The sequence below is a fragment of the Notamacropus eugenii genome, chromosome 3, assembly GCF_028372415.1.
Source record: "Notamacropus eugenii isolate mMacEug1 chromosome 3, mMacEug1.pri_v2, whole genome shotgun sequence".
In the NCBI taxonomy this organism is placed as follows: Eukaryota; Metazoa; Chordata; class Mammalia; order Diprotodontia; family Macropodidae; genus Notamacropus; species Notamacropus eugenii.
The window spans coordinates 198,224,893-198,346,788 of NC_092874.1; the positions used below are offsets into that span (position 1 = coordinate 198,224,893).

Here is a 121,896-nt window from a genome sequence, read left to right on the forward strand (position 1 = left end):
AAACTTACATGAACTGATGCTGAGTGAGGGGAACAGAACCAGGAAAACATTATACACAGTAACAGCCACAGTGGGTGGACTGACTTTGATAGACTTAGCCCTTCTCAACAATGCAAGGACCTAAAACATTTCCAAAGGATTCATGATGCAAAATGTCATCTACATCCAGAGAAAGAAATATGGAGTCGGAACACAGAATGAAACAGACTATTTTCTCTTTTGTTATGTTTTGTTTTGTTTTTCTCATGGTTTCTCCCATTCGCTATAATTCTTCTATGTAACACAACTAATGTAAAAATGTGTTTTAATAGGAATGCATGTGTAGAGCTTGTATAAGATTGCATGCTGTCTTGGGGAGAGAACAGGGAAGAAAGGGGAGAAAATTTAAAACTTATGGAAGTGAATGTTGAAAACTGAAAACAAATAAATTAATAAATTTGGGGGGGAAAGTAATGTGTGAATCTGTAGGAGAATGTGTCCCTGCCTGCATGAGAGGATTCTATTTGTTATGTGCTTTGATATTCAGTTTCATTAAAGCTAAGCTTTTTGCTATGAGTTAATGTGTCTTCTGGTTTGATATGGTTAAAGAAGAAAAATAGGTAGGGGCTTGTGAATTCTTTTGTGAGTCTGCCTTGAACCTGCAGTGGCTCTCAGAGGCCCATATTTGAAAGGGCCCAGGATTATATGTTTCTGATTTATCCCACCATCTGGTTGTGACCTCAGTGAGGACAGTGATTGCATCTTATCTGAATTTTGCATTTTCCCCCGAACATAACATAGTATTCCATACGGAACAGGTGCTTAATAACTATTTCCAAAGATATACAAAGTCTTACATTTGGTTTCCAAAAAAAACACTTCCTAAGTAGAATAAGCTTCATGGTAGAAGAGGCACAATTAAAGCATAAATCACATGAAAAAAAACTGGGTAGTATTGTGGATTGTAAGCCTAAAATGTGAGCTATAGCAGCCCCTAAAGTTAACAGTATGGGGGAGACAATAGTCCTACGGTACTCTGCCCTGATCAGAAAGGATTTTGATAGATAGAGGGCATCCAGGGGAAGGCAGGTAGTGCCATATGAGGACTGGCTGATGCAGCTACAGAAGAGAGGATTTAGGGGGAATGTGATGGTTGGCTTCAAGTGCTTGAAATGGTTATTATGTGAAAAAGGAATGAAGATTTATTCTGTTTGGCTCAGAGAGCAGAATTTAATGCAAGAGGTGGAAACTGTAAAAAAGCAGATTAAGTTTTTATATAGGGATCATAGAATTAAGAGTTGGGAGGGACTTCGCAGATCACACGATCCAACCCTTTCATTTTACATGAGGAAAGTGAGGCCCAGAAAAGCTAAATTATTTTGCCCAAGGGCACACAAGCAGTGTAAAAACTGAACTCAATATGAACTCAAATATTCCAAATGGCCTCACATTAACTCTATCTCTCTCATTTTTCCCAAGCCAGTGAGAAGAGACATCTTATAGTCTGGGGGAAGACAGAGAAGATATTATCTCCTTTCCAAGTGCAGTAAACCAGGATTGGACTGTGTCCATGTGTCACCTTGCTTGGATAGCAACGAAAACTCCCCCAACCCCCTGCAGTTAGCACAGATATTCTCTCTGAAAGCTCTAGGAAAATAGAGAGTTCAGGCCACTTGGAAAGTCTTCCAACCACAGAGGTTTTGCAAGCCAGCCCTATTCCTCATTTGGATTAGTTACAGTACAAGCTCAGTTTGAGCAGAGTGTGACAGATAGGAGGTAAAGAAAGTCTGCTCACTCCATGACTTAGAAACAAACATTCCCAAGCATGCAGTGAATAAAGCTAAAGCCCAGAATGAGAACTAAAAGAATTTTTTTTACTATGTTCTGAGCAAAAAGATAAACAAGGGGAAAAAGGCTCAGTACTTAGGAGATGGTGTTATGTAAACAGATGAGTGAGGGAAAGCAGAACTATTCTGTTCACGTTCTCCACCAAGATCTCTAAGCTACAAAGCATAAAACAAGTATCGTTAAGAAACAATTATAGTTTAAGACGGGATAAAAGATATTAAAAGAGTAACTAGGTATTCATTCACTCAACACTGATCAAGCACCTACTATGTGTAATTATAATGCTAGGCACACTAGAAGGAGACAAAAAAATGTTAACAAAACTGATGTTGAAATTTGTTTTGACTGACATGTTTTTAGTTGTTATTGTTCCCAAGGTTGAGGAGAGGGAGGGAAAGATGGGATGGAGGAGAGAAGGCAAATCTTGTCTGACTGAAACAAATAAAATATATTTTAAAAGAAAAAAGGCAAATTAATATGTTATATATGATTGCTAAACTGGCAGCATCTGAAGAACATCAGGAACCATAGTACGTCTTCAAGGAGGACTAGCACCTCTGATATGAGGACTTACTGGGCCCTTTCCAGGGCTGCTTATCCACCTTTGGTATCCATCTGCCACCCAACTACTTTTTTAATTTAATATTTTATCTTTTTCCCAATTACACAAAAAAATTTAACATTCTTTTGTCAAATTTTGAGTTCTAAATTCTCTCCCTCCCTCCATTCCTCACCCCACATTGAGAAGGGAAGCAACTAGACATAGGTTATACATGTGAAGTCAAACAAAATATATTTCCATGTAAGTCATGCTATGAAAGAAAACACAGAGAAAAAAATGAAAACCAAAGAAAATAAAGAAAGTGAAGAAAAAGTATCTTTGATCTGCATTCAGGCTGCACCATTTCTTTCTCTGGAGAAAGACAACACCCTTCATCACAAGTCTTTTAGAATTATCTTAGATTATTGTATTGCTGAGAATAGCTAAGTTATTCCCATTAGATCATCATGCAATACTTCTGTTACTGAATCCAATATTCTCCTGGTTCTGCTCATTTCACTTTGCATGAGTTCATGGAAGTCTTTCTAGGTTTTTCTGAGAGCATCCTGCTCATCATTTCTTATAGCATAATAGTATTCCTTCACAATCTTATACAACAACTTGCATTCCCCAATTGATAGACCTCCCCTCAATTTCCAATTCTTTGCCATCAGAAAAGAATTGTTATAAATGTTTTCTACATATAGACCCTTTTCCTTTTGGTTTTTATCTCTTTGGGATACAGACCTAATAGTGGTATTGCTTGGGCTCAAGGGTATTTATGGTTTTATAGCCCTTTGGGCATATTTCCAAATTGCTTTCCTGAATGGCTGAATCAACATACAATTTCACTAACAGGCGTTAGTGTTTTAATTTTCCCACTTCCCCTCCAACATTTGTTATATTCCTTTTCAGCCACATTAGCCAATTATTGTAATTTGCATTTCACTAATCAAAAGTGATTTAGAACATTTTTTCATATGACTATAGATAGCTTTGATTACTTTCTCCGAAAACTGTTCATATCATTTGACCATTTATCAGCTGAGGAATGGCTCCTATTTCTATAACTTTGACTCAATTTACTATATATTTGAGAAATGAGGTCTTTATTGGAGAAAATTGCTACAAATTTTTTCACAGTAATGATTACCGTCTTTCCTATTTTCCTCATTTATCCTTCTCTCTCTCCCTCTCCCTCTCTTTCTTTCACCCTGTCCATTATCAAAAATGTTCTGACTCTGACTTTTACCTCCCCCAATCTACCCTCCCTTCTATCAGCACTTTCCTTCTCTTATCCTCTTCCCCTCCTAGTTTCCTATATAGTAAGATAGATTTCTACACCCAACTGAGTGTGTTCCCTCTTTGAGCCAATTTCGATGAGAATAAGGTTCACATGCTTCCCCTCCCCTTCCCCATCTTCCTCTCCACTGTAAAATCTCTTTCAGGCCTCTTTTATATCTGATAATTTACTCCATTCTACCTTTCCATTTCTCCTTCTCCCAATGCATTCTTCTTTCCCACCCCTTAATTTTATTTTTTTTTAGAAATCATCCCATCATATTCAACTTAACACCTGTAACTTTTACCTATGTATACTCCTGATTGCATTAATAATGAGAAAGTTTTTAGGAGTTACAAGTATTATCTTCCCCCTTAGAAAGGCAAACTGTTTAATCTTATTAAATTCCTTATTATTTCTCTTTCTTGTTTACTTTTTCATGTTTCTCTTGAATCGTGTCTGAAAGTCAAATTTTCTATTCAGCTCTGGTCTTTTCATCAGGAATGCTTTAAAGTCCTCAATTTCACTGAATATTCTTTTTGTCCTGAAGGATTATACTCAGTTTTTCTGGGTAGGTGATCTTGTTGCAATTCTAGCTCTTTTGCCTCTGGAATATCATATTCCAAGCCCTCTGCTCCTTTAATGTAGAAACTGCTAAATACTGTGTTATCTTGACTGTGGCTCCACAACATTTGAATTGTTTCTTTTTGGTTGCTTGCAATCACTTTTCTCCTTGATCTGGGAGTTCTGGGATTCAGCTATAATGTTCTTAGGAGTTTTTATTTTGAAATCTCTTTCAGGATGTGATCTGTATATTTTTTCAACTTCTATTTTACCCTCTGATTCCAGAATATCAGGGCAGTTTTCCTTGATAATTTCTTAAAAGATGATATTTAGGCTCTTTTTTTGATCATGGTTTTCATGTAGTCCAATAATTCTTAAATTATCTCTCCTGAATCTATTTTCCAGGTCAGCTGTTTTTCCAATGAGATGCTTCACATTTTCTTCTGTATTTTCATTCTTTTGATTTTGTTTTATTGTTTCTTGATGTCTCAAAAAGTCATTACCTTCCATTTGCCAAATCCAATTTTTAAGAAATGATTTTCTTCAATGAGCTTTTGTACCTCCTTTTCCATTTGGCCAATTCTACTTTTTTACGTAGTTCTTTTCTTTATTGGATTTTTGCACTTCTTTTTCCATTTGGCCAATTCTGCTTTTCAAGGCATTCTTCATTTCATTGGCTTCTCATGCTTCTTTTTAACCATTTGGCCTACTCTGTTTTTTAAGTGTTGTTTTCTTCAGTATTTTTGGTTTCTCCTTTGCCAGTCTCTTGAGTCTATTTTTCATGAGTCTCTCGCATTACTCTCATTTCCCTTCCCAATTTTCCATCTACTTCTCTCATTTGATTTTTTTTTTTTTTGCTATGCTATGCTGCCTTGTTTTTTTCATTTATTTCCATAAGTTTTAAATTTTTTCCTTCTCCCTCTGCCTTCTCTCCCCAAGATGGTCTGCAATCTGATATAGGCCTTACATATGCATTCCTATCAAACATATTTTCACATTAGTCATGTTATATAGAAGAACTATAATTAATGGAAGAAACCATGAGAAAGAAAAAACAAAATAAAATAAAAAGAAAATTGTCCGCTTCACTCTGCATTCAGACTCCATAGTTCCTTCTCTGGATGTGGAAAGCATTTCTCATCAAGAGTCCTCTGGAACTGTTTTAGGTCCTTGCATTGCTAAAAAGGACCAAGTCCATCAAAATCAGTCACTGAAAACTGTGACTGTTACTGTGTACAGTGTTCTCCCAATTCTACTCACCTCACTCAGCAATAGTTCATATAAGTCTTTCCAGGTTTGTTTTGAAGTCTGCCTGCTCATCATTTCTTATAGCACAATAGTATTCCATTACATTCAGACACCACATGTGTTCAGTCATTCCCCAATTGATGGCCATCCCCTCAACTTCCAGTTCTTGGCCCCCACAAAGAGAGCTGCTATAAATATTTCTGTGCATGTGGGGCCCTCTTACTTGATTTTTAAAATCCTTTTCGAGTTCTTCTGTGGCCCGGGGCTAATTCATATTTTTCTTTGAGGCTTTGGATGTAGGAGTTTTGACTTTTGTCTCCTGAGTGTGTCCTGATCTTCTGTCACCACAGTAGCTTTTTATAATGAGGGTATCTTTCTACTGTTTGCTCATTTCCCAGTCTATTTCTTGACTTTTAACTCTATGCTAAAATAGAGTTCTGCTTCTGGAGTGGAGGGGGCACAATCCCAAGCTTTTGTACAGCTATTTTCAGAGACAATTCTGGGGACCTGGCAGGGATGAGATACCTGCAGCCTCAAGGCCACATGTGGCTTTCTAGGTCTTTGGGTGTGGCCTTTTGACTGAGTCCAAGTTTTACAGAACAAATCGTTTTATTAAGGGCATTTGTCCTGTGAAGTTTGGCTTCAGTCAGAGGGCCACACTTGAGGACACAGGTTCTCTACCCTTGATTTAGGGAGAGGTGTGTTTGCTACTCTCTTGCACTGTGCACTGGTCTGTGAGCAACCAAAAAGCATTATTTTTCACCCTGGAACTGTGACAATGTTCCCTCCTCCCCGTGAGGCCACAAGTTCTAGTGTCCTAGTGCTCCTCCTTTCCCTGGGACTAAGACCCCAGAATGTGACCCAGATCCAAGTATGGACAATGAAACAGAGTCCTCCCATAAGTACCAACAAAGAGAACCATGTAATCTCCTTTTGATCAGTTGTCTGACCCCCTTACTGTATGGTGGCTGAAAGGTTCAGAAATCATCATTACCACCACTGATTCGGTCATTCCCCAAGGCCTGCTTCTGGTTTGCTGGGGCCCTAATCTACACTGACAAGGCCTGTGTTGGACTGCACTCCACTGTCACTCTGTTGCAACAGACCTTTCCTGTCAACCTTCTAAGTTGTTATGGGCTGGAAAACTGTTTCATTCCATCCTTTTTTATGTTCTGCTAATCTAGAATTTATTTTGAGAGGCATTACCCAAAGGTATTTGGAAGGGTTTGGGGAAGAGAGCTCAGGTAAGTCCCTGTCTTTTCTCCACCATCTTGGCTCAGCCTCTCCTGCCACCCAACTCTTACCTGTGGCATCCCATGCCATCAGGAGTCATCTTTTGGACTTTTGTCCTGCCACTGGACTTTGATAACTCTGAAAGAGTGAGGCTGATGATTTTGTGCAACTGTGCCTCACTTAAATTCAATTCATTCGTAAGATATCACCCCTGAAGTCACTGGTCCTTGGTAATTAACAGTTTCTCATAATATCCTCATGGCAAAGTAAAAAATGAGAATTCAGAGTTATTTCAATTACTATGCAATGAACAAGAGATTTGAGGAATCAAGGGGCAAGATGGATAGAATGTTAGATCTGGAGGCATGAAGAACTCAATTGCCATCTTGATTTAGACACTTAGTAGATTATGAGGTAGCTCAATATTTCTGAGTCTTCTTTTCCTCGACTTCCAAAGTTCCTTCTGACTTGAAAACTGCATAGCTAGGAGAGCAAAGACCCAAAAAGGTGGCCTTGATTTTACTTGACTATCTTCCCTTCCTCTTTGTGAAGTATGGAGAAGGCAGGCAGAACAGTCCATGTGAAGTGTATAGTAGGACCCAGGTAGATGGTAGTCTAGTAGTAGTGGTGTATTATTCTGGGTTGGTGGGCAATCCCTCTGACCTTTTTATGGGGGTGACTACTCTTCTCCTTGTACATGGCTTCTAAACCTTCTGGAAATGCCTTTCCTCAGAAATCCAGCCTCCATAGGAGGACAGCCCACTTTTCCAAATTTAATGCTTAGGTAGAAGAGGGGCGGGAGATCAAAAGTCTAAGTAGAATCTCTTTGCCCTGGGAAGTTATTTTTAAAAAATCATAATTCTAGGCCCCCTGACAGAGATTATGCTCTATTCCCAGGACAGTCACTCCAATGCTACCTCCAAGAAAAGTGATACACATAAAGTTCACAATGCAAGGGGTTGACAATTTTTACCATAGCTTAGACAGCCAAGTAGAGACTATTCCTACTCCTAGAAATGTAATAGTCAGGAAGGGTTTCACATTCAGGGGGAGAGGAGTCAGGTGGATACTCTCTCTCCACTTCTTCCCTCCCCCTACCCAGGGCTCCTGCCTCCACAGGAACCCAGCTCTGGCAGCCTCTGGTATGAGGCCCACCCCCATCAAGGGCTTGGAAATAGGGTGAGGCTGAAGCATGGCCCTGCCCACTTCCTCCCAGTTTCCTGTAGCTCTTTCCTCTGAAGTAGTCAGGATGCCTATGGGGCCAAGAGGACTTCCTTGGTTGCCTACCCTGGTCAAGGCAGCCTCTCACACCCTTCTCTTCCATCCCAGGTCTGTGGGCCATGATGGTAACCACTAAGGTGGCCCTGATGGTGTTGTGGATTTCAATAAAAGTTGACCTTCATGTCAACCATGTTTGTGTCTCTGGCAGCCTCTCAGGTCCATGGCTACCAGATCTTTTAGGTGCCCCAGAGGGGAGACCCGGACCAAGGGATACTTTTCTCCTCTTCTGTGCACTGAAGTTGGGCTTATGAGCTCTCTCTGACCTCCTACACAGAATTTTCATCAGTTTATATCCCACCCAAGTTGGCCTTTGGGCATGTGCTGTCTTATATGGGTCACTGATGTTTCTATGTTGGGTTTTCCTCTCCAGCTGGACTTAAAATTCCATCATGGCAACGATCCTGTCTTCTACTGGTATCCCCAACCCATTCAACTTTCCCAGCCCAAGGCTGCTAAATCAGCAGAACACATAAAGACGTGGATATCAACCTCCATCCCAGAAAACACCTTCCTCCCCACAGGACCTGACTGAACAATTTAGTTGGAAGAAGCTTCTACTACTTGATCTGTCTGACATCTCCCCACTCTCTGGCAGACAAGTCTGACTCAGAAATTCTGAGATCATTTGGCCACCACTAGTCATAGTAGCCACTTACCCCCATCCCCTTTCTCAGCCTTGGAAGGGGACAGGGAGGGGGAGGAGAAGGTGGAGGCAAGGCGAAGGCCCTCATGATTGCTACTAGATCTAGAAGAAGCTTCTGTGACCTGATCAGTTTGATATTCCTACACTGGCTGTCAAACACCTATGCCTCTTAAATTCTGAGATCATTTGGCCACCTCTAGAATAGTGGCCAGACTCCGTAAAAGATTCCCCTGACCTCTTCTCCAGCTTTCCTTGAAGGAGGCTGCAAGTCCAGGCTCTCATGAATACTATTGGGTCTAAAAAAGCTTTCTTAACTTGGATTTGATTGAGATAAATCTCTACTTTTCCTTGAGACCAAAGGAAGACAGAGTAGCCAAGCATAATATGAAAGTCCCTGCATCTTTCTTCCTTGCTCATCCTTTTCCTATGAGTTGGCTGTAGAGGGAAGGCTAGGGTTTCATGGCACTGCTGGGCTTGAAGAAAATTTAGGAAGGAAGGACCCCTGCCTACCCTCAACCTTCAACTCAATAATAAAATGACCGGCATCATTTGGCAAGAACTGTAAGGATTCATTGGCACTTTGGACTAGATTGGCCACCTCTCCCTTTTAGACTTGAACATTCCATGGGAGCTATAACAATTCAGACTGTCTACTAATGAAATGATGTAAAAGAGAGACAGGAGACAGATTTCAGCTAAACTCCTACTAATGAAACAGTGTTAACAAAAAAGGTGGGGGATACAAACACTAATGTGGGGAAATGTATGCCCCAACTGGCTTTGCCAATACCCATCCTCAATGATAATGGTGATGTTGATAATGATGATACCTTAGTCCAATAGGAAAAAAAGAGAAATTTAATAGTTAAGGAAAAGATTATCAGAATAAGGGAGCATATTTTTGGTCAGGATGGGAAAAGACTAAAAACAGAAGATGAGAGAAGGTGAATGATCAATGAGTAGGCTCCCACTAATTATTCTTTTTTCAAGCTAATGATCATTTTCAAGTTAATAATCAGCCTCACAAAAACTGAGAGGGATCAACTTTAAAGTTCTGCATCTTATTCTCTCATACTGCTACCCAAAGTGGCTCTATACTGCATCTGAAGCCAATGTTGTACTCTCTACATCATACTGTTACACTGAGCACTTGACATTACAGAATGCTAAGTAATTCCAAAAAATGAAATAGAAAGCTGCATTAACCAAAACTACAGCTAAACAGTTCAAATCAGGCATGAGAAACATGGGTACATCCAATTATTTGGTAAGTTTAATGCCTGGAGTAGGCATGGTGGTTTCAATCAAGACCACAGAATTGATTATAAAGACACTGAGAAGATTGTGCTGAATCTTCACATAATGCCCACTAATAGTGGAGGTCTCCTAAGGCTCTTTTTTATCTCCTCTTCTCTTTTCCCTCAGTAATACTTCATCTGATAATCTCATCAGTTCCTATGGTTTCAATTATCATCTCTAAGTGAATGGCTCTAATATCTATCTGTTCAGCTCTAACGTTTCTTCAGTCTTGCATTTCCAGCTGTCTTTCAGACATCTCAAACTGTACATCTCATAGACATCTTAATCTCAACAGGTCGAAACTTGAACTCATTATCTTTGCCCCCAAACCAATGTCTCCCTTCTTCCTAACTCTCCTATCGAGGATATCACTATCACACAGACTCAAAATCTAGTTGTTATCCTTGACTTCTAACTCTCTCACCCTCCATATCCAATCAGTGATCAATTTCTATTTTTCCAACCTTTATTGTATCTCTGGTACATGGTCCCCTTTCTCCCCTGACACCACCATCATTCAAGTGCAGGTCCTCATCATCTGACACCTGTATTATTTCAACAGCCTGCTGGTCTTCCTGCCTCAAGTCTCTCCCACTCTAGTTCATCCTGCACTCATCTGTCAAATTAACCTTCCCAAAGCACAGATATGGCCAGATCATGCACCCTCTCCCCATTCAATCATTTCCAGTGGTTCCATATCATTTCCAGGATCAAGGACAAAATCCTATATTCAGCATTCAAAGGTCTTTACCACCTAACCCACTCCTATCTTTCCTGTTGTCTTATATGTTGTCTTATACTTTACTCCACGGGTCTCTCCACAGTCTCTCAACTCCACCCTGCCACATATTCTGAGATCCAGCGACACCAGCCTCCTTACTGTTTCTTGCACAAGACCTTCCATCTTCAGACTCTAGACTTTTTCCCTGGTTATCTCCCATGTCTGGAACACTCAATCCTCATATCCAACTCCTGACTTCTCTGGCTTCCTTCAAAATTTCACCCTCTATAAAAAACCTCTTCTGATCCCTCTTAATGCTAATATCTTCCTTCTGTTGGTTTTCTCCAACTTATGCTGTATATATACTGTTTATACACTGTTTATACATAGGTATTTTCATGCTGTTTCTCCCATTAGACTGTGAGCTCCTTGAAAGTGCCTTTCCTTGTATCTTCAGAGCTTAGCACAGTACCTGGCACGTAGTAGACAATTGTTAAGACTGACTGAGATACAGACTTATTTTCATTTCGGTTAATCAGGTAAGACTAGATAGTGTTTTTGAGCTGGCAATATGAAGCTGACACAGGATAAGTTGGTTTTTTTACTGTCTTACATCCACCAACCAACATAGACCAACCCTAATGAAAACATTTCTATTATTCTATGCCCAAACCAACTTACCTTAGATTTCTGAGTTGTATTACAACATGTCCTAGTCTTTGAATTGTTCTCAATGTTCCAGAAGCAAAGAATAATGTGTAGTCAGTGTTAATTTTCACCCAGAACAGAACAACCAAGGAGAACTAATGGAACGCATTGTCTGTCAATGCTGAATGGAAGCACTGGACTTAAAAAAAATGTTACTATGTAAATTGGAGACACAAGAAATAATGGGAAAGGACATACAGGATTCTGTAGGGAATCAGAAAGCATAAAAGCATATCTTGAGAAGCAAACAATTAAGCATAAGCCAACTTCAGCCAAATAAGTTTGCAAGCTTCCATTCTCAGTGAAGAAAACATTGTAGAACAACAAAATGCAATTTTAAAACGTTAAAATAATGAGTCTGTGTATATATACATATATATATACATATGGATATGGTACGAATAATCTTTAGCATATTATTAATAAATCAAAGAAACTCTCTAACTAACTCCACCTCATATTCTGCAAAGGGAGTGAAGAGGATTTCCCTAGCTACACGTATATGGACTAACAAACATGATAAATGACTAAACATAGTTTTTCCCAATAGAATAAAGTTATCTAGTGGATCATTTTCTTCCTGTTTCCTCCTCCAAATTGGTAGGAGGGAGAGAAGAGGTAGAGACAGCTTCCTGGTCCCTTCCAGCTGCTGACAAAGCAATCAGTGGTGTTTAGAAAGGTTATTCTTTTAAATGCTTATTTGTGTTACTATGCTACTGAAGGCAGCAGTGGAGAAGGGCATGGAAGGCATAAGCAGGCTGGCAATACAATATAAACAAGAATTACAAGGAAAAGGTATTATAAAGGATATCATGATGGATATGTATGAGTGAAGTGGTTACCAGATGCAGTTACAATGCATTCACAACAGCCTCAATCTGGTTACACTTTTGGGAAAAAGGGGAAATCTAACTGGGTTGTGGACCAAGTAAGCTTTAAGTTGGTTCTACCCATTTATTCTCATGTCTACATCTGGTCACTGTTTCAACCTGCTGCCAATATCCACCTTCAGCTGTCTCTGATCAATCCTGTCTGTGCATCCTGGCAGCAGGAAGGGGTCCTGACCTATATGAATGCATGAATACCCAGAGAACACTCCCTCTCCATGCTAAATCTTTCTGCCTGACCACTAGCTTCTCAAAGGCAGTCCCTTCCAAAAACCACCAGAACTCTTAAATACCTGTAAGCTTTCATGGATAATCTGTACCCTTACCAAAGTTTGGGATCCTTCCATGTCTCAGAAGCATGTCACTGGGGCAGGATTACACACTCAATAGATTTGTGAACTCATCACTGTGATTACTCTCTACAACAATGTAGAAATCAATCTGCCCATGTCTGCCCATCCTATGAAACTCTTTTCTAGTCTTCCCATTAATTTCTCTGCAAGGAGTCCATTTAATATACTCACTCATTTTTTCTTGCTATTCTAAGGATACCAATGTAACATCAGTGGTCTCTTGTTTATCTTTTGTTCCTTCCATGTGACCATCACTTTTGTTTATCCATTTTCTGGAAGACATCCTGTACAATGTTTCTTCTTTATAATTTATTTATGTGAGCTCCTTGAGAGTGGAGTTGTTTTTCTATTGCTACTCCATCACTTTAAGTAAGTGCTTAAATGTTTTTTCACTCATTTATTTACCTGCAAATTTAATTCTTTAGAGATGATAGCATCCCAGATTTAACAACTAAACAACACTAACAGAAGAAAGTTGGCAGTAAAAAAAAAAAAAATGAGCCTTTGCTTCAGGATAAGCATAGGTTCATTAAAAGAACTTTGTTACTTCCCAGAGGTCATCCAGTCTGCTCTTCAGTTCTGTGCCTACCTCATAGTCCATTAACAGTTTTTGTCCAAAATATGTACTGATGAATGAACCCTATGAATTATCCATTCAACATATCATGGTCTGGAAAAGAGGCATTCTTTACTCTCTCAGTTTTTCAAAGTCATGTGGTTGGTCCAAACACTTTAGAGTGATTATAGATCTCATATATGAAGTTTCACTTTATCCCAGGACTTGATACAATCAGTACAATGTCATCTATAAGCACAAGCATCTACAGGGCTTCACTATCTATAGGCAATCCCCAGTTTGACTTCAAAGTTGTACTAGATCCCTTCCTGAAAGTAGTGAACCTGTTTAGTGAGCACAGTCCTCCTTTTTTTGTATCTCATTTAATATTAATGATGAAAGAGTCACTTAATAAAGTTATTTCTGTTGTTAAAGCTATTGAGGAATCTTGTATGTCATAGCAGTAGGTGGTACAATGGACAGAGTGCTGGGCCTGAAGTCAGGAAGCCTCATCTCCCTGAGTTCAAAGCTGATCTCAGACATTTAGTAGTTGTATGTTTCTGGACAAGTCACTCAATCTTGTTTACCTCAGTTTCCTCATCTGTAAAATGAGATGGAGAAGGAAATGGCAAGCCACTCCTGTATCTTTGCCAAGAAAACTCCAAATGGGGTTGCTAAGAGTCAGACAGGGACAGAGGACTTGGAATATGGTACTCCAGAAGGCAAAGGACATAGAATAACAATCAAGAATAACCTACCCAGGAAAAATGAGTATAATTCTTCAGGGGTGAATAGATATTTAGTGAAATAGAGGATTTTCAAGATTTTACTGATAAAAAGACCAGGCCTGAATATAGAAAATTTGATAAACACAAGGCTTAAGAGAAACATAAAAAAGTAAACATAAGTGAGAAATAATAAGGAACTTAATAAGTTAAACTATTTATATTCCTATATGGGAAGATGATACATGAAACCCCTAAGAAATTTATCTAAGTCATCAAGATAAACAATAAAAACAAATGTATCATCATTAGGATGATTAGAAGGAGCCTACTTAGAGGGCATGGGTGTGAGTCTATTACAGTGGGATAATCTCAAAAGGAAAATGGAAAGATGAGAAAAAGGAATGTACTGGAAAAAAGGAGGAGAGGGAAAATGGGGGAAATTACCTCACATAAAAGAGGCAGGCAAGAGTTTTTACAGCATAGGAGGAAATGGGGGGAGGAGTGAATGTTACTCTCATCTGAACTAGTTCAAAGAGATATATACAGAAGGAGTGGTCAGAAGCTAAACAGAATTTTGCGGAGAGGATAAGGTAAAAAATAGAAAAGGATAAATAGAAGAGAATAGGATGAAAGAAATACACATTTAGAAATCATAACAAAGAGTGTGAATGGCATAGACACCCAACAACATAGAAGAGAATAGCAAAATGGATTAGAAACCAGAATCCAACAATACGTTCTTTACAAGAGACACTTAAAACAGAAAGACAGAGATAAAATAATGTAGTGGAGCAGAACCTATTTTCTTTCAACTAAAGTTTAAAAAAAAGACAGGGGTAGCAATCATGACCTCAGACAAAGCAAAAGCAAAAACAGATTTAATTAAAAGAGATCATCAGGGAAAATACACTTTGCTAAAAGGTATCATAGACAATGAACTAATTAAAATCAGTACTGAATATATATTCTAATAGCCTAGCATTTGAATTCTTGAAGGAAAACTTAAATCAATTAGAGGAAGAAATAGACAGCAAAATTAGTGGGAGACCTAAATTTATCCATCTCAGACCTAGATAAATCTAACCATAAAATAAACAAGAAAGAAGTTAAGGAAGTAAGTAGAATATTAGAAAATTTAGATATGATAGACTTCCAGAGAATACTGAATGGAAATAGAAAGACTTATACTTTTTTTCAGCTGTATGTGGCACTTTCATAAAAAAAAAATAATTCATTAAGATATTAAGACCTAATAAACAAATGCAGAAAAACAGAAATATTAAATATACTCTTTTCAGACCATAATGCAATAAAGATTACATTCAATAAAGGACCCTGAAAGCATAGATTAAAAATGAATTGGGAACTAAATAATCTAATACTAAAGAATGAGAACAAGTAATAGAAATGACAATTTTATTAAAGATAATGACAACAGTGGGACAATATGCCAAAATTTGTGAATTGTAGCCAAAACAATACTTGGGGAAAATTTTTTATTTCTAAACACATCAATAAAAGAAGGAAATAATATATCAATACATTGGGCAAGTAACAACAGAAAAAGAAACTAGAAAAAAATTTAAATCCCCAGTTAAATACTAAAATAGAATCAAAAGAGAGGTTAATAAAATTAAGTTTTAAAAAATTGAACTAACAAGTAAAACTAGGTGCTGGTTTTATGAAAAACAAAAGAAAGTACTGGACAATTTGATTTTAAAAAAGAAAAGTGAAAACAAAATTACCAGTATCAAAAATGAAAAGATGAATGCATAACCAATGTAGATGGAAATTAAATCAATTGTTAGTAGTTATTTTACTCAACTATATGCGAATAAAAGTGACAATCTAAGTGAAATGGATGAATGTTTACAAAAATATAAATTGCCTAGGTTAACAGAAGAGGAAATAGAATACTTAAATGACCCTATCTTGGATAAAGAAATTGAACAAGCCATAAATGAGCTCCCTAAGAAAAAAAATCTCAAGGACCCGATGAATTTAGAAGTAAGTTCTACCAAATATTTAAAGAACAATTAATTTGAATAACACATAAACTGTTTGAAAAAAATAGTTAACAAATCCTACCAAATTCCTTTGATAAGACAAATATGGTTTTGATACCTAAGCTTGAGAGCAAAAACAGAAAGCAAATTACAAACCAGTTTCTCTAATGAATAGTGTTGCAAAAATTTTAAATAAAATACTAGCAGATTATAGAAATATATCAGAAAAATCATATAATATGACCAGGCTGGCTTTTTATCAGGAATGAAGGGCTGGTTCAATACTAGGAAAACTAACAGCATAACTGATCATATCAATTAAAAAAAAAAACAACTAAAATCATATGATGCAGAAAAAGCTTTTGACAAAATAAATGCCCATTTCTGTTAAAAACACTAGAAAGCATAGGAATAAATGGGGTTTTTCTTACAATAACTGCTAGTATCTATCTAAACCCCAGAGCAAGCATTATCTATAATCAGGATAAACTAGAAGCCTTTCCAATAAGATCAAAGGTAAAGCAAAGACATCCATTATCACCATTATTATTTAACATTGTACTAGAAATGCTAGCCATAGCAATAAGACAAGAGAAATGAAGTACAGGCAATGAAGATAGCAGATATACGATGTTATACTAGCAACCCTAGTTAAAAACTAGTCAAAACAATTAACAACTTTAGCAAAAATGACAGGATATAAAATAAACCCACATCAATCATCACCATTTCTATGTAACCAACAAAACCCAACAGGAAGAGATAAAAGGAGAAATTCTATTTAAAATAACTACAGATAGTATAAAATACTTGGGAGTCTACTTGCCAAGACATATACAGGAACTATGATGAACACAATTACAAAACACTTGACACAGAAATAAAGATAAATCTAAAATACTGGAGAAATACTAATTGATCATGCTCATTGCTTTATTATATTGGCTAGGCTAATATAATAAAAATGATAATATTACCTAAAGTAATTTACTTATTCAGTGCTACACCAATCAAATAATCAAAGGACTGTGTTATAGAGTCAGGAAAAATAATAACAAAATTCATCCAGAAGGATAAAAGGTCAAAATTATCAAGGGAATAAATGGGAAAAAAATGTAAAAGAAGGGACCTAACAGTACCGGATCACAAACAATATTACAAAGTGGTAATCATCAAAACAATTTTATTCTGGATAAGAAGTAGAGTGGTGGCTCAATGGAATAGATCAGATACACAATATATAGCCACAAATGAACACAGTAGCCTAGATCCTAGCTAATGGAGTAAAAACTGCACTAAGACTTAGCAAGGAGAGAAATGAGACAGAAACCAACAAGTTGTTGCAAAAATCCAGTTATTAAGTAATGAGGGCCTACAACAGGCTAAGAAGGTATAAGAAGAGACAGGATGATGCATATGAGATATCTTTAGACCAGGAGAACTTTTCTTGTTTCAGTTAATTAATTGTTCTCTGCAATTTTGTTTATCACCTTGAACTGGCTAAGAGACCCTACTGCAGGCTATCTCAGTTTTTTAATGTCCCTGGGAAAAATCATTACTTGACTGCATTCCTACTCTTCAGCCTCCAAGGCACTAGAGGCTTCTTCAATCTGCAGTGGTGCACGTAATATTAACCATGAAACTGGGCGACTGACTGTTAATACATTTTATGTAATATTAAAATAAACAATGGTGAAGAAACAGAAAGCACGAGGGGAAAGGAAAACAGGAAGTGCTGATCAGTACAATGCACTGAAAATAATTCTAGTCAGTGATAAACATTTATGACAAGAGTAAGAAATGACTTTTCCTACTTAAACACCAGAGGGGGTAGTTCACACAGAAGCCTCATCCCTGAGGAACTGTCTCACCAAACCAAGTCTGCTTGGCACCGCCAATTCCTCGTTATCCTCAACCACCATTACCCTTAGCAGTGCATTAGCAAACAGATGATCTTAAAGTTCCTCAAAATGAAAGAACTGAGACAATCCTGAGCACCAGCATCTCTCCACACATTCCTAAGGTGGAGGAAGTACTAACATATCACACTCCACCAGTATCTTCTAGTATCTTTCTCTTAAAAACTCTCTTCCAACAATCTCAGGAGCCTTCATACAGTTCATAACCTCATTAACCAGAATGATCCTGGGAAGACATAAGTATTTCTATCTATGACTATTCTGAGCCAGGGCCAGACTCCAAGTTTACATCTATTACATTAAGCTTCTCTCTTCTTCTCTTTTTCATTATCATGCAGTGTTCTTAATCCTTTTGGGGTCATGGACCCCTTTGGCAATCTGGTGAAGCCTACAGATTCTTTCTCAGTATAATATGTAACCCATGGTTCAAAGGACTAATCATATAGAACACTGCCCTTATTGGTAAAGATGGATTACTCGATGTCCCAAGCCTGTGTAAAGGACTGGTGGAGTGGTTGAAAGCAGGAAAGAAATCTATCCTTGACACTTTTAGAATCTTCTAACTCCCGAAGCTTCTGCCAGCCTCTAACACCAAGAGAGAAGACAAGTGAGATTCAAATCCCTTTTTAGGGCTTTGACGAAAGACTCTGGGAAAAAGTTAACGTGTAGAATTTCAATCATGTTTTTATTCCCAGTTTGCTACATTAGACTTCAGGGAATCTTCCCTTTTGAGTAAGATCTGGGACCCTCTCAGTTGAGCCGAGTTTTCTTGCGCCCAATAGAAGAGCTCCTTCAATCTGGTATATATCGTCTGGTGTCTATTCTCATATGTATACTTGCTCCGATTTCTGTTTTGATATCAAACTGGATGAAGGCTGTTACGTTTTTGCTATTTACTACGTTCATTGTGAGATTGGTATTTGGCAGGAAGGGCGTCAAGCCTTGGATATAAAGCTTGGGACCTCATTTCACCATAATGAATAGTGAGGAGTTTAGTTTGAACTAACAACATTTAAGAGAGCAAATAAGATATAATTCCAGCCTGGTACCCTTCTCTCTGAGCAGAGCAGAACAGAGCAGCAACCTCTGGCCCCATCTCCTGCTTCCATTTCTAGCAGGAATTAGTCTCCTGTGGAGAAGAATGAAGGGAAAATACACTAGAGATGTCTATTCTTGCCTCCCTGTGAGCCACACACGATACCCTTTGCTACAAATATTTTTAAATGCAAAATAAACAAATAAATAAGTAGAACTATAAAGAAAAACAATTAGGTGGAAATATGGCTATTAAAATATTTTTTAAAAACAGTTTCATGGATGCCAGGTCCATCCCTAGGTAGGAAAAGAGAATAAACAGATTGGGGAATGAAAATAATTCAAAAATAAAATATTTTCAAGTAAAATTTAAAATAAATTTAAAGAGAAAAAAAATCCCACAAATGCATGCCCCTCCTCTCTCTGCTGTCACCTTGCCCCACTGTCCCTTTTTCTGCCTGTTGCCCCTCCTCCCTTCCCCACTGCTTGCCACCATGGCTAGAACTGGTCTCTCTCTGCTGCTCCCAGATGCCCTTACTGACGTCTATGTCCCTGTGACCCTGCCACTCTGTTACAGTTAACTGCTACCTTCCTGTGCCATGGCCTGAGTCCATCTCATGAATTGCCATAGCCCTCTGTTCTAGGGTAGGCCAACTACTAGGGCTGGAGCTCTGCAGTCCTACGCTAGACTAAGCATTGCTTCCTATGTTGTGGCCTGACTCTGCCCCAATGTGCCAAGATGAGAGACAAGTACTTCCCTGTGTCTCAGCCTGACTGCCCCACTTTGCAAAGCGTTACCGTAGTCTGGGCTATCCCTACCCTCCTGTGCTCAGCAGGAACACTATGGATGCTACTGCCGCTGGGACTTGACCCTGGCCTCCTCCGCTTGAAGGGTCACTGCCTCTGTCGAGTCCACTATAGCTGATAAGATCAGGGACTTCTACATGGGATGGCTCAGACAATTCTGAAGGATTCTGGCCAATCATGTCAGGGTTTGGTTTCCTCTACCTGTCAGAGGCAGCTAGGTAGTACAGTAGACAGAGTACTAGACCTAGAGTCAGAAAAATACAAGTTCAAATACAGATTCAGAAACTTATTATTAAATGTGTGATCCTGTCTGCCTCAGTTTCCTCAACTGTAAAAGGGGGGTAATATTCACACCTATCTCCCAGGGGTATGGTGAAAATCAAATAAGACAATATTTATAAAGGGCTTAGCATAATTCCTGACACACAGTAAGTGTTTAATAAAGGCCTGTTCCTTTCCCTTCCCTGTCAGGATCTATCTTCTTCTAAGGGACTCTGAAGTTCTTGACATCTCAAACTCACAAGGGTGCCTCCAAGACTAGGAATATCCAGCTCAGGACTGCACCTGTAGCTGGGGAGGGGGGAAAAGTACCTAGGGGCTCTGTAAGGGCTTCTCACTGAAGTTTCAGAAAGAGTTACAGTTCATGGGACAGAGTAGAAAATTTTTGAACAGATGCAGCACTCTGGCTTGTCCTCAGCAAATTAATTGAGGCAAAATTGGCATGTTTGTCTATATTTCCAACTCCATACATGTCTTTCAAGAACTGGGGAAAACTGAGTCTTATCCTTTCAAGTGTCTGCCTTCAATGGCTGGCACCAAAAAAATCACAACAAAATCCATGTGTCATAAATTTTGATTGAACCCTTAAATACCACTTTAAAAAAAAATCACAGTTCCCTCAGCACACTAAAATTCCAGGAATCTGACTTGGTTTGCATTCTCTCACTGTTGGGGTCCCTTATGCTATCACTCTACTAGCTGACTATATCTATTTACAGTTATATTGACTGAGAATTATTTTTTCAGCTTCTAAAAAGCCATTCAGAACGAAACAGCTTTTTCTCTATTCCCATATAAATATTAAAGCTGAGGGGAGCCTTCTTTCAGTAAGTCCCCACTGAAGGAATTAGGTGGTAGTGATCATTAACAATATAAAAGCATCCAGTCTCAGCCAGGGAAAAGTATGTCACATCTTTTTTATCCTTTTTAGTGAGGAAAAATAATCACTTTGAAGTCCCTCCAAATTCAATTCCTCTTGGCTACTTTGAAGGTAAATTTTTCTAAGAAAATCCTCTAACCAAACTTGCTAGGCTAAAAAGCCCAGGGGCAACACAGCTGGTAAGCCTCAAGTCTGTGTCTTAGGGACACAGACCATATTTGATATTTCATTGCTGAATACCCACAAGCTGTTTATTCTCTAATCTCCCAGTGTTAGGGGAGCATTGCAGAGAAAGCAACCACCAATCTCTAGATACATCACCAAAAACCATTAAAACTACGGTACAGCTTGGTAGACAAAAAACTAATTTCATCTTAGGTTGCATTAGGAGAGGTAAATAGCTTCTAAGAAGGAGTTGATGGTTGCTCTGTACTCTGCCCTAGTCAGATGAAAGCTGAAGCATTTTGTTTAGGCTTGGGCACCATAGTGAAGCTGGAGGGCACTCAGAGGAGGACCACAGAATCCTCCCAAATGTGAAGATTAGCTGAAGGAATCAGAGCTATTAAGCTGCAAGAAGAAAATGCTTAATAATAATATGATGATGATGATAGCTAGCATTTAAACAGCACTTTAAGTTTTGCAAAACACTTTGCAAACATTATGTCATTTCATCCTCACAACAATTCTAGGAGGAAAGTATTATAACTTACCTAGAATTACACAGCTAGTAAATGTCTGAGGCTGGATTTGAACTCAGGTCTTTCTAACTTCAAGTGAGGCGCTCTATCCATGGAGCCTTCTAGCTCCCTACATGTGATACCTTTGTCCAAATATTTGTAAGGCTGTCATGTGGAGAAGGGATGAGGTTTGTTCTCTTGGGTCCCAGAGGGAAGAACCAGGAACAGCGAGTAGACAAGAGTACAATTGAGCCTTGACATCAGGAAAAACTTACTAGAGCTGTCCAAAAGACGAATGGATTACTTTGGGTGGTGTGGAATGTTCCCTCGTTGGAGCTCTTCAAACTGAAGAAGAAGTTATGTTGAGAACACCTTTGGAAGAACAGAGTGGTCCCCAGGTCCATTAAAATCCTTTCCAACCCTAAAAATTCTCATATTCTGTTAACAGTAAATCCTTCTAGGGAGGTTTGGATTAACTACTTTGCAAGGTGGCCTAGGTCACCAAAGACCCCAGAATTGTGTTTGTTTGCAGCAAAAGAAAAGAACCTTCTTATCTTGGGATGTTGACCAGGCAGCAGTTTTCTAGTTCGGCAGTAGTTTTTTAAATCTTTCTGGAGAGGAAAAAGTCAGAAAGAAAAGAGCGCCAGCCAGTGGCAGTTACAAATGGAGACTTCCAGGAGATCAAATCCAAGTCTTGTAGCTGCTGGGGACTTCGCTTCCCTGGCTCACGGACTGATTTATTAAAAGAATATACCAGAGAATGACGGAATGCTGGCTTCTAGGAGAAACTGCTGGAACAATAGTGAAACTACCCCCAGTCAGCCTCCCTTTTGTTTTATTTCCAGGCTAAATTGAATTGTCTGGGCAGGAGCCCAGGAGATATCTCTGGGGTCTTTAAGCATTTGGGAAAATGTATTTGCAATTTATATTTTTAAGATTTTTAGCTTTACAGAAAAAGGAAGCCATGGGAAACTGGGACCTTCACCCTAGACTAACAAGACCCTCACAAACTAATCTCATTACCACAAGCTGGTAGGTTACTTTGCACTAGGGGCCTTTGAATTCTCCACATGTTGAGGGTGGTGTTGAGGAGAGACCTCAAGAAGTCATACCCTGAGCCAGCCACAGTGACCTCTGCTGGGCAATATTTTGATTCTGGAAATTAGATTGCAATGCATTGAGAAATAAGTGGAAGGAGGGGAAATGGAGATAAGAAGTGACTTTTTCTAGGTGTTTCGTCATTAAAGAGAAGAACTATAAGATTGTAGTTTATAGTTTTGGGGATGCAGGTTAAGTAAGGAATTTTTAAACTTGGACATGTTTGCAAATGGCAGGGGAAGAGTCAGTGGATAAAAGAGAATTAAGATTGGAGGAGGCAGAAGTATGATCATGGGGAGGCCCCTGGAGGAGAAAGGATGGGGTGGGATCACGAGCACAAATAGAGGGGTTGGTCTTGGCAAAAAAGGCTACCTCTTTGTCAGAGGATAGGGCAAAGGAGAAGAGAATGAGAAATGATACTAAGCATATTTAAGGTGAGGAATTGAGGTACATGGTGTGAGACACAATTAAATCAAGTTATCCAAGAGCACTTAAAGATAAAAGGGATATAAGAAAGAGAAGAAAAATAGAACAGCTTTTTGTCATTTCTTTGACAAACTATTTTCATCATCCATGACAGCAGAACCTGATTTGGTAGGCTCATAGCTTCAGAGCAAGAAGGGATATCTAGACCAATTCCTCCACCTTGCAAATGAAGAAACCAGGGCCTAGGGAGGGGACATAGTTTCCCCAAGGTCATGTAGGTGGTAAATGGCAGAGACAGGACTTGAACCCAGGTTCTCTGATTCCAGCTCAACACTTGTTCCACTATAGCACAATGCCTCCCAACATCTAAAGTCCCATTATGACAAATGAGGAAATAGAAGTGACACTTAAAAAAGACAAAAATGGGAAGAGAAGCTGGATAAAACCAAATATACAGGGAAGAATTCCTTACCAGAAGCAATACAATTCTGAAAGCAACAAGGCATTCATTCTGAAAATTTGTGATATAGGGCAAGATACTAAAAAAAAATTTAATGGGTGGCATTACTACTGGGGGGAAAGGCAATTAAGAAGACATCTTCTCAATTCTATAAACTCTGTGGAAATGATCAAGATGAATATTGAGAGTATTTTTAATGAAAATAGACAGAGAAGACAATAGGTAGGCTTTTGTAAACAATTTTATGTTGCAAATGACATTTTCAGTCACAACTGAATAAAAGTCAGTCAAATTCTTTTACTTGCTATTTAAAACCCTTCACAATCTGGTCCTGGTCTAATTTTCCAGTTTTATTACATATTACTTCCCTTCTCAAACACTACAATGCAACTAAATTGGCACTGCATTTCCCATCCACATGTCTTTGCACAGGCTAGCATGCATTCTCCCTTCACCTCTGCCTCTGAAATGCTTCAATGCTCAGCTCAAGCACACACACACGCCGCTTCTAGTGCTTTCCCCTTGGAATCACCCTGTCTCTATATAGATTACTATGTAGATATTATCTATACAGACAGACATAGGTACATATTGTCTTTTCCAACTGGATTGTCCTCTGTGCTGGAAGCAATATTTCAACCCCCTTCTCCATCCAAATTAGTTTGATTTTTTTTTTTTCTTTTAAAGGTATTAAGACCATCCTTGAGTCCTGTCTGGCTTAGGACATAAAGGTTCAGGCTGTTCTCTTTTATCCATTGACTCTCATTGCCTGAGTACAAGGAAGCTATGTAGCAGATCCAAGAGCTACTAATATTTGATTGGTCGATCATGATGGGCAACTCAGGCAAAGGAGTTTCACTCAGCTGAATCAACAAGAGGTGTTCTCGATGCATATCCTTGTTGAATATCTTTCCCCTGCTATCACTAAGTAAATCTCCTTTCATTAACTGCTGAATGATTGCTAAGTGTCTCATTTCCTTACAGGGCTGAACCTAAATTATCAGACAGTTGGCCTGAGTCAATTCCAGTCCTCTAACCCTCAAGAGCGGGGATTGTTTTACTTTGTTTTTATATGCCCAGCACTCCACAGAATGTCTGGCATGTAGGCATTTAATAAACGTCTGTTGCTGATTACCTGATTGAAAAATGCCAAAAATATAAGATTTCATTGTTTACTGTTTGTTGACACAGTAAGCTCTCCTCTTTAGCATCTGCTAAAACTACACAAGATTCATTGAAAGATGCAACAGAACTAACTTTGTGCAACAATCTTCCTATTATCCACACCAAACATGGCATAAAACCAGGAAGATGGATGTTTATGGAAGATGTTCATCTTCTTCAAACACAATGTCCAGCACAGAGATTCCTGAGAGATGGTAAGATTCTTCATATGTTGTTTTTTTACAGGCCACACTGTACTGATGACATCAAGCCCCAGAACATTAAGAACCTCTGTAACTAACTTTATAATCACTCAAAAGAGTTCAGCCCAATTTATCCATTCCAGAAAAACAAAATAAAGAAAACAACAATATGCAGTTGGTGGAAAATCCACCATAACTTGGATGGATTAACTATCCATCAGTACATATATCTTGACAAGTACTGAACACAGATGAACAACAACCTGGCCCAGAGTTAAGGAGAAGGAAGAGGCAAGATCAGATTGCATTTGTTATCATTGTTTTAGGAATCCAAGAAACTTTATTTCTCTTCATTCTGTGTTGTACAAAAACACAAACAGAAAGAAAATTACAGGTAAACCAAAAAAAAAGTGTAACAGGAATACAATCTGTCTAAAAATTTTTAAGAACTTTTCCCCATTTGTAAGGGCAAACAAAGTAGGATCTTTTGCTGTTTTTGTTTTAGTACAATCAAAGTGCCACTGATTGAATCTTGCCTTTATCAATCAAGAGTCTTTACTAGGAGTAAAATACAGAAACAAGAGTTTCTTTAACTAGAAACAGTACATGGATTTGTATTGGTAATTATTTTAATGTGATTAAAGATCTTCCCCATCCATGAAAATGGGTCTGTGCATTAAGGGAAATTTGATTAGGGAAGATTTGTAGGAAGGTCCACACCTTTTGTTAAGGAAGCACTGGTTCTCAAGGGTTTTGATGCCCTCTGGCTCTAAAAATATGTATAAATACTCAGAGTAAAGTTTTACTTTGGGGCTTACTGACTGGAAGTGTTTGTTTGGCCAGATGAGACTCTGGGAAGCCACTAAGGAACCCCCTAGTTTTGAAAATCCAGATGTTGGTGCTTCCCTCTCTGGTAACTATGGTCAGACAGTTGGACCTGTCTACTGATTTGTGATATATGTATTGATTACGAACAGACAGTGGGAAGCCATGTCTATTGATCTTTGATTTCTCTGTATTTTCTCTGAAGTTCAGTGTGCTGACTTTTTCCCCTGAACTAGGTGAATGATATATATGCTTGATTAAAGGAGATTGTTAACCCTCAAAAGTTACCTTTCCTTTTAGAAAAGAAGATCAAAGAACCTGTGATAGCAGGCCCCCCTGTGTATGTCAGGTACTTACTGATACACCATGATATCTAGATCACTGTCATCCCCACTGCCCACCTTTTCCAAGGGTTTCAGAATCCGCTAGGAGGAATTTTTACAGTAGTATTATGCCCTTCTCTCCAGACCTTCCTACTGGCATTTGACAAATCCTTTCAGAAGGTTACGTTTCTCTTGAGTTCCAAGGCAGAGCTAAGTTCACTTAATTCATCTGCAAAAGTATTAGTCATTCTTTGGTTGGAGATGACTATCACCATCAAGTGATCATACAGAATCCAATGCAGGGAGTCGGTGTTAAGCATATTGTTTTTGCCCTTTCAATCAGTCTCCCGATGATCTGAAAACTAATTTCCCTTATGGAGAAAATCCCACTCTTTTTTCTGTCCAACTTCATCCTCCAGATAGTAACAGTCAAGCACCAGGACCTTCTCTCCAATGAGTTACTGCTGTTGTTTCAAATGAGCCACACCTTGAAGTTAGAATTGACTGTCAGTTCAGGCTCCTGCTCTTTAACTTTCTATGTGGTAGTTCATTGTCAAAAGTTGGTGGGATGCAGTTGTTAACGTGGAATTTGATTGTCATTTTCTCACCAGTTAACATCTAGAGTAATTTAGCTTCTGTCCCATGCACATCTAGTTCCCAATCTCCAGACATTTTAGTGAGATGTTTATGTTTCTGGATTTTTTCTTTAGTTTCGAATGTGAGGAATTACGCAAAGACTTTGCCTCCATCACGTATGTGAATGGAAGAGACAGGGTGCTGAGGTAGAGCAAAACAACCATGACCTGAGCCAGGAAAGGGAGGAGAGTGAACATAAGGACCTAAGTGGATATAAGGAAAATCAAAGCCATCGTAAAATTACATTTGGAAAACTGTACAATATATTTAATGATCCTAGGCTACGTACACGTACACACACAGACACACACACACACACAGACACATACACACATACACACATTTTTTTGGGGGGGGAGTGGTGAGGCAATCAGGGTTAAGTGATTTTCCCAGGGTCACACAACTAGTAGGTGTCAAGCTGGATTTGAATTCAGGTCCGCCTGACTTACACATATCTTTTTAAAACCAAGGTGCTCTCTGACATAAAAACCCATCTAAAAAAAACCAATATTCTGGCAATGTTAGTTATTATCATTATTATTATTACTATTATTATTATTATAGATAGTAGGATTATAGAACTAGAGCTAATAAGGATCCCAGAAATCAAGTAGCCCAAACGCTTCACTTTAACAGTAAGGAAAACTGAAGCCCAGTTGTGGTTAAGTGACTTCCCCAAGGTCAGTAAGTGTTAGAAGCAGGATTTAAACCCAAATCCATAGCCCCTGCTATTTCTTGTACGGTTATAAATGATGGAATAGCATTATCTCAAAAGAATCAGAACTGTGAATGATCCAAAGAACAGCAGAGAGACACATGATGGAAATAAGTAGGTTTCTGTGTATAATAATATATGCTATAATATATAATGGCATATAATAATCATCTACCTGAAAGAAATGGAGTTGGGGATATCATCCAGGGAACTGTACTGGTACTCAAAAAATGCAAAAAGTACTAGAGAAAGATTTCCTATGCTTCGCATGGATTCTTTATAGATAACATGGACAAAGACAAAAGTTTCACATCCTTAAGCATGAAAGTCATTTTAAATAATAATAACAAAAGTCAGCATTTGTACTAGGCCTGGAGTTAGGATGATTTATTTTCCTGAGTTCAAATCAGCCCTCAGGCATTTACTAGCTGGGTGACCCTGGGCAAGTCACTTGACCCTATTTGTCTCAGTCTCATCTATAAAATGAGATAGAGAAAGAAACAGCAAACTATTCCAATATCTTAGCCAAGAAAACTTCAAAAGGGGTCAAGGAGAGTCAGCCACAACTGAAATGACTCAACAACACCTTGAGCCAGGCACCCTGATGAGCACTGTGGATACAAAGAAAAGCAAAAAACACAGTCCCTACTCTCAAGAAGATCACAGTCTAAGAGGGGAGACATCAGAAACAACCATGTACAAACAAGACATACATAATAAACTGGGGATTGTTTCAAAGGCAAGGCACTAAGAATAAGGAGAATCTAGAAAGTTTTCTTGCACAAGGAAGGACTTTAGCTGAGACTTGAAAGAAGCAGGAGGTAGAGATGAAGAAGGAGAGGGATCCAGGTTTGGGGGAATAGTAAGCAAAAACATTAGGAGATGGAGTTTCTAATTGAGGAAAAAAGGAGGCCAATGTCAGTGGACTGGAGAGTACATGGTGGGGGCACTAGGAAGATGTAGGGTGTAAGAAGAAAAGTAGGAAAGGGCCAGATTACAAAGGGCTTTGAAAGTCAAATTGAAGATTTTATTTTTGATCATCAAAATATATTTAGACATGCATTATCAGGAACTTCATTATTCTGTCAGCCTTGATATTCCTACCTTATCAGTAACCTCAGTATCATTTGCCCCTCTGGTTGGAAGGCCAGCAAAGACCTGTTCCCAAAGTTTACATTTAAGGAGGGCTTCAAGACCAGTCATATCTTCATTTTCCACATAGCTGTACTCCTTTGGATTTTTCCCCATGCCCTACCCCTAGCACCAGTATCTTCCCTCTCCATTCCCACCTTCTCAGTTTTCCTTCCCCATTGCACTATATAAGCTCTGATGGCAAGGACTGTCTTTATTTTTTGTATTGAATCCCTAGCACCTAGCACAGTGCCTGGCACACAGTAGAAAATAAGTTTTATTGACTGACTGAACTTGGAGGTGATAAATAGCCACTGAATTTGATTGATTAAAGGGGTAATATGGTCAGATTTGTGCTTTAGGAAGATCAATTTGGAAGCAGAGTCAAGATGGCAGAGTAGAGAAAGCTGAGCTCCCCAAACAACTTTAAAATAATGTCTCAGATCAAAATCTGGAGTGACAGAGCCAATAAATCGTCAGAGTGAGACATTCTTCCAGCCCAAGATAATACAAGAGGTCAGAAAAAGACATCCAGGAGGAGAGGAGATGGAGGGGAGTAGGCTGGCTCAGACGCATGTGTATGAAACACCAGCAGTGGGATGAGATGGTGGTGACAAAAGCAGCAGCAGGTTCATGAATTCTTTTTTTTTTTTTTTTTTAAAGCCAAACAGAAGGTTTTACTTTTCTTTTTTTTTTTTTTTAATGTGCTCTTTCTATTTTTAAATTTATTTATTTAACTTTTAACATTCATTTTCACAAAATTTTGGGTTACAAATTTTCTCCCCTTTTATCCCCTCCCCCCCCAAACACCAAGCATTCTAATTGCCCCTATGACAAATCTGCTCTCTCTTCTATCATCCCTCTCTGCCCTTGTCTCCATCTTCTCTTTTGACCTGTAGGGGCAGATAGCTTTCTATACCCCTTTACCTGTTTTTCTTATTTCCTAGTGGCAAGAACATTACTCGACAGTTGATCCTAACACTTTGAGTTCCAACTTCTCTTCCTCCCTCCCTCCCCACCCCTTCCCTTTGGAAGGCAAGCAATTCAATATAGGCCATATCTGTGTAGTTTTGCAGATGACTTCCATAATAGTTGTGTTGTATAGGACTAACTATATTTCTCTCCATCCTATCCTGTCCCCCATTACTTCTATTCTCTTTTGATCCTATCCCTCCCCATGAGTGTCGACCTCGAATTGCACTCTCCTCCTCATGCCCTCCCTTCTATCATCCCCCCCACCCTGCTTGTCCCCTTATCCCCCACTTTCCTGTATTGTGAGATAGGTTTTCCTACCAAAATGAGTGTGCACTTTATTCTTTTCTTTAGTGGAATGTGATGAGAGTAGACTTCATGTTTTTCTCTCACCTCCCCTTTTTATCCCTCCACTAGTGAGTCTTTTGATTGCCTCTTTTATGAGAGATAATTTGCCCCATTCCATTTCTCCCTTTCTCTTCCCAATATATTTCTCTCTCACTGCTTGATTTCATTTTGTTTTAAAGATATGATCCCATCCTATTCAATTCACTCTGTGCACTCTGTCTCTATGTATGTGAGCGTGGGTGCATGTGTAATCCCACCCAGTACCCAGATACTGAAATGTTTCAAGAGTTACAAATATTGTCTTTCCATGTAGGAATGTAAACAGTTCAGCTTTAGTAAGTCCCTTATGACTTCACTTTGCTGTTCACCTTTTCATGGTTCTCTTCATTCTTGTGTTTGAAAGTCAAATTTTCTTTTCAGCTCTGGTCTTTTCATCAAGAATACTTGAAAATCCTCTATTTCATTGAAAGACCATTTTTTCTCCTGAAGTATTATAGTCAGTTTTGCTGGGTAGGTGATTCTTGGTTTTAGTCCTAGTTCCTTTGACTTCTGGAATATACTGTTCCATGCCCTTCGATCCCTTAATGTAGAGGCTGCTAGATCTTGTGTTATCCTGATTGTATTTCCACAATACTTGAATTGTTTCTTTCTAGCTGCCTGCAGTATTTTCTCCTTGACCTGGGAACTCTGGAATTTGGCCACAATGTTCCTAGGAGTTTCTCTTTTTGGATCTCTTTCAGGCGGTGTTCTGTGGATTCCTTGAATATTGATTTTGCCCTCTGGTTCTAGAATCTCAGGGCAGTTTTCCTTGATAATTTCATGAAAGATGATGTCTAGGCTCTTCTTTTGATCATGGCTTTCAGGTAGTCCCATAATTTTTAAATTGTCTCTCCTGGATCTATTTTCCAGGTCAGTTGTTTTTCCAATGAGATATTTCACATTATCTTCCATTTTTCCATTCTTCTCTCTTTGTTCTGTGATTTCTTGGTTTTGCATAAAGTCATTAGCCTCCATCTGTTCCATTCTAATTTTGAAAGAACTATTTTCTTCAGTGAGCTTTTGAATCTCCTTTTCCATTTGGCTAATTCTGCTTTTGAAAGCATTCTTCTCCTCATTGGCTTTTTGAACCTCTTTTGCCAATTGAGTTAGGCTAGTTTTCAAGGTGTTAATTTCTTCAACATTTTTTTGGGTCTCCCTTAGCAGGGAGCTGATCTGCTGTTCATGCTTTGACTTCATGTCTCTCATTTCTCTTCCCAGCTTTTCCTCCACCTCTCTAACTTGATTTTCAAAATTCTTTTTGAGCTCTTCCATGGCCTGAGCCCATTGGGTGGGCTGGGACACAGAAGCCTTGATTTCTGTGTCTTTGCCTGATGGTAAGCATTGTTCTTCCTCATCAGAAAGAAAGGGAGGAAATGCCTGTTCGCCAAGAAAGTAACCTTCTATAGTCTTATTTCTTTTCCCTTTTCTGGGCATTTTCCCAGCCAGTGACTTGACCTCTGAATATTTTCCTCACACCCACCTCACCTCCTGATCCTCCCAGCCCGTGTTTGTGGTCTGAGATTCAAATGCTGCTTCCAGCCTCAGGGCTTTTGGCGGGGGCAGGGCTGCTATTCAGTATGAGATTATGTTCTGGTGCTGAGATCGGGGCAGGGCCACCTCTCAGGCTCAGTTCCCTCAGGGGGTTTATGCACAGACCTTCCGCAATGGATTCAGGCTCCCGCCCGCTTGGGGAGCCCCTGTCTGCAGCCGCCTCTCAGCTTCTACCTCCCGGGGGGGGGCCTGTATTATGGGGGCACCCCACTCCCCTCTCGACCCGCCAAAGAGACTCTCTCACCCACCCCTGTCACCTGTGGGTGGAGGGACTTGTGCGGCCGCTGGAGATCCCGTCCCTGAAGCCTGCTCGGATCTGTTTCTCTCGGTGCCGCAGCCGTGGCCGCAGCAGGTCTGGGCTGGGCTTTGTGTCTGCAGCGCGACGGACCTTTTGCGAGAGGTTTGCAGGTCTCTCTGGAACAGAAATCTCCCTCGCTCCAATGTTCCGTGGCCTCTGGGTGCGGAATTCGCCGTGAATTACTTCCCTGTAGCCATTCTATGGGTTGTGGGTTCAGAGCTATGTGTATGTGCGTCTTTCTACTCCGCCATCTTGGCTCCTTCCAAGGTTCATGAATTCTTAAGCCAGATATAATAAGGTGACCTGGCAACTGGTCAGAAATTGATCAGAGTACAGGATACTCCTGTACTAGTAATGGATAAAGAACCAAACACTGCTTGGCAGCTACACTGTCTATACCATTTCTAAGTCATAGTTCAAGGGCAGAGAAAAGGCTTTCAGTCCAGAGGAAGTGGAAGTTCTTAGGGGCAGTATCACTTCTGGCCCCAACAAGTCGAGGACCCTCAGAAACAATATCATTTTCAGTCCCAAGGGAGGAGGGGCCCTGAGGAAAAGTATCCATGGCAATCCCAAAGGGAGCCCTACCTGAGTAAAGACTAGATTGCAGACCAAGATAGCAATGACCACACCTCTCCCCAGATCATACAACTTTGGAAGCACCAAAAACTTCCAAATCCCTACAGCTAACTCTGAAAACAGCAATGGAAAAAAGCCTGAAGCTTGTGACAGAGCCCTTCTCACCCCCATGCAGGAAACAGAGCTCAACATTTAACATAAAATCCTAAATCAAGAAACAGGATGGGAAAATGAGCAAACCAACAAACACAAAAAAGAACTTGACCATAAAAAGCTACTATAGTGATAAGGAAGATCAAGGCACAAACTCAGAAGAAGACAATGAAGTCAAAACAGCTACAAGCAAAGTCCCAGATAAAAACAACACAAACTTAACAAGAATTCTTAGAATAGCCAAGAAATTATTTTCAAAATTAAATGAGAAAAATTAGGTAAAGAAATGAAAGCAAAGGAAGAAAATAATGGAAAAAACAACCACACAAATAAACAAGGCACACAAATCAGAAGAAAATAATATCTTAAAATGGAGAATCAGTCAAATTGAAAAAGAGGTGCAAAAATTCACAGGTGAAAATAACTACTTAAGAAAGTAGAATAGGTCAAATTGCAAAAGAGCTACAAAACCTCATTGACAAAAGTAATTCCTTAAAAATTAGAATTGGGCAAGTGGGAGCTAATGACTCCATAAGACATCAAGAAACAATAAAACAAAATCAAAAGAATGAAAAAAATAAAAGAAGAAAATGGGAAATAAATCATTGGAAAAAGCAAATGACCTAAAAAAATAAATCAAGAAGAGATAATTTAAGAATTACCAAATTACCTGAAAGACATAATCAAAAGAAAGATCCAAGACATCATCTTTCAAGAAATTATCAAGGAAAACTGTCCCAATATCTTAGAACAGAAGGGCAAAATAGAAATTGAAAGAATCGAATGATCATCTCCTGAAAGAGATTCCAAAATGAAAACTCCCAGAAATACTATAGCCAAATAGCAGAACCCCAAGTCAAAAAGGAAATACTTCAAGCAAGCAGAAAACAACCATTAAAATACCATACAGTCACAGTCAGAACCACACAAGATCTAGCAGCTACCACATTAAAGGAGCAGAAGGTTTGAGATATGATAATCTAAAAGACAAAAGAGCTAGGATGACAACCAAGAATAACCTACCCAGAAAAACTGAGTATTCAAGGGGAAAACATTGATATTTAATGAAATAGAGGACTTTCAAGCATTCCTAATGTAAAGACAAGAGCTGAATAGAAAATTTGATTTTCAAACACAAACAGAAGAAAAGCATAGAAAGATAGACATGAAAGATAAGTCATGAGAGACTCAAAAAGGTTAAATTGTCTACCTTTCTAAATGGGATAATGATACATGTATCTTCTAATAAATTTATCATCATTAGGGCAGTTAGAAGGATTCTAGCTAACTAATGCAGAGAAAGAAACAGAAAAAGAGGGTGTAGGAAGTGAGATGACATCAAAAGAAAAATGGAAAAATGAGAAAGAGGAAAGTAGTGGGAAAACAGTGCAAGTGGAAGAAGAATGGGGGAAAGTATTTCACATAAAGGAAGAAGACAAGGAAGAATTTTGACAGTAGAGGGAAAAATGGGGGAGGGGAGACTGGCAATGCTTGAACCTAACATTTAAATTGGTTCAAAAAGGGAAAATGTGTGGATAGATAGATAGGTAGGTAGGTAGGTAGGTAGGTAGGTAGATAGATAGATAGATAGATAGATAGATAGATAGATAGATAGATAGATAGATAGATAGATAGATAGACAGACAGACAGACAGACAGACAGATAGATAGGTAGATAGATAGATAAGACAGACAGATAGACAGACAGACAGATAGACAGACCCAATTGGTAATAGAAATTTATTCTACCCAACAGCAAAGTAGGAGAGGAAAAGGTTAAGGGGGGGCAGGTGATTAAAAAAAGGGGGAGGACAAACAAAAGAAGGAAGTGTTCAGAAGCAAAACAGACTTTCAAAGAACTGGATAAAAAAAGGATAAACAGAATAGGATGGGGGAAAACTTAATAATCATAAATGAATGTGAATGATATAAACTCACCCATAAAACACATGGACAGCAGAATGGATTAAAAAATACACCAACAATATGTTGTTTACAAAAAAAAACACACTTAAAAACAGAGAGACACATCCAGAGTTAAAATAAGGGGCTAGAGAAGAATCTATTGCTTCAACTACAGTTAAAAAAAAAAAAAAGCAGGGGCAGTAATTATGATCGCAGACAAAGCAAAAATAGACCTAATTAAAAGAGATCATCATGGAAACTCTATCTTGCTAAAAGGAACCATAGACTAAACAATATGCACCAAATGGCACAGCATCCAAATTCTTAAAGGAAAGGTTAAATGAATGACAGGAGGAAATAGATAATTAAAACTATACTGGCCAAGATGGCAGAGTAGAAAGACGGACCTGCTCTAGCTCTACCCCCATAGCCCATAAAATATCTGTAAAAAATGACTCTAAACAAATTCTAGAGCAGCAGAAGCCACAAAATGACAGAGTGAAAGAGATTTCCAGCCCAAGACAGCCTGGAAGGCCAACAGGAAAGGTCTGTTGTACCAGGCTCAGAGCTGAGTGCAGCCCAGCCTTGGTGGCATGGCATAGATAAGGCTGAAGCAGGCTTCAGGGCGTGGAATCACAGGCAGCAGCTGCGGTTCCAGATTTCTCAACCCACAAATGCCAAAGACAGCTTCAAAGGTGAGTAAGAAAGCTCTTTCACCTGGGTAAGAGGAGGACTTGGGTCCATACCAAGCCCCGGCCCCAGGGCTATGGTGGTCAATGCAGCAGCCTCCACTTTTGGAGCCCTCAGCCTAAAGACCCTGGGGGAATCAAGCAGCTGATCTGGATCTCAATCCTGAGTGGTGGTCCTGGGGTGAGGAAGAGCACTAGCATGGTGGAGCTGGTAGTAACTGTGGAGAGGGAATCCTACTCACATATCCTGGGGAGAAAGGAGTACTTGTGGTTGGTCATAGACCAGAGGACAGGAGAGGAGGAAACACCTCTCCCTTGATTGTGCCACTTTGAAGGAACTGAGAACTTACAGTTCTTACAGATGACTCAAAAGTCAAGTAACTGGCTGGGAAAATGCCCCAAAAAGAGGAAAAAATATGACTTCAGAAGGTTACTTTCTTGGTGAAAAAGTATTTTCTTCTATCCTTTCGGATGAGGAAGAACAAAGTAAACCATCAGACAAGACATCAAAGTCAAGGCTTCTACATTCAAAACCTCCAAAAAAAAATGTGCAATGATCTCAAGCCATAGAAGAGTTCAAAAAGAATTTTGAAAATCAAGTGAAAAAGGTAGAGGAAAAACTGGGAAGAGAAATGAGAGCAGTGCAAGAAAATCATGAAAAGCGACTCAACAGCTTGCTAAAGGAGATCCAAAAAAATGAAGAAAAATAAGACCTTTAAAAATAACCTAACCCAAATGGCAAAAAAGGTACAAAAAGACAATGAGGAGAATAATGTAAAAAGCATAATGGGCCAAATGGAAAAGGAGGTTCAAAAGCTCACTAAAAAAAAAACCAGTTCTTTAAAAATCACAAAGGAGCATATAGAAGCTAATGACTTTATGAGAAACCAAGAAATTACAAAACAAAACCAAAAGAATTAAAAAATAGAAGACAATATGAAATATCTCACTGGAAAAACAGCTGACCTGGAAAACTGATTCAGGAGAGACAATTTAAAAATTATGGGACTACCTGAAAGCCATGCTCAAACAAAGAGCCTAGACATCGTCTTTCAGGAAATTATCAAGGAAAATTGCCCTGATGTTCTACAACTAGGGATAAAATAAATATTGAAAGAATCCACCAATCACTTCCTGGAAAAAATCCAAAAAGAAAAATTCCTAGAAATATTGTAGCCAAATTCCAGAGTTACTAGGTCAAGGAGAAAATACTGCAAGCAGTCAGAAAAAAACAATTCAAGTAATGTGGAAATACAATCAGGATAACACAAGATCTAGCAGCTTCTTCATTAAGAGATTGAAGAGTTTGGAATATGATATTTCAAAAGTCAAAGGAACTAGGATTAAAACCAAGAATCACCTACCCAGCAAAACTGAGTATAATAAATACTTCAGGGGGAAAAATGGTCATTCAATGAAACAGAGGACTTTCAAGTATTCTTGATGAAAAGACCAGAGTTGAATAGAAAATTTGACTTTCAAACACAAGAATCAAGAGAAACATGAAAAGGTAAACAGGAGAGAAAATCATAAGGGACTTACTAAAGTTGAACTATTTACATTCCTACATGGAAAGACAATATTTGTAACTTTTGAGACTTTTCTCAGTATTTGGGTAGTTGGAGGGATTATATACATATAGACAGAGGACACAGGGTGAGTTTAATAGGAAGGGATGATATCTAAAACAATAAAATTAAGGGGTGAGAAAGCAATATATTGGGAGGAGAAAGGGAGAAATGGAATGGGACAAATTATCTCTCATAAAAGAGGTAAGAAAAAAAGCTTTTTCAGTGGAGGGGAAAAGGAGGGAAGTGAGAGGGAAAAAGTGAAGCTTACTCTCACCACATTTGGCTTAAGGAGGGAATAACATACACATTCAATTTGGTATGAAAATCTATTTTACATACAGGAAAGTAGGGTAGAAGGGGATAACTGAGGTGTGGGGGGGATGATAAAAGGGAGGGCAAATGGGAGGAGGGAGTAATTAGAAGTAAATACCTTTGGGGAGGGACAAGGTCAAAAGAGAGAATAGAATAAATGGGGGCAGGATAGGATGGAGGGAAATATAGTCTTTCACAACCATGACTATTATTGAAGTCTTTTGCATAACTACACAGGTATAGCCTATATTGAATTACTTGCCTTCTCAGTGGGGATGGGTGGGCAGAGAGGAAGGGAGAGAAATCAGAACTCAAAGTTTTAGGAATAAATGTTGAGAATTGTTTTTGCGTGCAACTGGGAAATAAGAAATACAGGTAATGGGGTATAGAAATCTATCTTGCCCTACAAGAAAATAGATAAGATGGGGATAAGGGAAGTGAGGGGTATAATAGAACGGAGGGCAGATTGGGAAAAGGGGTAATCAGAATGCTCGGTGTCTTGGGGTGGGGGGAGAAGAGAGATGGGGAAAAAATTAAGAAGTTAAAATCACGTGGAAATGAAGGCTGAAAATTAAAAATAAATAAATAACCTATATTGGGGGGGGGGGGCATCAGCTTACCATCTCAGAGCTAAATAAATCAAACTATAAAATAAATTTAAAAAGAAGTTAAGGGGATGACTAGAATATTAGAAAAATTAGATATGACAGACCTCTGGAGAAAACTGAATGGCAAAAGAAGTAAGTATACCATTTTTTCAGCTGTACATGATACCTTTACAAAAACTGACCATGTATTAGGGCATAAAAACCTCACAACCAAATGAAGAAAAGCAGAAATATTAAGTTCAGCCTTTTCAGACCATAATACAATAAAAATACATTTCTTAAAGGATTATGGAAACATAGATTAAAAGCTAATTGGTAACTAAATAACCTAATCCTAAAGAATGAGTGGGTTAAAGTACAAATCATGGAAACAATCAGTAATTTCATTAGAGAGAATTGCAACAATGAAACAAAATTCCAAAATTTGTGGGATGCAGTCAAGGGGAGTTAGGGGAATATCTGTATCTCTAAATGCATACATCAATAAAAGAGCAGAAGAATATATCAATGAATTGGGCATTCAACTAAATAAACCTTTTAAAAAAAGAACAAATTTTAAATCCCAATTAAACACTAAAATGGAAATCCTGAAAACAAAGAAGAGATTAATAAAACTGAAAGTAAAAAAAAAAAAAAAACAACATTTAATAAATAAAACTAGGAGCTGGTTTGGGGGAGAGGGAGGGAACCACAAATTGAATAAACTATTGGTTACTTTGATTTTAAAAAAACAAAAACAAATTACTAATATCAGAAAATGAAAGGGGTGACTGCAACACCAATGAAGATGAAATTAAAGCAATTATCTGGAGTTATTTTGCCCAATTATATATCAGTAAAACTGACAATCTAGGTGAAATGGATAAATATTTACAAAAATATAAATTCACCAGATTAACAAAAACAATCCTATCTTGGGAAAAGAAATTGAACAAATCATCAATGAGCTCCCTAAGAAAAAAAATCACCAGGACCAGATTGCTTCACAAGTGAAACCTACAAAACATTTAAGGAACAATTAAATCACAACACTATTTAAACTATTTGAAAAAATAGGTAAAGAAGGAATTCTACACCCTTCATTTTGATGCCTAAACCAGCGAGAGCAAAAACAGAGATGGAAAACTATATACCAATTTCCTGAATATCAATGCAAAAACTTTTAAATAAAATACTAGCAAGGAGATTATAATAATACATCACAAAGATCATATGCTATGAGTAGGTGGGATTAATACCAAGAATGCAGGGCTGCTTCAGTGTTAAGAAAACTATCAGAATAATTAACCATATCAATAACAATAGCCATGAAAATCATATGATTATATCTAGATGCAGAAAAAGCCTTTGACATAATACAACTCATTCCTATTAACACACACACACACACACGTGTAGGAATTAATGGAGCCTTTCTTAAAATGATAAATAGTATCTATCTAAAACAAAGAACAAGCATGTCTGTAAACAAGAATGCACTTGAAGCTTTCCTAAAAAGACCAGGAGTGAAGCAAGGACGTCCATTATCACCACTATTATTCAACATTGTATTAGATATGCTAGCTATTTTCTGCCACAAAATGACTAATATAGAAATGTTTTACATGATTTCATATGTATAACCTGTATCAGACCACATACCATCTCAAAGAGGGGGGAGGTGAGGGAAGGAAAGAAGGAATATGTAACTCAAAATTTTTTTAAAAAACAAATGTCAAAAACTATTTTTAACATGTAATGGGGAGGTAAATAATATTTTTTTTAATTTTAAATACTTAGACAAAAGAAAAAAAGAGAAAACGCTAGTTATAGCAATAAGACAATGGTGACTTTCCCCTTGTCAAAGAGCAGGAACTACATGGTGCCAGGCCTGGAGTTATGAAGACTTGAGTTCAAATCCAGCGTCAGACACTTATGCGAGACCCTGGACAAGTCACTAAACCTCTGCCTTAAGTTTCCTCAACTGTAAAACAGAAATAATAGCATCTACCTTACAAGGTTGTTGTGAAGATCAAATGAGATATTTGTAAAGTGCTTGGTACATAACAAAGTAGGCACTTAATAAATGCTTCTTCTCCCCTACCCCAAGGCCAACTTGTACCCTTGATGCTTCCTTCTCATTTCCTCTGGGACCTGGTTTTCTCTAATTGTCAATCTCTTTTTATCTGCTGGATTCTTCGCTGTTGTCTCCTGCATTAAGAACGTAAACTCCTTAAGAGGAAAAAGCTACCTTCATTATGGTATGTGTGCCCAATGCTTTGTACATATTAAACATAAATGCTTTTTCGTTTATTCATTCAACATAGTTCCTTGTTGGTCCTTGTGTATATCTATGCCTGCGGGGATGAACAAAAAATGATTGGTGACTGAGCCAAGAAGAGCGACCCACTTTGTTGACCATAAGAAGAAATAATAAATGAGTCCTGTCTCCTTTCACATGACCTTTTTGTTGAAACATAGCCAACGCTAGCTCTCAACTGGACTTCTACTGAAGTAGAAGAAGAAAAAAGAAGAGGAGGAGGAGGAATTTTCCTCCCTTCCTCCCCACCCCTGGCCCCACCTCATTGCATTTCCTAAAATGCAACAGATTTGAAGGCAGCTCTGCATGTTCGCAGACTCTGAGCTCAGGTTCAGTTTTGGTACAAAATGAAACACTCAACAGTCAAAGTCAACAAAAAGAGGCTTAATATATCTTAACACAGCAAAGGATACAGTGGACATGGCCATGGCTCACTTCATCTTCATATGGAAACTTACCTAGTCATCAGGGCATGATAGATATCACGAAGGACACAGTGATTCATGCGGTCTTCATCAACCAGGTCAGAGAGGCCTTGACTGCTCCCAACTACCCAAGGCAAGAACTTTTCAGACTTGTAGGGCATCAGGAAACTCCCGGAAATTGCATCAAGAAGCAGAGCCAATTAGGTTTTAAAGACATCTTTGCCACTTTTTCAGGGAAAAAGGATTAGGACAGTAGTAGAGGCCTAGCCTAGCCCTCCCTCAAACCCATTCCCCATGTTGTGAGTGGAGGGAGAGAAGCACCATCAGGGCAATGCTGACAAATATTAGTCATATCACAAAGGTTAATTAGATTTTAGGAGCATAGATTTAGAATAAAAAGAGATTTGGGAGGTCATCTAGCCCAATACCATTTTATAAATGAAGAACATGATGCTCCCAGATGGGAAGTAACTTGTTCAAAGACAAATCATGAGAATTGGAAGTTTCCAGACCTGGTAGTAATATCATGGGTTTCAAAAGTTAGGAATCCCTGAATCCACTGCTGGTTACCTAAACAAATGGTGGATTTTACAATTTCCTGGAATGGAAGATGGGTCAAGAGAAAGTTGTCTCTGCCTCTTTAGAGAGTGATGGGTTACTTCGTCACATTTTAAGTATAGCACGTTTTGGAGAAAACAAACTATAGCTTGGTTGGGGTGGTCCCCTCTCTCTTTAAACTGCTACCTGACTTATTACCTTACCATTTCGTACCCTAGATTCTAATGCAACCAAGGGAATACCTTCTGATATTCTCTTATAGGTCAGGGAAAAGGGATAGGAACTAGATCAGCAATTTCACTGATATTGAGAACTCCCAGATAAGGAAATTCTATCTACCAATGCAGGTTGGCACCTACTCTCTCCTTTAAATTACACAGACATTTGCTCAGAGGTTAAGTAATAACTTTTCCAAGGTCACACAGCCAGTATGTGGCAGAAGTGTGACATGAACTCAGGTCCAAGTTTAATTCTATAGCTAGTATAACACCCTGCCTTACGATATTTCCTGATAAATTACTAAAACTATAACATTACTTGTGTTGATTAGTAAACTAGTTCTGTGGCTGTACCCCAGTTTATTTAAAGTAATTAAACAGACTGAAGAAATTTCTTTTCCTGTAAGCTTCACCTATCACTGCCTAAATCAACCATCCACAGGTTTAAGTAACGAGTCCTACTGGCTATACAATTAACTAATTGTATAACAAAAATAATACCAAGACAAATTTAACTATTTCAGTAAAATAGCATAGTGAAAAAGGTGACAACCCAAGGTATTTCTAGCCTTCAAATGCTTCTCTATTCTGGAAAGACAGTCCCATCATTCATCTCTCTGAGACAGAAGTAAAAGTCTTCTCAAGAATTTCCTTCATAATTTATCTTCACAAGTTAAAAAAGATGACAATCTCTCAGGAAAATTCTCTTAGTCTCTAGTCATGACAGTTAACAGAATGTTAACTGTCTCCAGAATGATAGTTAAATATATAAAACCCCATTCTCTTTTAAAGATATATATGTATATATATGTACGTATATATGTACGTATATATACGTATATATATATACATATACGTACATATATATACATATATATAGTATCCACAGTCTCTGTGAGAGGAACTATTTAATTTAGGATTACATTAAGCATTTGTCACCTTTCTGAAGTTACTCCCAACACAAACTCAACGGTTAGGATCCCCATCATTAGATAATCCCAAAGTCAAGGTACTTTATGGGTACTCCTAAAACTGTAGTTCATGAACTGCACTGGTAGTTCACTGGTACATTCATCTTTAAGAGTCAGCCAGTTGATACAATTAATAAAGCATTACTAAAATGGCTTTGTATGAATAACAGAAAACCTCCTTCAGAAACATGGAGTGCACTCTCCCACAAATATATGCAGTGTCAGTGGGAAGAATGGGCAAACACAGAGTACAAGAGTAGAGAGGAACACATATAAAGAATACATATAGTGAAGGCACTGTAAGATACCAACGTCCTTTTTCTTTTCTTGGTTTCTTTATGCGGCTCTCCCTAGACAGACATAACATCTCTGATATAACATCACACAACTGGACTCCCTGAACCTGTTCACAGTTGTACTCGTGGCTGCCAGTTTTAGCTTTCTCTCAAATTGCTATCTGATGAGCAGTGTCTCTTATTTGTAAAGTTGATCTGCTACTTAGCCAAAGCATAGGGCAGAGAAATCCCTCTATCTTCTCTGTACTCTAGAGGAAATACAAAGGAAAAGGCAAACTCCTAGAAAAGCTGCCTATTCCCATTGTTTCCACTTCTCCAGTTCCCACAAATTTGTCACCTCCTTGCAAACTAGTGTGTCATTTGACCACTCATCTGAAACTGTTTTCTTAAAAGTTACCAGAGGCAAGTTCAAGTTCTACTCAATTATTTCCTTAGTTTTGTGACACAGGGCATGTTGTTTAACATCTCTCCATTTAAGAGCATTTTCCTCACAGGGTTTTTGTGAAGACTAAATGAGATGATGTATATACAGTAGAAAGTGTTAATATAAGTGCTAACTATTACTACTATCTCTTAAATGCCAAATCCAATGGCCTGTCAGTCTCCAACCTTTAGACCTAATTGTAATCAAAAAGTTATGATCTTCCTAGTTACTCCGTAGGTCAACTTTTGTGACACTGTTTTCTCTTCCTTTTCCTCCAACCTGTCTGACCTTACTCCTCAGTGTCTTTTACAGGGTCATTATTTGTATCCTTTCCTAATTATGGGTGCATCTCAGACCCTCTTCTTTCTCTCGACTCCTTTAGTGAATTCATCAGCAACCAAGGATTCAAATATTATTATCTCCTTGTAAATAATTCCCAAATCTACATATATCTAGGCCTCATTTCTCTCCCAAGCTTCAGTTTAATGCCACCAACTGCCTGATGGGCACTTACATCTGGCTGTCTCATAATTCCACATGTCCAAAATTGAGCTTATTATCTTTCCTCCAATACCTGTCCCTTAGGCCAACCTCCTGCATTTAAGGGCACTAATACCCTTCCAATCATTCAGATTCAAAACTTGACTACTCCTCTTTCATCCTTCTAATCAGTTGCCAGGTTTTGTCAATTCTCCCACCACAGCATTGGTTGCATCTGTCTTCTTCATTTATGTAACCATCATCTGCCTCTTTATCTCCCTCAACTACTGAGATAGACTTCTAATTGGTCTACCTACCTCCTCCTGTCTCTCCCTTCTCCAATCTGCCTTCCACATAAGCTTCCAAATTGGTATTTCTAAAGCACAAACCTGACCAAGTCACTCCGTCCTGCTTGAAAATTTTTTCCACTTCTCTATTGCCTCCAAGATAAGATACCTACTCATGGGGTGGCATTTACAGTCATTCACAATCTGGCGCCACTCTACCTTTTCACATTTATTTCACATCACTCCCTCTAACATATTTCTCAAACTGGCCTTCCTGATGCTCCACAAACTAAACAGTTCACTTCTCCCCCCATCCCCCTACCCCTTGACATAGGCTGTCTCTAATGCCTGGTATGGATTCCCTTTTCTTTTCTATCTCTTGTATCCTTAGCTCCCCTCAAAAACCAGCTCAAGGGCTCTGTTCCTCACTCCCAACCCCTCCCCCCAGTACTTGGTTTATACATTCAATGGATCGATCAACAAGGGTTTAATAAGCATCTGCCATTGTTCAGTTGCTGTGCTGGGGGGTGGAGTGGGATAGATTTTGGATCTTTCCGTTAGAATGTACATTTCTTGAAGGTTGGAACTGTTTTCGTTTATCTTTGTATCTTCACAGTCTCACGTACTTACCACGTATATATTAGAAAAAATTTGATATTTAGAGTAGGAAGTTCAGAACCCCAAACCTGTTAAATACTACCCCTTACCTCTGGCACAACTATTTCAGTGTCTTTGCCCTCAGTTTTCCCTTTCTGTTAAAGTGAAAGGGGAAAGGTAGTATTGGACTAGATGACCTCCAGGCTCCCTAGTTTTAAATCCTCTGATTTTAAAGAAGGGATGGAAGAAGAAATGGGAACCTAGATGCATTCTTGTCCAAGACATGGGAATATGCCATGTATAGCTCGACTCAATTCCAGGAAGTTCGTGCCGCATTTGTGAACATTATTACACTACGTCTGCTCAGTTTTCTAGTGCGTTTTATCACTACATTCGTGTACCCTCCCCCACTCATTATCAGCCACATTTTGGAAAACGAGAAATTCAGACAGGAAGCTTCGACTCTGCCTCCGCCTACTTCCTCAAAACCACCACGCAAACACCCTATAGATATCGGGCTGCTGACGTCGCTTTCATCACATGCTCTCGGTACATTACGGTCTCCTAATGTACTTACTACCCCCTCCCCCCCCAAAAATTAGAAAATTCAAAGTGCAAGAAATGACCAATAAGAGAGAAGGTGGTAAGAGGTAGGAGCCAGAGAAAGACACGTAGGGAGGAGGAACTTGGGGAGGGGCAGGCTAAAACGCGGCCCCAGAGTTAGGATTTTTTCTTATAGCGCAGAGACCCAGAAAGGCTTCAACCCAGGTTGCAGCGTCTCGCAAATCCACCTTAAATCTGAAAATGTACGCTGCGCCGGGGGTCACTGAAATCAGCCAATGCCGATCGAGTTCACTAGCACCACCGCGGTACGGGGAAGGAGGACCGAGCAAAATAAATAACCACACCCCCCCCCCCTTCTTCCCTCCTCCCTAGCCCCAGCACCAGCACCCCACCCCACCCCGCCAAAAAGAGCGTTTGTAAGCAAAAAAAAAAAAAAAAAAACTTTTGCAAAAAGACCGGGGGAGACTGGTTTCTGGGCCTTTTTTTTTCAAGGAAAAGAAGGAAAAGCAAGAAGGACTCATCCCCAGTCCAGCGCCATGATAGTTGCTACACTTTCCCGAGGTGGAGAGGTTACAGTGATGCAATCCACGGGTGCGCTCGCTCGGAGCTTTTTCCCTTGCCCTTTATTTGCTTCTTTTCAGACTCGTGGAAAGACTTCGAACCTCCGTCGACTTTTCTGTACTAATTCCTACGTGTACACACGTTTGTACACACGCACATTAATTTATAGGTCCACGTACATAGACGTACGTATGAATGCTCCTTCTCACTACCCCGTTTGCCTGGAGATTCCAGTCACTAGTCCTCCCTCTGGCATTTGCATGGCATCTGTAAAAAAGTCCTTACCCAATTACCACAGTCACCCCTAGGATCCTCGGGACCTGGAGGAGAGGGGTTCTTTGTTTTCCCCCACTCTTAGACTATTTTCCTTTTTTTGCCAGTTCGCCCGAGTTAGGGCGTGGTTCAGGTGGATCATACGGCTAGCTTTAATTTTGTTTAAATCCGTTCTTTTAAAAGCTAATTGCTCATCCTAAAGAAATATTTCTTTTTTATCTTCTAAGACACAGAGGTTTAAGGAGACAGACTGCAAATAAAAACCAGGAACGATTGCGCAATAAAGACTTCCCTCGGTAGTCCACAATGTTAATTTCTGGGAAGGTTAAGCCATGGGCGCATCCTGTCCAGAGAGCACCTACTCCTCCCGAGAGCGCCCCCCCCACCCCCCAGGCATGGTTTCCTCCCAATTTATTTCCCCAGACCCACCCCGACTCTGACTTCAAGCTCCCCATTCCCTTTCCGTGGGGTTCTACAGCAAATAATCGCTTCTTTTCCCATCTGGGAGCGGCGTTTTCTCCCCGTGTCCTCCTCCGAGCTGAGCGAGCTTTAAATCCTTTCGAAATGCGCGGGCTAAGGATCATTGGAGCCCGGGATGAGGGGTGGGAGTAAGCAGCCTGCCCTAGATCGGTTCATTCTTAGAGATTCTCTCTTCCCATTTTCTCTCAATAACCTTGGGTGGGGACGGGGGGGAGGAAGCTCTAGGTTTGGGCCATCAAAGTTGCATTTGTTTCTTTCTTATATCCAGAGAAGAGCTGGGCGGGGGTGTTTCTAAGAGAAAATATAAACCCCCAAAGCATCTACTGACGACGGCAAGGCTTTATTTCCCTGGCCTCTCCAGGGAAACTGTGGCGGGGCTCGTCTTCCAGCCCCAAGTCCCAGGAAGCAATAAAGGCTCAGGGGAGAGGGAGGCTAGGGTTCGAGAGGGGCACCAGGCACAGTTGGCTGGAGGAGCTCTCAGCTAAGAGTGTCTTTCAATCGTCACCCGGCCAGTCAATTTGCCGTACCTACTACGTTCCATTGGCAGTCCTCCCTACCTTTGGAATGGCCAGTTTATAAGAGTCGAATGCCATAGTGACCAGTATCGCGGTAGGGAAAGAAAAGATGTCAGCCGCCACTGACCCGAGCGATGTCCGCAGCGGGCTTCGGGGAGGTGGCTCGCGGCTTACTCACAGCAGCCCGGGGAAAAGCAGCCGACAGTTAGCCGGCCGGGCGGATTTTAAATTCGAATTGTCGGTTACAGGCGCGTAAAAGGGAAGCAGCGGTAGTTGCTCTTGGCGCTATGTTTCAGGAAATTTGACTGGCACAGCGAGCACCCATTTTTCTTCGTTCGGGCACCCCAAATCTTCGAGTTATGTAGCTTGTCTTGACGCAAGAACTTTGGATACTTAAGAGAGGACACTACTACAAACTCTTCGCCCCTTCCTTTCTCTCGCCACCACTCCTCCAAAGAGCTGGGAGCGAATAGACCTGGTAGAATTTTTGAAAACCTTCCTGTCTGAGAGTTAGACATTCTTGGATAAGCCGTCTTTTATTTAAGTGGGGGCAAGAGTTCTGAAGCATGTCACGGGATTTCTCAGCAAAATAAGGTACATAAAACGTAAATATCAATTTGGGAGTTGACAATTGTATCCTAGGCTAAAGTTTAAATTGTGATTTAAAATTGAAAATTATTTTTGCTTACTTTGAAGAGTGTATTGCCAATATAAATGTAATCTAGTTGGTATGGGAAATGACATTTTACATTTTTTTCAATTGTGTTTGAATTAAGATTCTAAAATCCACACACACACATTTCTAAATTAAAGGATTTTTCTTTCCGATGAAAAATTGTGTTATCTTAGGGGTCAACTTCACTATCTCATGATCCATACTGTGTCAGTAGGAGGGAATGGTGTTTTCTCGAAGGTCTAATCAGTTCACCTGAATGGAATTTCATTTTAATTATGCTACAGGAGTCTGATTTTTGAAAAGAGCACAGGAGATTATTTTGCCACTAAGCAAAGATGGGATCGTAAGGCAGTTATTCCACCTCTCTGGGCCTCAGTTTTCTCATTTACAAAATGACATTGTTGCTCTAATGACACTGTTCACTAAGGTCCTTTCCAGTCCTAAAATGCTTGGGTGGTTTATGCAGTGGTTTAGTTGTCAACAACATTTTATATACTGTGCAGAATTCTTCACTAATTTAAGAAGAATCTTATCCTAGTTCAGAAAACCTCAGTACTTGTAGTAAAGTTTTATTACCTTTTCGGAGTTCAGCACTGAATTGTGTGTTATGAGGAATGGAGGTTATCTCATATTTGTTTAAAATAAGAAAAAGAGTTGGAAACAGAGAGATGGATAAAGCACGGAGTGATCAGGAATGTGGAACTTGAATTGGGCCTTGAAAGACGACCAGGATTTGGCTGGCTGCAGGGGAAAAGGGTAACAGTGTGAGAAGATTCTTATGTTATCCCATTTTAATGAGATCAAAATTAAGGATAAAAAAACTCAGATTCTTCCAAGAAGAAGAATTTTTTTAAAAAATAAAATGAACGATTTTCTGTTTTCTCAAGCCATGATTAAAATCTCAGGAAAGAATAATACACACTAATTTTGAAGGGCTTTGAAAACTTTTAAGTGGGGATTAACATTCAACTCTTTAGGTAGTGGTGTAAATAAAAAGGAGGGAAAGGATGAAGAATTACCTTCTATTGACGGTTTTCTTTATAGATGTCTAGAATTTTAAAGCTGGAAAAGGCTTTAGAGATCTAGTCCAATCCCTTCATTTTACAGATGAGGTAAACTGAGGCCTAGAGAGGTAACAGATGGTTAGTGACTGAGTTAAGACTGGAATTTGAACCACCTGATGTGTGATTTTTGTTTCTTCGTAACAGTGATCAGTAGAACAAATGTGGGAAAAAAGGCACAATGCAAAATTTCTTGAAAGATTTGAAATCTTCCTGGGTAATAAGCCAAATCCTAAATTGGAAAGGTCTTTTGAGAGGATACCTCTTAAGAAAAGCTATACCTAAGAGATCATTCCATGAAGGAAGATTGTAATTTTTTTCTTAATCTCTAAAGAAGGTAATTACACAATCTCCACTGCAATATTATATTTTCTTGTCTCTCAGACAGAAGGAAGGCCTTTCAAATACTTAGCATTAATCTTTCCTATAGGACTAAGCCCCTTTTCTCTTGGGTTAGATTGAAAACCTAGCACAGTGCCTGGTCCTAGGGCAAATATTAAAAGGAGTTATGACTTTTTTTTAACGTGAGGCACTCCCTCACACCAACATACTGCAAGGATTTAGTTAATGAGACCTAGAATGTGGTCTAAAAGCTCTTCTGGGATCACACAGCTAGTGTCAGAGGCCCAGCCTGAACTCAGGACTTACTTCTACAAGTAGGTACTTAAGGTTTGTTGAATTAAATTCCAATTACTCCAATCAAATAAGTGTTTTCAAAGTATATTTCACTTCTATTAATGGGGAAGGGGTGAAAAAAGAGGGGTATTGGTCACAACATTGTATTTGTGGCAGTGGTTAAACTTTTAAAGTAATATGAGAAAAAATAAGGAAGATATGAATTACATGGTAAAATACTAATAATATTCAGATTGTTACCTTATTTCCAAGAAGAGCTTTCTAATACTAGATCAATGTCTTGTACCCTGCATCTCTTGAGTAGCCAAAACAGATGTCATCAAGTCTACCCACTAACAATCTTGTACTTCATTTATACAAGATTACCACACCCCTCCCAGCCCCTGCTCCCTGAAATCACTGGGGTGTGTTTATTCTTTAAACAATTCCAGGAGCCTGGTTCTTTCATTTCGGACATCCTGGCCATAAGGTAATACTGGAAAGAGTATTGGATTTGTCATTAGAATCCCAGGGTAAAAAAACCTTGGTTCTAATACTTTAGTACCTGTATGACCTTGGGCAAATCACTTCTCTGGGCCTACTTCCTGGTCTGCAAAATAAAGATTGGAACATGTGACCTCTCAGGTGTTTTTCAAGCTCTAAAATTGCATGATTCCCAAAACTAAATGGAGAATTAGGACAAGTGTATTCTGGCCAATATAACACTCACTCAAATTTGGTCCTATATTTTTAAGATCTTTTGCCAGTTCGTGGTGTGTGTCCATATGAAAGCCACTGCAGTATCAGGTGTAATGGCTCCAAGGAACAGCTGCATCAGTCCAACTCATTTAATAGCTATGGCAGTTTTATTTATTGATTGCTTGATGGGAAACAATTACACATTACAAAAAACGTTATACTTGGCTCAGTAGGCAATCCTTTTAAGCACAGCCATATTATTTAACAGAAGAAAAAAAAATCCCTAAAGCCTACCCAATATAGCATTTACAAATGCACAAAACATGCCACTTTGGCTTTTATATCTTCTAGATTTAAAAAAAAATCTTTTTTAACATAAATAAGTTAGTATAATTTTCTCAGTGTCTTTACAGAGTTATGTACACAGGTACACTTTAAAATGTTTCATACACATACAGCAATGTAGAAATACTGTTTAAAGATGCAGTATCCATTTCCCTCTTCTACCAACAGCTACCTCTAATTCATTCTCACCTTCCATCAAACACATCATATTCCTTTTAATTTTAAATTAAAAAAGGATTCCATTACTTTTTTTACCTTGAATCTCAGTATTTTTTTTTTAATTCCCAGACAACATTATTTAGGCCATGTTTACAAACACAAAATGAAGTGAATGTGTAGACAATTTTCTGGCTTATCTGACAAATACAGATTGCCAATTCTCATCATAGTCAATTTTGTTTTTGCCTGAATTATATGGATTGTTTGCTTAAGCCTTAATTAACTGGATAATTACTTCACTCTAAAAAGGTTTCCATTTTATAGCCCTCCTTTAAAAAAAAAAAAAAAGGCTTTGCTCTAACATAATGGATACATCAGAGCTCCAGATTCTTAATAAATGTAATATAATAAACAGTAATCAGCTGTTGACTTTTAATTGTTGCAATTTTTAAAAAGAAATATCAGGTCTCACTGAAAGGGATATTACATCTTTAAAGGAAAAGCTTAACCACCACCCCCAACCCAAGGTTGCTTCTTTTCATGCAAGTCATACATTTATATTCTTGCTACATAATTTGAAGCAGGTTTTCTATTTTCTTCATATCTTAGCCCACCCCACTGCCCCCCCCATTCCCAAAGTTTATATGCTACATAAAAGATAAAAACTATATACACAGGTAGTACAATGAAGCAAATAAGGAAAAACCTAATTGCATGATGCTACATCCAATGCTTTTAGAGGCACATCTTTTAAGAGTGCCCAAAATTTTAGTGTTAATGTGTTGTTGGTTTTCAGTGCTTAAACAGGATCTCCATTCCATGAAGTCAGCGATATGTATTCTTAAAACTGAATTTATATCTTCCTTGTTTCATCAAGCTCTAGTACATCCAATGAACAAGGACACATTCTTAATTCTGCAAAACAAAAAATGGGGGGAGAGGGGAAAGTGCATTAAGGACACTGATACAACTAATTCTGACAGCAGCAAAGGAAATCACTAGGTAAAAATTATTTTCTCACTGTCTTGCTTGCTCAAGGGCTTGAAGTGGGTGGATTATATACACAAGCTAAATGCAGAAGGCTAATAATGACAGATAGATGAAGTCATGTCTTTGGTCATTCATTCTTCCAAACTGAGACTTGGAAAGGTTTTAAGTAACAAAGCTAATTCATCTTAGCTTAATTGTATAACTTATCCTATTGCCATGCCACCCCACTACCCCACACTACGAAGGAATCTGGAATTATAAGGAATATGGACTGATGACCAAGAGATACAGAAGGACAAAACAAATTACAAGGGTAAAAAAAAAAAATTCCACAACTCACCTTTATTTGAAAAATGCCTAAGAACAGAATGAGGGGGAAAACATGGCATAGTGGGCCTTGGAGTCATGAAGACCAGGGTTTAAGTTCTGATTTGAAAGTCACTGAAAGTCTTAGTGCCCCAGGCAACTTTTTTTTCTTAAGATCATAAGTTACAGAGATATATTGTTGATCTACATTGGTAGAGGAGAGTACTAGGAATTAATCACATAGTTAAGTGGTCAGTACAAAAAAAATTAAGAAGATGCAAAATGAATATGGTATAGGTAAACTGTTGTAGCCCTTTAAGCTAGTTCATCCAGCTGAAAAGACCTTTGGCAATATTTTATGGCTATCTCTTAAGCTAATAGGGTAAAAAATTTTAAAGCTTATCCTTGTTTCTTGTGATGAATATATGTGTACAGTTGCTTTTTTTGTTTGTTTGTTTTAAGTTTGCCAGTGCTCTGAGTAAACATTTCTAAAGATTCTTTGAATTTGAGAAGTCTTGCTTAGCTGAATAAGTCAAGACCAAAACTTTATGAGGGTCTGACATAAAGATATATGAAAGAGACCTGGCAGCACTGCAGATATTGACATCTTCAGGTGAATTAGTCAACAATTTCATCCAATTTCCTCCACTGTATAGAGAGGTTCTATAAAGCCATCTTTCAACAAGCCCCTGCAAGTGGGCATTTTGTATTGTATGGAGGTTATATACATTTAATTTACATAAAAAAACTGGAGCGACTTTTCAATTTAAGAAATAAAAACATGCCCTCACACACTTTTAAAGTGTCCTCTATATTGTAGTTTCCATCGACATTCCATAAATGCTTATTGTGCACCTACCAGGTGGCAGCCACTGATAAAGAATATTATAGGGAGAAATGAGACTCAGTTTCTCCTAGTAGACTAGTAGAATTAGCTGGCCTGAAGAATTAAGGCCCCCTAAATAGAGCTTTGAGGACTGAATTATTCCATCTATCTAAACTGATCAAATTCAGCATATTATTGAAATCTCCACTTCCCTAGAGCTAAGTAGACAGCCTTAGCCAGCCCTGATACTTATTATTCCTTTCCCCTTGAAATACCCAAATAGTGAGTTGTTCTAGCACAATTTGCATATACATGCTGACATGTTCCAGATTGCTTAAGGGGGACAGAATTCATTAACTTTTACTTTGCAGCACTTCAGAGCTGTGGAAAAACTTTGTGAGTAACTTTTAATGATTCTGCGTGTTCTTCTGCATAAACATGTTTCCCTCACCCTCCAAAAACCCAGTAGAAGTGGTGTGACACTAGAAGGATCAAAATAAATGAGTTGCACATGCCACTTTATCCTATTTCTAAACTCTTCTGTGACTCACTGGAGCTCCGTTTATTCTCAAATGAAAAGATGAAACCATTTGTTTCCCCTTCTTCCCTCTGGGTCCACACAATGCCTTTATTTGAAACCACTGAAAAATGATAAAACCTTCAAACTCCTCTGCTGGGTCACAGAACAACCACAGCCCTATTTAGGGCTGAAAAAAATCTCATCTTCCAATCAAGTTTTTGTGAAGGCTCATAAGAGGATGATCTCCCTTTCACCAGGAACTACCTCCAGGATAAGTCTTCATCCAGGATGCTATCTTTCACTCTGGAGTAACTGCTTAATTTGTCTCAAGAAAAGATCTGCCTGATGGAGAAAACTGCATGAAACTCAACGACCCTTTCCCCTACTCCTTATTCTTTCAACTTCACAAAATGTGTATGAGGGGGCGGAAGGGGGCCTGAAATACCCTTAACAAACTAGCAAACTTCTTATCCATAGGCAACTAATAAATAAAATGTGTTGAGGAGTTTGCAGAGACTACCAGTTCCAGCAGTGCAGTTTGGTTTCATTTCTGAACCCTAGCTAAGCAACCCACCTAAGTAGTTTACGTTTGATGTCTTCTGAGACTGGGCTTCTTGGGCGTCTGCTCCACTGAACTAGCATTGGGAGAAGTGTCTGAGACCTCTTCTTCAGTAATGTTGGCTCTTTTGTTTTGAGGTGAGACATCTAGCAGGGGAAATTGTGGAGAGGAGGAGGGGAAGACAAGCAACAGATTTTATTAAAAGCATTAGCTAACAAAAGTTAGCCGGGGGAAGGGAGGGGGGAAATACTACCACCACCCACAATCCTGGAGCAATCTGATTGTATTAAAATCCTGAAAATATTGTTGCTATTAACAAAGACCTGCTCCCAAGACCCCGGTACCTATCGAGGGATAACATAGCGCAATCTTTCCCAAGGGATAATTAGGAACATCCTAGCTGCAAGATAATAGTTTGGGTGACTAACATACCTTATGATGGCAGACTGGGGGAGGGGACAGGTGTTTTAGGAAGGCGGTGGGTTTTAAACGTTAAGTTTACAGATAAATTTTTACACCGACTGGCAGGAAACACAACTAGTAGCCTTAACTCAAAAGAAATGATAACTAGTTAGATGAGAGCACCGGAGCGTAAGGTTAATAGCTTCAGCTACCGATGGAAAAGCCAAGAACTGAGCTGGTGTTCTCTAGACACAACTTCGGGGACGGACCTCCAGTAAAGCCAAGGAGTGGCCCAGACAGACCGAGTAAACAAGGGAGGGGTTTGTTTTATTTTAATTTTAAAGGAGCGATTACCATCCGTGGCTGGTCGTTTCCTCGTCTCAGTGCACTGGTCTGCCAAACTCGTCTGGCTTTCGGATGCACCCTCAGTCTTTTGATCTCTTAAGTGGGTGTCCTCTGAGATTCCCTGAGAAGCAATAAAAAACCCCGCTTGGCGCACTCCGTTGAGATCACCGCTCTCCTGGCCGGGCCCCTGGCATCTCCCTTTGGGGTTCCGCGGGGGCCTGAAATAAAACTCGGGCAAACTGTCTTTCTCCACAGGTTGCCACTCATAACTCCCCTCCAGGGGTTTGTGATTCCGAAAGTCGAAGTTCCACTTGCGCTGGCAGTCCTCCTCGATGTCCCTGCAATGCTTCTTTAAGTCCTGCGTTAAATCTTCATGGTTCACCGGGCCGAAGAGGTTTCGGCAAGCTGAAGGCTTGGGGTACTCCGCCGGCCTGCCTTCCATCCGCTCCAGGGTCGGGCTCCCGTCCGAAATACGCACGTTTGACATCGTCCTCCCTCGTCTCCACTCAACTTTTAAAAACGACAACAACAAAAAAATCCGAACACGTAGCCCCTTTTATATAGGTCCCGCGATTCCCTTTCGGGGCCAAGGGAAACAAACAACCACCAATAATTACACAAGCTTTAGGATCAGTGTTGGGTTTGGGGGAGGGGGCAGGGGGAAGCCCGGGAGAGCCAGCAGAAAAGTCTCCCAGCAGATCAAGTGTAAGGGAGAGAGGGAGGGAGGGACGTAGGGAGGGAGAGGGAGGGGGGGAAAGGAGAGAAAGGGAGGGGAGGGGAGGGGAGGGGGGAATTGGAAAAGCTAGTCCAAGACCCAGCCGGTAAGAGCCTGTGGGTTTCCCAAACCGAGCCGCGGAGGAAACAACAGAACAAAACCAAACAAAAACACCTGGCTGATCTCAAAAGTCGTGGTGTAGGAAGAGACTGGGAAAGGGAAGGAATATAAAAAGACACCCCAAAAAGCCGAGCACTTTTTTTTAGTTGCCCAATATGGCGGTGGAAGGGAGGCTGAAGAAGGAGAAAATGATTGACATTGCAAATCTATTTAAACAGAGAAGGGGAGCCATTGGCTGTGGCTTCGGGAGCCACCCCGCGGAGGCTGGTTCGCTGCGTTTAGGCGCTTTGCCTTAAGGTAGTCCGGGCGCAGTTCTGCCAGATACCTCTCGACGCTACCGAAATCGTGCTGGTTTGCAAAGCAGAGGAATGAGACTTGTGCGATCGCGAGGTATCGGGGGTGGGAGCTGGGGGGCGAGGGGGGTCTGGAGTAAGCAACGCTCTCAGGCTAGTCTTTGAGAAATTAAAAGTCAAAAATAAATAGCATAAATTGGCAGTTCACGGAGTTGGGCGGGCGCAGCTCTTCTCGTTTCGGATCCTGCTCTTCCTAGTCTCACCGGCGGGGGGAGGAAGGAGGCTGGTTCCATACAGTTTGCTTGGTACCTAAAAGATCTGCTCATCCTGCTCCGTGGTACCCCCGCCAGCTTGGGCTGCGAAGGTCAGAAAACCTAAAGGCTGTGAAAGTCGCCGGCCAGAATTGGAGGGAAGGGGAGGCGACGGGGCGCGGAACTTGGGGTGGTGAGCCGGCTTGGCGCTCAGGCTCAGCTGGAAAGCTCCGTAGCTTGTACCGACGTCTCCCTTCCAGAGCAGCCTGATAAGGAGCGGAGGGGCCAAGGGGTTAGGGCAGTAAACAGGAGTCAACTTTTCCCAGAAAAGTCAGGGGTAGCGAGCAGAGCTTGGATGACTAGAGTATTTAGAAGTGCATGTATAGGAAAAAGGAACAAAAGCCAGGAAACGACCTTAGATAAAAAGAGTCGAGTAAGAATCATCTGGAGCTAATCCCAGAATCAAAGGTTTTGCTGCTCTCCCTACTAGAGTCCAGGAAAAACGATGTTCTCATAAATGTAGAAACCTGTTTCTGTCTCTTTAAATTCTTCAACCGTTTGGCTGTAGCAATTTCTTCCACCTGAGACCAGCCACTAGCAAACAACATCCTCTCTTCCATCAACTGTTCCCTCATCTTTCTCTTTTCCCTATTCTCAGTATCACCGCCCCTCCCCCCTAACCCTCACTATCTGCAGCAGCTCACCCAGGATACAAATTTCAGATGCAAGTGAAGTGATAACCTGCAAATTACTTTAAGGTGCATATTATTCTCATTGGACGTGTCTTTTGGAATAATTATGAAACTTCTACTGCCATGTCAACTCATCTGAACTAGCGATGATTTGGATACTTTCCCAGTCTGTTACCCTCTGCAACACTGGAGCTAAGAATCAACATTTTTTCCCCAACAGTGCTCAGGAAGTTAAAACAGGAAAATGGAGGGGGGTAGGGGGAAGGTGGGACCGAGGCCAGATTTGATTACAAAGCAAGAGGTTTTGTATAAGTGCCTCCACTCCATATACAGATTTCTTCATATGGGCCAGTAGTGCATTTCAGTATTATTGGAGGCTGCCTTCCTTCAACTGTAGGGTAGTATCAGGTTTTAAGCCTGCTTTTGGAGGGTTTGATGTAAAACTTGTGGCCAGTCATAGGTGTGTCTGATGCTTGAATTTTTCCAATGATTTGACCCCGACTTTTCTTTCCTGAGGACATTGTTTGGCCTTTTTTTTCCTCTGGAGAGGGAGGTGGGAGGGAGCATGTGAGGGAGCATTTGCTCCCTCTAGCACAGAAAAGATTGGCTTATTTTGCATGGAGTACTGATTACTTCTTCGCTATAATGAGAGGTGGTTCTGTAGATGGCCTTCAAGATAACATCTTATGATTCTGAGGATTATAGATCAGCAGTTCAAGTAGAAAGGAAATGCCAAAGAAACAACGCAACACCCAAATAACAGGTGTAGGAGTCAGTGACAGAGGACAGGAGAAATTCTTGCCAATTTCTAAACATGCTTAATGTTTCCTTTTTTGTTGTTCTTATTCCATACTTGATGTACACCAACAAACCTCAACATTTCCTTATGCAAAGAAAAACAGAAAAAGAACATTGCTTATAAACCATGAGTCAAATATACATGGGTTGGGTCATCACCTTACTTCCAAAAGCTGTTCTGATTATGTGTCCTTCTAAACCTTCTGTTCTTTTCTTGTCCATATCAAATTATTGATTGACATTCTTGTCTTTCATTTTCGGAGAGCCCTGTTAACACTAGTCACTAGTCACTAGTCACTGCACTCCACATTCCCCTAAAAAAGAAATTAAAACCTTCCCTTGTAATACATTGGCCTAGTATAACAAAACAGATCCAACCAAAACAGATATTGAAGGTGTTTGCAAATGTTGTGTGCCTTTCTGTATCTCTAATCCATTCACCTCTCTGTCAAAAGGCAGAAGGCACATTTCATCCTCTGTCTTATGGAGTTATAGTTGGTCAAGTCCTTCAAAGTTGTTTTTCTTTATAATTTTATAGTTACCACCTAAATTGCTGTCCTCGTACTGCTTATTTTACTCTGCATCTGTTCATATCTCTTGGTAAGTTTCTCTGAATCCTTCCAGATCATCATTTCCTATGACTTGATAGCATTTATACTTATAAGGGATTTTTCTTCAACCATTCCTTCAACTGATGGGCTTCTAGTTCACTGCTACAAAAACAGTGCTGCTATGAGTATGTACATATGAATTCTTTTCATCTTTCTTTTATCTCTTCAGGATATATGTCTATTTGAAGTATTTCTGAGTCAAAGAGTATGCACAGTTTAGCGATAGATGTGGTTTTTAAAGAGAGTTTTCTACCCGTTTGTTGTCAAAGAAGAGTTCATTCTTTGTATGCAGAAAATCTTCAGAATCTACTGCCTTCACTGTCTCAAGGCCCACCTCTTCCTCTCCCTCTGTCTGTGTCTCAGAAACTTTTTGGTAGAGACTGGAAAGGTCAGGAGGATGGAGCTTGATAGTCTGGGCCAACCATGTCACCTACTGTTGCATGTGAATTAAAAAAAAAAACCTGAAGAAATCATCCAAGAAACCAAGGTAATTCTAATCTTTTGTCCTTGCTCCTTTTCTAAGGGTGGTAAATATATTTTAACTTTTACAATTTCTTTTAGTTTGTTTCTTTGGGAGATATTTTTAATAATGGTTGTATTCATAATATTTCTGCCCCTTCATTTCTGAAATTAGCATGTCTATTGTAGTTAGTCTCTAAAAGTTCAAACTAGGATCATTCCACCTTAAGAAATTCAAACAGCCTACAGAAAGGTTGCATCTTTGGGAGAACTCTATAAAATAGTGTTTTTTAAAGTCAAGGCACACACATCTGTGTGGCCAATATGAAGAGCCAAGGCGTCTGTTATAGAAACATAGGAGCATTTTAAAAATACTATGGACCTCCTAAGAAAAGGGACTCTGAAATGTTCAGAGTACTATTCTTCTCCCTAAAGAGGAAAAGGGAAAAAAGGAGAATACTTTGTAGGAAAACAGTCCAGAGTGACTTCCATGTGTCTCAGGGACTCTAGGTTCACATAAACCCAGGTCTGATGGGGAGGGGGTGCAGGGGGGGGGGGGGGGGGGAGGGTTGATCCCAAAGGAGCCATTATTGCTCTTTGCCTTCAGGCTGGAGTTTTTACTCTGGGAAAAATCTGAAGAAAGCTTAAGTGTAGCTCACTCAGTGTCTCCTCAAACGTAGGCAAGGGTCCCCTAGTCTTATATAGCATTTAATATGAAACACAGATATTGAATATGGGACAACCTTTATTTCACCCTCTACATAAAATTCTTAAAATGCAAAAGATTAACAGGAACCTAGGTACAGAAACATAAAGCTCTTAAGACACTTCTTAGATTGTCCCATGCCCCACAAGGTAAAGACAGTTCTGGGGAATCCTGAACAAAAGTACTCTCCATTGGCAGCCTTAGTGACAGACAGATGCCTGGAGTCCCTACTGCTGAGGAGGCTGAGATTACTGGATTCCTTGAGTTCAGGAGTACTGAACTGAATATGGCTAAGGCCAACTGAGCCTGATAACAGTATAGTGAGTCCCTGGGAACAAGGAACCAAAACACTGCCTGGGAAGGGGCAGATTAGCCCAAGTTGGAAAGTGAAGTAGATCAAAGCTTCTTTGCTGGTAAAAAGTGGAATTGGACTATGCATGGCTGCTACTCTTTGGTTTTAAAGAGACACAGATGCACACACATATATACATATGCATATGTGTATACGGATGGATGTATATAACATATGTGTCAATATGTGCTACCTACCTACCCCTGCTTTGCCTGGCTTTACACCTCTTGCTGAGCTACAGAGTGATCCTTTATCTCTTCTGTCTTCCCCAGTGGGCAATTCAGAAAATTTTTTCCCTCCCTGACAGTGGTCTCTAAACTTTGTCTTTGGTATATATGCGAAGAGCCAGCAACATAATCTGGGTAAATGGAGCTGTACTCAGTTTACCAAATACTGGTACAGCACTGGTTGCAATAGTAAAACAATAAAATAATAGCATGAGTCAATACAGTGCAGTAATTAACAGAGGTCTCACTAAACATATGCAATTACATATAAAACACACACTGCATGAATAAGCATTAGTATTACTGTATGGTTACTTGGGTAACCATTTCCCCAGTTTCACAGGTTAATCCGTACACAGGTCAGCTATATCTGCATAACTCTCTTGTAACCTGCTGATCTATCTGCCCCCATACCTGAACTAATAGGTGATATGGGCTGATCACATTCCTTAACGTAAGTATAGTCTTGCACTCATAAATATGAATTTGTGGAGGCTCTGGGTTGGTTATCATTGTTACTAGGCTTTGTAGGCTATCTTTTCACCCTGTGAGTCTGAATGGCTGAAATTCTAGGCAGGAAATGTGATGCATCTGGGTTTAGTCTATTTCTGTTGTCAAAACTGGGTCCAAGGAAGGCTCTTCGGTTCCGTAAACAGTGTCTTCATTGCTGGAGATGTAACTTTCAAAGCCAGTGCCTGCTTTAGACAGTCTTTACAGCCAGACAGGCTTTTATCTGGAGTCCAATGAGATAAATGTCCATAACATGTTTCCACTTGATCCTCACAGAGTCTGACTGTCCTATGGGCAATAAATGGTTGTGATGAATTGTCTTTATAGGGGCCCCACCAGTCTCTGAGGCCAGTGGATGGAGAACCTTCCATTGATCTGCTAATATGTGTGTTTCTTAAACATCCAGGTATTCTTGTTAAAGGTCCTAATAATGAACTTGGGCTTCATACTATCTTTTCTTTTCTCAGAATTCTTCTACCTGAAGACGTGGTTAATTGATAGGTACTTCTTAGTCAATGAGAGATATACTGGTTATGAGTGTTTGCATCCTCTAACGTGTCAAAGTGCAAGTTAGTAGGTAGGCATGATTTTCACCCAAACATCAGCAAGTACAGCCTGTGGCATAATTCCCAGGAGAGTCCTACACATGTATTAGAAATGCTACATATTTGCTTTGAGATTATTGTCCTGGTCTCAGTTCTCATATGTTCAGTAGCATGTGTAACATTAATGATACTTGCAGTTGCTGTGGAGGTGTAAGACCAGTAACAGCAGCACAACAGGAGGGCTGCTAGCACAGGTTCTTTGATCTGCTTTTCTAAAGGAAAGACAGCTTCAAAGGGGTTAATAATCTTGCTTCAGTTTAACAATGCAGAAAGATCAAGAATGCAGAAAGATCAGAAAGATATACAAGTACCTAAGAAAGATCCAACTGACAGGGCTCTGGGTAGCCATTGATAAGGGGTCCCAGCTTTGTGAACCCAGATGTTGGTGCTCCCCGGTCCAGTGATGTGTATAAATAGTTAAGACAGTTGGAGCCCTGTCAATTGTACCTTTAGACCTAGGAACACAGCCCATATTCCAAAGGAAAAGGGGAACACGTGGTCACTTAGTCCTATTATTGGACAGGGAAGATTTTATATTCCAGTGTAGTTGAAATGTTCAGGTTATGGATTTCCTTGAGGATGGTAGAGTATATTTCTAAAGTTCTTTATACCAGCCAAAGTTAGTATTTCCTTGAATAACCTGTTTCCTGAATCTCTGTTCTGGCCAAAATGGATCTTGGTATGAAATCCATACTCTAAGAAATACTTCTTCCACAATAGCTTAGAAAATAGAGAGTGCTTTCCAGGTTCCAGGAGAGTTTGCTTATGCATACCTGGTAAAATGGTCATTCACCAACAATATATGATGTATTCTTACTATCTCCTTCCAAAGCCAATGCAGACAGGTTCCAAAGGTGTGCTAGTGCTGATATTCAACAAATAAGTGGCACAGGTTGGTAGTACTCTTCTTTGAACACCTCAAGTGCAAAGCCCACAGTTCTTAATGGCATGTGCTGCCAATGTTAGGCTGACAGAATATGTCTCTAACTAGTTCCAGGGTCCTCTCCTAGTTCATATGTCCAAAGTCATCATGTGGTTCTTTTCAGGCATGCTTTGGGCAATGCTAACCACTTTCTCCAACCATCTTGTGGGAAAAGTAAGAGAATTTGCTCGATAATAGCACTGCATTGCACATTTCCAACTTCTATCCTCATTTCAACAATCCCCCTCTTTTGTGGGGGGAGAAAGAGAGTCCCACAGCATCACTGTCTTATTTCTTAGTTTGCATTCGACATCCACAGACAACTGAGTCAGAGTATGAGGTCATTGAAACAATATCCACAGATGCTAGGTGGGCATCTAGGTAGCACAGTGGATGGAGCCTAGAGTTAGAAAGACCTGCTATCAAATCTGCCCTCTAACTCTTATTTGCCATTTAACCCTGGGCAAGTCATTTAACCTCCCTCTGCCTCAGTTTCCTCATCTGTAAAATCAGTATAATAAAAACACCTACTTTCCCAGGGTTATTGTGAGTTTTAAATGACATAATATTTATAAAACTCTTAGTACAGTGCCTGGCACATAGTAGGTGCTATATAAATGTAACTGTTATTATTTTTAGCTACTGGCACATTGTCTAGTGAAACTATGTAGTCCAGCTTCTTGGGCGTCATAACTAGCTTTCATTAAAGGTATCACCATAGCTTCAGGGGTCACATAGCCTTTGAGACAAAGCATCCATGTCTTCCCTGATGGATAGTAAATGCTGAATTCATAGATGGCCAGTGTTCCTACCCATCTGTAGCAAGCAGCATAAAACAAGGCACTGGTCAGAATATGTCAGTGGATTGTTATCAGTTTGTACTTACAGTCTTGCTCCACTTACATATTCTTTGATCTTTTCAGTAATAACCAGGAAGTCCAGTTTGTAGATGGAAGAGTGAGTCTTGCTGTCTGTCATTAAGTCCTCTACTGGCAAAAGCAATTGGTTTCTAGTGATCATCACTCTCTCGGTATAGGACTGCTCTCAAGTCATCCAGGTTAGTTAGCATGGAAAACAAAAGACTTCTTTGCATCTGTAGAACCATACATTGGTGCTTACAGGGGGCAATTAACTAACTTGATAGCTTGGTCAGATTTATCCATCTATCAATCACCAGATAGCTTGAAGTATTTTAGGAAAATTTGGTCTTAGCTTACTACAAAAATATATTATGGACAATATGAAACATGCACAAAAATAGACATTTTAAAAGACAGATGAAATAAATGTGATTTTGAAGTCATTTTATTTAATTTATTAATGATATAAAATCTTTTCTAAAATAATATGACAAAAATACTTTCTTGAGAGCAGTGGAGTGGGATTGAATATGCTTTATTACTTTTGAAAATCTTGGCTCAACACTTCATGATAATCATTTAAAGCATTGGTTTTGTTATGTTTACTTCAGTATTTTATTTTACTAACTGCCACAGCTGAAAAAGATACCTCACAAAAGTATGTACATCCAAATGGAAGAATTCTATCACTGGTTATATTTACAAAATTATTTTTCAAACCTGTCTACCAGTTATGCAAGGTTTTTGGTAAAAATCAACCCAAAAATTTCTATCTTGACATATTCCATCTTGCTATATCCTGATACACGACTGATTGCAATTGTTTTTAACTTGAAAACTAGTCGGAAGGTGTTGCATTTTTATACTTTTAATCAGGAAATGGGGTCAAAATTTACCAAAACTCTTTATGTGGAATATCCTTAAATAATTTAGAAAATTGTTTCCAGGTTTTTTAGGTGTAAAGATGAGTTTTTATAGATGACATAATTACATTGTTTAGTGCTTTAAGCACTTTGGCGAGTGATAACCAGTGAAATGTGTGCTACTATATACGTGTGTGCGTGTCTGTGTGTGTGTGTGTGTGTGTATAAACTTTTTTTCCTGGCTACTGCCTATCTCATTAGGAAATATTGTAAATATTTTACTATTTAAAGAGACTACTTTAATACAAATTAACCATATTGGGGACATCCTATAGTACTTTGTACTCTTTTGTAATGGCTTGCTTCTAAATGATTCCCTGAATGAATTTCACATGTGAAGCTCTCTCTGCTAGAATTCTTTATTTATTCCATTCAAATCAACCACTCCATCAGTGGTTATATAGTTTTCTTGGAAAACATTGTTTCTATAAGAAAAGTAGTGTGCTGTTAAGCATATAGCTTTTGTATTATATCCCTCCCTTAGTGGCTTACCCCCCAAAAGGAGTTCTTCATGTATTCTATAGTTGAAACAATGTAGCAAATGCCAAAAACCTCAGACATGCTAGAAACATCTGTACATTTATCCCGCTTTGTAGCAAAACTCACACACAGTAATTTGAATATTTGCTTTTTCAAATCTTTAACATTGTTTTCTCTGCGTTTGGCTGACAAAGAAACACACTTCAGTTTCTCACCATGTTGTTTTCCTTGTGGTATTTCAGCTATTTTTACCATAGCATGTAGAACAAGCATTCCTCCAGAGGTGTGACTTTTTGTCTTTCATTATTATATAGGGAACCTCCAAGGAAGCTTCTAAATATTTATTGTTGAGGTCACCAAAATTTTGTAAAGTACTAGATTATTATATGGCTTTAAATATTGCTGGAAAATTTGTAAATGTTTGTCTTTGTGCTATGGATGCTTGGTTTTCAAAATGGTTTGCTAATTATTATGGCTTCCTACTATGACTATAGCTAATATTTCAAGGCTTACTATACACGTAGGATGATTAATGATAGTGGATGTAAATCCATATTTCAAATAATCTTGATAATTTTTTACTTGCTAGACCCTATTCAACCAACATTAATTTTTCTTTGTAATATGTCTGATGAGGAGTTGCTGTTGTTTGATCATGCTTATTTTCAATTTGTGGTTTCTTTTAAGAAATCCTTCAAGACTATTGATCTACTGGTTTAGTCCAAATGACATAATCTGTAAATCACTTAATCTGACAAATGTAAATTGAAATAACTTACAGTACACTAAAATAAAGTTGACTGAAGTAACCATTGTCAATCTCCCTCCTACCCCCCCCCCCCCACCCAGCTACCTTTCTTACTATATGCGACATGTGACCATCAAAAAGTAATCAGTTTCTGAGGTCATAGAGAACAACTGAGGACACCGGTGTCAATCTACCTGTTTCTTATTTTTAGAAGGAAAAAGCAAACTTTTAAAATTAAACTTGACCATTTGATAAATTGCTGCTTGGACAGTACCTATAAGCCAGAGTAACTTCATAGACATAATGATTTCACCTTTAAAATATTCCCTGAGGGATAGGGTGAACTTTTTAAGTAATCCTTGGTAATAAGTAATTCATTATCCTATTCATTTGATGTATGTAGCTAGCCAAGTAGATGAATTTCAGTAATGAAAAAAGACTCTCATCACAAAGGAAACTCAAACAGACCAGGGTCTTAATCAGTGGCTGCTTCCATAGAATGTAGAACCAGTGGAGAGTTCACTACCACTGTGATGTCACATAGGACACACATTATGAGTGGGAAGGGGAATTTTTCCAATGCTGCCTGTGTAACTGTGTATCTGAGTTGCAAATAAAACCACCTGGGGCATCTGAAACTCAGTGTGAAAGGTAATAAGTATGGCACTTACGCAAACAGTGGGATACCACAGGAAGGAGACGTGTTGGGTAACAGGTGTGATGCAGTGGTTTTTGAGACATGAATATCAGGTGGTTTACCAAGTTGAGGGTAGAATGTGATCCATCTTCTGATTGGTTGGTCCCATATCCCTATGGATCATCTTGTGCACTTCCTTGGGTACACACAACCCGCTGGAGATAACAAATGCTCTCAGAACGCTAGTGCTTAAATCATCAAACTTACGAATTCTTGATCTCCTGGAAATTTTGAAACATGCATAGAAAGACAGTTCTCGTGAATTCTGGTTTCTGACCCCTGTTAAGAAAGAAAAACAAAGAAAGAAGACATTCAGGAAATGTAAGTCCCAAAACTATTCTCAGGTTACCTGGCCCACTTGCTGTCTGCTTCTGCTGGGGAAGGGTTGCTAAGAAATACAATTTTTCTTCTTTTTTGCTTTTATTCATAGCATTGAAAAGAAAAGAAATGAGCCATTTCATAACCATCTCTAGATTCTAGAGTAGCGGGAAAGCCTGGCATTTCTGACAAGTATCCATCTTCCCTGATTCTAGAGCCACTAATTTTGGAAGCAGCTCAAATCAGTGGGACCAATCAGAGCATTTCCCTGCTTTCCCTCACAGCAAGAAGGTAGGGTGTCTGTCTACCTCTGTGGGAGGTGCCTTTCCAACAAAGGAGGCATCCTTTCAGATCTCATCAAGTGGATTAGTAGAACTCATCAAGTAGATCAAGGATTCCCCTGATCACTCACCTTATACAAATGAATTCACAGAGATGTCTTGCCTAAGGTCCTGGTTGGAGATAGCTCTATGAACAGAAAGGGCCCATTCCCCTACTCCCCTGAACACTGAAGTTATAAACCAGTTCATCATCCTAGTCATAGATCTGCCCTTATCTTAGAAGTTGAACTAGAATTGTCACTCACTGAAGCCTCAACAAAAACATGAAAGGAATGTAGGCATCTCTCTCACTAAGCCTGACTTGAGTCAGTTTCCTGGTCATTTAGATTCAGTGTTGGAACAAAATGAGAAACTCTTAAGTCGTCCTACAGTTAACAAAAAGAGATTTAGATTAGATTAGATTTCTTATTAGATTGTAAGATCCCTGAGGTCAGAAACAATCTTTTGACTTTTTTTTATCCCTAATGCTTAGTATGGTGCCTAACACATAATAAGCACTCAAGGTTTATTAATTGAGATTTACCTAACCATAGAAGGAAAAGGATATTCAATAAGAATAGGCATTGAGGTCACCTGTAATTTATTCTGTTGAATAAAGCTCCCTTGCTTGAGATGCCCATTGCTTTCCACCAGCCAGTCATCTACAAGTATGCCTGGAGTTCCTTGTGACTGTTTGTTCTCAGATGCCCAGAAAAGGACTCAGCAGTCTGAGCCAACCAGATATCCAGGGTGTTCTCAGAAACTTTTAAGGAAAAACTAAGATAACTTGCATGGGGATATGATAGTGCTACTACACTCCACCCATTGGGGGTAAGGTCCTTAAAGTCTTCTAAATGATTGTCCACAACTTAGATGACTTCAAGACTGTTACCAACAAGCTCTGACTTTTGGTGTTTAAGAAGCCTGATATAAATAGTAATGAAGGAGGAAAAAAAACTAAAACAGAAACACAGCAAAAAATCAAAACTACAAAACAGTAGTGACAATCTGAGGGAGTCCCAGGAAGGTCTGAGTCCCAGATCTATAAAATCCAGTGTGTGTGATGGATGTAAAATCTTTATGGTTCATAGTGGGTCTCACAGTATAAAAATGTGACTGACCATAAGCAGAAGGAGGACTGGAAATACCAGGGCTTCAGGAAAGATGATGACACTTTCCTAAATAGTCACTGATACTCATCAGAGGTTAGGAAGAATTGTTCAGTACCACCACTGACTTAGTGTTTCCTGGACCACCAATCAGAGGCTCTCCCTTCCTGGGAGACCCATGGTGATTGGGCAGGGGGGAGGGTGGAGGAGAAAGTCACAACAATCTTTGCCCAGTGAGAGGCCTCTAAGGAACTGCCAACCTTCTTTTATGGGAAGTCGATTAGACACGTTCAACTCTTTACTTGCCAAAAAAGCAAACCTCCTCCCAACAATGCCACCCCTTGGTCCTCCAAGCCCTCCCTGAGGAGTTGTACAATGATTAACTGGGTGTAATTAGGAGTCAATCATTTCCAGATTTTAGTAAGTGATGGGCTGAGAGGACCTGCATTTTGCATTGTTGATGTGTTCTCTCTTGATCCTGGAGCTCTCCACTCCCACCGTTGGTGGCACCCTTGTCCCTACATGCTTTTCCAGAGATGATTGCTACTGTCCTTTGCCTTGGCCTGAATGGTGTCTGAGGTGCTACCACTGTTCCCCTGCACCAGGCAGCAGAACAAATGCCCACTACTGTGACCAGAATTCTGTTGCCTTGTGCTGGTCCTTGCAAGCATTGCCCATCCTGTGCTCAGCAGGAGCACTTAAGGTGCTGTTACTGCTGGAATCTGACTCTGGCCTCCCGTGCTGGGGGAAGGCCAAGAAGCCACACAAAAGGCTAGAAACACTTTTAGGCCAGTATTTGCCATGTGCAAACAATATCTATTTCTGTCAGGGTTGAGGAAATGCACCTGAGACCTGAGCATGAATTCTGCAGCAGCCCCTTACTGGAAGTTCCAAAGAAAGTTACAGTTTACAGTTCACGGTTCAAGGGCAAGGGTGGGAAGTTTTTAAACTGAGGCCGTACCTCTGCCTGGCCTAGGCTAATTAAATTGGGGTTCAATTGGCACAGCTGTCCAGATCCTCAATTCCAAAAATGTCAGGGTCCCTAGGGAGAATTCAGTGTTATCCTTTCAAGTGCCTTCCACAATAACTTGCAACAAAGAATCACCACAAAAACCATGTAATAAGATTTGGGTTGGCCTCTCAAATTACAAATTAAAAAGACAAAACTCAAAACAATTTCTTCAGCCTAGTCATTAGACAATTCTAAAATTTCAGGGATCTGCCTTAGTTTGCATTCTTTCACTGTCAATGAGAGGCCATCCCTCAATGTCTGGTTATGCCCTTATTCAATTAAAGGGCTATACCTCATCTTCATTGTAACTTCCAAAAAGCCATTTAAAACCAAACAGTTATTCCCCTGTCCAGATAAAAATATAATTCTTTTAAAACTAGGAAGGCCCTTCTTTCAGTAGGACCCCCCCCAAGTAATTGGGAGAGGATGATTATTCACAGTACCAAAGCATCCATTCCATGCAAAGGTAAAACACAACTGATTCTTCTGAAATTTTCTAATGAAAAGTCCCCCTTCAGTCCCCCAGAATACAGTTCTCTGAGGTTTCTCTGAAGATTAACTGAGGTCTGAAGAACAATCCTTAGTAAAACCTGGAGGAGTCTGAAATTACCAGAATGGAAGGTTCAACCCAACCACAGGGCCTAAAAGCCGGCTTAACTGCAGTTATTTTTAAGGTACAGTTCTTAAGAACACATTACATGGTTTCTCTCCTTGCAGAAAGACCACAGGCTGTTACCTCACCAATATCCCAGGTAGGGACAAGTGCCCATTTCTAGAGGTATCACCACCAGAAGTATGAAAACAAATCCCAGCTCACCTTCTGCACTGATGATTCTCCATTTCAGGGAGCTCATTACATTCTAAAACCACATGTCTACACCAATCATTCCAGATTGGGCCTGACTCAGGCCAGTTCTCTGGGAGTTTAGTTTCCATATTGAAACAAAGTGAGGCACTCAAAAGTTATTCAATAATTAACAAAAAGATTGACTTAACCATAGTGGAAGAAGGATATTGAACAAGAATAGACATTGAGGAAACCTCAGTTTGATTCAGCTGATCAAAGCGCCCTGGCCCATTGTTGCCCATTGTTTTCCATCAGCCAAGCCTCGGAGAGTAAGCCTGGAGTTCCATGTTTTGTACTCAGGTGTCCAGGAAGTGATGTCAGTGGTCAGAGTCCCTACTCCCCTGAGGCAAGCAAATTTCCAGGCTAGTCTCAATACCTTTTAAGGAAAACTAATCTAACTTGTATAGAGGAGGAGGAGGAGTTAGGATTTTGCTCTTACCACATTTTCTATTAAGAACCCACCACCAATTCGGCAGGCTTCATCGAGGCAATGGGGAACTTGCCAAGTATAATAGGCACACTAACCTAGTAACTATTTATGTGACTATGAATGACACTCCTCACTCATATACTAATGACAGAAGATGAGAGTTGCAAGGGACTTCAGCGACCATCTAATTGGTCCAGCTCCTGAAATAGAATCCTTCTACCAGGCACTTGATGAGACATTAGCCAGCATTTCCCTGAAGACTTTTCACTACCTCCTGAATCAGGGTATTCCATTTTTAGATGGCTCTAATTGTTAGGAAGTTTTGCTTTATAGTAAACCTAAATGTTCTCTGCAACTTCTGCCCTCTGGCCTAAGTAGTGCCAATCAGATCATTCTTTTACATGATTGCCTTTCACATAATTGAAAACAGCTTTCGTGTCTCCCCTGTCTTCTTTTCTCCAGGCTAAAAATTCCCAGTTCCTTCAACTAATCCTCATTTGTCATGGACTCAAGGCTTTTCACAATTTTAGTTGTCTTCTGTTTTTGTGACTTATCAATGTACCATATGGCCCAGGGGCTCCAACAATGAAATTTAATTCAAGACACTGGCTTATTTCAGGTGGTGGGTTATCTCTGACACTGACCCTTCCTCAGAATAATTCCAAGAAAATCTATACAGAACTTAGATGTAGTTCATGTTTAGGTTCTCCCTAAAATATGGGTAAGAGGGAAGAAGTATTTAGTATACAGTTTAGGTATCAAGTTGTAATAGGACCCATATTTCCCTAAAGCAACTTTCCTCCCATCTACAAGATGGGGAAGCTTTATATAAAAGACGAAGCTGTTCCTGGGACCTGACCTGATTGGTCCTTGCTTCCCTGAGGCAGTTTCTTCATCAGCTAGGTACATAAAATGTCATAGGGATGTGAAGTCTTGGTCTGTCTAGCTTATTGTGTACCTAAGACCACATGAGCCACCACATCATGAGAGACTAACCCAAATTTTTCTACATGGATCATCACACCTTTCCAGATGGAATTGAGAAGAACCACTTCCAGAAAAACTAAGTGCCACTGTATTCCTGTTTCATATTACTATTTTAGGACAAAGTCAATCTCTTTTGTTAAATGTCCAGTGACATATGACACATGCCTCATTTCATCCTAATGTTGAACCTGAACTAAGAGGATTTGAACATTAGAATTGTGCCTTCAACATAAGTGTAGGACAACTGTCTGTTTCTTAAACCACAGAAATGGCACAGAATACGATGAGACTCACAGGTACACGTGAGTGGATACAGAAAACACTCTCAAAAGCAAAGATAATTTTATGGACTTGCTGAACATTCACTCCAGCCCTTCACTAACAAGGCAACTCAAAGTCCAGATCTGCTGGCCAGCAAGGGCACCTGTGATAGGACCATTTGATTTCAAGCACCTTGAAAGCAGAGACTCCTTTTCCTTTTTTGTATCTCCAGTTCCTGACACATAGTTGGTGCTTAATAAATGCTTTTAGTTTTGACTTGATTTGCCCAACACATTCCAGGAGTCCCCTTCCCCCGGTATAAACTAGGCTGGTTTTTCTTTCTGATATGTAACAAAACTGTTGCCTGGGATTTGATAAGGTGGGGGGAGAGAAGGGTGGGTGAAAACTTACACTACACTTTCCTAGATGCAGCTTTCTGGTTTACTCTGGCCATATTGCCATGGCTTCCTGGTCATATAAGGGAATAATAAAGTCCATCTATTTGTGGTCAGGCTCCGGCAGACTTGGAAGATGTTGCAAGACATTACAAGACTTTATTAGATGTCATTACACCCTGTCCTGCTAACCAGATGAATTTCCATATGGAGATAAGAGGGTGAGAAGGCTGCATCCACTAAAGCTGAGTGCTGGAATACTGGAGTATCCTTGTTGAATAACCTTTCCATTCTGTAGATAAATAAACTTCTTTTTATTAATTGTTGAATGACCTACAAGTGCCTCATTTCATCCCAACATTGAATCTGCACTAAGAGAGTAACAGCCTGAGTCATTTCAGCTCTAGCTTTCTTAAATTCTTTAGTCAGAAGAAAATCTTGATAATCATATTCTTTGAGAAACATGCTAATAAGAAAATCTCCCAGTGGGCATCTGGTACTCAATTCAGGAGCTCTTGAACTTATAAAGTAACCACCATTGCTGGAAATGTCTGTTTCCCAGGATTGTTGGAAACATGCATTTCTCAGGAGTGTAGTTTCTGATCTAAGCTCATGGAATGAAACAAAAAGCTGAAAGAAAGCAGCTGGAGTCTTAAAGCTATTTTCAGACCTCCTTAAGCAAGCCTCTCTCACCACTGGGGAGGGAAGATTGGGCAGACAACACCCCTCCTCCACTTTCTTGGAATGTAAAAGGAGACAATTACTAGAGTACTGGGAAAGAGAAAGAGAAAGGTAGAGTCATTCTTTCCTCAGCTCTTTCTGTAGGGTGGGGGCAGAAACTCAACAAGTTTTTAATCTTCCCTGACTCTGTTTCCAATCATCTTTGAAACAGCTCACATTTACTAGAGGGACCAATAAGGAGTTCTTGTGTATCATCTCAGCAAATCACATGCCCCTCCTGAGGCAGGAGGTCAGAAGAATGCCCAGTTTCATTGGAGATGTCATGGTCTAGCAATAAACTGTGTAGCTCAGAGCTGAATATGATACTTCAAATGTGATTTGACCAGGGCAGACTTGAAGGGTTTAAGAATGCTATGGGACAAGACCATATAGAGTTCCTGTTCCTTTCATTAATAATACTGTTATCTTTTAAAGAGTGTTTTATACTTTCTTGTATCTTATCTGATCCTCACAACAATCCAATTAGCTAGACATTAGTATTGCTAACTGATATACAGTATTTAAATGACCTGTCTAAGGGCAAGGATTAGTACACCTGAACTCCTAAATCTTAGTCCAGTATTAATGCTATGATACTCCCAATAGAAGGTGGAGTAAACTGGTAGATTTTCAAGTTGATTTAAAATGCAGTACTTTGGTTTATTTCCTATTCCAGAGTCTACCAAAAAGGAGATCTTCACCTGGCTAGAAAGAGCAAAGAACATATTTGTAGTTACCAAAATACCAACTTTCCAAGTTCTACAGCTTTGAAGTTATTAAAGCTTAAAACAGCACTAAAACTTTTGAGACATCTTGTATTTTGAAATCTGTAGCATTGTAACAATACAAGTCCTCTGACCTTCAATTTCTATCGGTAGATGATGTCAGACTCATCTGTCTCCTAATGTACATGTTTCTGAGTCCCATTCTTTCAGTCTCATCAACCTAGTTGCAAGCAGCATGACTCTTTTTCATCCATATCCTATTCAGTCCTACTATTCCTACAACTTGCCTGTGTTTTGGTCCATCCTATTGTGCCCTTGGAAATTCCTTCTCTAAAAGTCAAATGCCTTGATGCTAAGTAAGGGCAGAAAGTCTTTGAAAGATATTTGATGCAGTGAAATAGCATCAGACAAAATATTTGTTGCAATTGTCTGAGAGACTTTATGTCTTCTGACTCCTACATAAAAGTATTGAATTAGCCTAAATGTGAAGCTTTTTCCAGAAATTGGAGTAAGTGTGGAATTCTAGCTAATCCCCTGAGAAAAAGCTGGGAGAGATGAGGCCTTAGCTTTAGGCTTAGTCAAATCTCCTACTCCCACCTCCTCAGAGAAGCACCTTCTTAGCTTCCAAGAGTCTGAAGGGTATTGGACCTCCTTATATTTCTATCAGTGTACTAGCAGTGTCCCTGGACCACCTGGCAGTAGTGTCTGCACGAGGAGCCAAGAATAGTTGGCCACAGATTCATCATGTATGAGGAGAACTTCCTGAGCACCCCAAGAATGAGAGAAACAGACTTCTAGCAAACAAGTGGTTTTATGTATTACCTCTTTGCCACATATACTTTCTAAGCTTGAGCCTACTTTTCCTTGGACTCTATATGCTCTAAGGGAGAGTGTATCACAGACTTTGGTGGGACATTTATACCAACTGTTCTTATTGTGCAAACTTAGTAAATACTACCCTTTCAGAAAGTTGCATTATGCTACCTGACCAAATGATACTCAACTGAAAATCTTGAGGCAAAACACACTGGTGGGAGCTCAAGCCATCCCTTGACCCTTCAAGACTACCTTTAGAATCTTGAAGATATGACATTAAAAATAACATTATTGCCTCTATTTTTCCTTTATCTACCATTTGGGAAGCTAAGTTTCAGCTGCTTATAAGTCACCTGATTTTGGATAAATCACAAGATTACTCAACCACCCAAAAGTCACCTGACTTAAGAAAACTATCCTCCCTCTCATCTTAGTCTCTCCCACTCCTCTCCACCAATCAGAAGCCAGGTGTCTCAATCCCTACACTCCTGGTTTTTTTATTCCTTCCAAATTGTATATTAACTGTGTAGAAACCAAGGTTCTGGGTCCTTGGCTGCTGAGAGCCTTGGCCCAGGTTTGTTTCTGCAACTACATGCATTGCTAAATAAATCATTCTCTTGATGTAACTAATCAGTTTCTTTATTCCATCTTAACAAAGAGGGAATATAGTTAGCTAAGGTCTAAATAAGACTTATCAGTGGCAAGCTACTATTTCCTATCTGTTGCCTATGTTTGAGATGCACTGTGTCATGATGGATGAAGCATCAGCCTTGGAGTCAGGAAAACCTGGGTTCAAGTCCTGCCTGTGACATGTACTGGCTACCTTTCCATTCTATTAAGGATATTCCAGTTCATACGCACTACATTATACTCCTACCTCTTCCTCTCATTCACACTAAAGGTACTCTTCACTCATTCCTATTCTCCTAGTCCATTGACCCACTCTGGCTCCACTTGCTTTATACTTAGATTTGACCTTGTTGTCTGCCATTTTAAAAATTGATTTAAAAAATTCTGACCTTTAAAAAGAGATAATTTCCATGTACATAGACTACAAAAAGAAGATACTATATGTAACTATGAATCTTTTAAATATATATAATAAATTCAATACATTACTTTCAGACTTCTGCTTGTCTCTGCCTCCTTCCTTCTCTCCTGTGTATTTATAATACTTCAGTGACCCCCTTTTTTTTTGGCACCACTACTAGTTTTTAGGGAATACATTGAGTCTTATTTTTTCCTCCTTAATTTTCCAAGCAAAAGATAAAATATCTTACATTTTCATCTCTGTGAGACTGAAAATATTACAAAAAAGGTTTCTGTTTGACCTAGTTTTCAGGGAAACCATTTCCTAGATAATGCTTGCCATGTTCTCCTCTAAGCTATTTATTCTCTGTCTTTTGTGGGGGAGGGGGGGGCAATCAGGGTTAAGTGACTTGCCCAGAGTCACACAGATAAGAAGTGTCTGAGTCAAGTTGAACTCAGGTCCTCCTGACTCCAGGGCCAGTGCTCTATCCACTGCACTAGCTGCTCCACATTTATTTTCTTTCTAAGTCTTTCCTCTGCTGCTTTAATTTTTTAATCTCTTGCTTCATTTTTTTGTAAGCATTCATGTAGTTCTGGTGGAAAGTTCATTATTTCCTTCCAATCTCTGCTTGCAGCTGTTACAGTTTACTCTTTCTTTTGCAGGACCTCTAGATTTGCAATTTTTATACTGGTTAGTGTTTTCTTTGGTTGACTCTCCTTTCCAGCTTTAGTTCCTGAGCTGGGGCTCTGTAACATGGTCAGGTTCTGCCCCTTTCTGTGCTTTGGATGTGATAGTCTTAGGGTAGTCATCTGGCTTCTTGAGCTGACCTTTCCCTCCTAGGATTATCCCCTCCTTGATCTTGAAGGTTTAAAGTGCTGAATCTTCAAGGCCTTCTCTAGCATTTCAGGACAGGGTGCTATCGCAATCTGTGCTCTATATTGCTGTGTACTGGTTGCTACTATTGCTCACTAATGCTCTATAGCATTTTGGAGGTCCATATCATGGGGCTTTCTGATCACCCTGGAGCTTTCTTGGGGATGCTCTCAGTGTCTGCTTCACAGACCCTTCTGGCAGTCTCTGGTTGGTACTACATGGCTATCCTGTGCTGTACTGGCAGACTCCCTTTCCTATTGCCCTCAGGGATCCAGACAATCTCGTGTACAGCTCTGGGATAGAAAAAAATCGTATACTGTAGTTTCTCATTGGATTTCTTGATCATTATTAGGTATAGTACAAACTTCAGGGTGGTGCTGGTGTTATACATGGGAGCTGATTGGTCTGCCTCCCGTTCAGGTAGCCATCTTGGCCAGAAGTTCCCTGTGATCTGATGTTTTGTCACTTATATCCTAGAATCCCTTCCCTCGCTTCCCTTCTACCTTTCTTAACCTTCTCTACTGTCTTCCTTTTCTTTCCCTTTTCTCCTTTTGCTTCTTCTCACCCCGTTGCTCACATTATTCTCTCTCTCTCTCTCTCTCTCTCTCTCTCTCTCTCTCTCTCTCTCTCCCTGTCTCTCTGTCTCCCTCCCTCCCTCTCCGTCTGTCTCTCTGTACACACACACACACACACACACACACACACACACACACACACACACACATGTATGTATGTATATATGTATAGTGTTGCTTCAGTCATTTTGAGACTTGGGAAAGACCTTAGCTTAAAAAAGCCAAAGTCTCCCACTTCATCTGGGACCATCTCCAGTTGTTTTGACCTATGGCTTACTACTGGACTCCAATGACACTAGAGGAGAGAGTGAGGCTGGTGACTTTGCACTGCCTCACTTAAATCCAGTTCACTTGAAAGTCAAGACATCACCCTCCTGATGTAATTGGTTCTCTTTGAGAATGAAGGACAAACAACAACTACAGTCCCACACTCTTTGCTCACATTATTCTCTCTACCTTGTCATATCTCCTTCATCTTCTTTGCTGGTAAATTTCTCCCCAATTCAAGTGGCAGTTCACCTCTTCCATGAAACTTTCCCTGATTCCCTTGTTGGTACCAACTTTCTACCCATGCACCCCACATGCCTCTCTCAAATGCACTCATCATATAATATTATATATTACAGTCATCAGTGTTTATGTCCTATTCCCTATTAGATTATGAGTTCCATGAAGAATGCTGAGACTTATCTAGATTTCACTTCTCTTATAGCATTCTGTGCTAAAATTGGCAAGTGGGAAGTGTTTAATAAATAAAGCTAACTTTGGTCAAGTTACATCAGGCAAAGAATCCTAATATCTAAGTAAAATGTAGGAAGTAAGTACAGGATTGCCAAGAATGCATGTATTTTGAGAATAGGAGACATACAGGGGGAAACTAAGCCTTCAATCTTAGCAATAAGTATAGTTATCTCTACAAATATTGGCTTAACATTGAAAACAGAAGGACACAAGTGATGTCGATCAATTCAACTTCATTATCTTCCTTGTACATGAAATGTCTTGGAAAGGGAACTCTCCCCGAAATCCCCTCTCCAATTCTTTCAGATTTTCATCTGGACAAAGTTAGGTTAAAATGCAAGCTACTATTTCCTATCTGTCACCTATGTTTGTTTGAGATGCAGTGTGTCATGATGGATGAAGCATCAGCCGTGGAGTCAGGAAAATGCTGTGACATGTACTGGCTACCTTTCCACTCTATTCCCAAAATGATTCACAAAGATTATTTCATAGCCATGGAGATGGATAGATAGATAGATAGACAGACAGATAGATAGATAGACCTTCTGGTCCTGGGACATAATTGATATAAAGAACTCTCTGATGAAGAAAATATCTGCCAATGTAGATTGTTGTCTTCTCTGCAGCTTATAGTCTCAGAGTTTCGTAGAGCACTGAGAAGTTAATTGACTTGCCAGGAGTCCCACAGTCAGTATCTTCAGCAGGATTCAAACCTAGATCTTCCTCACAGTAGGGCTAACAATCTCTCCACTCTGCCAGTCTCATCTGGACATATCACACATGTAGATTTTTGTTTGGCCTTTTTTCCCCTTCCTGCTAGATTGTTTTGCTGAAATTGTAAATATTAAAGACTAATAATGCATCATTGAATTATTCTAAGCAAAATACATGCTCCTTTAGAGCTAGGATTATTTCTTAAAATTTATGTCCTCAATACGTTGCTCCATAGGCCAGTTAATATCAATTCATTGACATGATTTTGATTAACTGGTAGCTAAATGAGACCTTAGAGAAAATCTAGCCCAGCCCTTCCATTTGTATATTGGGAAACTGAAACCCAAATAATTGACTTAACCAAGTTGACGCAGAACTGAGATTCAAACCCACATCTTCTGACTCCAAATTCAGTATTCTTTCCATTATAATACGTGACCTTTAAGGAAGTGTTACCTGTATCTCACCTAACTCTTACTTCTGAACAAATTCTTGTTCTGTTGAGGTTGAGGGGAACTCAGGATTTGGAGTTCGGATTAAGTTATTTTTTTTTTCCTCCAGAGTTTTTTTTTGTCTTTACTCATAAATCACTTTTCTGATCTAGAAACTTATATCATCATAGTTTCTTTTCACTTTGCTAATGGAATAAAAACAATTTGCTAGACCATTTGTGGCCACTGGAGGACAGGAAAGCTTTAGTAATAAGGAGATTATAAAAGAGGACCTGCCACCCTATGGAACACACACAAGAGGGCAGCAGAAGATCGAAACAATGACATTTAACTAATTCATAATTCTAAGCCACGGCTTTTACTTCAAATTCTCATCATAATATTTTATATTTGTATAAAGAAGGTGCTATCAGTCTGATCAAATTAAGTTTTGTGACGTTAATGTAATGTCTGATATTAGTTAATTAAATTAATTAAAATTAATCATTAATTAAAATAATAATAGATAATATTTACATAGCACTCTAAGGTTTGCCAAGTACTTTGCAAATATTATCTCATTTAATCCTTGCTACAACCCTGGGAGGTAGGTGATATTATTTTCTCCATTTTACAGAGGAGGGAACTGAGGCAGACTGATGTTAAATGAGTACAGGATCACAAAGCTGGGAAGTGGCTAAGATTGGATTTGAACTCATATCTTCCTAACTCTGGGTCTAGCATTCCCTCCACTGAACTACCTAACTGCTGCCTAATAACAATGAGAAAATTCCTCGGTCAATCTATTGCAGTTGTAAGGCATTGACCATTACCCTATATGAAAACAACTGAGCAACACAGGAAGTAATCTTGGGTGACTTTTAGTTAAAACTGCAGCATGAAAGGTCACTTTGGAGCCCAGCTCTCCTACACACAGCACAGATAATATAGGAATAAGACCCCATATAGACCAATTATAAAGAAACTCAAAGAGAAAGAGAAATACTAATCCAAACTACATTACAAACAACAAAAAAACAAACAGTGAGAACATGTGGCAGCTGGTAGAGGGATAACACAAGTGAACTAGGGTAAATGGGCTGAGAGGAACCATTCCAGGGAAGCCAACATTAGCTCCTGAAAATAGCTCTGAAGTGGGCCAGCACTCCAAACAAGGAGGTCATCAACAAGTGTGAATTCCAATAATCAAAACCCACTTTCTACCCTGGCCTCTCAGAACAGGGACCAAAGCCTAAAACCCTGTTTAACCTCCAGTTAAGTGACTCTTTATCCTGTATATAGCTTGTTTGTATGTCATCTTCCACATTAGATTGTGAGCTCATAGTGCCTAGTTACATAGTATGTGCTTGATAGATGTTGCTGATCTCATCCTGTTTCCTTCTGCAATCAATTAACTGGAGATCACTGGTTTTAAGCTTTGTTCCCTGGAATGGCCCCACAGAAGACAGCATTGACTTCAGCCTGCTTTCCTACAGTATCCCCATACCACTCTTGACCAGGTTTCCATGCACCATCTCCTACGGGAAGATCTCACTCCTACGGGAAGATCTCACTCCTACAATAGCCCTTCCTTCAGCTTACTTGATCTTGGAACTCCAAATTCACAACTAATAATGAAATATTTTTAAATGGTAAATGCCATTTTAAATGTAAGAAAACATTTCTACAAAATAACCTATAACAATTTCTCAGGAAGTTCAAGAAGGATTTCTAAAAGTAAAGAATGCTCACTGATTTGTAAATGATCTGAAAAAAAAGAAGTTATTCCTTAAGGCTCAGGACGAAATATTGGCATCACTGAGCAGATTGAAGTAGGGAGCATCAAAATATTTAAATGATTTTCAGGTGACCCTTAAGAAAATTAAAACTAATAGAAATAGGCCTGGCAAGCTGATGTGAAAATATAAATCTGGTGTACTGACATTAGGTATTGAACTCTACACACTACATCACAATCAAACTGACCAAACTTAGGGTTCCCCATACACAACATTCCATTTTTTTATTATTTGCCTATGCATAAGCTATCTCCCATGTCTGGGATGTACTTACTCTCTCCTCTTATTTGCCTCACAGGATCCACTTTCTTCAAAATTTAGCTCTAGTGATATCTCTTGTAGGAAGGAGAGCCTCCTACTTACTAGTAGATATTAAATTATTCCTCCTCTATTTAATTTTCTGTGTACACCGAAATAGTATTTGTGAATGTGAAAGGCCAATGGATTTCGACTTAGAGCACATGGGCTCAGATCCCAGATCTGCCGCTTGCTACCTCTGTGACCTTCTACTAGTTATTTAACCTCTACGGGCAAGTTTTCTCACCTGTAAAATGAGACTGAACTAGATGACCTCTAAGGTTCCTTCTTATTCTAAATCTTTGGTCCTATGAACCAATGTTGTTTTTTTCCAATAGAGTTTATACTCTTGGGCATTTCATTTTTGTTTTTATCTTTCTAGCACCCGGCACATTGTAGGTGTTTAATTTATTGTCACTTGTTCAGTTGTATCTAACTCTTTCTGACCCCATTTGAGGTTTTCTTGGCAAAGATACTGGAATGATTTGCCATTCCTTCTCTAGTTCATTTTGTAGATGAGGAAACTGAGGCAAACAGGGTGAAGTGACTTGCCCAGGGTCACACAGCTAGTAAGTGTCGACAGTCAGATTTGGACTCAGGAAGATGAGTCTTCCTGACTCCAGGCACAGCACACTATCCTGTGTACCACCTAGCTGCCCTAGGTACTCAATTAATGCTTGAAAAGGGAATGAGTGAAGGAAAGCTCTAGTTTTATATCTCTTCTGTCTTTTACTGTCAAATTCCTAAAAGAATAATCTCCACTTCTGTACCATTCACTCACTTCTCAGTCCTTTGCCATCTGGTTTCTGTTCCTACCACTTGAGTAAAACTACTCCCCCCAAGATTACCAATGATCTCTAAATGCCTGAATCCAGGCATGTTCTCAGTCCTCATCCTCCTTGACGTCTCAGTAGCTGTTAATCTTGACCTGCCTTCTTCTCCTAGATATTCTGTCTCTGCTTGGCCTCCATAACATAACTCTGTACTGGTTCTCCTACATGTCTGACTGCTCAGACTTTCCTCCTCTTCGTGGATTTTTTTCCTAGGGCTCTGTCCTGAGTCCTCTTCTTTTCTCTGTATATCCTCTCATTTTTGGATATTTTGTCATCTCCATAAGCTTATCATACTCCATAGAGTATCATCCATAAGAGATGATACTCTATCCAAATGACTTCTTAGTCTGTATACCCATCTCCAGTATCACTCCTGAGCTAAAGTCACTCATTGTCAACTGCTTATAAGATATGCTTTTCTGGATGTCTTGTAGGAATTTCAAACTCAAGGCCACAAAATAACTAATTATCTCCACCTCCATCCCCAAATCTGTCCCTCCTTTATAAACTTATTTCTGCTGAAGGCATCAATCAATAAGCATTTATTTATTAAATTATTAATTTTTGGCATCCCTAAACCCCAACAGTTCTACAAAGCACTATGCTAAGCACCACCATCTTCCCAATTAACCAGCTTCTTCATAATCTCAGAGTAATACTTGACTTAATCCTCTTCTCTTATCCCTCATATCCAATTAGTTGCCAAGTCTTACTAATCTATCTATATGACATGTCTTTCATCTTGTCCCTTTCTCTACAATCACATAAATACCACCTAGTACAAGTCCTCCCTGCCTCTCTCCTGAACAATGGCAGTAGTCTCCCAGGTGGCATCATTTCCAATCTTTCTTTCATGCAATTAATTATCCACACAATTGCTTCTCCCCAGCTAAATAATTTTCAATGACTTTCCATTATCCATAGTATAAAATATAAACAACCTGGCTTTTATTGCCCTCCACAATCTGTCCCTAGCTGCATTTCCAACTAGATTTGATACCTGTCCCCTTCATAAACTCCATATTACAGCTTAATATCCTACTAGCTGATCCCAGAACTTAATATTTCATCTCCTGCCTCCATGCATTGATCCAAGAGGTTCCCCAGGTCTGGAATGCATTTACTCTGCATCTCAGAATCCTGGTCTTCTAACAAGGATCAATTCAGGTGTCACCTGTACTTTTCATGAAGTCTTCCCTACTCCTCCCGCATTTTACCTCATAATTGTAAATACTTCTCCTCAGTTTTTCTTATACTCAACACTTATTTGAGCTTCTGATGCATCCTCAAATTGAATGTAAGGTCCTTGAGGGCAGGGACTATCTGTTTTTGTCTTCACATCCCTAGTACCTAACAGTGCTTTGAATACAGTAGTCACTTAAGAAATGTGCACAGAGCATTATCCATTCAATTTGCAGCTAAACTAGATCAAGTGGGTTGCTCCTCAAAGTTGGCTCCTCACCAGACGGCTGCCACAACTGTAGCAGGCTGTGCTAAGAACTTCTATCAGTGGGCCACCAGTGACTCTTCCAACCTTCTGAAGTGCAAAAGATTGTTCTATAAATAATGCTCATTAACCTTGGATCAGGAAAGAATAAACACATCAGAGACAAAAGACACAAAACACCATGTGTTCAATGCCACATGGTGACCAGATGCAGAAGGGACTCTACCACTTAAAAGATTTCTACCTTCTCCCTAGAGAGCAGAAAGAGAGGAGATGTGGAGGTATTGGGGGAGGGGAGAGAGACTAGTGGGAAAATGAATTCCTCCATTTAAGCCTTTTATATGAATCCACAATTCTAGTTCAGCAACCAAATAAAAGGCTTTTCATTACCTTCCAGGCCACAGAATAACTATGCTCTGAATCAGGAATAGGGCAGTATGATAACCACTACAGGTTATCACACATTTCTAGAAGTAGCCTCCACTCAGATTACCAGTGGTGTGTTTTAGGGGTGCTCGGGACCCCAAAATACTGACATACCAGGTCCTGCTCAAATGAATTCGACACAAGCCTTCTTAAAGCCAAAGAAAAACAAAGTTTATTCAAGATTTGCTACCTTGGATTGACTCTTAAGGAGCCTAAGCATTTGTAACACTTGTATTCATTAGTGCGCCAGATAGAATCTCAGCTAGACAGAGTCTGAGCTGGATTGCATTTGAGAGTCTTCATGGAGGCAAGATGGACCTTAAATACAGAAAAAACTATAGGAGGGATCTGGGGGGTGGTCTGATAGTCTAGGGTGATGGGAGGAGGTGTTAGGGAGGGTCTTGAGGAGATTGGGGTAACTAGTGATGTCCTTGGGTGGGATGCAGGTGGGGTAATCCAGAGGTAACAGACTATGGAAGGCCAGGCTAGGCCAAGGGAAACAGATTTGAATATAAAAGATTCAGGAGGACCTGACTACAAATTTGAGTTTGAAAGGCCAGGTGGGGAGATTCAAGGGGAGTTCAGGGAGGTTTCCAGAGTCTGAACCCCCATCAGGCAGAACATACTGGTTCATACTGCACATACTGGTTCTTACTACATATACTCCAAGGATTGAGCTTTCATTGTCCAATTCCCTGTTACATTTGAATTAATGAATCTGTCCTGAATTGAGTCCACCAAGTTCTACCTAAATTAGTGAAGCAAAGTGGCTTCACTGTATCTAAGGTCTTAACTTACTGTTCCAAAGAGGTATAAATCTCATCTAGGTATGGTCTATGGGCTAAAATTCAGCTGCCACCTGTTTTTGTCGGTCCACTAAGCTGGGAATGGTTTGTACTTTTTTAAATGCATTAAAACTTTATTCCAAATATAAAAACCATTCTTAGCCTTACAAAACCAAACATCAGGCAGAATTTGGTCTAAGGGCCATAGCTGAACTTCTGTTGCACTAATCCACATCCCTGTCATAGCTATTGAAGACAGTTATCAGCTGTCTGAGGTCTCACTAGGTCTAAGTACCTCCATGAAGTCCTCAAAAATCTACTAACCAATAGCTGTGTTATCACAATTAGTATGTCTAGGTAATTTTAAGAATAGAAATCTCACCTTTGTTTGGTCAATGAGGAAATTCTGTGGGTTTCAGGTAAAATTGTACCAGAATTAGAAATTTCATTTGAGTACTTTAAAAAAGTGTTCTGAGGGCTTACTGAACAGGGTAAAGATATAATAGGGGCTTATCTGAGATTCTCTGGTCAATGACCATCCTCATTTAGCATTGCCAACTGTTGTCTCATGCTGACATTTTCTAAAGGGTACATTTTATACATGTTTATAATTGTACTTTTTTTCTAGCTTTATCAGGGTTAAAGGGAATATATTCTCTCAGAGCTATCACTTTTTCCTTTGGCTCTGGAATCAGTCACTTGGTATTGTCACACATAGGGTGAAGAGACAAACTATGTAGCAAATAATAATGGAGGATAGCAGTGTGGGTGAGGAGGAAGACAGATAATACAAAAAAGCATGAAGTCTCCCAAAACTAGAGAATATAAAAATTAATAAATGGTGAATAAATAAATTAAATCACTAACAGGAAAGATTATTTTTTTGTGAAAAGGGAAAAAGAACCATTCTAGAGGTCTTATATTTCCTTCCTCAGGAACTTTTAATTGTATCCAAACTAATACTGCTACTCAAGACTGTGCCAAAAAACTCACTTCACTCTTTTCTGTGTAGACACAACCTAAATAATGCAGTCTAATAATAATCTCTAAGCATTTTTTAAAAGAATCTGAGTGTAAATAAAAGAACAAGTTTACAATTTGGTTTATTCATTCTGACTGGCTCATTTTCCTAAAGAAAATGTGATATATTTAGGCAAAAGTGAGCATAGGATTCGAAGTAGGGGATAGGATAATACATTTTTTACATGGTTTCTATATTGGCTGTCTCTATGGTGTGTATGACATGTATTGAGACATATGTAAGCCCAATTCTGTTTATCACTGAGAAATTATACTCATTTATTTATGTTAAGGATTCAAATTTTGTCTGAACACATGGAAAACCAATTAACCCATAATGAACTGGGTCAACTTGCAGGGTTCAAGTTCCCTTTCACTAAACGTCTTTAAATAGAGATTCTATAATAACTTTGTTTTGAGTGGTCATGGGATTCATGATTTGAGTAGATGTTGGACTGAATAGTCTCTGATGCTCTGTTTTAAAAGTAGATTTTTCTCAAATGTAGAACAAGCCAAAATGGCATGATTTGTATATTTTAGAATGCTATATTGAATGGATTTTGCTTTTTTAAAGCTTCTGTTGAATAATTAAATTACTTTTAGAAGATAATACATTGAGCCAAGTATGATTTTTAAAAATAATATATGAAGTTCAACTGGGGCCTGAATTTTTGCAAACTGAAAGTTAGTATTTTCACTACAATTTTCCCCAAATGTGTATGCTTATAATTATTTTACAGCAGGTTAAAAGTCAGCCAAGTGCCAGTCTTAAAGAAAATGGCAATTCTTTGTGCCTGATTTTTGACAGTGAAATAGTCCAAATGACACCTAAGAGAATACCTTTCTCAAGTTTTATTATGTTTAAATTTTAATTCAGTCCTTCATTAAAAAAAAGAACTAGCATCTCCTAAAGCCAGCATTTTTAGGGTATTTGCTGTTTTTTATGGAAGAGAATAAAATGATTATCATTCAGTCCTTACATATCAAATGCTAGGCTTTGAGTTGTGCAGATATTCCACTTTGAATAGGAATCTATTTCTCATGTTTTTTCCAGGATTATTTTGTGAAGCTAGAGCTTTCATCCATTTGAACTATTTTAAATAGCCTCTCTAGATTAGATGTGATGGGGGATGGTGTGAGTTAAGTTTGCAGTCTACATATTAATTCTGAAATCTTTTCAGGGTATAGGGTCAGTAACAATCCAGTAGTGAAAGGGCCCATTAGGTAAATTTGGCTCTAAGAATGTTAATTGAAAACCCCCTTCACTCATTCAATTCTTTTCTCTCTGCCTTTCTTCAGTTGCTGAAGTCCCATGGTGACCATCATTGAAAGAAATCATCCTCTTCTGCAGTTACACAACACCATGGCAACTGGGACATCAGCTGAGCTGGATAGAGGCTAAATACACAGCTAGAGGTTTCCTTCCTACTTTGTAAATCCTACTCTCTATGAGGCCCTAGGGAAGAAGACAAAGGCTCATAGATATGCACAGAAACACATCTGTTCCTATGTACATATATAAAAATACATCTATACAAGAATATGGATGTAAATCTAGATTTATTATGATCCCTATTCCCTATGAAACCTCCTCTGCCCCACCATCCAGGTCAGGTATTTCTAAAGTTTCAACAGGAAAATACAGGGGAGTGGGGGAGTGAATGGAAGTTGGTTGGGGGACTGGGTAGGGGAGGAGTAAACCCTTGATTCAAAGGGAAATGAAGGACATTGTGTTGCATTATCAGTTAATGGGAGGGGAAGTCAGAATCCTAAATATATGTGCTGACTTGTGGTTACATGCAGGGCAAAAAACTATTATTTCACCAAATGATGAAATCAGCTAATTCCTTTAATCACCTCTGGGGCAGGTGGGGCAATGCTGTCCTTGGTGCTGAAGATATTGTCTTTCTTGGGGTAAGAATGTTCTGATACAAGTTAAAGGAACATCTTTCCTGCTCTGAAGTCAGAGTAACTATTCTCTTCAATGGCCAAATACAGTCTTCATGGTGATTAGAGAGTAGGGTGGAATAATGATAGGGGAGAAAGTACTATTTTAATTTCTAACCTGAAAATCATGCAAAACCCAGATGAAAACCTGAGGTGGAAAACAGAAAGGGAATGGGGCTTTTTTTGTGTGTATTAGTAAGTGCTTCCTTTCTCATGCTGATTTTCTTGCCTAGAACCAACCAATCTAGTTCAGATATTTCTGCTACTTTGTTGCTGAAAAGAAGGGGGTAGGGAGATGGTTAGATTCTTCCACTAAGCCACATGATCGATTTCCCATATGACACATTCCAGAGCCCTGGAAAGAAAAGGGGAGGGGTGCTAAGAGTGGGGATGGGGACGGGAGGATGGTTTAGTAGTCAATCCCGCAAAACGTCATCTTGTCTCTATACCAGGAAGCAGGCAATGAGCCAGGCGAAAGGCAGAGAATAGACATGACTGCGCTCCAAAGCTTCTCCCGTGATCTGTGGCTTTTTCTAGATTCTTGTTCAAGGGGAATTACAGGCAGAAAACACCCAAGGAGAAGACATCGAAGATCAAGTCATAAGCAAGGTAGGTAATAGGTACTCTGCAACAAAGGGATTAAAATCTCTTTCAGATGACACAATGTTATTTTTCCCCTCCAGGAAATTTGGAAATTGAGACCTACTTGGGTCCTGGTTAGGGTCTCTTAGACTGGAGATTTTACATGAAACAAAATAAATTAAGGAAGGTTTCTGTCGAAAACAAATTTGACAGAGATTGTATGGAAAAGGCTGATCCCTTGTTTCCTACAGAAAAGGAAAGAATTAGTTTTCATTGAATCCTAGAAGATATGCATGTGGGGGAGAGGGGACAGAATCACATTGATGAAACCTAATTTTGCTTGCAGTAAAATCCCGAATCATCCTTTTTATCTGACGTTCTCAGAGAATATGGATAGAGTTTTAGGATATTTGGGTAGATACGAGACAGCCTTTTGCTTTGCAATTATCCTTGTGAGGTTTTCAATCATAAGAGATCTTATTATACTTTAGGTCAACTCTGAAAGGAAAATTAGAATATAAAACATTAAGATAATATGACTAAGGAGATCACTTAGTTCTCAGAAGTGGAGAGGCTGTTTGCAAAGAGAATCTCTTGTAGATTTTTAACCTTAGTAGATCTCACCATTTTTACACAGCACAGAGTGAAATGAAGAATTAGTAATCGGCAGGTTATTTCAAATGATATATAGTCAATTTGGCCAGATCAGGATTTATAATTGGTTGATCTGCTAAAAAATGCCTAGAGCAGCCTATAGAAAGGATGATGTTCATTGTTAGTTACCCCCAGGGGGCTGCCTACATAGTCTCAATCACCTAATAATTGGCAACATTGTCCTTCCTTTTGTGGTACCATGATAACAAAATGCTTTAAAGAAAGTCTAGGATAAAGAAAAGAGCACAAGTTTTCTTTATCAATCAAAAAGCATTTATGGAGTGTCCATTATGTACCAGGAAACATACAAGGCGTTGGAGATACAGATGCAATGAATGAGACTATCCCTACAGACACATAGGGGACATTCTAATGGGAATGAGAATAAATACATAGAAAAATAGATACAGAATAAATCCAAACAAATACAAAATATTTTAAACATTTAAATTTAATAAATATTTAATTTAATTTAAATAAATATTTAAATATTAGGTTGGGGAGGGAGGGCATCGCAGTTGGAGGAAATCAGGAAAGGCTTCATGTAGAAAGTGGTAGTTGTGCTGCATCTTGCAGGAAGAGAGGGATTCCAAGAGAGCGAGGGGAGGAGGCTGAGCATTCCAGGAAGGGAATGCTAGAGGTGAGGCTTGAAGGTGGGAGATAGAGGCTCCTGTATGAATAACAAAGAGGTCAGTTTGCCTGAAAAGAAAAATGTGGGAGGGGAAGAAATACCCACTGAGGTTGGGAAAAAAAGATTGGGAAGGACTTTAGAAGCTAAACAGAGAAATTTATATTTAATCTTATTTAATTTTAGTCAGTAAGGAATCAGGAAGTTGAGTGACACAATCAGAACTGTATTTAAGGAAAATTACTTTGTCAACAATGTGTAGGATGGACTGGAGTGGTGAGAGACTCAAGGAAGAAAGACCAATCAGGAAGCTATTGCAGTAGCACAGGTGAGAGGATGAGAGCCTGAACTAAGAAGGTAGAATTTTCTAGTGGAAAGAAGGGATTGGATGCAAAAGATGTTTTAGACATAGCAAACAGAAAGATTTGATGACTGCTTGATAGGTGAGCTAAGGGAGAGTGAGGTGTTAGGGCAGCTAGGTGATGGAGTAGATAGAGCTTTGGTCTTAGAATCAGGAAGACCTGAGTTCAAATCCACTCTCAGATCCTGACTGGCTGTGTGAATCTGGACAAATCATTTAACCTTTCTGCCTTGATTTCCTCATCTCTAAGATGGGGATGATAATAACAGCACTTACAGCTCAGAGTTGTTGAGAGGATCAAATGAGATAATTGTAAAGCACTTAGCACCCTGCCTGACACATAGTAAGTGCTATATAAATGTAAGTTATTATTACTAATGCTGAGATTATAAGCCTGGGAGAATGGGACGATGGTGGTGTCCAAGACAAAAGTTGTGAAGTTTGGTAGAAGAAAGAATTTGGAGGGATAAGTGGTGATAATGTACTCAGTTTGGAACATGTTGAATTTAAGAGTCTCTGGGACATTTAATGCAACCTTTTGAAAACCATTCCACATTTGAAGACCAGGCGGCTTAACTAGATTTTTAGTAAGACTTTTAGTAAGTTTCTGCAGTTAAATAGTTTATAAATCTAAGCATGTGAAGCACATACTGAATCTATTATTTAGCATTTGGATTTGTTATTGATTTAAAAAGATAAACCATTATTATACTTACAAATAACCTAATATTTCCATTGATAAATTAAAATATTTTTATGTTTAAATAAGCTAAAGAAAAAGTTTCTGGATGTTTCTCTTTTCTAGCCCTTCTCACTGTTCAGCCCATTGTATCTGGCTTTTGACCTCCTTCAACTGAAAGTGACCTTTCCAAAATTCCAAATCAGTTTCTCAATTGCCAAATCCAATGCCTTTGTCTTAACCTTCATCCTTCTTGACCTCTATGCAACATTTGGTACTATTGACTGTCCTTTCTTGGACACCTTCCCCTCTAGGTTTATGTAACGCATGCTCTCTCTCTCTCTCTCTGTCTCTCTGTCTCTGTCTCTGTCTCTCCCCCTCCCTCTCTCTCTTTCCCTCTCTCTTCCCCCCTCTCTCCCCCCCCTCACCCTTTCTCTCTCTCCCCTCCCTCTCTCTCTCTTTCTCTCTCCTTCCCCCCTTCTCTTTCATCTCTCCCCAGTCCCCTCTCTCTCTCTCTCCCCCTCTCTCTCTCTCTCCCCCTCTCTCTCTTCTCCCTTTTTCCCTCTTCCCTCCCCCTTTCCTCTTCCACCACCCCCACTGGTTTCCTATTCTCTCCAACATCAAATGCAAACTCCTCTATTTGGCATTTATAGCCCTTTACAATCTGCTCTGACCTACTTTTCTAGCCTTTTTACTATCCTTAACACAGACCAAGGTCCAGACAATTGTCCTCTTCCTGTTCCTCATGCACAGTATTACATCTCCTTTCTCTGCATCTTTATACTGGTTATCTCCTATCCCTAGAATGCACACCCTCCTCACTCCTATTTCTTAGAATCTTTAAAAGCTAAGTTCATGTGCCACCTTCTACAGGAAGTCTTTCCTGATCCCCTAGCTGCTAGTGCCTTCCTCTTCCCCCTAAAATTTTTAACCTAGTATTTATTTTGTATACTGAACATTTTATCCATAATTTTATGAACATATTGTCTCCCCTGACAGAACATAAGCTTCTTAATTGTAAGGACTGTTTCATTTTTGCCTTTGTAAGCCCAGAATCTAATAGGTGCCTAACACATAGTTGGTGCTTAATAAATGTTGGTTAGTTGATTGATTGTTAGTACTACCAGACCTAGACTTTTGTGAGGGATTAAAGCCATCTACCACTTGATAAAAGTGGATTTTCCTGATGTCCATAGAAAGTATGGTATGTGTTGGGTTCATCCTGAGCATACCAAGCAAAACAAGTAGATCTGCCTATGAAGAGAAAAGGAATAGACCATATTTCAAATTATGTGAGATTCTTCACCAGATTACTTCAAGGATATTAGGCTTCTATCTTTCCTAAAAGGGCTCTAAAGCAGAAATTCTTACCCTTGTTTGTGCCATAGACTCCTTTGTCAGTCCAGTGAAATCTTTGAACACCTCAGAATAAATGCATAAAATAAAATACGGAAAATTTTGAAAGAAACCAATTATATTTGAAATAGTTGTCTAAGAGTTATACCCACGCAAACACAGACAGGTGCATAGGTATCAGATTATGAATCCCTACTCTAAAGTCTCATCATCCTCCTAGGCCAAAAATACTCCACTCATCTACTCACTAATTCACCACTAGAGCTTCATTCCCTCAGCTTAAAGATGATAAGTATCACAGGTTTCGAGCTGAGAAGGCCTCTGACAACATCAAATCCAATCCCTTCACTTTATAAATGAAGAAATAGACCTAGAAAAGTTAGGCAACTTGCCCCACAACATTCAGTTAGTTCTTAGTGTGAATGAAGTATTTGACCAAAGGTTTTGATGAGTGTATAGGATCAGAATAAGGAGATAGGAGACTTGAATGTGAGAATGAATGGATTTTATCAAAAGTAAAAAATAAAATCTGTAGACCAGGACAATGAAGACCAAATTTGCCTTGCTCATAATTTTGCTCAAGGACCACCCTGCTGCCCAGATGAATAACTTTTTCTTTCTAGCACCCTCTCTAAAATTTGTCTCTCAAATGTTTGTTTCATACTTTACTCCAAAAGATGATCAATTATTCTGAGAATTTCAGAGTTGTAAGGGATATCCATGACCATCTAGTCCAACCCACACCTGAACATGAGTTTTCTTTACAGCATATTCGAAAAGTACTCATCTAGCCTCTGTCTGAAGACTTTCAGTGAGGCTCTTTAACTTGCACTTTGCCATTTCTAGTCATTGATTTTCTAGTTCTGCCCCCCAGAACCAAACAGAACAATCTGACTTCCTCTTCTATAATACGACCCTTAAAATACTTGAAGAGAGCTATTCAGTCTTCCACTGAGTCTTCTCTAGGCTAAATATCCCCAGTTCTTTCAAATGATTTCATATGGTTTTTGACACAAGGCTATTCACCATTCTGGGAGCCTCCTTTGCTTCTAAACTTTCAGTGTCCTTTCAAAACTATAATGACTTGAACTGAACGTAGTCCTTTACGTGGAGGCAACATGGTGTATGAAAAGGGAATTAGATTTAGATTCTAGAAGACCTGGATTCAAATCTCAAATCTGCCACTCTTTGGGAAAATCACCTAACTTCTCTGTTTATTCATCTGCAAAATAAGTAAGGTCAGATTAGCTGACCTCTCAGCTCCTTTCTAGCTCTCAATCTAAGATTCTATGACCAGGGCAGAGTATAGCAGGACTATTATCTCCTAATTCCTGTAACCTATTTCTCTTAATGTAGCCCAAACTTGCATTCAGATTTTTGACCTCCATATCCCAATATAAACCCAAACTGAGCTTTCAGTCAACAAACTACTTATAATGCTTGCACTGTACTAAAAAGTAGATCTACAAAGAAAAAGGGAAAATAATCCCTGCCCTCAAGGAGCTTATATTCTAATGAAATAAACAACATATACATGAATAGACATATATACCAAAACTTCCATATCTTTTTTTCATACAAACTTTTCTTCATATGTCTACTTCTTGTATTTGCGAAGCTGATTTTTTGAACCCAAGTGTAAGGCTTTTTACTTACGCCTATTAAAGTTCATATTGTATTTGGCCCAGTGTTCTAGCCTGTCTTTTTGGACCTTTTCCTCTTTGTCTGTTAGCTCTCTCTCCTAGCTTTGTGTTATTTGCAGATTTGATAAGCATGCCTTCTTATGCCTTGATCAATCCAAGTCATTGATTAAAGTGTTAAACAGTCATAAATATTGATTGAACAAGGCATGAGCTGGCAAATCTGCTATTTCCATCGAACAGGTTGGAATCTAGCTCTAGGGAAACTTGGAGAGTATTTGGTGGACACTATCAATAAAGTAAAAGTTACAAAATCCAGTGTGAACAGGAACCATGTCCAGTGCTTTGCATACAGTGTGGGGGCTGGGAGTTGGTAGATGAGGATGTAAATGTTTATTGAATAAATACTTCAATGTGAATTAAGACCAATACATCTGGATGAACACCCAATGAATTCATCTGAATTCACTATACACACCCAAAATATCTGCCAATAAGGTCATGAGTAGCTTCTAATACAACACACTCCTTGAACATAGGAAGTGTTCAATAAAAGTTTAGTGAAAGAAAAAATATAAGAAACTGTGGAGTCAAGTCCACAGGATGAAAGGGATTTTAACCATGAGATATTTGGAGACATACCTTTTTTTTGTCATTCCCTGAACATCTGCAGGGACAGAGGAATAAAAGAGATTATAGAATCATAGAGTCTCAGAGTTGGAAGGTACCTGGAAGAAACTACGAATTCAAACTTCTGCCTAGTATGTAAATCCCATATATAAAAACTCTCCAACATCATAAACTGGAAGAAACTATGAATTCAAACTCCTGCCTAGTATGTAAATCCCATATATAAAAACTCTCAAACATCATAATCTAGCTCTCTCTGGAATGCCTCAAATTATGGAGAGTTCACGAAGCTGACTAAAGTCCATTTCTGAATTTCTGTAATAACTAGAAAGTTCTTCCTTATCTATACTCTGCTTCATTCCAGTGAAGGAAGGAGGAAAATGCCATGTATTAAGTGCTTACTACGAGGAAGGCACTGGGGAAGTGCTGGGGATACCAATACAAAGGAATGATAGATATAGTCTCTGCCCTTAAGAATCTTATACTCTAATGGAGGAAAACAACAGTTAATGGGGAATTGTGAGCAAAGAAGGATGAAATCACTCAGCTGGTGAGTAGAGTCACAGGACAGTTGAATGATGGCCTTTTCTAGAAGCAATGAAGATAATATTTGTAAAAAAGTGCCTAGCACAGTGCCTGGCACATGGTAAATTGCATATAACTAAGTATATAAATGCTTATTCCCTCCCCTTTACTGCCAGTAATAGTATTGATCTAGAGCTAGTTCACTCTTCATGAAACAAGAGGTGGAAAGGGGCATAGAGGGGAGGGAAGAATGTTTGTGCTGGCACAGAAGGAAAATGGTATGATTCAGTGGCTAGGGCTGGCCAGATGGAATGATCTCTCACAAATGAACAAGGCTCACCCCAAACCATTGCAGGTAGTTGGAGTCATGATAAAGGATGGATAACCTAGGAAGTCTGCTGCTATCCCAGACAGTCCTCATCTTGTCACAACCAGCTCCAGGTCCACAAATTGCTTGCCAAAAAAGCAGTGACTCCCTAGAGAATCCTTAGACATTCAGAATTCACTTGGACTTCGGAACTATAATGTTTGCTCCAATACTAAATCTCAACTTGAACCCTTGGGCCAATTCCAAGGATGCCCAGAGTGTCCTTAAGTTTAGTCAGTTACCATTCTGGTGGCAGTTTTCTTGTCCAGTAAGTAACTATTTTCTGAAAAGAGCAGAAGTTATATATGATCAGAGCCAGTGCATCTTTCTGCCATTTTTGGCATCTGGTGAGGCAGCACTCAAATGGCCATTACCTCCCTCTAAGTGAATACCTGAAAAAGCCAAGGTCCCCCACTGCATCCTGTGTCATCTCCAGACTTCCCGATGAATATCTGGTCACTGGATCCAGATGGCTCAGGAGGAGAAGTGAGGCTGATGACCTTGCACAGCCCTCGCTCACTCAAAACAAAGTCAAGTGCAAGTCTTGTCATCATTTCTCTGATGGCATGGTCTTCTTTGAAGAAGGATAAACACAACAGCCGAAAAAGTAACACGCCTCACGTTTCACCTAGACACTAATACCATCTTCCCACTCCCATTGCCTCATCTAATTCACCTTCAAACAGATTCAATAATAAAAGATCACTAAAAAAAAGCAAAACCAAAACCTACCATATCTAAATAGGACTGGCCCTTTTGGGAAACCCCTTGCATCACTACTAGTGTGACACAAGGTTATTGATTACTTCTTCAGGGCCATATCTATTAAAGAGAAACAAACCGGACCAGCACCTTATGTGTGACTCCCTACAACAGGAAGATCCTGATTACATAGTAGAGCTACATGACGAGATCCAGAGGCAATGTCTTCAGTACATGATGTGCTGAGACAAGCTGTCCTTCACAGCTTCATCATTTTATGATTCTTTCCCTGGTTCTTTCATCCAGCTTGATGCATCAGGAGGCCTGGATTCATATTCCGATTCTAACCACACCACCACTCGGAACCTCACTTTCTTCATCATTAAATGCCTTACAAATTCAAGCTGCAATTATTTCATTTCTGAGTTAGTAGGAATAGTTATTGTCCCTGTGCTAAAATCAAAGAGATAGTAAAGTACAACCCAATACTCTTTTAAGAAGTTGAGATTAGGGGATAGGATTAAGACCTACCCACCAGGCTATTGTAGTTACAATCAGAATCTTAATGAATGTAATTGTTTTGTTTCTGAGGCTTTAATGGGACCCACAAATGGACATCATAACAAGCTGCACATCAACTAGGGCAGCTGGTAGAGTGGAAAGAGCACTAGGCTTCAGGTCAGAAGACCAAGGTTCCAACACAAATCTGCTGCTTATTAACCATGTGAATATGGCTCAATCACTCACTTCAGCCTCAGTTTCCTCAAAAGTAAAAGGGGATTAGTAGGTTTTGCACTTCTTCACACAGGTTGTTTTGAGAAAGGTTTACTTTGTAAATTTAATAGCATAGTATAAATATGATCTGGCATTAATAACAGGGTTCAGCTATATCTACTGTACAATATTTACAGAGTTACCATAACAGTTTTCAGGTGCAAATAGGGCATAGCCAGGAAATATATCCAAACTTTGAAGCAAATAGTTGGTATAGTATATAAAGGCTGGAAGTGCTGAATTCAAATTTGACTTTAAACACTTGTTAGCTGTATACCCTCAGCAAGCCAGTTTCCTCATTTTCTAAAACAGATAATAATAGTGTCTATTTCCCAGGGTTATTGTGAGGATAAAATGAGATAATAAAGTTTATAAAGTGCTTTGCAAAACTTAAAGCACGCTGTAAAGTCTAGCTATTATTATTATACTTGGCCTTTGAATCTCATTTAAACTCTGTTTCCTTCAGATTTCTTCCTGCCATGCTAGCAGTTAACGCAGAAAATGTGCCTGTCTAGCAATCTAGATAGGTATCTAGCCTAATTAAGCTAGATCCAACAATATGGCCAAACAGAGCAAGCTGTAGTCCAAGGGGGCAGGGACTAAAAGTACATACCCAAAACTATGTCCCCCACTCTGCATTTTTCCCCAGAAGGTTCTTGTTATATAGGAAAGATACCTTTTTTTAAAATAGTATCACTCCTTCATTCTTTAACAGGGATGGCTTTATCAAACTAATCAATATAGAAAAGCAGGACCCTAAGAGAATGGGAAACAGAAGAAAGAAATTTTGGTAGGAGGAAAGATATTGAGAAAGGATTGGCGCATGGTCTTCGGCTGGAAAGAGCAAGCCTGGATGAGGTGCCATCCCGAGAACCTGAAACAGATTATGGGAGTCATTGAAAAGAGGAGGAAGGAATCTTAAAGAAGACAAGTATGGATAGAGGGGAAGCAAAAACCAAAAATACATCTTATACTCTGAAATTTTGCTTTGGGTTAGACGTATAATCCAAAATAAATCTAATGGACTGAGCAATATGAAAGGAAGACAAAGAAAATTCTCATCTCTAGTCTAAGAAACAGCTATATTTTTAAACCAGGGCTCACAAACCATAGAGCCATTGCAGGAACTTAACAGTTGGCAGATCCTACTTGCCTTTAGAATATGCCAAAAATAGGAGTGTCTAGTAATAGGTTTAAAAAACCCCCACAAATATCCAAAAGGAAAAGAAATTAGCCCTTGGTAACATCATTACCCTGCTCTCTGCTATGTGTCTCCATAGAGCTGTTCTGTGATAAATACATGCTCAAAACGTTCATATTCTGGGCTGGGCAGGTCACCTGGATTGCTCTGTGCTACCATCTGCCGGTCTTCACCTGTGATGCAGCTTCTTTGCTGAGATGTTGGCGGCTGTTATTACCTCAACTCTGAAAATCCCCTAGCCTCAGTATATCTCTCTTGATACTCAGATCAGACCCAGCCAGGTATCTAGAAAAGCCTTTGGGAAAACCTTGTCTTTTGAACTTCCCATTCCTCCTCTATGGCTAATAATGATAGCTAGCATTTATATAGCTTTGCAAAATGCTCCACATAGGTTATTTCATTTGATCTTCACAATGACCCAAAAGGTAGGTGCTATTATTATCGCCCCATTTTAAAGTGAAGAAACTGAGGCTGAAAGGTTAAATATCTTGCCTAGGATGACACAGCTAGTGTCTGAGGCAGGACTTAAACTCAGGTCTCCTTGACTCCAAGTTCAGCATTACCAAGTCCATCTAGTTGCTATCCCAAGTTAATGTAATTCAGTGCACAGAATCTCTGGATTTTCAATGGATCCATGTTTGAATCCTGGTTCTGTCACTTACAGTCTATGTAATATTGGATAAGTCTCTTTTCTTATCTAGGCTTCCCCATCTGTAAAATGAAAGGGTTAGACTAGGAAAACTCTAAGGTGTCTTCTAGCTCTAATTCTATGATCTTATGTATTACATCTCTCAGTCTGTTACCATTTTGTTTTTCTTTGTTGGTACAAACCTGTTAAAAGGGCTGGTGACCTTTGCCCTAATTCTCTCCAGCAACAAAAGAGTTGCCTTTCTCAGTATATTTATAGGGTAGGGAATTTGGTACTATTTTAATGTGTAAGAAAAAAATAAATAAATTTAAAGAGAAAAATCAAGAAATTATAACCTTAAAGGTGGCTAGCAATAGTATTTTCACTTGAAAAAGCTTTCCTAACCTCCACACTCACATCTCCAACTACTGATTGGACATCTTGAACTGGGTGTCCTATAGCAACATATCTAAAAATGAATTATCTCTTCACCTCCTCTTCCCCACCCTACCCCCACCAATCTTCCCCTTCTTCCTCACTTCCCTATAAGGATAACACTATCCTCCCAGTCACTCAGGCTTGCAACCGAGACATCATCTTCATCATCCTCATCCTCTCTCTCTCTCTCTCTCTCTCTCTCTCTCTCTCTCTCTCTCTCTCCCTCTCCCTCCCTCCCTCTCCCTCTCTCCCCCCCTCCCTCCCTCCCTCTCCTCCTTCCCTCCCTCTCCCTCTCTCCCCCCCTCCCTCCCTCCCTCTCCTCCTTCCCTCCCTCTCTCTCTCTCCCCGCCTCTCCCTCTCCCTCTTTCTCACTACACTCATGTCCAGTCTGTTTACAATTCCTATCATTTTTGGCCAACACAACATCTCTAGTAAATGCTCCCTTCTCTCCTCTGACACTGCCACTGCCCTGATGCTGGCCCCTGTGACCTCACATCTGGACTACTACAACAGTCCACTGCTTGGTCTCCTTGACACAAGGTTCTCCCCACTCCAATCTGTCCTCCACTTAGCTGTCAAATCAATCTTCTTAAAGTACAGGTCTGACCATGTTGTCCTACTATTAAATCTATACCAGTGGCTTCCTATCACCTCCAAAATCAAATAGGAAATCTCTGTTTGATTCCAAAGCCCCTTCATAACCTGACTCCTTCCTATGTTTCCAATCTTCTTACACCTTACTCACCCCCATATACTCTGTTCCTCAAACAGTACATTCCATCTGCCAACTCCAGACATTTTTACTTACTGTCCTTTATGCCTGTAATAATTTTTTTCCTCCTCACTCCCATTTCCTGACTTCCCTGGTTTCCTTCATGTCTCAGCCATGCCCTGGCTACTTCTTAAACAGGCCTATTCAATGAATGGGCATTGCCTCATCCTAAGTGAGTACCTGCAAAGACCTTGGCCTAAAGGGCCCAAGGTCTCCCACTGTATCCTGGGTCATTTCCACTCATCCTGATGAATATCTGGTCACTGGATTCACATGGCTCTGGAGGAGAAGTGAGGCTGGTGACCTGCACAGCCCTCCCTCACTCAAAACAAAGTCAAGTGCAAGTCATGTCATCATTTCTCTGATGGCATGGTCTTCTTCAGTAACGAAGGATGAACAAGAGCAAGAGTAAGAAAATCCCACCTTCCACAGGAAACTTTTCCCAGCTTGTCTCTTAATACTAGTGCTTTTCTTCTGTTAATTATCTCCAACTTATTCTGTATATGTCTTGTTTGTACATAGTTACTCTCAGTTTGTCTCCCTCATTAGACTGTGAACTTCTTGACAACAAGGTCTATCTTTTGCTTTTCTTTGTACCTCCAGTACTTAGCACAGTGCCTGGCACATAGTAGGTATTTAATAAATGTTTTCTGACTGACTCACTTTTTACAACAGAACAAATATTGTGTGTGTGTTCTTGCCCAAGGTCACACAGCTCGTGAGTGTCAAGTGTCTGAGGTGAGATTTGAACTCAGGTCCTCCTGACTCCTGTACTGGTGCTCTATCCACTGCACTACCTAGCTGCCCAACAGTGCTGCTTAGTTGCCTGTCAGCTGTGCCTTCATTTAACATTTAGTTTGACAGAAAATATCATTATGAGGATTAAGGTTTCAAACTGCAACGAGATGTCTGTGAGGGGGAGAAACTGACACAAAGGATTTAGAAGTTTCCTTAGCTTACTGGGCACCTCTAGTTCCATTTATTTTCCTCTTTGGTCTCTATTACTAGGCTTCAGAGTTTTTAAATCCAGGGCGAATTTGTTCTATAATTCCATAGCTTTTTGATCAAAGTCCTTGTAGAGAGTTTAACTAATTTTAACCTAAAAACCATTATTTTAAAGTTTGTTTTTTCTTAGCTGAAGTCTAAATAATAAGGTATTCAATCCCACTTAAAGCCATTTTCCATCATTCATTCATTTATGAAAGTCATAGTAACAGAGGTGGGACTAGAATCCAGGATTCTGGACTGTTAATGCATTTTTTTCTTTTAAATTTTTAAATTCTATATTCTTTCCCTCCTTATCTCCTCCCATGCCCACCAAGAAGGCAAGCAATATGGTATCACTAATACATGTGAAGTTGTGCAAAACATATATCCGTATTAGCCATGTTTTTAAAATCATGAAAAATAAAGTGAGAAAATTCTACTTCAATTTGCATTCAGAGTTCATCAGTTTTCTCTCTGAAGTTGGATATCAATTTTTCATCACTCATTTCATCATTCATCTTTTGGAATTGTCTTGGATCATTGTATTGATCAGAGTAGTCAAATTAAAGATGATTTTTAATGCTAGTAATTTCATACATATGGTAAGGATAAGTTTGAGTAGGATGGCCTTTTGATACTTCTCAAATAATCCCATGGGGGAAAGCTCCTAGTCTTATGGGCAAAGCCCATAAAGCGAAAGATAACAATTATGTCTCATACTCTCTCTTCAACTCATCTATGTAGCAGAGGTTATTTTCTCTTTTTCTTCTTGACATGAATTACCCCAAGGAATAGAGTCCACTATTTTTTGTCATCTCTCCCTCTCCCTCTCTCTCTCTCTCTCTCTCTCTCTCTCTCTCTCTCTCTCTCTCTCTCTCTTCCTCTCTCCTTCCCCCTTTCTCTCCCTCTCTCTTTCTCTCTCCCTCTCTCTCCTTCCTTCCTTCCTCCCTCTCTCTCCCCTCCTTTCTCTGTCTTTTTCTCTTTTCCTTTCCTCTTCATCTCATCTTTCTTTTATTTTTCTTTTTGGCAGCTATAGGCACTGCTTAGCCTAACTGGTAGCACTTAGAACTAAAAAGGTTGTTAACACGATGGACTAAGTAAGAACTCTAGCTAAGACTCCTTTAGCTATGGTATCCAATTACCTTTGCCCACATTCTTGGCTGATGTTATGATACTGTGTGTGTACACACACATGAATGCACACACATCATTCCTATTTCTCCATCACTGACTGAACACACACACACGTGCGCACACACACAGAATACCTTCTGTGTCGTGGGTTTTCAAAGTCTCTGCTTTTAAAACCTCTCTTTAAAATGCAATGTAGGCATTTTAAAGTAAAACAAATCCAGCAGAACAGCCCCCTTTGACGATCTTACCCCATTAGCCACTGCCTAATTCCAAGCCTCGAATAATGCTGGACATTTTCTTGGCAAAGTGCTTCATATTTAACCAATATGCTAACAGGATCGTGCTTCTCCTGGCCTTTAACTAAAGCTTTTCACTGTAACTTCACAGTGGGAGACTCTGATATATCCTTAGCACAGAGACAATCCAGTTTAGCTCCTCCTCCCCCTAAAATCAAAATTCTAAAAAAATCAATAAAAAATTTAAAAAGGTGATGCCTTGCACCAAGTACAACAACTCTGAAATAAAGAAAGTACTTGGCTTTGGAAAGGAAACTAATATAGGAAGTGCAGAAAATCTGGGCTATTTTTACATTTGCCTGTTACTGTCAATTGTTCTCACACCTCTTCTCATGATCATTCTCCCCCCTTCTTAAGTAACTTTTCCAAAGTCCCTCCATCTCTCCTCACCCTCTAATTCCTATGTAAATTATATACTTTACAAGAGTTTGACCTGTAGCTGAGTTACACAAAATTCAGTAGGGGAACAGGGGACCTAGCATATGGAAGATGGAAGCAGGCCTGCAAGAGGACAGAACGAAAAATATAAGAATCCAAGGTTCTGGCTGGCAACTGTTGACAGCCACCTATAGTCTGCTAGGTGTCCTGTAGAACAGAGACACAATATTGTAGTCTCATAAGAAAGATGTGTATGTGCCTCTACCACACAAAATTCAGCACTCTTGCTCTATTTGTCTTGTATTATTCTCTGTGGTAGTCTTCTCTCCCCAACTAGGTTATAAATTCCCTGAAGACAAAGAGTAAGTGTCATATCCATTTTAAAACTTTCATGGTACCTAGCATAGTAGTGATGGACAGGTAGCATGCATTCAATAAATAAGTGGGCTATATGCTTAGGTGGTGTATATATATATTTTTATATTATATTTATTAGGTGGTATATATATATATATATATAAAAGTGACTACTTTGGCTCCCACTAGCTGAAGTCCAGAGAAGTCCATTTCACCACTCCCCTACAGTTCTTCAGTATTCTTAAGGGGTTTGAGGAATGTCTAGTGCAGGGGTGGGAAATCTGCAGTCTTGAGACCACATGTGGCCCTCTACGTCTTCAAGAATACAAAGGTTTTCAATCAAAGGGCTGCACTTGAGGACCTAGAGGGCCACATGTAACCTTGAGGCTGCAGGTTCCCCACCCCTGGTTTAGTCTCTCTCACACTGGCTCCAGCCCTCCCCACTTTCTATATAGGGTTCCTCTGCTCTCCAGTTCCATTTAACCACTAACAGTCAGATTAGCTTTTACAAAGGAATATTTACTTCAAAGGTATAGCAAGGGCAAACATACAAAGAAAGGAAGGAGGGAGAGACTGAAGGAGGGATGGAAGGAAGGAGAGAGGAGGGAGAGAGGGAAGGAAAAAGGGAGGGAGAGAAGGAAAGAGGGGGGCATGGAAGGAATGAAGGAAGGATGAAGGGAAGGAGGGAGAGATGAAAGGGAAAGAAAGAAGGGATAGAGGAATAAGAGAACATCAATGAAGCATTTTAAAATATACATAAGTGAACAGGAGATTTAGAGAAAAACAGTAAAGCAGGATGACTTTTAGGGGAGGGAAGCCATGCATATTGAATTGATTATATATACATATATTTTTAAAACAAAAATTAAAAAGGAAAAGAGTAATCAAACTGGAATTCAAACCCAGATCCTCTCAATCTAATGCTCATTCTACTGCTCCATGCCGTTTTGCTCCTTTAATGCAAATTTTAAAGAATAATGTGGAATTTTCCTATTCCATACGAATCTTTTGATGAATTCTTCCCTCAGATCCAAACTGTAGAGTCCTTCCCTTTTTGGTTTAAAAGGCTGACAATTACCTTTTCTAGGATCATGGGTTTACAGCTGAACCTCAGATGCCATCTAGTTACACTCCCTCATTTTAAAGATGAGGAAAGTTGGGTTGGAAGAGTTTGTGACTTGTCCAAGACAAGTCCTCTGATTCCAGAGCGGTACTCATTCCATTATACCTTATTTCTACCTAGATACTCCAATCAGCCTTTATTCCTTACTCCTATGTTGCATCTGTAGATCAACATGTGAAGGTACATGGTGGTACATGGTGGGCGGGTGTGATCATGTTTTTTCCAGACCTTCAATATGTCACACATACCTCTGCTAGCATGCCAAAACAGATGTATCTGTGGGTGAGTGAGAGATAAATGATCATTACATAGGAGGTTAGGGTGGAATAACAGATGTCCCTAAGATTCCTGAATTGAGGAGTCAGTGAAAACCTAACAATATGCCTTTTCTCTCCTCTGAATACAACCCAGCCTTTAGTGACCTTGCATGAACTGTAAAATGATCAACATGTGCGCCTTTATTCATAAATGGACTTTAACTAGGTACTTTTTAAGATGAGCAGAATATGGAATGTATTTTCCATCGTAAAGAAAACTCTATTTTAACTGCTTATTTGAGCTATTTGAAAGTCAACACTGTGACTAATCAAGTTTAAGAAATTAAATACTTGAACAACAATAGCTAATTTTAACATAACGCTTTAAGGGTTGCAAAGTGCTTTATAAATACTATCTCATTTCATGCTCACCACAATAGGTGGTATTATTAGCCCCATTTTACAGCTGAAGAAACTGAGGCAGATTAAGGTAAAATGACTTGCCCAGCATCATACAGCTTATAAGTGTCTGAGACTGGATTTGAACTCAGGTCGTTCTGACTTCAGATCCAGTATTCTATCCACTGTTCCACCTAGCTGCCAATAGATCATAAAGCTATAAAGAATCTTTATATATTAGAATCTTCTAGAGTATAAGAATATGTGTGAATAAAGCTTTTTCAGTTTTAGGAAGAGAAAGTTAATGATGAGAACCTCAGAGAGTAACAAGATTTAGCCAGAGATTGCTCTTGGCAAAATTTCCAGTTCTGTAGGGTTTCTTTGCTTCTACAGTATTCTTTTTTTAAAAATTTTATTTATTTAAGTTTTCAACATTCATTTCCACAAAATTTTGAGTTCCAAATTTTCTCCCCATTTCTCCCCTCTCCCACACCAAAACACCCAGCATTCTAATTGCCCCTATCACCAATCTGCTCTCTCTTCTATCATCCCTTCCCTCCCTTATCCCCATCTTCTCTTTTGTCCTGTAGGGCAAGATAAATTTCTATACCCCATTACCTGCATTTCTTATTTCCTAGTTGCATGCAAGAACGATACTCAATAGTTGTTCCTAAAACTTTGAGTTCCAACTTTTCTTCCTCCCTCGCTCCCCACCCATCCCCTTTGGGAAGGCAAGCAGTTCAATATAGGCCATATCTGTGTAGTTTTGCAAATGACTTCCATAATAGTTGTGTTATGCGAGACTGACTATATTTCCCTCCATCCTATCCTGCCTCCCATTTCTTCTATTCTCTCTTTTGACTGTGTCCCTCCCCAAAAGTGTTGACCTCTAATTGGCCCCTCCTCCCATTGCCCTCCCTTCCATCATCCCCCCCACCCTGTTTATCCCCTTCTCCCCCACTTTCCTGTATTGTGAGATGGGTTTTCATACCAATATAAGTGTGTATTTTATTCCTTCCTTTAGTCGAATATGATGAGAGTAAGCTTCATGTTTTTTGTCTCACCTCCCCTCTTTTTCCCTCCACTGAAAAGTCTTTTACTTGCCTCTTTTATGAGAGATAATTTGCCCCATTCCATTTCTTCCTTTCTCCTCCCAATATATTTCTCTCTCACCCCTTAATTTCATTTTTTTAAGATATGATCCCATCCTCTTCAATTCACTCTGTGCACTCTGTCTCTATGTATGTGTGCGTGTGTGCATGTGTGTGTGTGTAATCCCACCCAGTACCCAGATACTGAAAAGTTTCAAGAGTTACAAATATTGTCTTTCCATGTAGGAATGTAAACAGTTCAACTTTAGTAAGTCCCTTATGACTTCTCTTTGCTGTTCACCTTTTCCTGGTTTTCTTCATTCTTGTGTTTGAAAGTCAAATTTTCTTTTCAGCTCTGGTCTTTTCATCAAGAATGCTTGAAAATCCTCTATTTCATTGAAAGACCAATTTTTCCCCTGAAGTATTACACTCAGTTTTGCTGGGTAGGTGATTCTTGGTTTTAGTCCTAGTTCCTTTGACTTCTGGAATATCCTATTCCATGCCCTTCGATCCCTTAATGTAGAGGCTGCTAGATCTTGTGTTTTCCTGATTGTATTTCCACAATACTTGAATTGTTTCTTTCTAGCTGCTTGCAATATTTTCTCCTTGACCTGGGAACTCTGGAATTTGGCCACAATGTTCCTAGGAGTTTCTCTTTTTGGATCTCTTTCAGGCGGTGTTCTGTGGATTCCTTGAATATTTATTTTGCCCTCTGGTTCTAGAATCTCAGGGCAGTTTTCCTTGATAATTTCATGAAAGATGATGTCTAGGCTCTTTTTTTTGATCATGGCTTTCAGGTAGTCCCATAATTTTTAAATTGTCTCTCCTGGATCTATTTTCCAGGTCAGTTGTTTTTCCAATGAGATATTTCACATTATCTTCCATTTTTCCATTCTTTTGGTTTTGTTTTGTGATTTCTTGCTTTCTCATAAAGTCATTAGCCTCCATCTGTGCCATTCTAATTTTGAAAGAACTATTTTCTTCAGTGAGCTTTTGAATCTCCTTTTCCATCCGGCTAATTCTGCTTTTGAAAGCATTCTTCTCCTCATTGGCTTCTTGAACCTCTTTTGCCAATTGAGTTAGCCTATTTTTCAAGGTGTTATTTTCTTCAACATTTTTTTGGGTCTCCTTTAGCAGGGTGCTGACCTGCTGTTCATGCTTTGACTTCATGTCTCTCATTTCTCTTCCCAGCTTTTCCTCCACCTCTCTAACTTGATTTTCAAAATTCTTTTTGAGCTCTTCCATGGCCTGAGCCCATTGGGTGGGCTGGGACACAGAAGCCTTGCCTTCTGTGTCTTTGCCTGATGGTAAGCATTGTTCTTCCTCATCAGAAAGGCAGGAGGAAATGCCTGTTCACCAAGAAAGTAACCTTCTGTAGTCTTATTTCTTTTCCCTTTTCTGGGCATTTTCCCAGCCAGTGACTTGACCTCTGAATATTCTCCTCACACCCACCTCGCCTCCTGATCCTCCCAGCCAGTGTTTGGGGTCTGAGATTCAAATGCTGCTTCCAGCCTCAGGGCTTTTGGCGGGGGCAGGGCTGCTATTCAGTGTGAGATTAAGTTTAGGTGCTCAGGTTGGGGCAGGGCCACCTCTCAGGCTCAGTTCCCTTGGGGGATTTATGCACAGACCTTCAACAATGGATCCAGGCTCCTGCCTGCTTGGGGAGCCCTGGTCTGCCGCTGCCTCTCAGCTTCTGCCTCCCGAGGGGGCCTGAGTTATGGGGGCACCCCACTCCCCTCTCAACCCGCCAAAGAGACTCTCTCACCGACCCCTGTCACCTGTGGGTGGAGGGACTTGTGCGGCCACTGGAGATCCCGTCCGTGAAGCATGCTTGGATCTGTTCCTCTCGGTGCCGCGGCCACGGCAGGTCTGGGCTGGGCTCCGCATCTGCAGTGCAACGGACCTTTTGCGAGAGGTTTGCAGGTCCCTCTGGAACAGAAATCTCCTTCGCTCCACTGTTCTGTGGCCTCACTGCTCCAGAATTCGCCGTGAGTTACTTTATACAGATGTTGTATGGATTGTGGGTTCGGAGCTATGTGTATTTGCGTCTTTCTACTCCGCCATCTTGGCTCCGCCCCCCCTGAAGTTTTTTTACCCTACAACTGGAAAATTGACAAAGATGACAAAAAAGGTAACCGTGAGAGGAGTTGTGAAAAGATAGACACATTAAAGTATTGTTAATGGAGCTATGAATTAATGTGATAATTTGGGAAAGCAATTTGAAAGTAGATAAATAAAGTGATTAAAATATTCATACCATTTGACCCAAAAGTTCCACTACAAGCCTTCAAGGAGCATAAAAAATTTAATAAAAAGTAAGTTCCCATACGCATCAAAATATTTGTAGCACTACTCTTTATGGTAATAAAGAATTAGAAACAAAATATATACCCATCAATTGAAGAATGGATAAACAAATTATGGTACATGAATACAATGAAATACTACTGTGCTATTGAAAACATCAAATATGGTGAATACAAGGAATCATGGAAAAACTTATATGAACTGATTCAAAGTAAAGTAGAACCAAGAAAATAATATACACAATGACTGTTTAACTGTGTAAAAGTTAAGAAAATGAACAACAATATAATAAATAACAAATGTTGCAATGACTGTTTAACTGTATAAAAGTTAAGAAAATGAACAACAATATAGTAAATAACAAAGAACAAGTTTGGCTGAAAAAAAAGAGATATGAGAAGTCACCTCCCCCCAAAGTCTTTCACAGTTGTGGGAGAAAGTAATAATGCACAGGTGTAGAACATTACATATATTGTAAGATTTGATGATCAATTTTGTGGGCTTTTTTCTTTGCATTTTGGGGTTAAGTGATTTGCTCTGGGTCACACAATAAGTGTCAGGTGTCTGAGACCAGATCCTCCTAATTCCAGGGTTGGCACTCTATTTACCCTCTTCTCATTTAAAAAAATCCTTTGTTATACAGGACAGATGGCTCTCTGGGAAGGCGAGAAAGACAGGGGAAAATTTGGCTAGAAAAAGATACAAGTAAAATTTAATTTTAAAAAAGAAAAATACAAATTAAAACAATTCCTAGGTTTTATCTTATATCCAGCAAATTGGCAAAGGTGACAAAAAATGAGAATGTCAATGTTATAGGGATTATAGGGGAAATGGCCCCCTAATATGCTGTTGGTGGGGCTGTGAATTAAAGCAACCACTCTGGAAAGTGATTTGGAATTAAATTTTAAAAGTGACTATTAGTGTCATTACCTTTTGATCCAGAGATTTACACTGGTAGGCACATATCCTAGAGAGATCAATAATAAAAGGAAAGGTCTCATATGCAACAAATGATTTATAACACTTTTTATAGTAGCAAAAAATTAGAAACAAAGTAGATAACCTTTGGAGAATGGTTATATAATATGAATATAATATATTATGATTTTATAAGAAATAATGAATATGACACAGAAAAGCATGTGATAGCTTATATGAACTGATACAAAATGAAGTAAACAGAAAAAGAATATTCATAGTGATTACAGCAGTGTAATGCTTAGTCCTACTGAGAGGTGATAATGATGCTTTCTCCTCTCCCCCTCATCTTCTTGCTTTCTCTCCCAAAGAGAGTGAATTCCTGTTACAGAGCTTTTCTATTCTTTAAGGTTTTGTTTATACTTTATGTACAAATGTTTCTTAATACCAATGCCAACTAGTTAAAGAACTAATTCTAACTGGGGGTGGAGCCAAGATGGCAGAGTAGAAAGATGGACCTGCTCTAGCTCTGCCCCCATAACCCATAAATACCTGTAAAAAATGACTCTAAACAAGTTCTAGAGCATAAAACGATAGAGTGACAGATATTTCCAGCCCAAGACAGCCTGGAAGGCCAACAGGAAAGGTCTATCACACCGGACTCAGAGTAGAGTGCAGCTCAACCTTGGTCGCATGGCGTGGTAGGGACAGGACTGGAGCAGGCTTCATGGCATGGAATCACAGGTAGCAGCTGTGGTTCCCAGATTTCTCAACCCACAAATGCCAAAGACAGCTTCAAAGGTCAGTGAGAAAGCTCTTTCACCTGGGTGACAGGGGAGCGAGGTCTGGTCCCACCCTCAGCCTCAGGGCAGCAGCAGTCAATGCAGCAGCAGAGTCCATTTTTGGAGCCTTCAGCCCAAAGACGGTGGGGGCATCAAGAAGCTGATCTGGGTCTCAGTTCTGAGTTCCAGTCCTGGAGTAAGGAGGAGCACTGGCCTGGTGGAGCTAGCGGAGGTTCTGGAGAAGGAATCCTGCTTGCAGATCCTGGGCAGAAGAGTGCTTGTGGTTGCTCCCAAGACAGAGTGCAGGCCAGGAGAGGAGTAAATTCCTCTCCCTTGACTGTACCACCTTGGAGAAACTGAGAACTTACAGGTCCCCAGAGTATACCCTTCATTTGACAAGGACTCAAAAGTCAAGTAGCTGACTGGGGAAATGCCCAAAAAAGGGGGAAAATCAGACTATAGACGTTTGCTTTCTTGGTGAACAGGTATTTTCTTCCATCCTTTCAAATGAGGAAGAACAAAGCATATCATCATCAGAAGACATCAAAGTCAAAGCTTTTACATCTGAAACCTCCAAAAAAAATATGCCATGGTCTCAGGCCATGGAAGAGCTCAAAAAGGATTTTGAAAATCAAATAAGACAGGTGGAGGAAAAATTGGGAAGAGAAATGAGAGAGATGCAAGAAAAGCATGAATAGCAAGTCAACAGTTTACTAAAAGAGACCCAAAAAAATGCTAAAGAAAATAACACCTTGAAAAATAACCTAACCCAAATGGCAAAAGAGGTCCAAAAAGCCAATGATGAAAAGAATGCTTTAAAAAACAGAATTAGCCAAATGGAAAAGGAGGTGCAAAAGCTCACTGAAAAAAATGGTTCTTTAAAAATTAAAATGGAGCAGATGGAAGCTAATGACTTTATAAGAAACCAAGAAATTATAAAACAGAACCAAAAGAATGAAAAAATAGAAGAAAATGTGAAATATCTCATTGGACAAACAACCAACCTGGAAGATAGATCCAGGAGAGATAATTTAAAAATTATTGGTCTACCTGAAGAATGTGATCAAAAAAAGAGCCTAGACATCATCTTCCAAGAAATTATTAAGGAAAACTGCTCTGATATTCTAGAACCAGAGGGTAAAATAATATTGAAAGAATCAACTGATCACCTCCTGAAGAGATCTGAAAAGAAAAACTCCTAGGAATATTGTAGTCAAATTCCAGAGTTATCAGGTCAAGGAGAAAATATTTCAAGCAACCAGAAAGAAACAATTCAAGTATTGTGGAAATATACTCAGGATAACACAGGATTTAGCAGCTTCTATGCTAAGGGATCAAAGGGCTTGGAATATGATATTCCAGAGGTCAAATGAGATAGGATTAAAACCAAGAATCACTCACCCAGCAAAGCTGAGTATAATATTTTAGGGGAATAAAATGGAATTTCAATGAAATTGAGAACTTCCAAGCATTCTTGTTGAAAAGACCAGAGCTGAATTGAAAATCTGACTTTCAAATACAAGAATCAAGAGAAACATGAAAAGGTAAACAGGAAAGAGAAGACCTTAAGGAACTCATTACAGCTGAACTGTTTACATTCCTACATGGAAAGATGTTATTTGTAGCTCAAGAGACCTTTCTCAGTATTATGGTAGTTAAAGGGAATATATATATGTAGGTGTATATGGGTATGTATGTATGTGCATATTGTATATGTGTAGGTATGTATATATACATGGGTGTATGTGTGTATGGGTATGTATGTACATACATACATATATGTATATATGTATACATACATAGACAGAGGGCACAGGGTGAGCTGAATATGAAAGGAGAATACCTAAAAAACCAAAATTTACTGTTGAATGGAATGCACTAGGCGTAAGAGAAAGGGAGAGGTAGAATGTAGCAAACCATCTCACAAGAGGGAAGAAAGAGCTTCTACAATGGAGGGGAAGAGGGAGGAGGTGAAAGGAAATTGAGCCTTACTCATGGGATTTGGCCTAAGGTGGAAATAACACACTCAATTCGATATGAAAATCTATTTTACCCTGCAGGAAGGCAAGGGGGAAGGGGATAGGAGAGGGAAGATAATAGAAGGGACAGCAAATTGGAAAAAGGGATAATCAGAAGCAAACACTATTGTGGGAGGACAGGTCAAGGGAGAGAATGAAATAAATGAAGGACTGGATAGGACAAAGGGAAATGTGGTTAGTCTTTTACAACATAAATGTTATGGAAGTGCTTTGCATTGTTACACATGTATGACCTATATTGAATTGCTTGTTTTCTCAATGAGGGTGGGTGGAGAGGGAGGGAGAGAATATGGAATTCAAAGTTTCAAGAATGAATGTTAAAAATTGTTTTAGCATGCAGCTAGAAATTAACCTATACAGGCAATGGAGTATAGAAATCTATTTTGCCCTACAGGAAAATAGAGGGGAAGGGGGATGGAAGAAGAAGGGGTAATAGTAGGGAGGACAGACTGGAGGAAGGGGTGGATGGGGTTCATGCTGTCCTGGGGTGGGGGGTGGGGAGAGATGGGGAGAAGATTTCGAATTCAAATTCTTGTGGAAGTGAACGCTAAGAATTGTAAAATAAATAAATAAATATAAATATATGTATGTAAAGAAATAATCCTAACTGCTCCTGGCTTGTTGAATGGAAAGGTAAAGGAACAGAGGGAACAAGCCTCTTCTTGGGAACCACTTTGATGAAGTCACTAAAAGATACTGAGGACCGTGCAGGGTCAGAGGCATAGATTAATTATCCATATGAAGGGTCTGGCCACATGTTTTCCCTGTGCACATTTACTCTTCTCATTAATAGTAAAACATATTAGTGGGAGAGGGAGAGAGAATTCCCTAAGTTTATGAGGAAAATGATATATTAATACTTTTCTTACCATTATTTTGCTTTCAGTTGTATATTCTGATTTTTGTTTTTTGCCATTCAGTCATTTTTTCAGTCATGTCTGACTCTTCATGACCCCATTTTGGGGTTTACTTGGCAAAGACAATGGAGTGGTTTACCAATTCCTTCTCCAGGTCATCTGACAGATGAGGAAACTAAGGCAAATAGGGTTAAGTAAGTGGCCCAGGGTCCCACAGCTAATAAGTTTTGGAGGCTGAATTTAAACTCAGGAATATGACTCTTCCTAACTCCAAGTCAGGCACTCTACTGAGTCACCTAACTGCCTTTGCTGACTCGTAAAGGTGTACAAATTGATGATTTTTAATGAGTTTGGACCCAAAGAGAATGTGAAACTGAGGGTAGTCTAGTCTGGGGGCCCCATTTGGAGTTAAGGGAGTGTCCTCAGGTGCTACATAAAGCAGAGGACCTAATGTTAGCACTATCCAGAAGTGCAGTGGGCTGACTTAGGTGACAGTAGATTCCCCCTAACTGGAAGCTTTCAAGTTGGAGGACCAGTTTATGTTATGTAGAGGTTCCCTCAGGTAGGTGTGAGATTGGATGATCTCTGAGGTACGTTCTAACTCTGAGATGCCACAATTCTATAAGAACATGTCATGAGACCCAGATGAACTACAATACAGGACATGAAGGAGACTTGGGAATAGGAAAATTTCTAGAGAATAAAAGAGGTGTTTTGGGACTAAAGATGGGAAATTGTTACTGGGTTTTCAAAAGAAGAAAGATAGTGGATTTTTCAAAGTATAAGGGGAAGGAGAAGGGAACAAGCATTAATATTAAATTTCTATTGTGTGCCAGGCACTGTGTTGTGTTTTTACAAATATTATCTCATTTGATCCTCTCATTGTCCCCATTTTGCTATTAAATAAATTGAGACAGAATTAAAGTGAGTTGCCCAGGATCACACAACTAGTAAGTAAGTATCTGAGATCAGATTTCAGTCTGGGTCTTCCTGACTCTAGGCCCAACATTCTATAAGCCAGCAAGCTTAACCTTGATTCCTTACAAAATTCCAAAATGTATTTTATAGGGACAGATTGCAAACATATAGAAAGGGATGTGTTAAAGAAAAAAAACAGTAAGTCATGTCAGACTAATTTCATTTCTTTCTTTCTAAACAGGATTACTATATGGGAAGATCAGGAAAATTCCATAGGCATAGTATACCTGGATTTCAACATGGTATTTGATGAAGTCTTTCATGATATCTTTGCGGATAGGATGGAAAGGTGTGGGCTACATTATCGTATAGTCTGGTGGATTTGGAACTGCTTCAGTGACTGGACTCAAAGAATGGTAACTAAAGGATTCATATCAGCCTCTTTAAAGGACTCTAGTGGAATTCCCTAGAACCCTGTAATTGGTCCTTTTCCATTCAATAGAACATTTCCAATACACAGCAGATCACACACACATACAAAAAGGCATGTGAAACTGTGAATCAGTATTTCATACCACTTGCTTTTTTTTAAGTGCCAGGCTTCTTTTCTTATCTGTGATTTTTTAAAAATTCTTCAGTGGTCTTTTTTGGCATCTTTATTACCAACAACCCCCTTCCCCAATCACTATTCCCAATTAAGAAGCCTTAGAAAAGGAAAAAAACCCTATGTAACAAGTAGAGGCAAACTCCCGTGTATCCACACAGTGGCCATGTCCAAAAATATATATTTCCTTCTGAACCTTGAATCCAACACATATCACCCAAGAAGTGAGTAAGATATTATCATAGGTCTTCTGGAGAAACAATTGATCATTAAGTAAAATTCATAAGTCTTGCAAAGATTTTTTTTCTTACAGTCTTATTGCCTTTGTATAAATGGTTTTCCTGGTTCTGTTCATTCTGAAATCATCTCAGCATTATTCATGGTGCAATAATATTCCATTACATTCCCATACCACCATTTATTCAGCTATCCCCCAATTGCTTGGCATCCCCTATAATTGTACTTCTTTTCTTTTCATTTTTCTTTTTAATCCCCTCTTCAAGATCAGGAAGTATTTGCTTTTGACCCTTCTCTACCCTGTATTATCTTCTCGTAATGACCAATACCACCTCTTCTTCCTGTTTTGTTTCCCTATTGAGTTTCTTATATTGCTACACTAAATTATTTGTATGTTCATTATATTGTATTCTGTTCAGGCCTCCTTTGCCTATTTCAGATAAAAGTGAGGTTTATCAAAGGGCCTCTCCCCTGACCCTACTCTTCCTATATTTGTATAGTCTTCTCCTCATGAACAATTATGAGAAATAACAAGTTCCAGCTCCTTGCTTTCCACAATTGTAAATTCTTTAAAAATTTTTCTTTTTAGTTTTTTCCAGATCAATAAGGTTTTAATTTTTTAATTCAATTTTATTTTATATTCAGGCTCTAATTCTCTCCCTCTTTTTTCCTCTGCTCCTCCTCCACTGAGAAAATAAGAAAAAACATGTATAGTGAAACAAAACTAATTCTTGCATAGACCATATCCAAAAAACCCCCCAAAACCATGAACTTCAATCTACACTCCAAAGCTATCACTTCTCTGTCTGGAGTTGGGTAACATATTTCATCTTGAGTCCTCTGGAATTGTGGTTGGTTATTGTGTTTATCAGCGTTCTACGTCTTTCACAGTTGTCTTCACAATATCGTTGTTATTATATAAATTTTTCTCCTGGTTCTGCTCACTTCACTTTGAATCAGTTCATACAAGTCTTTCTGTGTTATTTTAAAACCATCCCCTCCATCATTTCTTATAGCACAGTAATATTCCATCACCTTTCATATACCATAACTTATTCAGTCATTCCCCAACTGAAGGACATCCTCTTAGTTTCCATTTCTTTGTCACTACAAAAAGAGCTGTTATAATATTTTTTTACATATAGGTCCATTACTTCTTTCTTTGAGCACTTTGAGATAGTGACATGCTGGGTCAAATAATATGCATAGTTTTGTAGGCCTTTGGGCTTAGTTAATAGCTAATTAATAACTTTGGGGATATAGTTCCAAACTGCTTTCAGAATGGTTGGACTAGTTTACAGTTCTACCAATAGTGCATTAATAAATCTATTTTCCTACATTCCCTTTAATATTTATCATTTTCCTTTTTTTGCCAACTTCTCTAATCTGATGGTATAAGATGATAACCTCAGAGTTGTTTTAATTTGCATTTTAGAGTATTTTTTTCACATAGCTGTTAATAGCTTGAAAACTGTTCATACCCCTTGACCATTTGACAGTTGCAAAATGCATATTCCTTTTCATCTCTTGTCTCTTTTCCCTTTTAAAACTCATCCCCTGGTCCTCTGTTTTTCCTTTTTGATTCCCTTAATTATTTTTGAATTCATTAGACTCTGAAGAGACACTTGTTTCTTCTCCCCTTTTAGTCTTACATCATCGTCCAACTCAAGAATGGGGAACCTGCAGCCTCCAGGCCGCATGTGACCCTCTAGGTCCTCAAGTATGTCCCACTGAAGAATCCAAACTTCATAGAACAAATTCCCTTCTTAAAAAGATTTGTTCTGTAAAACTTGGATTCAGTCAAAAGGCTGTACCCAAGGACCTAGAAGACCACATGTGGCCTCAAGGCCACAGGTTCCCCACTCCTGATCCAGTCCCATCCAATTGCCCATATAAACATATCTTTCTAGGTTTATGCTTCTCCCCAGAGCTTCAAAGGGCCCCCCCTATGGGTTTACAGTGACCATGGGACTTTGGTGGGTGGGGGGAGTTCCCTTATCTTGCTGCCTGCAGGTCAAGAGGTCTGCAAGCTACATGTTATTTTGGCCAGTCTCTAGCCATGTTGGGAAGCTGTACACTTCTTTGCCTTTATGAGTACTGGCTTTACTGATAATCACCTTTCCTAATATCTGTGAGCTTCTGGCTAAGTTTTTGTGTTGCTCCTAGGGTGGAAGAAATAATTTTCTGTTGTTTCTCTTTGAATTTCTTGATCATTATTTAGAGTAAATTTCAGGTTTTTGCTAGAGTAGGTATGTGCGAGCCTTGTGGTCTGCCTCTATTCAGACAGCCATTCTGGCAGGAAGTCCCTTATTATCCCCATTTTATAGATGAGGAAATTGAGGTTCAGAGACATTAAGTGACTTTCACATGGTCATATAACTAGTAAGCAATAGAGGCAAGATTTGAGTCCAGGTCTAACTCTATCCATCTTCCAGGCTGCCTCTCAGGATGACACGGAAAGTTTGATCAATAATTAAGGAATGTTTAACCTAGAGAAGAAAATATTTAGAGGAAGAATATTAAACAGAAATTAAATATCTGAAGGGCTATCATTTGGATTAGGTATCACAGGGGTTTTCCTTGAACCCAGAGAACTGGGGCTAAGCAGGAATAATTGATTGAAAAAGAGAGGTAGATTTGGGCTTGATGAAAATCTTCTTAATATGTTAAGGAGTAGAATGGGTTTCCTTGGTCACTTCATTGTTGCCGGAGGTCTTCAAGTAGAGGATAAATGATTACCTGTCAGCTTACTGTCAAGAGCAGACTTGTTCACTTATTAATTGGACTAGATGATTTCTACAGTGCCTTTTACCTCTTAGATTCTAGAATTTTATGATAAGTGACCCAGTCCTTATGTCTCTGGGAGAAAATACACACACAAAAACACACACACACCATACTGTAATTTATGCTTTACACAGTATAGTATTATTTTTTTTCCTTCAAAACAATGCCATTCGTCAGTATGCATGGTATTGGTCTACATTTACTCATGGACTTCAATGGACTTTTAGGTCCACTGAAAAATGTATCAAGATCTGATCCTGACATTGAAGGCCCTAGATAATTTGACACCAATCTACCCTCCAACTCAATTCAAGAAACATTTTTTTTTGAGTGGCCTACTATATACAAGGCATTAATGGACACTGGAGGATACAAAAACCCAAGCTAGTCCTTCAGCAAGCAGCTTACATTTTATTTATATTCTAGCTTTCCAATTTTATTTCCTATTATTCTCTTTCACCTACTCAATAGACCAGCTAGACTGTGAGCATCTCATCTCTAGAATACTCCAACAATTAAGGACATCGTGTTTTTTGGTTGCCAGGTGCTCTAATTGCTCTTGCATTTTTCCAACGTGACATTTGCATAATTCCATCTGCCCAAGTTTTCTCTTTTTACAATGCTTTCATGTTAGGACATTCAAGAATGTTACACATACTTGCCCAGAATTCCTGCATTTTCTCAAATCATGAAAATACCCTCACTTTATTTTTGTTTTTTTATTTTATTTTTGTTTTTATATTTTGCTTACAAGCCCTCTCACCTAAAAATTCCAATGCAAAGGAAATAGGAAGGAATTCTAAAGAGTAGGGCTAGTGGCGTCTCTTAGAAACCTTTTTCCCTGTCACTGGTCAACATATCACCCTCACGATGTCATTAGTCCTCTTCAAGGATGAAGGACAAACAATAGCACATGGGAGGGAACATGTGTTCAGGACAGCTAAGAATGCTCTTAAGGCACTGATTATTGGAGACCAGACTTAATGTCAGCTCTCAAATGGAAGAAGTTTCTCCTATACAGTTGTCATTTTTAGCCCAGAGTTAGCCTAGCAACCAACCAATATAAAGTGTTTTCACTCACAGTGTGATGGCAGCCAACTGAACTATTTTATTACTGTAGATTGCTATCATTAGTAGAGAAGACATATGTCTCTATTTTAACAACAGAATTCTTTCTTCTCTTATACAGAGTTGAGGGAGAAAGAATGGACATGGGTCTTGGTCATGCAGTGGATGACAGCAAACTTCCTCTGGTTATCCCAACAGTCCTGGTGCCACTTCAGAACAACAGCCACCCTAAGACGTCTATGCCTCTGATAGGTCGTGATATGACAGAATTATACAAGGAACACAAACTGGAAAGAAATGACACCAACTTAGCATATGAACCAATGCCAGGAGAGATCACTGCAGTCAGCATTATTTTTGGGATTCTGTGGTTGTTTTCTGTTTTTGGAAATGCCCTGGTTTGCTTGGTCATCCATAGGAGCAGAAGGACTCAGTCTACCACCAACTACTTTGTGGTTTCATTAGCATGTGCTGACCTCCTCATCAGTGTGGCCAGTGCTCCTTTTGTTCTACTGCAGTTTACATCTGGTAGGTGGACCCTGGGTAATGTCATGTGTAAGCTAGTAAGATACTTTCAACACCTTACACCAGGGGTACAGATCTATGTGCTCCTTTCCATCTGTATAGATAGGTTCTATACCATAGTCTACCCTCTGAGCTTCAAGGTGTCCAGGGAAAAAGCCAAGAAAATGATTGCAGCATCTTGGATCTTTAATGCAGCCTTTATGTCCCCTGTATTCTTTCTCTATGGCTCCAGTTGGGATCATCACTGTAATTTTTTCCTCCCATATTCTTGGGATGGGACTGTCTACAGTATTATTCACTTTCTGGTGGGTTTTGTGATTCCATCCTTCTTCATCATCATATTCTACCAGAAGGTCATCAAATATATCTGGAGGATAGGCATTGACAGTCGGACAGTGAAGAGGACGATGAACATTGTTCCAAGGACAAAAGTGAAAACTATCAAAATGTTCCTGATGTTGAATCTAATATTTTTGCTCTCCTGGCTTCCTTTTCATGTAGTCCAGCTGTGGCATCCCCATGAAAGAGACTGCAGGAAAAGTTCATTGGTTTTCACAGTGATCACTTGGATATCATTCAGCTCTTCAGCCTCCAAGCCCACCTTGTATTCCATTTATAATGCCAACTTCAGGAGAGGAATGAAGGAGACTTTTTGTATGTCCTCAATGAAATGCTACCGAAGCAATGCCTACACTATCACAACCAGTTCAAGGGTGGCCAAAAAAAATTATGTTGGCATTTCAGATATCCCTGTCACAGCCAAAACTGTAACCAAAGACTCAATATATGACTCATTTGACAGGGAAGCCAAGGGAAAAAAGCTTGCTTGGCCCATTAATTCAAATCCACCAAATACTTTTGTCTAATTCCTCTTCATTCTTTTGATAACTATTATGCACCAAATAGACTAAAAAGCTTTAAAACTTCAGAAATGGATGGATAGTTACTTTTTTGCATACAGATTTTAGGGGAAAGTGTTTTATTTTGTTTTGATGCATTGATTTGTCACATAGTATTTTTTAACAATTTTAGTTACTTCCTAGCTTTTTGAAGTTCCTTTACCTTGGAATTTATGTTGACTGTATTTTATGGATATGAAGTAGATTGTATTGGACACAGTCCATTCACAGTTTTTAAAAAGCCCATAAATCTAGCCAAGGCCATATAGTACACATAAAGATACTTTTTATAAGTGTTACTTTTCTTTTCTATAAAAGTGTTTTCCAACTCTAGGGCTTCCATCACATGGTTCAGTTTTCACTTTTCATAGGTTTGACTTCTATGAGATAACTCCAGCTTAATGTTGTTTACTTGCCTTATGAAACCAACTTTCTCCCTGACACTCCCATTTGGATCCACAATGGGAGTCATGGATGACTTTGGAGAACAGCATGTGCCCTTATTCAGTGTTCAGTTTTGACTCTAAATTCTTGATCTACTTCTTACTTTCTAATTCTTTCTTATTTAAGGTGATTAGTGAAGCCCCAACAGCTTTAGCAATCAATAATTTCTTTCCATTTATTTCTAATCTGAGTTGCATTTGGAATGTTCATTTCCTTTCTCTGATTTAAATATTATTGATGCAAATTAGCAGGTGCATGTGCTGTGCCCAGAAAATGCCAAGGCTGGGGGTGGCAAATGACTTTTTTCTTTATTTGGTAGTTCATAATGAGACTGTGTGCTTCTCTTATCCCCAACCCTCCTCACCATCTCAACAATGATATGAGACTAAAGAACCCACCTTTCTTCCCAAGACCCCATGGCCCCAGAACAGAAAACATCTTCCCAGCCAAGCCCATTTCCATCTCATCACTTTTCAGGTCCCATTTCTATACATTCTTTAGACCTAAGCTATCCTGTGACTTTTACAGGTCTGTATTCTTGGGCCCCTATGTCTGGAATCCATCTTTCTCCTTTCCCCATCCACTCAACTTGTTTTCAGTTAAAAAATAAAGGGCTCATAATAAATCCTTGCATGTTGATCAAATATCCCCACTTTCAGACTGTGGCCTTGGTTTACTCCTTTCACCTGAGCTCCATTGAGTAATGGGTGTGGTGCCAATAGGTACAATATAAGACCCACAGCCCATCAGCAAACCACACTCTCCAATACCACAGGGCTCTATGGTAGGGAAATAATTCCAGTTGCTTCTTGGTCTTTGGTAACAACATTTTTTCTGGCACTTTTTAAAAGCCACAGTTTCCTGAGCCACCCAGCAAAACTGACCTTATAAGCGCACTCACTCGCCTCCATTAACAAGTTCTAAAGCTGACAAAGACATTCTATGTGCCCATTCACTTTTTTACTCCCCAAACCCTTCTGGGTTTCTGTGGTCTGTTATTTCAGACTCTATTGCCTCTCTCAGTCATAAAGCTGAATAAGCAGGCTGTGGAGCACATTTGGATGAATATTTGGACAAATTCCCAAAACTTGAAAGAATAACATTGAATCTCCTTCTTGCCTAGCAACAGCCAAGAGCCGAAAACATGAGCAGCTGGGAGGTGGGTGTTTTTTATTCATCTTCATTAGGTAGCTAAGAAAACTGTAGCCTGATTCCTAAGATCTCACATGCACTTGACCTGTTACATCCATGCATGCTATCATCCTGTACTTCTCCTCCATTTCACATTTAGACTCCTGGAAAAAGTTATCCGTATTATTGTTTCTATTTCCACACCTATCCACATCTCAGGCTCAGAGTCTGTGTCCTCTGCTAAATTAAATGACCTTCTCTCAGTCATCATCTTATTTGACCTGTCAGCAGACCTATCAAACCCCCACCCCCACTTGCCCAGGATATTCCTCTTTTCCTTTGAAATACTGCCTTCTCCTGGTTCTCCTTCTGCCCATCTGATTACTCCTCATTCTCTTTGGATAGATCATCATCCATATCCTACTCTCTGTCCTTCTCTCTTTTATATATCTCCCGGAGCTTTCTTAAGCAAACATGATTTTCATTATCTCCTGTATGCAGAAAGGTCAAATGTGTATTTCCAGCCCAAATTTCCCACCTAAACTCTGGTCCCACTTGCTGTTAGACATCTCCACTCCATTAGCATCTCAACTATAGCATGTCCAAAACAGAACTCACTATCTTTTCCCCCTTAACCCAACATCCTCCCACTCTCCTGTGTCTTTAGAGGATACTACCATGCTTCCTGTCACACAAGTTCACAACCTTGGAGTCTTCCCTGACTCCTTCTCCTTAACTCCCCACATCTAATCAGTTGCCACATCTTTTTCCTCTATCTGCATAACCTTTCTCACATCTGTTCCCTCCCTTCCATTAAAAAGACCACTACTCAAGGCCTCATCACCGTTAACAGACTATTGCCATAGCTTCTGAACTGATCTTTCCCCTTTACAATCTACTGTCCATACAACTGCCAAATTGATATTTCAAGACATAGGTCTGACCATGTCATTCTTTGCTAAAGAACTTCCATAACTTTGGCCTCCAAGATAAGACAGAAATTCCTATGTCTGTCATTTAAAGTCATCCACAGTCTGATTCCCCCTTTTTAGATTAATTTCATAGTACTCCCCTTCATGCATGTCACATTCCAGACCTCTGACCTCCGTGCCTTTGCACAGGCTTGTTCCCCATGCCTGGAATGTACTACTTCCTCCCCTCCACCTCACAGAATCCCTAGCTCCCTTCAAGACTCAGCTCAGATTGAGCTCCCGTGTTGAGGCTTAACTGATCTTTCCCTCCTGCCATGTTAGTGAGCTCTCCCTCCTCAGTTCTCCTTGCACTAAATTTGTCTGTTTATTTGTTGAGTTCCCCAGTAGAATGTAAGCTCCTTGTGGGCAGGAACTGTTTCATTTTTATTTTTGTATCTCCAGTGCCTACCAAAGTGCCATGCACATAGTAGGCATTTAATAAATGTTTGTTGAATTGAATTCAATTGACTATGTAGAGTGATAAAGAGTTTGCAAAGGGGATAAATTATATTAATTATGTTGGGGTACAGCAACAAGAAGCCAACTAGGAATAACATTCTTGCTCAGCACACAGATGCCCACAGGTTACCTTGGATAGCATTTGTGGTTTTGTTCCTTTTTCCAGTTATGTATAAAATGAAAAATTTGGACCCCAACATTTCAAATTCTAACCCTCTAATTCTTTTCTAGTCCATTCCCCCTCTAACATACTATTCTTTCTGTGCCGCCCATATAAGGAGAAAGTCACACACCAATTGAAATGGTCTTTGATTTTTCCCTTTCCCGGGTATCATGCAGTGGGGAGATGGGCTATTTCTGACTTCAAAATAGTCTCACTTCCAGCACAGGTGGATGTTTTCTTATGTCTCCACTGCTTTGGTCAGGTTGGCAGGAGGGGAAAAATGATGTCCTCTCCCAAAATCCTTCCTAAGAAAGAACAGCTCTACATGAGGGTCATTCTACAAAGGCATAACCTGTGGCCACATATATCATGCAATCACTCAACTGGCTACCCTACTGCACCTTAGCAATACTCAGCTCGTCTCTAGGAAGCAACGTAACTAAGAAATTATTCACCACTTTGACTTGGTCTAAAGAAGAGACATAGATAATTCAAATTGGAAGGGATCGATTCCCTCATTTAACATATGGGGAAACTGAGACTCAGAGAAATGAAGGAATTTACCCAAGCTCATACTATGAGTTGGAGGCAAAGATGAAACTAGAACTTAGGTGCGCAGTTGCCTTTCCACATGGCAACTGCAATGCAAGGGTGCTGCGCCCTTGCAATTTGGAAAATCCACATAAAAGTTTTTGGCCCTCGCTTCATACCAGAGAAGAAGTCTGAAGTTTTTCTTTTTCTTTTATGGCTACTTATAGTACCTTATTGTAAAATTTGGGTTAAGTACAGTATTTTATGCATTTTTTTATGCATCTCTGAGTTTCTAAACTTTTTCTGTGTCATCTGCTGCCCTTTAAATGCATGTTTTCTATGGCTTCCACAAAACTCCCCCCAAATTCCCATTTACAGTAATTTTTTACGCTGCACCATCATATATCAAAACCAAGAAAGTCATCCTATAGAAGAAGTCATAATACAGAAGGGAGAACTATACTTTACACTAGGCTGTGGAGGCTTTTACTCTTATTCTGCCTTACAGATGTCTTTTTTTTTTATTTTACTGGTTTCTGTTA

The 121,896-nt window shown here is 39.4% G+C and overlaps 2 protein-coding genes and 1 long non-coding RNA gene across 16 annotated transcripts; 2 read left to right on the top strand and 1 right to left on the bottom strand.

Moving 5' to 3' along the window:
- The first annotated feature begins 43,959 nt into the window (after positions 1-43,959).
- On the top strand, positions 43,960-54,482 carry LOC140533754 (uncharacterized). Its single transcript, XR_011977043.1, has 2 exons — positions 43,960-47,019; positions 52,880-54,482. It is a non-coding gene; the product is annotated as an uncharacterized lncRNA (long non-coding RNA).
- Positions 49,622-54,415, bottom strand: CDKN1B (cyclin dependent kinase inhibitor 1B). Of its 2 annotated transcripts, XM_072653914.1 has the most exons (3): positions 53,938-54,415; positions 53,197-53,327; positions 49,622-50,895 (listed from the first exon to the last, which is right to left on the bottom strand). In XM_072653914.1, the coding sequence occupies exons 1-2, from the start codon at positions 54,413-54,415 to the stop codon at positions 53,206-53,208; spliced, it is 600 nt and encodes a 199-aa protein (XP_072510015.1). In that variant the 3' UTR covers positions 49,622-50,895; positions 53,197-53,205. The 2 variants fall into 2 exon arrangements, with proteins under 2 accessions (XP_072510015.1, XP_072510016.1); XM_072653915.1 differs by lacking the exon at positions 53,197-53,327.
- Positions 54,483-54,986: 504 nt separating the features above from the next.
- On the top strand, positions 54,987-120,660 carry GPR19 (G protein-coupled receptor 19). 13 transcript variants are annotated; one of them, XM_072653901.1, is made up of 7 exons: positions 54,987-55,153; positions 57,772-57,895; positions 59,990-62,246; positions 85,108-85,422; positions 86,208-86,364; positions 111,777-111,951; positions 116,353-120,660. In XM_072653901.1, exon 7 carries the CDS (start codon positions 116,369-116,371, stop codon positions 117,620-117,622), a length of 1,254 nt encoding a protein of 417 aa, XP_072510002.1. In that variant the 5' UTR covers positions 54,987-55,153; positions 57,772-57,895; positions 59,990-62,246; positions 85,108-85,422; positions 86,208-86,364; positions 111,777-111,951; positions 116,353-116,368; the 3' UTR covers positions 117,623-120,660. The 13 variants fall into 13 exon arrangements, with proteins under 13 accessions (XP_072510002.1, XP_072510001.1, XP_072510000.1 ...); XM_072653900.1 differs by having other exon boundaries at positions 85,108-85,417; XM_072653899.1 differs by having other exon boundaries at positions 85,108-85,224.
- Positions 120,661-121,896: the final 1,236 nt, after the last annotated feature.

Bases quoted from the DNA above. Each gene is read 5' to 3' on its own strand.
- CDKN1B (XM_072653914.1), bottom strand. From the start codon at position 54,415: ATGTCAAACGTGCGTATTTCGGACGGGAGCCCGACCCTGGAGCGGATG. The intron at 53,328-53,937 runs GTAATCGCTCCT...TTCCCCTGCTAG, and splicing joins GAAACGACCAGCCACGGATG to ATGTCTCACCTCAAAACAAA.
- GPR19 (XM_072653901.1), top strand. From the start codon at position 116,369: ATGGACATGGGTCTTGGTCATGCAGTGGATGACAGCAAACTTCCTCTG.